Below are 144,179 nucleotides of genomic sequence, written 5' to 3'. Positions count from 1 at the left end.
ATCCACACAACATTGAAATCAATAGAAAATGTGATGGAAATTCAAGCCAAAAAAAAAAAAATAACCGATCTCGAAGATCGAAGCAGACGTTCGAACCTAATTATACACGGAATCGCCGAAGACCCTGAAGAGACTGAAACTACTCTGAAAGATAGAGTAATCAAGGAAGTATTTGAAGATAAACTGCAAGTTAGTTGCCAGTCTATAGGGCGTATACATAGGCTGGGACGTAACAGCAAGAAAAGGCCTATAATTATTTACCTGCAGAATTTTGTAGAAAAAAAGACAATAATGGAGAACGTTAGACAACTAAAAGGCTCAGATATGTCGATTCAGAATGACTACTCGCAGTCTACACTGCAGAAGCGCAAACTACTCTGGGATAGCTCGAAAGAAGACAGGGATCAAAAAAAAGGTCGCCCTTTTTCACGATAAGCTGAAGGTGGATAAAGATATGTTCGTCTGGGATGAATCCCAAAATAAGCGCGTAAAGATAGCCTCCTCAAAACCTAGAACACCTCAAGAAGACGAGGCATGACGTCACTCGGAACAATGCAAGCAGCTGCGCGTAGTGAACCTTAATGCACCTAGTTTAGTTAATAAAACTGCCATCATGAAATAACCTTATCACGGCATGATCCACACATTACAGTGATTACGGAGACGTGGCTTCACAGCGAAGTGAATGATGATGACGTATTTCCTCCCGCCTACACGGTATTTCGAAAAGATAGAGAATCTAGAGGTGGTGGCATAGCTATCCTCATTAAAACAAATTGCAGCCGTCTTGCAGGACGAGGTACCAGAAATTGAACGCCTATGCGTAAAATTGTCTCGTTGGGGTCACAACTTCGTTTTATATGCTCTGTATAGACCTCCCGATTCTGTACCTGACTGCTTAAATGAACTACAAAATCATATGTCACAGCACGAAAAAAGCAAAATTTTGTTGATGGGAGATTTCAACTTGCCTGGTGTGGATTGGGAAGGCCTTGAGTGTTTTGGTGCTAACAGTAAGCATGCAAATAAAATTTTTAATATAATGCTAACTCACAACTTGATGCAAGAAGTTCAGGAACCAGCCCGTCAAGTTGGTTACACGAAATCATTATTAGATCTGTTGTTCCTACCTCGCAATCTTGTAAGGTTTACTGTCACTGTGGAGCAGGGGCTTTCTGATCACTGCCTAGTTAGTGCTTCCTTACCTTTGGTACAACACACTAAAAACAAACAATCATCACTACGTTGTTTTAAAGATTATTCACGTGCTAACGACGCATCTGTAACTGAGCATCTAGAAACCTGCTTTCTAGATTTCGATGATACTGATGTCTGCGTACTGTGGGACCGGTCCAAAAAAATTTGTTTTTATTGCATGGAAACTTTTGTGCCAAGCAAATATAGAAAATAACGTAAGGAAACCCCATGGATGACACGTAGCATAATTCAACTCCGGCGAAAGGTAAAACGGCACAAGAAGAAGCACACAGACCCTAAACAGATAAAACATTTGCTAGACAATCTAGCATGCGCCATACGTGATTCTAAAGGTTATTTTTTTAACACATCACTTCAAAATTTCATAAAAAATGAGCCAAGTAAATTTTGGAATTACATCAGTGAGAAAAAGAAAACCGTGTCACAAGTCACTATGGTATGTGATCAGATGGCTATTGCCCAGCATTTTAATGAGTACTTTCAAAGCGTATTTTCCGCTCCGAGCGCGTGTACCGCGAATAGCCGGCTGTATCATCTTTCTGAAGTGAATTTCATATCTTACTGGAGGACAGCCCGAATTGTCCCCGTTTACAAAAAAGGAAATCGACTTTTGTTGCAAAACTATCGTCCCATATCATTGACTTCATCGTGCTGTAAGCTACTAGAGCATATAGTTGCACACTGTGTGAATGAATTTCTAGAAAAAAATTTGGTCATAAACGAATTCCAACACGGGTTCAGAAGGGGTTTCTCGACAGTAACACAACTGATTACGGTAATTAACTCATTCGCATCGTGTATTGACAGTATGGGCCAAATGGATGCAATTTTTTTAGATTTCAGCAAGGCTTTCGACAAAGTTCCTCATGATAAATTAATTCTAAAAATGAAACATTTTGGCATTCCTGAGATTTTCATAACTTGGATAACCGCATACTTAAAGGACCGCAGGCAGTTTGCTGAAGTTGGTGGACAATGTTCGGGCTCTCTTCCAGTTTCATCCGGTGTACCACAGGGAAGTGTCTTGGGCCCTCTGCTTTTTCTTTTATATATAAATGACATTGTTCAAGTAATTAGCCCATCAGTGTATATTAGATTGTTCGCAGACGATTGTATATTATTCAAAGAAATTACTAATAGGGATGACCAGAACGTTTTGAACAATGCTGTGAACAATGTTTTGAAATGGTGCGACCAATGGGGCATGGTTCTCAATGCTGACAAAAGTGTGTATCTTCCGATAACAAGAAAAAACATACCACATAGTTACACATACAAATTAATTTCGTCCCCTCTTGAACAAGTATCTAACTACAAATACTTACGCATAACTATAACTAGCAAATTAACATGGAACTTGCATATCAATAACATTTGCTCTTCCGCATTTCGCAAATTGTGCTGCTTAAACATAAACTGAAGAACGCGCCTCCTAACATCAAGCTACTTTGTTATTCTTCTATAATCAGACCAAAACTCGAATACGCATGCGTAGTGTGGGACCCGTATACTAAATCTAACATAGCCAATTTGGAACGAATACAGAGAAAGGCTGTTAGATTCATCTTTAATAAATATGCAAAGACTGACTCGCCCAACACTTTGATTGAAATTAACCAAATTGAACGACTTGATCTCCGAAGGAAAAAGTTCAGGTTAGAGTTTCTTGAGCTTTTATTAGAGAACAAATTTTGTCTGGACCACTCATTATACTTAAAGCCGTTATCTGCCAGACAAACTCGACATTACAACCCTAGTTTTCTAACCCCTATATTCGCCAAAAAAGACACCTACAAGTTTTCATTTTTCCCACGAACTATAATAGATTGGAATCAAATAAACCAACCATTGCCCCATGAGGTCTAACCAATTATTGCTATTTCTGTCTATTTTCCAGTGTTATTTCTTTCTTATTTCGCTCACTTGTACGCCCACCCTGCTTGGACTTAGTGTCCGCAGCATTTCATGAATAAATAAATAAATAAAAACCGTGAGGACACTATTTTATCATGGCCTGAGTTTCGACGTCAACTGCTCGCCGCGTATGTAAGTGATGATCTTCTGGAGAAAGCTGAAGGCGCGCTACAGTCACGCGTGCAAATACCCAACGAAACGGTTACCATGTACGTCGAAGACACGACAGGGCTCTTCCGACGGGCTGACCCAGCCTTGTCGGAAGCCAAAATGCTGTGCCAGCTAATGCGCGGTGTTAAAGAACAGCGTTTCGCAGGCCTCGTGTGCAGCCCTCCAAGCACTGTTGCCGAGTTTCTAGCGGAAGGCTGTCGCGATGGAGCAGGTCCTTCGGCAGCCTTCAAGCACGTGCGACCTGCCAGTCCTTGCTGCTTCTTTTACGGAGTTCCTCCCGGCTTTCAACACCAATACAGACTCTCTTCGGTGCATGATCCGCGCTGTCATCCGTGACGCGCTAGAGAAGATTTGCGGTAAGTCGCAGCCATAGACCAGCACCCTTATGAGCGTTATCCGTGAAGAGTTGCAGCAAGCTATCAGGTCTCCTTTACTACGCGGCGAATCACAGCAATCCAGACAGACTACTACCGCTCGACATACGCTGAAGCTTTCCTACGCCCTGCCCCAAATCCATCGGTATTTCCACCACCTAACCAGAAAAACTACTGCCGCCCGACATACGCTGAAGCTCTGAGTTTTTCCAACCCACCACGACGTCCTGCCACCCTCCGTGCAGCCAGTGAAGCACCGCACCCGGAGTGATCGACAATCCCTGCGCATAACGGACGTCTGGCGTGGCCCTTGCCGTCGGCGTTTGTGCTTCCACTGTGGAGAGCCCAGTCATCTGTTCAGCTTGTGCCCATATCGAGAGCTTGGCCTGTAGGGTTTTTCCTCCCATGCGCCAAGCCCTTGGTTTGGCCAACGGCCCCCTGAGATTAGAGAGTACGTGACCCAGCAGCCTCTGTGGTCCATGGCGCACCGTCAGTTCCTATCGCCAATTATCGTTTTCACCGAATGCGCAGAACTCCTCGCAAGCGATGGCAGATTGCTCGCCCAAACCTTGCCGGGAAAACTGAGGACAGCGACCGCCGGGGGCGTGGTCGCTCGATATTGACGCCCTAAAACTCCCTGACGACGCAGACTTCCGATTATAAAGCTTTGACGCCGGCGACAACAGCAGCTGAACTAAAGGACCGCTTCTCACTCGACATACCCGTGCTTCTCGACGGTCACAGCACTAGCGCGTTGGTGGACACAGGAGCGTATTTTCACTTGACAGTGGCATATTGGCAGCGCTTCTAAAGAAAGTTACAACTCCTTGCTCTGGCGCGCGGATCCGGACGGCGGTGGGCCATATCGTTACTCCCCTTGGACAGTGCACGGCTATAGTCCAGATCAGCGACTCGACGTTCATAGTTAACTGCCAGATGCTCCGCGACTGTTTTCGCGGCCTGATTTTGGGCGCAGGTTTTCTCCGTGAGAATGGTGCTATTATCGACCTGCGGCACAGAACCGTTACGTTTTATACAGCGAAAGCCCACGACACCTCCCACGTTCATCAACGCAGCTCCGCCCTTCGTATTTCCACTGAAGGTGTCTTGATCCCGCCGCGCGCCAGTGTTTTTGCAAGCTTCGATGATGGGCTACGTGATGGACCTGCAGTCGCCGAGGGCAACCTTTCCTTGCTGCTGACACATGGCATTTGCTCTGTCCGAAGCCTTGTCCACCCCCGTAACGGTCGGTCGGAACTCCTGATTACTGATTTTACGAACGAAACCTCGTCACATTTTGCGGGCTACTGGTGTCGCATGGGATGACCATCTGGCCGATGTTGCAGAGTGTTTTGCGCCCTAGGTCATGGGACGTACAGACACGTCCCCGGATCGCATCGATATTAGCTCCGGGCTCTCAGTGACTCAACAGCGCGACCTTCGCGCCCTGCTGCTCCAATAGAAAATCTGCCTCGCATCCTCCTCGAAAGTGTGACAAAGGGCGATCACAAAAGCATCGGACCATCACTTTGGATGACGCTTGCCCTATACGACAGCGGCCGTACCGCATTTCCCCGTAGGAACGCAACGCCATCCAAAGGCAGGTGAAGGAGATGCTTACAGCCGACATTATTCAACCCTCTAAGAGCCCTTGGTTTTCGCTCGTCGTGCTTGTTAAGAAGAAGGATGGAACATGACCGTTAGCGTTGATTGCCGTAAGCTGAACGCCATAACGAAACATAAAGGCTACCTGCTTCCCCGCATCGACGACTCACTCGACAGACTTCGCCGCGCCAAGTATATTTAATCCATCGACCTAAATAGCGGATATTGGCAGATTAAAGTTGATGAATGTGACCGCGAAAGAACTGCCTTTTTCACACCTTACGGACTTTATGAATTTAAGGTGTTGCCCTTTGGCCTTTGCTCTGCGGCAGCGACGTTTCAGCGCATGATGGATACTGTCCTGGCTGGCCTCAAATGGCAAACCTGGTTAGTTTACCTACATGACATGGTGGTGTTTTCAGAAACCTTTTACCAACACCTTGAACGCCTGCTGACCGTGCTGGATGTCCTGCGGTTTGCTGACTTGACATTTAAACCCGAGACGCGACCGAGTTTCCACGTCCTGCTACAAAGAAAACGCTCGAGCGCTTCTTTGGTTTGTGCGCCTACTACCGCCGTTTTATCGCCACACTTCTCCAAGATAGCTGACACTTTGACCCGTTTAACACGTGACGATACACCGTTCGTCGGGACTGCCGAGCAACAGGCTGCTTCTACCGCACGAGGCGGATTTAACGTTGTTGACGGCGGAACTTATCGCTGATCCGTAAGAGCAACTGTGGTCAAGACCCTTTTCCCAAGCATCTCACCCAGAAGAGCCGAGCACCAGGCCAGGGGAAATCTTGAACCCATTAAAAACCGGTGGGTACCCGGCGGCACTGGGGATCGAACCCAGCACCTCCGATTTAACGTTGTTGACGGCGGAACTTATCGCTGATCCATCAGAGCAACTGTAGTCAAGACCCTTTTCCAAGCATCTCACCCAGAAGAGCCGAGCACCAGGCCGGGGGAAATCTTGTACCCATTAAAAACCGGTGGGTACCCGGCGGCACTGAGGATCGAACCCAGCACCTCCCGAATGCGAGGCGGATGCTCTACCACAAGGCCACCGCTTCGGTAAACAGGCTGCGGCACAGAGCTGCGCCAACGGCTGCACACTACAGCTGTGCTGGCTCACTTCGATTAGGAGGCTGTTACCGAGATACTCACCGACGCTAGCAACATCGGGCTTGGTGCCGTCCTCGTTCCATCGAGAAGACATAGAACGTGTGATCGCGTATGCGAGTCGCACACTCTCGCGCACCGAAATCTACTACTCCACCTCGGAAAAGTAGTGCCTCGCTGTCGTCTGGGCAACGATGAAATTTCGGCTTTATATCTATGATTGTAATTTCGAAGTGGTCACAGACCACATTCTTTGTGCTTGAAGGCCATTTTCCGGGACCGATCGGGCCGCCTAGCACGCTGCAGCCTTCGCCTTCAAGAATTTGATGACACAATTGCCTATAAGTCCGGACGCAAACACGAAGACGCCGACACGCTCTCACGTGCACCCGTCGAGCAAGCTGATGATAGCGCACATGATGACAATCGTTTCTTAGGTGTGATCAGCAGTTCAGAGTTGGTGGCAAGGCAACGGGCTGAGGCTGGCCTGCGGTCTGTCATAGATCACCTGGAGCGCGATGCCTCCAACAAACCTGCACACTATTCTCGCCACTTGTCCCCGTTTTGCATCCGCAATGTAGAAGAAAAACTCCAGCGACGGTGACCGGACCTACCTCCTAGTCGTGCCATCAGATTTCCGCGACGACATATTTTTGGCATTTCATGATGAACACATGTCTGGCCGCTTGGAATTTGCACGCACGCTAGCTCGAGTGCGTCAAGCCTATTATTGACCTAAACTTACAAAGACCATCCACCGCTATGTCAGAGATTGCCATGAGTGTCAAGGTCTTAAGTCACCGCTGCTATGTCACAGATCGCCCCGGAGAACACTCGGACCGAAAGAATGGACTAGGCGACAGGTATACCCACACAGACACGCAATTAATACACCCTATGTAACACACACACTAGCACACAAAAGTAACAAACACAAAACACAAAGACTATAATTACAAACGACCCGGGAACACTGCTACCAGCGTGTACTACTAGCGTTCTACTGTTAGCGGTCGGCGTTCGTGCTCACAGGTCATTCGGTGCGGCTGCGGCATTGTATGGGTCCAGTAGCCGGCGTCGAGATGGCGTTCGACGTGCTGCGGCTGGCGTCGCTGGAGGCGTCGCTGGCTGCGTCGTACAAGCTCCCGGTCCAAGCGCCCGTGCAGGTGATGCCGGTGTTGTTGGCGTTGGGGGAATCACCCGGATGGGTGCAACCGCGCAGGAGACACCTCTGGCCGTATGAGGTGGTAACGTCTTCCGTTGATTCCACGGAACGGGCTCAGGAACGCCAGGAAGTCCACGATGTGAAGCCGTAGAACGCGAGCTCTCCTGAGCAGTAGCCGGCGTCGCTCTTTTCCAACCGAATAGTCCCTGACCTGCAGTGGCCTGCACCCCTGCGCCTCGCTCTCAATAGCCCTTTTATAGCCTTGGTGTTAGTCCGCGTAAGCCTTGTCGTCGTCTTCTCTTTCTCTTCGCCACCAATCATCTCTCTCACATCACCGAATGCCTCTCCACCAAGAATCTCTCCCCACCTCAGAGAACTCTTCTTCTTCATCTTCTTTAGCCTTCGGTTAATCCTCGTCGTCTTCTTCATACCTCTTTACTTCGTAATTTTATTTAAGACTCCCAATTATATGCGACATGCTAAAGCCCGCAGGTTTTCTCCAACCAATTGCGCCACTTCGCACACCTTTTGACCAAGTCGCCATTGATCTTCTGGGCCCATTCCCTGTGTCGTCTTCTGGTAGTAAGTGTATCATAGTAGCGATTGATTATTTGACGCGCTATGCGGAAACCCAGGCGGTGCCGCGCAGTACATCCTCTGAAATCGCGTACTTCATACACCACACTGTTTTACGACATTGCGCCCCGTCCTCCGTCATCACCGATAGGGGCACCGCGTTTACAGCGCAGCTCATGCACGAGGTGTTCCAGTTGAGCCACACGATCAACCGCAAGACTACTGCATACCATCCGCAGTCAAACGGGCTCACGGAGCACCTCAAGGAAACCTTGGCGGTCATGCTCGCAATGTGCGTCGACGTGTAGCACATTACTCAGGACGAAATCCTCCCATATGTGACGTTTGCCTATAACACGGCGATTCAGGAAACGACTCGCTTTACGCCATTTCGCCTCGTCTACGGGCAAGATGTACAGACGATGCTAGACGCCTTGCTTCCGTGCATCCTTGATGGCCAGGCGCTCACGCCAGACGCCGAGGAATTTACCGGTACGCAGAGGAAGCCCGCCAACTGGCCCGTATGCACATTCGCGGCAGCAGGCAACGGATGTACAACGCTACAACCAACGACATCGACACGTCGAGTACAACCCCGACGACAAAGTGTGGGCACGGACTCCGGTACATCGCCTCGGCCTGTCGGAGAAGCTCCTGAGCCGTTGCTTTGGACCGTGCACAGTGCTGCGTGCATCACGGATGTGACGCATGAAGTTTTCCGCAATAGCACTCTGCCGAGTTCGCGCCGTCAACCTCAGTCTGAGGCCATGCACGTGAAGCGTATGAAGCCGTACTTTAGGCGGTAGCGGGGAAGAAGTGTGTCCCTGCTAAGGTGGCTGCACATCCTCTTAAAAAAACCTCACCATTCACATAAATACGCGCACTATTTGAAGAGAAGTGTATCCTAGCCATTGAAGATGCTCCAGACGCCCTCTCACCGTTTGAGGCCTCCAGGAAGCCATGCATTATAGCAGCTGAGCTGGCCACTTACGCTAGGTTTAGTGCCTCCGTTGCCACACTGGAGGAGGTAGCTCGGCCGGCGTCTCTCGTGGCAGCGCCTGCGACGCAATCGACACCTGATCCGTGGCGCCGGGTCCAGCTTTGTACTCCCGGTTCATCAGCACATGCACCCTCCTGTCTTCCCAAAATGCCGAACTGCTCATAAGTGATCTGCCTCCAGGGCCAATGGCCATCAACTCTACACTTCCGGATGAACCTCAAACCGCACGGCATGATGAACAGGCTATTCCAATGGACTTATCGGCATCTCTACTCGTGCAGAAGTGCCCCCGTGCAACTCACAAGCGTCCCTCAACAGACAGCCAACTGATTCCATCTTCGGAAAGTGATGGCTACCAAGGCAAGCCCACTTGTCTTACGATCGAGAACTCGGTGGAGCCTACATCGGGATCGTCTTCATAAAAAGTGACCATTAAATCACTGGCCAACAAAATCCTCACGGGTATACCAAAACAAGGTTTTACAAGCAAACTTGGACGCGTGCCTTGAACCAAAAGCCTTCGGGGCTTCACAGCCAGGACCAAGTCCAACATCATTGCAGTGTGGCTTCCGACACTGACTGCCGTAGAACGGCTGCAAACTCTCACCAGTATTTCACTAACAAGCGAAATCTCAGTGCCAGCACAAGTGTATTTAGTTGAAGGCTCCGACTTGCAGCCCTGCGTCGTCTGCAACGTCGATATCACTGAGGATTAAACTGCACTCTAGCGTGAGCTACACTGTCCCACGCACCGTGGCATCCAGGCCCGACACGTGGGAAAGGGGCGTTCTTGCATAGTCACCTTGCAAGGCCCTCTGACACTAACATCCCGTCTGTACTATTATGGCTGTATTTACGGCCTCGGCCTTATAAACCGAGTGCGGTATATTGCTAAAACGTCTTCCGTACTGGTCTTATGCGCCAATCCTGCCCCTTCACTGCCGCCGGTGAAGGTACATCGGAGGGGAAAGTGGCTTATCGATACGGCCTTTGCAAATTCGACGAACACGAGATAACATCTCCAAGCTGTCCAACAAAACAAAAGCCAACACAAAAGGCTCGTCGTCGAGTGACTAAGCATTGGGCAATACAGGACAGTATAACTTCAATGCAGACATCCAATCGGTTCGCATCTCTCCAGTGGGATGACGACGAGTGGCGGGAGCTTCCTCAGCGCAACCTCGTATGATCCTTCAGCAGAACAGCCCTCTAAAGATACTGTGCAATAAGAGCGCCTCCGAAAACAGCTAAAAAGCATCACAGTGTGCCTGAACTACCACAGGACGATATGGCCGCAGTCGACGAACTAACCGCAAGTCTTTTAGCGGAGGTCACCAAGCTCCGGCAACACCGTGAACTGCTCGCTCGACGTAGACGGACACCGGAATCATCCGCCACATCTATCAATGGCGCAGCAACATCGCCTTCCTGCCGCCAACCAATGCCATTTCCTACCGCCTCTTCCCAGATTACCGCGAAGCCACGGGACAACTCTGCGATTTCTTTGCTCCGGTTTAAGATCAGCCAGTTGTCCAACCTGACGTCCGTGATACTACAGCGCTTGGGCTAGCAACTAGAAATGAAAAGATCCAGTCGTGCTGGTGGGCTGCAGTGGAACTGCAGAGGCATTTCCCCAAAGGTGAGAGAGCTCAAGACTCGACTACGAATTATCCAGCTCCAGATATTTTCCATGTTGCTGCAGGAAACAAACGCCTTGCCATTGATTCCAGGCTCCAGTGCCTACATGTATCCTTCATATATAGACCGTCGTGTACAATCTGCCGCTCCCCCTGGAAAGGCAGCGATGTATGTGGACTCACGTTTCCCGCATGTACGCCTTGCTCTTCAAAACTGGAGCACGTCGTATCAAGAGGTACTGGCAGTGGCTGCGCAATTTAAAAAGGAAATCGTAGTGGTCGTTTCATTTTATGTTAGACCAGCCGGTGGCGCTTCCTCCCATATTAATCTTGGCCGGCTAATAAGTGTCCGTCGGCAGTATCCCGGGTGTCCGATTTTAGTCGGTGGGGACTTTAACGCCCCTCACCAGGATTGGGGGTACCCAACTTCGAGCCCTCATGGCAGGCTTGTGTGGCATGCATTCACGGATGTTCAGTTTATGCTGCTCAACCATCCCGGGAGAGCAACGCGGCCAGTGCGTCAAACTCGCAGTGGTTCGTATATTCCCGACTTCACGTAGTGGTTGGGTCTGGGTAATGCCTAGTGGAACATGGAGCCAGACTACTGGGGCAGTGATCATCACCCTATCATCATCGGTCTTCACACCTCACATTTTCGACCTTCACGCTAGAAATGTTCTGTGATCAACTGAGACAGTTTTTACTCCTGTCTGGACAATCTCTTCAGTTTGTTCGCCAATCCTTGTTGAGCGCCTGCAAACTGCGCTTAACAGTGCTACTACTACCACCTGGACTGATTTTGGTGGACTGGGACCAGCCCTCGGCCTTCTTAACTTGTGGCCGGCATGCCGTCAAGCCTAGCTGGCTGCTACGCGAGGCCCTACTTCGTCGCAAGCACGTAATGCGATTGCACTACATTACAGCTAAAGCACGCAAATATGAACGCGACCTCTCTCGACGGCAGTGACATGCGTGATGCGAACAACTTTCTGCAAAATCCTCGAATGCCTTTCTTTGGCGAACATTCCGTTCAATGGAAGGCGGTCGTCGTTCGACTGACGAAGCAGAAACCGCATGCATTGCGGCTAACTTGTCGCCCGATGATTTCGCCAAGAAGCAGCGCGAACGTTTTTTCCAAAATACGATGCTGTGCCTTCTTCAGCGGCTAGATTAAATATGGCAGGCATCCCAGCGCATGTATATCAAATACCGTCTGATGTCGACGCACATGGAATTGCGTGTCAGTTCTCTGTGCCTGAGTTGCTGGCTGCAATAGATGATGCGAAACGGAAAACAGTGCTCGGCCCGGACAATATTCTGTACGAGGTGTACAAGAACATGAGTAGCACTGCACTCCCTCAACTTCTAGACACCATAAACAAAGTATGGCTGAATGGCGTAGAGCCCGAGAGCTGGAAATCCGCTGTCGCGATTCCTATCCCGATAAGAGGTAAGCCTCCGACGGACCTTGGAAACTTACGAATTATCTCCTTAACTCTAACGCTGTGCAGCTAGCGGAGGAAATGCTGGCCACACGATTGTCATGATGACTAGAGCAGCACGGTTTTTATCACCCAGCACAAATCGGCTTTCGTCCATATATTGGTACAGAGGTTGGGTTGGCTGTGTTGGCACCGGCAGTTTTTTCATCTCTCCGCTGCCGCAATGTGTGTACCGTTTTAGCAATGGACGTTGAAAAAAGATATGACAACATCATTCATGCAGCCATTCTGAACTCCATTGACATGCTTCATCTCCCTCTGGGAGTGCGTATTTTTGTCGAATTATTTTTGGAAGGCAGAAAATTTGCAATACGCCTCAGCAGCGCAGTGGTCGAATCATTTCTTGCTCTCTGCGGCGTGCCCCAGGGGTCAGTATTATCGCCGACGTTATGTAATATTCCTTTCATCCCGCTGGCTTGCCGCTTTCATGACATCCGTGACAAGAAATTTCATCAGTACGCTGATGACATCATGGTGTAGAGTACTCACCAAGATCTCCGTACTCAGGAGGCTGCCCATCAATCTGCCTTGGATGTTACCTCTAGTTCCGCATCATCCATTAGACTTCAGCTATCTGCATAAATTAACATACATGTCGGTCGCCAACCGCTGGGGACGCCGTAAACTCGCTACAAGTCCAATCCGTCTTTGTCTATCAGGAACCCCACTATAGGAAAGTCCAAGTGTAAAAATTCTTTTCTTAATGATTCACCAATCAGGATAAGCGACTGCATGGCTTTCTCAAGCAAAAAGGCAAGCTATTCAGACTTTCAGTTTGATTAGAAGAATTGCCCCTAAAACTGGTAACGCAGGCTCGTTCGTTGCACGGCAATTGGTGAGGGCAGTTCTGCAGCCACGTATTGTTTCTCAAATCCTAGTTTCAACATCTTACAAGAGCCCAATGGGATAGCCTATCAGCCGCGAACCGAGAGGCTATGAGGACTATTACGGGCCTTTCACGCATCACACGGGTCATAGCTTTAGAAGGGAATCCGCAGCTCAATACCATTGATGAGCTGGTGCAGCAGCGCCCTGATGCGCGCAGCCTTAAGGCCATTAGTCTATCGCACAACATGCATGTACTGAGGACTCATGCAAGATCACACTCCATTCTTCAGCCGCCAACGCCGTTCTTCCCCCACGGAAGTTTGTACACGTCAGTGACAACAAGCAACAGATAATCGCTGACCAACATCTGCTAATGCGGCATCAATGCTTCGCCAGAAATTTGAGGAACAAGATGCTTGCCTGCATGAAGGATCCATTGTTGTCTGCGTAGACGCGAGCATACAAGCCTGCCAACCAACAACAGCAATATACTGCCCGTGCAGGCCTGCCCTCAATCAAACCTCTATGTTTAAGTTTACAGAACCCCCTTCGTACTTTTGTGCTGAGCTCGTTGCAGTTCAAGAAGCACTCTGCTCCGTGGCCGCCATAACTACGCTCCCTGCGGCCGGCGTTGTCATCCGCACTGACGCCCTTCAAGTTGTCCGGTTCCTACGACGTGTTATCCGCTGTCCAACGATATGCAGGACATCAACAGACTCGCGGCACACATCACGCCTCCAGTACGTATTGAGTGGGTTTTACGGGATCTGCTGACCTCTCAAAGCGAAGCAGATTTAGCGACCCGCCTTGCGAATCCCAACTCATCAATGCCTCGGTTTCTTCATTTTGGACAACTTTACCCTCCTTTCATGAAGAAACGAACTCCTCCGGCGCCGCACGCGTGCTCTCATCCTTCCGTGTGCGGTATCCCTCCCCCGCTGTCTTACCCGCGCAGCGGAGGTTGCGCTTAGGAGGATCCGGGTCGAGGTTGGCCTCACACCTGCCGTCACTCGGTAGTGGCCTCAGTATCGGGATTTGTTCCCTCGGCCAGGGTGCCCGATATGTAAACACGAGGACGTTGAAGCCGACATTCATCACTTACTGCGGCACTGGCCAGCTCTCAAGTCTACAAGGATCTGGCATTGAAGGTACCGGGTCTTTCACCAAGCAACCCTGCCTCATACATTGCCTGGACGCAGGGACCGTACCATCGTTCTCTACTGGACTTCATCAAATCAGCTAGCCTTTTTACAATCATTTATTCACTACTACAACTTTCATCACACCTTCTTGCATCATTGATGCCCTGAGGCAATAAATCTCACTTAAATAAAAAAGCCTTACTTAACGCAGTAGCTGGCGCCTCTTCGGCGCTTTCTTTTGTTTTATTTTTGCCTGCAGCCATTCGGCGGCCCCTGATCGTTTGTTCGCTTGTTTTACTTACTCTCGTTCGCTCAAAGTGCGCCCACGTTTTTGCTTCCTTGTTTGGGTAGAACGGGGAATAATGCCGCCTGGTGTCCCCGGGAGGCGGATTGAGGACAAAGAAATGAGAGACGCGCGTGCTCTTGCAGCTGTGGCATTGCTTCACTGCTTGCGGCCGGTCCGTAGTCTTTTTGGTTCCGCAACCTATTTGCGCGAATGTGTGTGTATATATATATATATATATATATATATATATATATATATATATATATATATATATATATATATATATATATATATATATATATATATATATATATATTGTCAGGACTCGGTAGAACCCCGAGGAGAGCTGAAGGTTAAACGGTTTACTGGTTAACCATAAAAAGCCCCTGCGCACTTCAGCTTCTTCTTCTTCTTGCCTCGCGCTCGTAGACCAAGTCTTCATCTTTGGCGTCTTCTTGCATGCGGCAATATAAACTTATGAGGGGAGCCAAGTCACAGAAACCAAGGTGCATAGGGGAATGTTTATATTTTTTATTGTGTAGTGCTAATCAGTGGGAAATATAATACTTCGATTAATTTATCGCCTAAAGAAAATTACTTATGAAGCAGCAGAAAAAACAACGATACCGCCGGTGGGATCCGAACCCACGACCTCCGAATATCGCGTCCAGTGCTCCACCGACTGAGCTAAGCGACGGCTGTCTGATCTGCTGCTCTCGTGGCCATTTATGTTGATTGGGTGTAAGCGAACCTTGAGAGTGTTCACCAGCGCCACCCACGTCCATAGCGGCGGACATAGCACGTCCTGTATTACCGCGAGTGTGACGTAGAACTTCATATAACGGCGAGGGCGGAAACTGTGCGAATGCCCTCTTATATAATCCTTGTATGTTTTATAAGAAGGCAGAAATGTCGCAACCAAACCTTCTGCAGTATAAAAATTCCTCACCCACGCCCTGGAGAAAATAGAAGAAGCCTTGAGGGGGATTCAGGTCAAGACTGCTCACATGCGTTGCAGTGTTCTCGAGTGCGGAAATGTCGGAGCAGACGTGAGGACAAAACTACACAACCAGACTGCTGAGGACAGCTGAATGTGGAAATGGGGAGAGCAATAACAATTGAGGGGGAGAAATGAGAATAAATATGAGTGCGGGTGAGATCAGAGTCACAGTCAAGATGCAGGCGAACCTTGATGAACATTCGCTAACAAGAGTAATAAAAGTCTTCAGTAACTGTCCATAGAAGAAAAAAGTGCCTCATCTCTCGGAGACGGCAGAGGTACACATCATACCAAAGCGAGCACAAGAAATCAGCATAGCGAACCTAAGAAAAGTCTTTCTCACATGGTGCTCAAGCGAAATGTTCGAGAAAATAATCGACCAAAGGGCAAACAAGCACGTGTAAAAAGAAGGCAGCGCCTCAAACACTACGTTTGGCTTCAGAACAAATAACTCAACCCATAACATCCGCTTCTAGCTAAAAGAGCAAAACGCAGATATGCCGAGAGGCCACCCAAACAAAAGATATACCAGCATTACATCTCAAAGGGCAGTTGGACAATGTTAATGGACAGCAGTTAACGGTTAAAAAATTAGGCGAATACGCGGTAGGGCAGCCACATATGAGGAATCTAGAAGATCAACCGGAAGGTAGCAACAGAACAACAATGGGGAAGAAGAGAGGAGGGGCACGTATGCTGATACATCAAAGAATACATTGCTAACAGTAAATTCCAACTGGAAACGACATGTTTGGGTATGAAGAAGAATTGCCGGTGAAAGGAGATGGCTCGGTGAAATGCAGGCAAGAAAAAAAGGATCTAGTTAAGTGCCTCACTGGCGTATAAAGCAGTTTAAAGACGGTGCCGATATTATCTTGATGGGTCGCAATGAATTGCCACATCGAGGATCTGGATGGATACACAGATTGTAACGGGAACTTAATGCTAAACTTCCCTGACATACGCAACCTATTTAGCGCAAATAGAGAAAAAGTATGAGGGACAAATCTCGTGGGATTCCCGCAACAGGCCGACGATCATTGTCTACTGCCTATTATCGCAGAGGACCTATAGCAAGATCGCAGTAATGGAAATAGATGATGAAGTTAGTAGAGTCTGAGAAGTGTTCATTACAGTATTATTCTGCAGTCGGGAGCCCTGATAAAAAAGAGCAACGCAGAAAAATAAAAAAGATAACGCAAAATTAAACAACGAACAAATAGCGCTAGTAGCAGTCAGAAAACAGGAAGCAATACACAAAGAAACGTCTCCTGGAAAAGTGCGATTATAATCAGAACTACTCATCAGTACAAAAACGGAACGAGTTAGGGGTGAACCACTGGAGACGAAAGAGGAAACCACGTAGCTGTTGGAACAAGTAAATTAAGGTTGGAACCGAAAAACGAGCGGTGGCTTCGTAGGAACACGGCGAAGCAAAGAAAGTGTATTTATCTGAAGAGGAAGTAGACCAAAATTGGGAGTCTAATCGTCAAAAGAAACAGCAAGTGCAAGTCCTCGTCCGAGCTAAAATAACTCCTGTGATCGCTGGCTGAAGCTCTTCATGCAGCTAAAAGAGGGCCACGGAAATTCTGTAACCAAATAAGCGGGCAGATAAAACGAGGCCAGAAAGCGGGAAGATACAGAAGATTGCTGAAGGAATATGTTTAGAGGGAGACAACGCTGTGAACTACATTACAACAGTGATAGCTACGTCAATTAGAGGCGATGATAGGTTAATCTCCCCAAATGAGGGAGCCACGCAGGAGAGCATAATAGAGAGCAGCTTAGAACAGACCAGTCTACCATAAGTAAAAGTGAAACCAAATATTCCTAAATACACATCCACATGAATAAACGAAATTCCAATGAGGCTGGATTATGAACTTGGTCTAAGAAGCAAATTTTATGTACAGAAACACCGGAGCAACAAGGAGAAGGAAGGAGACAGGACGGGTGCTGACTAGCAACTGAAGGCTTATTGAAGAGTACCTATAATATATACTCTTCTTAAAACCAAGAGCGCGCATGAGCTGCACCAACAACACAAATATGCTGACAACTTCAGTCAATGTGAATCAGATACCATAGTTCAGGGTCATATACAAGGACGGATGGGGTGCTTACGCATGTATCGCGGTTTTTGTGAATATGAAATGCTTCGCTGATTACTACAGTTAATTTATCTCTGTGATTGTACGAGACCTTAGTATAGTTAAAAAGTGAAGTACATGGGGGGTGCGGCAGTAGCGAGGACACATTGGCGTCCCTTCGGAGCGCCTGGTTTATTCCCACTCCCCTGTTCGAGTCCCGGAAACGATGCGCCGGATCACGATATAGCAGCAATCAAGATACGTGCCGCGGAAGCAAGTTGTCCACGAGAACAGCGCTGCAAGCATATCACCGCTGCATACGACGTTCATCTTGGCGATGTGAAATGTATTAGTGCTGGAGCGGCCAGACTAGCTATGAAAGCAGTGCTCATTTTGGCAGCAGTGGGGACACGCTGGGATCCCTTCTGAAGTTCTGGTTTAATCGCAGGTTAGTCTTTGGGAAGTGTTCATTGTTCAGTGAACATGAGTGACGGTGTATCGCAGCGATTAGTTTGTACCTCGTAAATAGGGAGCATTTTTTTGGAAGGAGTTGTTGTGAATGTAAATTCAAATATTACGTTGGAAAACGCTCCCGTGTCTTGGAATATGTTTACTTCAATGAGGGGAACAACTGAGTGCGCTTGGCGTTATCAGACGTGTCGTGTTGGTAGGAACCGAAGCGCACAGTAATAAAATACTAAATTTGACGCTCCCGCGAATACTGCAGCTATCAAATCCACTGAGGAAATAGCTCACTTTGGCATGGTACTTGCAGGCATTCCGGCTATGTTCTTTGTGCTTGTGAGCGCAGAAGGACACAGCTGACAACATTGTTCAGGCCGTTCAATCAATATAAGAAAAAAACGAAATCTTGAATTCACGGATAGGAATAAACAGAGCAAGAAAATTTAATGCAGAAAATAAACGATGTGGCGAAGGCCATAGAGATACTGGCACTTGACAAAGATGGCCTACTAGCTTTACACTGCCTCCGGAAAAAACTGGATATCATACCAGGCATCGGACTGAGCTTTGTCAGACAAGAAACAACAGACATCTGGTTTGATAAGCAGAAGGTTCTTCGTGATGCTCAAACACCCATCTACCTTCAAGAAAAAATGGCCAAACAGTGGAGGGAAATGCTCGTGGAAACAAAGAAATTGGCGAAGGACCACAACTTCAAGTTCTTGAGGAAGCGAACTGCTAAAATCTACGTCCGGCAAGCAGAAGGCTACAGCGCTTTGCATATCAGTCGCAGAATGACCTAGATAAGACAGATTCCAACACAGACTAAAACGCATCAGCCAATGCTTTCAGCTTCCTCATTTATTTACTATGCCTTATCAATGTTGCATACATCCCTGTGAGGCAGCTAAGTTTACTGGTGCTGATTTTAAATCTTCTTTTAAGGTGTTTCATTCAAGCGTGCAGTCCGTCATAAATAAGATCACTTCACTAGAGACCATTCTGATCCGATTAACTATTCACTTCAATGTACATATGCTGATGGAAACAGTACGATACTGCAGGTGCTCGTTATTGCTTGCCTGAAAATAATGCTTGTATTCCTAACCGAGAGTATAGCTAATGAGGTGGTGTTGTGAAGCTAATAAAAGAAGATTAATATGAAATACTACTCCTATTTCTACGATAGCTACGTGATTTTGAAGTTTCGTCTGTTCTCTCGAACCGCAAGCTTTTTATTACAGTGTATCGCCCACCTGCGGCAACTTTGACGTGATTTTACAATCTTTGAGTCTCTTTCATCGTACATAAATGATAATAGCCTTAGTCTCAATTGCAGAGGAGATTTTAACATAAAGCTACACGGCTCGTCTACCCATGTTAAACATTTAAGCTACTGCTTGAAATGTGCTCTATTATAAACATTATCAATTTTCCAACAAGCGTTAGATTATAATTGTATATACCAACATATCTTTATCGGACTAAAAACCAGACAAACAAGCTTAATTCCGGCGTCATAGTTTAAGATATTAGTGAAGATCTGCCAGTTCTTCTTTGTGTCAAACTCCAGGAGAAGGAAAAATTAATACAGCGTAAAATTACATTCCAGAAGATGTGGTCTTCCCAGCTTGAAGCATTTCACAAGGCTGTCATGAGCGTTGACTGGTCAGATGTTTTCAGCAGTTCTGATGTCAGTTATGTATAGGATTGTTTCATTGAAACGTTTATGAACCTTTAGAGATCCTATTTCCTTTTTGTGACAATTAGCTTCTAAAGGAAAATAAAAAAGCCATGGGCTAATGGCCATCTACTTTCAAGAATATAAACTAACAACAATATGTTCCTTAGGTTGAATCACACCAAAGATACCACCTTACTGAGAGAATTCAAAAAGTATAGAAATAAGCTAAATAAATATATTAAGAAAGCTAAAGCACATCATCTTCCAAATTATTGCAGCGCACTTAATAATCAATGCAAATCCACATAAACGAAACACAACGAAGTTCTGTGCCGCTCACACGGAACTAGCCTAATGGAAGAAATTTTAATAATTGAACAAATCTCTAATAGAGATTCGATAGACGAGGCATTTAATGATAATTTCGCCAGCCTTCCTACCTCTCCACTGTATAAGTACACAAAGCTTCCCGATCAATTTTCATGCTCAAACAGTTTTTTCTTATGCCTGTTCCACTCCAAGAAGTTTGTTCAGCATTCTTGGGTATAAATACTTCACGCTGCTATTGCACAGGGTGTGCAAATCGAGCCCAAAAACACGTCATTGATAGCACCTGTATTAACACACGTTTTCGACTAGAGTTTACTACGGGTAGCTTCACTAAACAACTGCAATTAGCGAAGGTTACACCTATTTTTTAAAAAAATATCATATTATCCTGAACGATTACCGCCTCACATCAATTCCGCAAGGTTTCTCTAAAAAATAAGAAAATATTCTTTTGGTTCGCCTTGTATCATTCTTAGATAAATCAGACACATTGCCGAGCCCTCAGTACGGGTTTCGCAAATTTCGATCTACCCAATTAGCTCTTCTGGAAGAAAAGGAGTACATTTTACATAATACAGAACCAAAACAATTTGTTTTCGGTGTATTCATTCATTTCACTAAAGCCTTTGATTGCCTAGACAGAAGCTTTCCCCTAAAAGTTTTAGAGCATTCTGGAGTCCGAGAAAATTCATTGGAATTATTCAAATCTCATCTCTCACTATACTCATCAGTGGTCAATGACCACTATTCACATTTGATACAGACAAAATCTGGAGTTTATCAACGTCGTATTCTCTGCCGTCTTTTGTTAAATTTTACCGCTTTTGACATTTAATAGACATATTCAGGAGGACCTCAAGCAAGTATCCCCGGCCCTCTTTCGTTGCGGCCTTGAGTTGTTAAGACGTCATTCTTCGTAGTTTAAGGCTACTTTTGAGGAAGGGGCACCTTCCAAAAGAGTGTTGTCTTCACGCAGGCGGGTATTCAGGCACCTTCATTTTTAAGGAACAATATGCACCACACTCTTGGCACAAGCGACGAACTTCACAGTCATGATTTACTTGGCACGCTTTTTCTCTATCCTGGTTTTTTTTTTTTGTTTTTCTTCTGTGGTGTACATGTCAATCGTAGGGCATGTTTTTCCAGGCTTATAATATGAATAAAAATATATACCAACCCCAAGCCCACGGCCTATTTTAAACATTGCGACAACTTTTGAACATAGGGTAAGACAGCAATTTTTTTTCTCTTGGCTGAAGATTCTGTTGTCTCGAGCATTGGCTTCTTCAAGCTCTGAAACAAAAGCCGCCAAACATGGTCTGACTGTGAGATCAATCTTACATCTAGGAATTGCCGCTCCCCGCCGCGGTGGCTCAGTGGTTAGGGCGCTCGACTACTGATCCGGAGTTCCCGGGTTCGAACCTAACCGCGGCGGCTGCGTTTTTATGGAGGAAAAACGCTAAGGCGCCCGTGTGCTGTGCGATGCCAGTGCACGTTAAAGATCCCCAGGTGGTCGAAATTATTCCGGAGCCCTCCACTACGGCACCTCTCCTTCCTTTCTTTCACTCCCTCCTTTATCCCTTCCCTTACGGCGCGGTTCAGGTGTCCAAAGATATATGAGACAGATACTGCGCCATTTCCTTTCCCCAAAAACCAATTAATAATAACAATAATTGCCGCTCATTCCTCTCCGGTGTTTCAAATTTGAATTTTGAGCATTATTCGCAATCATCAAAACTCCTAAAAGACAAGTATTTGAAGGAAATAATTGTGCTGAGGCTTACAATCACGAGTGTGGTTTTGGGCTTAAGGCCAGAAGTTCAGTCGAGATCAGAAGTAAATCAGAGAGCTGTGGAAGATGAGCACCAGGTTTCCATGGGCAAAGGCAGCAACGAGGCAATGCAGAGGGATAAGGGCTGGTCTTCGTTTGAAGCCCGGGAAGCTGAATGTTAGAACATGTATGAAGAACGCGCGAAGAAATTAGCCAATAGCAGGTGGGCAGGTAAGGTTTCTAAATGTTTATACAGAAGGATTGTTGACCCACAATGGCGGAAAAGAAAAAAGAAACTGACCTGAAAATATGCAGGACACAAGGGCGGAGAAGGTAAGAATATTAAACGCGGGGTGAAATACGTGGAAGGCAAAAATTGTGTTAATTCAATAGAATAATAGCATAGTCTAAAATATATACATAATGAAAGAAGCTGATCAGGAAGGAATCATTCTCTGATAACTCAAATGTACGTGCCGTGCTATTTGAATCTAGAGCTAAAAGTGTTAGAATGCGCGGCTGCAAACGGAATTAATAACAAGGTGACGCATGTGCAAACGAGTGAACACCTCATATTACGTACAATGTGATGGTATCCATCCGGATGTCGATGCAGACACAGCCACTCTGCCTGAGACTCTATAGTATAGAGATAACAATGGTCATGCAAAAAAATCTGCGGTGTAAGTTATCGAAAAGCGATGGGACGACTGATGGCTCATAAACATGGTAGTGACATAAGGTTGTAGCTGTAGGACTCAAAAAGTACTTAAAGAAAATTGCAAATTTTGAGACCAATTTGCAATACATTTGAAGAAAAATAAAAAAACGAGCATGTTGGCAACTGCTATTACGTGTTACAAAAAATACGCTCCTACCACCCACCCACCCATCTGTCTCTCCGCCTTTTGGTCTATCCATGGTTGCAGATTATAAAACTATTTGCAAGGTAGATGCAGGGTTATGCCAGCCTGCAAGAGGAGAAAGTCCACTGACTCCGTTGCCGGACCTGGAGCACCTTCCAACAAGCGGTAAGGAGGACCCCCATTTTCTTCGGACGGTATTTCACGCGTCATCAAAAATCAGTGAACCATCCTGGAGATTTATTGATATGTCACTGAAAACTAAGTTGTTTTTATGGAGATAAAAGTGCACTGGCTCAAACGCGCTTCTTTTATTCAAGAGTTTCACGCTTTAGATTTTGAAGTTGAGCCACTGCGGTATTTTAAAGAACTTGCATCATCATTCTAATAAATATTCGAAGCCTGGAAGAAAAATGGGAAGAGCAGGGATTTCTCCGTGCATAGGCCGTAATGACGGAAGTTTATGTGTTGTGTGTCGCTAATGTGTGAGTACTTCCTAAGCACAACGCTGAGCTAACAACAGTCCGCTGATGGCGAGAGACAGTTTAGCAGCCACTACGTTTGTTTTATTTTTGTTGCAAACACATTTATTTATCGGTGAAAGTATTGCTCGAATCCCCCTTGAATTCATTATACCGCATTAAAAAAATGAGGTATGTTTGAAATGACTTTTCCTGCCCTATTAAACTGGACAGTCATACGTTATCTCGTTGATGCGCTTGAATTCATTATTACAAGAATTGAAAACAAAAGTGGTAAAAGAAAGTCAGTACTTTCTTCAATGGCAACGAAGAGAAATTCGCATGAGTTTTTTTTTAGCTTAAAACAATTTCTCAGAACGAGACGGAGTGGAATAGCATAAACAATAGACTAACTTAGTGCTAAGAATGAATTAGTTACTGTTTACCAGGCATTTAAAGATACCTGCTTGTCATTTTTGAAGGATCGACACTAATACAACAAGCCAATTCAAAAAAACAAGACCCGGTTTGCGCTCTCAGGTCGGGTATGTGTTGGGCAGTACAAAGATTACCAGCTACGGCATATTCTAGGGCATTTCCTGTGGTATTCGTAGCAGAGATAGCGGCTCTTGCCCTGCGTGTGGTATGTGCTGTAGCAAGGGAATAAGGCGTCAACTCCTTCCTGCCAGCAGTACAGGAAGGTACACGCATGAGTTAGAAATGGTGTACACTGGGTGTATTTGATGAGTAGCTGGACTTTAGCATGGCCTCTTACGGAACCTGCGATTTATAAGAAAGGGAATTTTAATGAAAGAAAGGCGGAGAGGTCGGCCGGTGGTAACAGGGCCCTGGCCTGCTACTCCACACAGGGGAAAGGGAAGAGGAGGAAAAGGAAAGTGTGAATGAAGGCTGATGATGGCATAATACAATGAGTTTCACGGGTGATGTCTATGCACACGCACACACACACACACACAACACTGGCTGGCGCTCGCATCGCGGTTACTGGACACACATAAAACTCAAAACTGGTGTCTGCAACACAACACCGACACATGTCATTAACCATGTAGGTTGTGCAAAGTCTGTCACAAACGAGTATCCAGGCCTGTTTATATTTGTCGTGATTTATATTTGTCGTGTTACTAAAGGCATGCTCTTTGTATGGTGTCGAAGGTCAACAATTGCGACCCCATTTCCTGATGGCAATGAATGACGCAGTATTCTGGAGATAGAAAGTAATTTCGTCCTCCGTTCGGATATACCTTGTCGCACGAGGCCCTGCAGGCTTTCTTTACGTCAGTTGGGTTAAACACGTGAAAATTATTTTTATAGAAATGGTTGCGATGTCTTTAATCAACAGACTATGTAATTGTGTCATTGTTCAGGTTTTATTATGCGGCGTAGTTTAAATAAAAATCCAATCATTATTTAAAAAAACAGGCAAAACGAATAATTGATTCATGACTTGCGCATCATGTGGATCAGCCATTTCATATACACGGGTTCTAATTGTTTATTAAGCAATGCCTTCTCAGAGACCAAAAAGGTTTCGCCTTTGGGCATATCTTATCAGGCCCACACTCTTTAAAAAAGAGCGAGCTTAACGTGCACTAAAACTATTCAACCTGCATTCAGGTGACCAACAGCCAATATCCGTATCCGCGAAGAGCTCAATTTCTCGTCCCTAACATGTATGTCGTCAGGTGCCCTTCTATAGCGATACACCTCTTGGCAAAACACACCTGTGGAAAGAAGAGTGAAAGCATGTGTAAGCTTTTCAGTAATGTCCATGCTCATTTTATCGCAATTTTATTATCCCACTGATAAGCACAACACATTAACAAAAAAAAATACACATTCCTCTATGCACCTTGGTTTCGGTGACTGTTGGCTCCCTTCATAATTTTGTCAAAATTAGCCCCTCATTTTCCTTTACCTCGTCTGCTAATAGCTTAACGAGGGTTTTTGTTCTCGCAGCCTCGATGCCATAGGTAGCATAAGAGGATTCTCGCATAATTTCGGCCCTCGCCTTTGGAAGACACCCCCCGTCACACTCACGGTATTAGAGGACTTGCTGCGTCCGCTGATATGGACGAGGGAGGCGCTGGTGAACACTGTCAATGTTCGGTTGCACGCAATAAACAGAAATATCCACGAGAAGAGCAGATCAGAGGACCGTCGCCGTGGCTTAGTTGGTAGAGCACCAGAAGTTAAATTTGTGGGCCGTGGGTTTGGATCAGACCGGCGGCATGGTTGTTGTTATGCTCATTTATAGTTGATTTATTTGAACGACAGATTAGTCGAAGTATCAATCTCGCATTGTTCAGCACTACAATAACAAAATAATTAAAAAATGAAAACGTTCCCCTGTGCACCTTACTTTCGGTGAGTGTTCAAGGAAGAAAACACTCACCAAAACTAAGGCGCACAGGGGAACGTTTTCATTTTTTTCATATTTTTTCGTTTTTTCATTTGTTTTCATATAAATATATATATATATATATATATATATATATATATATATATATATATATATATATATATATATATATATATATATATATATATATATATATATATATACAACCTTTTTCCGTAAAGTTCCGAAACTGATTCCTTTAAAATAATGCGGTTAACGTCTAAAACATTTGAGCAGCTCCCCGTCGTAATATTCTCCATTGCAGTCTATACACGGCTTCCCACGCTTCTTTAGGTCTTGCAAACTGTTGGAAAATGCTTCTTTTGGCAGGGCTGTCAGCTTCTTTGTCTTGGCGTCTTGTATGGCCTCCATGCTCCCCATCCAGCGAAATTTTATTTATCTTTTTACACGAGGAAACGGGAAAACATTGGATGGGAAGAGGTCAGGCGAGAATGACGGACGCGGAAGTACAGTAATGCTGTGCTTGGCCCGAAATTTTGCCACGCTGCGACCAGTGTGCGGCTTTGCGTTATCGTGGAGAAGGCTCCATTGTTGATATGCCCACAAGTCAGGGCGACGGTGTCGCAATGCATTACGCATATGTTGGAGCACGGTGATATAAAACTCCTCATTATCTATCTGCCCTTGTGGGACGAACTCGTGGTGTATGACACCTCTGGCATCGAAAAAAAACTGTCAGCATCGTCTTTGTTTTGGTCTTCTGTCACCGCATCTTTCTCGACGCTGGAGAGCTTGTCGACCGCCATTCGGCGCTCTGCCTCTTTGTGCATCGTATTGAAAACACCATTTTTCGTCTTCAGCAATGACGCTGTCGACGAAGTCAGCATCCTTCTATGCCTCTGAGAGCAAATCATCGCTTACTGATGCCCGTGTTTTCTTCTGGTCCTGTGCGAGGGAGTGCGGCACAAGTCTGGCATCTAGCTTTCGTTTCGCCAAGCTCTCACGCAAAATTTGGTGCCTTGTTGTCTCACTTGTGTCTAGAGCATATGATAACATGCGGACTGTAATGGTGCGGTCTTAGTGCATGGTTCACTTGATCCGAGCCGCGTTTTCATTCCGTGACGTTGATGGGCGCTCCTGCCTTGTGTCGTCTGCCATCGACCTTCTCCCGAAACGAACCTCTTGTGCCACTCGAAAACTCGCGCCCCCCATAATGTCTCGTTACCGCAAGCATGACGAAGGAGCTATACGTCTGTGTGACTGTCTTCCCAAGCTTCACACAGAATTTATGTTTACACGCTGTTCGAGGTGGACCTCCATCTCTCCGCTTTCACTCACAGTAGAATGCGCTGACTCTTCGAGTCCTACAGCTTCGAGCATTCGAGGACGACAGCTTCGCATCCGGTCTTCGCGAAAAAACGGAAGATATTCAAGTAAGAACCCTTCTTTACACGATGGGCAGAAATGCGAGAGAAGTTCTTCGGTCGCTTGCTGCCAAAGACGAAGACCTCAGCCCATTCAAGGTGAAAATATCAAATTTTAAATCCTATTTTGCGACCACAAAGAATACCGTTTATGAGAGCGCCCACTTTAATCGATGTCGTCAACAGCCAGGGGAAACTGTAGACGAGTTTGAAACCGAGCTCCGCAAGTTAGCAGAACGATGCAACTTCAGTAGCATGAAGGAGCGTTTAAATAGGGATCGCTTTGTAGTAGACCTCTCGACGAAGTGCTGTTGGGATAGTATCAATTGTATCCCAAGCTAAGATTGGCCATGGCACTAGGAAAAGCGAGAACAAGCGAAACAGAAAAGCGACAGCAAGCAAGCTTAAAAGGACGTGAAGTTATAGGAGTTCCGAAGCATACGAGGCAGCAGCAAAGGAGAAGAGCAAGAAAACATAACAGAAGAGAGATTGGAACGCTACCGTTGCGCGTCGTAAGATTAACGCTTCTGCAAAACAGTTGCACTTATTGTAGAGTTTCAACGCACCCGCGAACTAGTTGCTGAGCGAAGCAGCAAAAATGCTTTTACTGCCAGATGTTGGAGCTTTTCGAAATGGCTTTCGCATTAAGAACCGAGAACGGAAACTCGACGACGTAACAGGACCTGCTAAAGACAGCCAATTCCTCGGCACAGTCGCACCGCAACAAAACCAAGGCATCTGCGCACATCGTGACGGTAAAGATAAATGCCTTGAAGTCACAATGAAAGTTTATATTGGAGCAGAAGTCATGTTCCTGGGGGAAACTTTTCCATTAAAACCGAATTATCTCGATAAAGCAGAAAACTTAAGAGGTCTGAGTGAAGCAAGTTTTGGCATGCGCGGAAAGTTTCAGATCAAAATCTGACGAAAGGACCGTCGCTGGGAGCAGACAGTGTACACCGCGAAAAACCTGCGCATGCCTCTGCTAGGGCCACCTACAAATCAGGCCATTGAAGTAGTTAGGTTCTTAGACGAGCAATAAACATCCGAAAAAGTCTCGAAAAAGTACCCAGAGCTGCTTCAAGGAATCGGATCTGTAGCAGGGGAGTGCATGATACGGTTGGTGGAAAATGCAATCCTTTACGCAGTGTCAACCCCGCGCACGATTTCAATCCCGATGAAGCAAAGGGTTAAGGTGGAACTTGACAGCCTTGTGCGGGAAGAAATGACCAGAAAAGCTGAGGATCCGACCGAATGGTATGCACCAATTGTGCACGTTCTCCAGCCATATGGCGCAGTCAAGATTTGCGTCGACCCCGTTCAACTAAAGAAGTTCGTAGGAAGAGAGTGCCTTAAACTACCAACCATAGAGCAGGTCATGGGAATCTTTCCGGAAGCCACCTTGTTCTTGAAATTGGGCACGAGCTTCGGATTTTAAGAAATTCAGCATGTAGAGTCGTGCCACACCATCGCAACCTTCATAACATCGTACGGCAGGCACTGCTACAGGAGACTACCTTTTTGTACAACCTCTGCACCAGAAGTTATTCACAGAAAGTTGTCGAAATTTTTGGAAGGATCAGATGGCATCTTGAAGTACATAGACGATATTCTGGTGTTCGACGAAAATACCACAGAAGACAACTCTCATCTGCACAAGGTACTCTAGAGACTACAGTGGGAAAGGTAACACTAAACAAGGAAAAATGCTGTTTTTCAGTCAAGGAAGTGCTCTTCCTTGGCACGACTTTTGGCTTTGCGGGAGTGCGGGCACACCGTGAAAAAAGTGCGATGCCAAGAAAAACGTATTGAGGCCGAAGAACATAGGAGATGTGCGTTCTTTTCTGGGAATGATAAATCATCTTACTAGGTTCCCTCCAGATGCAGCGTCGACGAGTGCGCAACTACGCAGCTTTTTGTGCAAGGATTGTGACTGGTCCCGGGGACCGCAACGAGAGCAAGCATTCATCAACATCAAGGTAACCATCAGCTGGTCCAGGTGCCTCGGCACCTTTACGGGACAACAGTCTCAGCAGATCCGTCGTCATATGGCCTTGATGCTGGTTCAAACATCCGGGGATGGTGGGGGTCTAACCATCCCAAACCCTGCGGTTTTAGATAATGGGCCGCATTTTTTCTCGTTTGCTGTCATGAAGTTTCCAGATGTTTACGGGTTCAAGAACCTCTTCTACGCTATTTTCTGCCACAAAAAGTGAAACTAATTCTTTATAATTCCATGCTTGCTTCCGTTTTAAACTACTGTTTCACGGTATGGGGAACTACCACACTCTCAAACTTAAACAGGTTACATGTAATCCAAAAACGAGCCATAAGAAGCATTGCAAGCATCCCCCGCGACGCTACGACAAAACCCCTTTTTAATTCCTTCCACATAACTCCAATTCACGAGCTATATAATGTCAACTTAATAAAACGATATAGGAGGAGTAATACCTATCGTAATTTTCTTGAAACTTTGTCTCAACTAACACCTAACTAACTAATGGTTCATTCCCCAAATACGAACTAACTATGGACGTCAAATCCTCAGCTACCTCTTACCATTATTGCTAAATGCTTTGTGTTAGTCTTACAAACCAGTATTTTTGCATCTTATTTCTTTTCCTGTTTTTGTCTGTTTTTATCTCTTTTTTATTTTTTCCGAGTTCGTGGTGTCTTGTTTATTTTTCCTCAAACGCAATTGTTTTGTTAGTTGCTGCCAACATATGTAATCAAACAAACCTTGAAACCCCTTACGGGGCGCAGGCGCGCAATCAAGCTCCAGTGAGAGCTTTTTGTCTGCGCCCCTAATCTCTGGATCATGTAAATAAAGATTTGATTGATTGATTGAAAACTAGCCCTCGCTTCCCTCAAGCTGATGGCGAAGCTGAACGCATGACAAAAACAATAAACCTGCTTTTAAGGAAAGGAGAGGACTCCTACATTTTTCTGCTGAACTACCGGACCTCGCCAGGTCCCACAGGTTACATTCCAGCATAACTTTTGATGAGCCGCCGATTGCCCTCAAGAATCCCTTGCGTTAAATCTGGGTTAAACCCTACTGCCGTTAGGCCTTCGTGGAAGAAAATTGACGAGAAGTATAGGAATAGGCAGAAAAGATTGATACTTTCACAAGCGGCATCCTGCTCGATCTTTGGCCGGAGTGTGTGCAGAGAATCAAGTATGGCTGAAAGACAAGGGTGCTCCCGGAACTGTCGTATGACCATCCGAGACACCATGGTCCTACTGCGTTGGTACAGAAAACGGCGCAGTTCGCCAGAACAGATGCCACCTCTTCAGACTGCCAGCGACATGAGACGACGATAGTGCATCATAGGCGATTAAACCAGATCAGCACCAATAAGGGGCTGATGCAACACCAAAGAAGCCGCACGTGTCTGCGTCGCGAGCCAAGTTGCAAGGCAGGTATCCCGGTGTCCAGCAGCCATTAGATGGCGGCCAAGAAACCAGCGAAGGTACCGAACATTGCAGAGCCACACCCTACGGTCACATCATCAGGACGCCGAAATGACTTGGAATCAATCGCTACCTACGAGCTGTGTTGCCGAGTTGCTATGAATGTACTTGGCTTGAAAAAAAGGAAAGATGTGAGGTCAGCCTGCCGGTAAGTACGAGCACGCTTCTTGCGCTCAGACATTCAGCACTATCACAAAAGTCATGTGATGAGCGCTTCAGTATATATTGAGAATCATCGAAATAAATGAGCCAGTCGCTTAAAATCGCCCAACACTGCATGTTTGACATCCAGAACAGCCATGCTGCTCCTACAGTCATAATGGCGCCTCTGAGCACCCGATTTTTACCACACATAGACGAGCAGCATGCAGCGCCTCCCGTCTGTCGACCACCGCCCGCACCCGCTGGCATCTACCATCTTCGTGAGTCGCCGATTTGTTACTACAGTGGCTGTCGCAGACACATCGCGCAGTTTTGTCAGCGCTCGAAACAGCAGGCCGCACGCTCTTGGGAATGGTCTTCGCCGGTTTCTGGGACAACACTGCTTGAGATCAACCCCGTTAACAACTGTCTCGCTCTGGCGCCTCTCAGAGGGACTATCCCGCTTCTGACCGCTGCTTAAGATCACAACCCTCCCTCCACAGAGGTCGGCGCCGTCACTACGCCGCCCGTCGCCTTCGCCACTGAACGGAAACTAGCAGTTGCGGCCGATGGAGGCGAGGTCACAGAACAGCCATCTTATTCAATTCATTTTCTTGCTGGTATGTTGAAGGACAAAGTGTATGTTAGTGTAAATGGCGTAAATACTTTCGCTTTAGTGGACACCGGTGCCGCAGTCTCCGCAATGAGTCTTTGTTTCAAAAATCGCCTTGGACCAACGGTAATGTTTGCTTGGCACCAAAGTGCATTCTTCCGCGGTGTGGGGGCTGAATATTTGCGTCTATGTGTCTGTGCTGCATGTCAGTCGTCATCGCTGAGAAAGCGTTTGGGGCTGAGATCACACTTTTAGCACGAGCCACGAATGATGTCATTCTCGCCATTGACTTTCTGCGTCACCGTGGAGCAACGGTTGGTTGCGCAGTAGGTGAAGTTTCTGTATATAACAATATTCTGTCTGTATTTGTGGAAGAATCGCCAAACCCTAATGACGGAGCATTTTATGTCACCGACGGTGTGTTATTGCCAGCTCTGGCAGCAATGTTTGTGCCTGTCCAGTGCTCTGGCGCCCGCGCTGCCATCCACCCTGTATTCATTGAAGCCAACTTGAAGAGCGCCGCTAAGCAAAATTTGCTCTTTCCTCGTGCGGTCGTTAAGGGATTATATGGTTCCCGCCACGTGTGGACTGTGAATATTTGGTCGAAACCTGTTCGTTTCCCTCCGGCCTGAAGTTGCCTACATTTGAGGTTTACGAAGTGCTTACCATTCACTGTGTGTCACCTCATTCGCGCCCGAGCGTGGATCCTGACATCAGCACAAATGCTGACTGGGTGGTAAAGAAATCCCTCTCCTTGTCCGACCAGCGCGCCTTACGTGAAATTCGCGCACATTACAGAGCTAGCTGTGTTGAATTTTGCCAAAAAAGCCCTTTTTTGTGCTGCCAGCTTCACGTAACCACATCGCTGCGCTCGGGTCGATGTCAATGAGTAATTGCTCCATTACTAAAAATCTTCTAGACCTCGGGAGATTCTCCAGAAAATTTGACCAGCTTCACGTATGCCTCACCGTATGCCTCACGTATGCCACATTATATCAACACTGGCGACTAGACTCCGATCAGGTGGAAGCCCTGTCGGGTGTCCTTGGCTGAGCGGCGAGTAATCTACGAACAGGTCCTGGACATGTTGAAAGAAGGGGTTATACGGCAGTCCTCCTGTCCTTGGGCTGCACCCGTCATCGTCGTGATTAAGAACAACTCATAGGAGGTTCCTGTAGTTTATCATCGATTAAACGCCTGCGAAGGACGCTTATCCGCTTCCGCATATCGATGATGCCATGGACTGTCTTCACTCCGCTTCTTATTTCTCACCTGTCGACTTGTGGTCTGGTGATTGGCTGTTCCTGATGAATCCACCAGACCGGAGAAAGACAGTGTTTTTGACCACTGATGAACTTCACGAATTTAATGTGATGCTCTCGAGATTATCGCAGCGGCGTTGGAACAAATTATGGAGGCCATCCTTTGTGTTTTGAATGGGAGGTACGCATGTGCAGCCTGGATGGTGGAATTATTTATGGGAAGGCCTGTCGTGAGAATGATGAGCGGCCTAGCCTTGTGTTGGACTGCACTGAAAAGGGCGGTCTAATTTTAAGCTTTGAGAAGTGTCATTTCGATGAGCGATAGAACGTGGTGTTGCCATTCCTGGTGGATAAGGGCGGCATTCAGCCCGATGCACAAAAGATTTGTGCATTGCGCGCTTTTCCAGAACCTCAAAATGTAAAATATTTAAAAAACGTCTCGAACCTGATTGGAAAAAGTTTCATTTACACATATACACATGCCAAGGTTAGCGGATACATTGACATTCACTAATGACATGAAGCTAAGCAAGTAAAGCAAGCCAAGTAAAGAGGTACCGTAAGCAGCGTTGAGCAACTAACAGGAATTGATTGTGAGCGATTTAAGACGGGATAGCATACGTATTCACAGAAGAGTGAGCAGCAATAATCTGACACGGAAAAAAAGAAAGACTTAACGCCAGTTTGGTCTAAAGACCAGAACAAGACAATCGTTGTTAACAGAAATGAATGGGCACGACTACTGCCTTAGGAACTCTTCCTCTCCGAAGAAAAAGAGCTCCTCTGAGAAGAAAGTGATCCGCTTGCTTCGAGGACGGCCAAGTATTGGCCACACAGCGCGTCGTCGAAAGCCACAAGCGACGATGGTGCATCGATTGCGCCATAAACTTGAAAGACCCGAAACAATTAACAGGTGACCAAAATGGCCACTGGGGAAGCTGCCGCGGGAGACAAAGCTCGAAATGCACTGGCCACGGAATCCTGCTTGAAACACACGCCCAAAGACACGCGCTACCACGCAGGTGACTCTACCGTGGCGATTACACTCCGGAATTGGGCAATGCGGACAGCTACTGGAGCGTAAAACACCCCACCACTCTAGCCGTACACAAGTAGGCAGCACTGCCCAGCCAAGTTTCCAAACACATCGCATAGATGATCTGGGAAAGGCGTCGACGCTTAGAGGGCCCATTGAACGCGGCGCATCGGTGAGTGGCGAGCTGCCGGCACAACAGGCAACAACAGCGAGCCCATAATGTCCAACACACGGTCTGCAACGATGTTGAAATCGGGTGCTACGGCGCTTACATGTCTGAAAAAGGCCACTGACGTAGCATAGAAAGCGGTAGGCTGCTCTGATTGAGGTCCATAATTAACAGGATTACCGCGCTATGGTTCGCGCTGGAGACACGTCTCCCAGCGGGATACGCAAAATGCACTTCAAAGCTAACAATGAGGATGTGATGGAGAAAATTGGAAAGGCAAAACCGCCTCTCTCCCGTGGTTGTTCAAGAATAACACGAGCCACAAGCTGAGTTCCACATGACCAAAAAAAAAAGAAAAAGTCTCTATTCTGCACCCGCCTTATGACGCGCAGGGGTAGTTCAACAATGTGGCAAAGGTACCAGAAGGCACCCAGCACGACCGACTGAACCAGGTAGCGCCTCTCAAGCAGAGGCAGGTCAAATGTCTGGGCCCTCCGCACACGAGCTGTAATGCCCGCTACGACCGAAGACCACATACCATCCCACATGCTAGCACAATCGTAGGTCACGCCTAAAATGCGCATCTGCACATGCCACTGCAAAGGTATCGCACATGTAATACGTCTCTGTGGAGACGCCACAAAAAAGTAGTGACTCTTCGAATAATTAAGAGCATCTCAGACAAGAAGGCGTACTGACGAAAATCGTTTAAAGCTTCGAGCAGGCTCCGTTCATCAGCTAAGTAGATTGTGATGTCACCTGCATAAACAGGGACACGTGCTGCCTCACTGCCTGGCAACGCCAGACCTCTAATAAGAGAGTGGTGATTGACTGCCAGGAGGAAAGGCTCTAATGCTAAGAAAAATAACAGGGGGAGAGCGGACAACCTTGACGGACGCAGCGGCTAACATCAAATGCGGTACTTTCCCAGCCGTCGAGGAACAGTGAGCTTGAAATCTCTCTCTACATTTCTTTAATGAGAAGCGCGAAAGAAGGTGGGAAACCGAAAGCATCCAGTGTACCGTAAATATACTCATGCTCTAAAAAGTCGAACGCCTTCTCTTGATCGAGGGAAACAAGAAGACCCTGTGCGCGCCGCCGTAAAGTATACTCTAGGATATCTCGCGCTACGGAAGATAAACAATGTATTTCATGACCCGGGATGTAGCAAATCTGGTGGCAGGAGATGAGGGACGGGAGAAGAGACCGTACACAGTGAAGGAGTAATTTTGCTAATACTTTATAAACAGACTTTAGTAAGGTGATAGGGCGCCAAATGCCGGACATGTCGAGAAATGACACTTTTTAGGAATCAGGACAATGCGGCCTCTTTTAAATGAATCGGGAAAGACATGCCGAGTGAAACAAAGTTTTAACACTTGCGTGAAAATGGGGCTTACAATATGCCAGAATTGTAAATAGAACTCCACAGCAAGACCATCTGGTCCCGGCGATGAGCCTCGTTTCATAGAATCTAACGCCTCCTTGATTTCACCTCGTGTTGGCGGAGCCATACGGCCATCATGAAGTTCAGCGGCAACGTGCGGCAAGCCTGCAAAAAAAATGAGTGTGCGGAAACTTCATCGCGATCAACCATAAGGAGCGACTGAGCTCTATCACGGAAATGGGCGAAAAACGCACTGAAATTTCTGCCAACTGGCTGGGCCTTGGCAGAAGATGTAAAAGCAGGGGAATCTTCAGGGCACAGAAGCTCCTGGCGTGCAAACTGAAGCACCTCAGGATGAGCAGTTAGACTGCGTCGACAACGCCATGCCGCCGCTGTCAAAGAGGATGATCGTCAAAGACGGCGGAGACGCTCCGAAAGCTCCTCTTTTCATGTGCACATACGCGGCGATGGCAACGGGGTGCGCTGAGCTATACGCAGCTTCGCCGTCAGTACACGCACCTCAGCTGAGACGCGAGCACTAAGGGCTCGACAAGAAGCGGCTCAATGGTGACGCCACTGCTCCTTCAGACGGTCAGAATGACCAGGCACGGCCCCAACAACTGAGAAACGCAAGGAAGGCCCGCGTTAGTCCTTCTCTCATGCATGCGTCCTAAAGGATAAGCACATCCAAACGCCATGGTCTGTGAGGATACACTGCAGCCGCCGGAACCTTGAGTGACAGAAGAAAGCAGAAGAAAGGGGTGATGGTCTGATATGTATATCGGCGAGGATGGCAGCGTCATTACGTTAGAAGCACACACTGTCCTCGAAAGGCCCGTCGGTACAAACACCCTTTCTAAACTTCTCGATGAGAATCCGGGACGCCAAGACCACACAAAGACACCGTCATACAGGCGCTCATAAGCGTCTGTGAGCAGAAACTGTTTGACTAGGCGGCGCAACTTACGCGTATTCCAGCCTGACTTGTCCCTACCAGGGCCCTGCACATCAGCGACCGTATCGAGCACACAGTTGATATTACCCAACATCACAACGTTGCATCCTCCAAGAAAATACTTATGTAGACGTTTACCAAATAGAATGCGCAGGTGCATACATACAAAGAATTCTCAGGCGAAGTGCGTTAAACGTGCAGTCGAACGGCAGCACTTGTCCAAGCGCATCGTAGGGAACATGATGATCTCGCAGGAGGATGTGGTTGAAAACAAGAACGCCAACGCCGCTAGAACGCGCGCTGGCGTACGAAAAGAAAGCATCGATGCGAAACCTACGCTTAAATTCCAACACGTCAATGAGGCGAAAAAAACGGATTCTCGCTGGCAGAGGATATCGCAGCACGATGAGTGAGCGAAAGCGACAACCTCGGCCTGCTTCATAACATTGCGGAACCCCTGCACACTGAGTACTGATGTTAAGAGTAGTGATTTTGGAAATGAAAATTAAATCTAAGAGCTGTGATATCCAGCCAATACAATGCGTGCCGCGAACAGCGCCAAACAACCTCACTTATTCCGTAGGGTCGGACCAGAGACGGCACGAGGCCTTCTTGGCCAACCAGCAGAAATATCCAAGTCCGTAGTCGACGCATGCGGACGGTTTAGGCACCAACTCAAAGCGACCATCTCACCATCCGAAGACAGTGTACTAAATGTGCTGGCGCTAATCCACGATGTAGAAGAGGACGGCGACTGCACAGGTTCCGCGTCAGGAGACGGCTTGGCTCCTGCCCAGGCGAAATATTCTTGCCGACACTAAACCTGGATGACGAAGGAGAGGATGACGGCAGCCTAGACTTCTGCTCAGGCACGATGACCGTCTCGTCTATGACGAGGTTGACTGAAGAAGACAAAGACGACAAGCTGCTTTCGTCACCATCGGTCTCAGATATGTTGGCGTTGTTGCTCAAAGCCCCAACGCTGGCGGCGGGCTTCCGCGCGGGCTCTGAGAGCGGCTTTTCCCCAGTATCAGAGACTTGCAGGGGCGAAACGGGCTCAGTAGCAGCAGGTACACTTGAATAGACTGAGGCTGAGAGAGCAGGCACATTTACTGTCGGCTTGCTAGGTGCACCACTGGACGCCTCAGCCTCAAGCACCGGTTCTACCACACAGACACTCTTAGGCGCAGAGGAACCACCCGTAACAGCGTCGGTGTCAGAAACGCCGGGCTCCTTGATGGCTTCATCGGCTGCCTGTGCGGCCGGCGGAGTTTCAGGTCGGGCCGCAGCCTCAGAGTAGGAGGGCTTGATCTCGCATGCCACGGTGGCGTGTGGATCACCACAACGTCGAGACAGCAGCACACAACCTTGGCCTTGGTGCCCAAATAGCTCGCAGCGCGCGCCGAACGAAGCCATGCACAGTGCTCTGAAGTGTTCAGTCGACCCACAACGTCGACAAACACGCTGCATGCCTTTGTAATCGCATGTCACGAGGTGGCCAGCGACCTTGATGTAGTTAGGCATGGGCGTCTCGGGCTTCATTTCAATTCGGACGTACCGCGTCCCGGTGCTGACAGTGAGACGCGAACCCATGGTGCCGCGACTTATGTGCAGCACCTTGCTATAAGGGAACGATCCTCGGCACGGGCATCACTTGGTACTCGAGCGGGTAGGAAAAGAACAGTCACTTGGGTCGCCGGCGGGCTCTGGGGAACGATGGCGACGCGTTCCTTGCCAATGATGAGGCAGGAAGCATCAACGATTGGAGCCATGGCGGCTTAATTCATCACGGTTACTTGGTAATTGCGTCCACCGAAGTTCTGGAAATCGTAAACTTCTTCCAATCCAACTAAACAGGCTGTCGCATCGACGACATCCTCTGGACTAGCCCCCTCAACGACAACAACATCAAAGGCAAGAGCCTTAAGAGGTGGCTGGCTCACCATATTGAGGCGCCCGCCAGCCGAAGGACACCCGAACAAGAGATCACGACCAGAGGTCGAGCACCGTCCTTCCACGCAAGCCGGCGGCCGGAACAAACAGCTCCGACAAATTAACTCTTAACCACACCTATTTATAGTTCTTATAGTGCATATTTTTGACATCTCTTGCAAGGACTCGACCAAATTGCTAATCCGCTCACTTGCTGCAAAAACACGCTCCGTTTGAGTGGTCGCCGACGTCTGCTCCATGCTTTCGGTAACTGAAATTTCTGCGAAATTCTGGTCCCATTTTACGCTTTCTCGATCCCGTTCCTGCCACCGAGGTTCATACCGATGCAAGCGGCGTGGGCATCGGCGTGGTTCTCCGCCTGCTTCAGAACAACGCCTAGCAAGTTATCGCTTACGCAAGCCCCATGTTAATGAGAGCCGAACGCAATTACACGGTGACAGAAGTGGAATACCTTGCCATCAACTTCACTATTAAAAGTTTCGACCCTATCTATCCGGCCGCCACTTCAAATTAACCGCCGACCATCACTCTCTGTGTTGGCTTGTTGGCCTGCGCTACCCATCCGGTCGACTAGCTCGTTGGGCATTACGTCTCCAGGCATACGATTTTTCAATGTCCTGTAAGAGCTGTAACCGCCACGCTGGTGCTGACTGTTTGCCTCTATATCTTCTTTCTTGCACGGCAGGGGATTAAGACCCTCTAGACTTCCTCGCACCTGTGACCGAGACATTGCCATACCACGTAATGTTTCAGCACAAATAATGCCAAAATCCCGCTCGGAATCCATTCTTTGATAAGGCTCGAAAGTCTGCATCTAAATAACCCTTCGTTATTCGAGATAGTATGCTCTTCAAGAAGAGCTACAACACTGATGGTGCAGGTCTGCTGCTTGTCGTACTGGCTTCTCTCCGCGTCGCCGTCCAACAATCCGTGCATGATGACATTATCTCAGGGCATCTCAGCTTTGCCTGCACTCTTTGGTCCGACAACGCTTTTATTTGCCTAGGTTGTACACGGCAACAAAACGCTACGTCGCAAGTTGTGCCCCCTGCCAACACCTGAAGGAGTGCAGCATGGCACCGCCTTGTCTTTAACCCTTCAAGCCCCCCGCATCGCCCTAACAGAAAATTGGAATTTGCTTGATGGGTCCTTTTGCGAATTCCTCTGACGGCTGCCGCTAGATCATCGTGGCTTTTATAAACTTGACTCGATATGTGGAAGCGGCTGCGAAGGTTTCTGCCAAAGCAGGCGACAGATCATACTCCTCTCTTGTCTGAATCGTTCTTCGCCACGGCGTGGCATGAGTGATCATCAGTGACCGCTGTCGACAGTTTAGTGCTTACTTTGTGGAATAGCTGATCCGTCTCTGGGGCTCAGGATATTGCCATTACACTCATCACCATGTGCACAGAAATGGTCTCACAGAGCGCCTTAACCGCGCATTCAACGTGATGTCGATGTATGTAGCGTCCTACCATAGTAACTGGGATGCCGTCTTGCCATTTGTGACGTAGGCCTACAACACCACTAAGCATTACGTAACCAGATATTCTCTTTTCTTTCTTGTCTACTCAAGCTTACCACCAACCTTGCTGGACACCGTTCTTCATTCTTCGTTCACGATGACCCTTCCGTATCGCAACATCTCTGCCTCGCTGAGGAAGCCCGTCAACTTACTCGTCTGAGCACCATCGCATCTCCATTCCGAGGTCTGATACGACGCCGCTCATGTTAATCACCTATGAACCGGGAGATCTCGTTTCGCTTTGAACGTCATTACGACGCGGAGGCTTGTCACAGAAGTTTTTTTTGCCGATACGCCGGACCCATTGTCATCTCCCGTTGGCTGAGTGACGTCAGCTATGTGATCGCAAAGTTTTATTCGATGAATCGCCGCTCATGGAATATGCAGCTTGCTCAGTGTCTTGATTGAAGCGCTGCAGTCTAGGTCTTCTTGACTCGCTCGGAGTGTAGCTTCGTCTGCTTGGAGAAAATTGTTATGCCAATTACGCTGTGTGGCATGGCACTGCACCCAGCGTGGAATTAAATGATGATGAAGCGCGAGAACTAGGGCTGTGGCTAGCCTGACACTGGCCGTTCCCTGCTATTACCCATTTTCTCTCTCATCTTTTCAAATAAGCTCATTCCCGTAACAATATATATATATATATATATATATACTTAGCCAGGACGCCCACCTTGTCAGGCGGCACCTCAATAAATCGTGAAAGACTGCTCGGGAAGAGCACCCTGGATCGCAACCTAACCCAAGCAACCCAAGTCCTACCGATGGCAGCACTCGCCATAGAAGGGCTTTTGCACATCGCTAGACCGCTTGACAGAAGGGATAGGAAGAGAATGCCAATTCCGCGTGTATACACATTAACCCATTCTAGCTTTCCGAACAACTCAAATTCATGAACACTGAATCCGAACACTGCAACCGAAGTGCACCTAATTCGCAGTTGGCCTTAATGCGCAAAACGGCTGTCATTTTTCTAAAGTCCATGCGACAATCTGTGTACAAAGTGAACCGTTGCAAGCCTGCGTTCGCAGTTTGCTAGCCAAGTTGTTTAGCTACACCCAAACTTTTTATCCACATAGACAACCTTCCACAACACTGCACGATCACATGCTTTGAGTATGCACTGCCTCTAAGTCTGTCCTGAAGATTTCCCTGATGTCTGGTGTGAAGATACGCTGCCCTTAAGATTTGTGCGCATATAGGCGACTACCTCATGTTTTGTTTTCGACGTAAGCTTAACCACATTGTCGTAGACGTCTCGGTGGCGTTCAACCAACCCAGTACAAATCTTAATTCTATCGTGGAAGTATTTAAAGACGGAGCACTTCAGTTTCTAGACCTGTTGTTATCGGTCCGCCCCTATCACGTCTAGTAGTCGTGCCATCTCAGGTGTAAAAAAGCTATTACTTGACTACTGTTCTGATCACTCCAAGGTCATTAAGAATAGTATGAATTCTTTGTGTATAAAAGCTGCGATCACGAAATGCTCTCTTCAGAGATTACAAGGCAGTGCCCGTGCGCTGGTTGGCAGACTTAGGAACAGTGGATATCCCAAAATAAGTGATCGTGCAGGCTTGTGGAAACTGGTTGGGTGGATAAATGGCTGGGTCCAGCAAAACAATGTGCCTTGCGAACGGCCAAGCTTTGCACACGCTTTGTATGTACATTGTATATCGCATCGACTTAAAAATGTTTCCGAGCGATATAACGTCCCAGTACTGGTTTGTGATCGCTCAAAAGTGGCCAGTATATGTTTTAAGGTGTGCAGCGAGCAGGATAATGGTGGAAAAATAAACAGAAAAGGCAAAGAAATACTAGAAGGGAAGAAAAGAAAAGGAGCAAGAAGGTAAAAGACCCTTTGTCGCTTGTGGCTTTGAGGTTGTCTGCAAGCTACCGCTGTCATGTGGTGCCACGTAAATCAGACAAGCCGACCGCTGCATAAACCAGAAGGGGAGCACAGCAGATCGCTACAGGGGCGCTCATTTATTAATCTGCCGAAGCACTGCCACTCGTGAAGGATCAATGAAATTAAGAACAGAAAAAACGCACATCTTTGTTTGCAAGTGATGACTTTTTTGCAGGCGTCGAAAGCAATTAGTCCGTGAAGCGAGGGAAGGCATCGATATGAGCATGTGCCGTGGAATCTGTATTGGTCAACCATCGGTCGCGTGTTTTTTAGACAATTCAAGTTCTTTTCATCTCTATAGGCTTACAGCTGAGCTAACTATGTTGCTTATGTTCTATATTTTACTTGAGCTGGTTGGTGACATTTTTTTTTGATGATTCATGCATTGCTCCTTCTTTTCCTTTACTAAGTCTGTTCATGGTTTTCTTCCATAAAAGAATTTAAGTTGAGAGTTAGCGCTATCGCTTGTAGTTCTTGCCGTCATTGTCCACACGTGCTTTTTTCCACAAATGTTATGACACGAACAAAGCAAAAAATAAGAGAATAGAAGTTTGTTAAGAGTTTTATATTCACTTACTTTTGTTTCCCCATCCACAGAAGCTTCGCATTGAACAAAATCAGGGGCTGCGTGGACATAATATCCGACGCGCTTACCGTCACGCACCAAGCACACCAGAGAGCAGCTCTTGATGCTGTATTTACCTAGACCCTAAAAAAGGAAGAAGAAAAAAGAAATAATTGAACCCTGACCACGTGTTGAAAATGAGTGTTAGGCATTCTTTTTCCTGCCCTAGATAACTGTGCTTGTACTTTCATGAAAAGATAAAAAGCTTTCTTTCATAACTGCAGCTCGTACTAGCTAATGCATAAACGATTTTTATACGTTCTCAGGGTCTTATAATCAGGCCTTCAACTACCTCACAAGCTTCAAAGGCCATTTTAATCATGCAAAAGACTTCCAAGAACACGCAATATTATCCTTTTCATGCAATTCGATCGCAGTTCTTGCGTTTTAACCAATTGCAAGAAATCAAGCCTTGTCAGCGTAGAATTTGCATGACTAAAATGTAGATAGAAGGCTTCGTAACCATCCTACTATCGTGTAACAATACACCGTATCGCTCTGTTGACGCATTCTGATTGTGTCTTGTCTTGTTTTAGATGTCGCCATCTGCGAGAGCATTCTGGCCGGAATCCGAGTGTTGGGATACGTGCAAACTGCAGGTTCTTCTGGCAGACCCTGTGCTGGCGTCATATTCTCTTTTCGAATTATCATTTTTTTCCAAATAGCTTCGCAGCATAAACTAATCTGTTATAAATACCGGTAGGTTCAAAAGCGCTCCTATCTGCGGTAACTGACAGAGTCATTAAGCTGAATGAAGCTCAGGAATTCCACTCGCGAAGACTTAATTGCCGATCCCACCAAAGTCGATTTCCTTTACTGCATATCTTGGTGCGAGATGTTTGCTGTCGACCTCACATTCCTATCTGACTTGGTTTGAGTTGCATTCTGTCTGAATACGCACAGATTGCTTCAGAAGAGAGCGACTGGACATACTCGTGCTGGGTCCAGGACGGCCAAACATCGCGGCTCTAAACTCTATGGCGTACACATAACGGTAGAATGAAAATCATTTCTGGTTCAGAGGGGCCGAAATATTTCAGAAAAATTTATTTTAACTGTGATAATAATATGCATGTTCTCTAGGTCTGTCAATGCGGGCATTTTTATCCGAAATATGCAAAAGAGGAATGCTCAAAATCTAAGCGATTGCGAAACCGCACTGTTGAAAAGCAAAGAAAAAGCTGGGTCATCGACCGCATTGACTGTAACAGAAATAAACGTATAGAAATTATTGTAGCTCATGAAATTTCGAATTATTTCTCGGAAACAGATGTTCACAAAAGTACATCTACGAAGTTAAACATATTTCATCGTCCTTTTAAAGCGACAGGCTTCCTGACTAGCCGCCTGAATGCAGTCTTGAAGAATGCCTATTTCTAAAAAAAACAAAAACACGCTCTATTGCTCGCCTTACTTTTTGATTCATTTGTTTTATTGCGCAGCATTCATGCTTCTAATATTAACACCATGTTCTAGATCACTTTAATGTAACTTCATTGTGTCTACTATTCTTCATATGAAATACAGATCCAGTGTCAGAAAACAGCATTCCTTTGCTAATGCTGGTGCAAAATATGTTCTTGCAAGCAAGCTTCAGTTCCTTGCTGCAACCGTAATTAAACGTTAACAGCCCACAGTCAGCTACCAGCAAGTTATTCACAGAATTTTACTTTCACAAATCAGCCGATTCGATAAGAATATTTCTATTGTCTCGCCAGATTAATGATTCGTGCAATAATTTTGTTAACACTTACCTCCACGAAGGTAATAGTTTTCTCTTTAGGATAAAACATTTCACAAAACACCTGTCTGTCTGGCCAGGATGACCTCGTCTTGTTTCTGCTTATAATTAGCCTATGTCTCGGGGTATTGCTGCTCAAGCATCGCGCTCTTGGATTCCTGTAAAACAAAATGGCGTGATTAGGGAATGAAAACAGAGGAATACAGTTTTTAGGAACCAACAAACAATAAATAGGCCGTCAAGGAAGTGAACCGTAACTTAATCCTTTAAGAAGTTTTTCGAAGCCGAAAAAATCGAAATGATGGCTTTTTATCTTCTAGTCTTCTCTGCCTCTCTCATAGTGCTCAGTTGAAACGCTAAAAGCAACAATAAAATCGGATGTGAGGCAAAAGCGTTGTGTCGGCTTTCAAGCCAGTGATCTATAAAAAATGTACGTGAAGTACTCTGCAGACAAAAATATCTCTGTCTGCATATGCTCAGGCTTTCGAGAAAACGCCCGCTTAGTATTCTTTCACTAATGATATTTGGTAAAACATTACAAAAAGAGCGAATGACAGAACCAATAATCTTTTTTCTCCCTCCTTTTAATCATCATACCGCAGAAAAGCAGCTGTTTCTTCTGCTGGAGCACAGAGAAGGAGAGGGCCATACGCCTTAGCCCCATCTGGATTATCATCACGCTATGTTTTTCCTGATATACCGCTAACTGTGTAAAGCGATATATATGGTTGATTTCTCGTGGAAAACAGCCTAGGGGAGCTAGAAAAATGGCAGTACCAGCTACGACAGCCAGCGCAACGGTCTCGCGCCGTGCGCTGGCGATGCGGCTGCCGCCATGGCGACTTTCCTCTTTATGACGACATCTTTCTCAATGTCGTCAGCCATAGACAAGAGGACGAAGGATCACGCGAGGCAGCACTGCACGGTAGAAATTCAAGCTGCCCAAAATTATGTCTTGGGAGCACGATGAGAGAAAGACGAGTTCTATATTGCAAAGGAGGTTTAGCACTCGGCCGCTCTTGGGGAATTAGGATGAGGTTGCAGGCCTAGGAGCAGAGACAACTATTAGTTGGTTGCCCTCATAGCCTTCACAGCTGGGCGTCGGAAGTCCGTTGAAATCTTTTTACTCGACGCGTGCCGCTCTCACTACCGCATGCCGAGATGGCATGTTTTACTGCGGTGCTTGAACACGTCTGGTCTGCTAGGGTGGCCATGTCGTCATGTGGTATGTTCTTAATTTTATGTTCCTAGCAAGAAAGAATAAGCAAATCCATTTTAGAGGTTTAAATATGCTCTGCGGTGTTGTTGGCAGTGGGTGTGTCTGTTGTGCTGTGGTGCGTCTAGCAACAGACCACTTGTGAAGTATGTACGCGGTGTACGATGCGTTTCGAATAGATTTGTTTAAGAAAATATCTTGTGCCCGAGTGAGGTGCCCGTTAGTGTCAAACCAACGCTGGTGTTCCTTCCAATAATCGACGCCTGCTCGCGGCTTTAATTTGGTGCGAACGTAGCCCATCAGTGCTCGGCCGGGGGAGCTTTCATTGAACATTTTGCGGTAGGAAGTTCGATGTACCGTGTTCGATAGGAGGTTGGGGTGCGGGCGTTGTGCGTTTGATCAAGCGCACTCACTTGCACGGCTGTGTTTCCCCCGTACGTGCCAGTGTGACGCGATATCCGTATAATTTGGATATTTGTTTCCACGTTTCGACCCTGTTTCAATATCTTCATGATATCGTTGGCCACAGCATCCTCTGTCGCTGGTGCTGTCAGCTGTGCTATCACTGCATATGAGACAGTTTGTATTCAATAATTAATTGCAGTCCTCTGTCCGCAATATCCCCTGTGGCGGTCGTAATGGTATTAGCGGCTCTCTATACGACAAGCATATTGAAGAAAACTTTGCACAAAACAAGACGGCACCAAAACAAGAAATAGGCGCACACACACGAGAGCGAACTGCAACCATTGGGCTACGCTCCAAGAGCTTTGTAATCTCAGGGGGTACAGAGCAACCTCCGATAATCGTTTGAGGAGCCATACCTTTCTTTTTTTGCAGCCTTGGGAAGTCTCTGAAGTAGGCGGCAAGCAATTACGCGTGTTGGTTTGAGCCTCCGGGATTGTGGTATCTGGGCTGGTCGTGTAGTTGGGGTACTGGCGCACATACCAAGGCCATGCCAACAGTTCTGTTTATAATTGCAGTGTCCGTGCAGATGTCTGTTGTGTTCGTCAGTGTGGTCGGTTCTGTTCTGTTTTTAAAGACTTGCCTATAGACCGGGTATCGTCTACGAAGACCACCGCGACAGTATATAAGAACCCTGAATGAGGAAACTGTCCATGCTGGCGGCCAAGGCCGAGATTCGTCGCGCACCATCTGCAGAAAGCGAGAAATCATAGCGGTGTCATCACTTTTCGAAGTTTGCAGCACAGGGTCTCACTCATCACAGCCACAGCAACGCCAGTATCGACAAGTGCAAAGGGGGTGAGGCGTTCCACAGAAACGTCGAGCACATTTGTAGGTGGCATTCGAGGCCTAAAACTTGCCGCCGAATATGCAGTTCTTGCCTCAGGAACTGAAATAATTACTTTCTGTGCAGCGTAGTAGGGGCGATGAACAATCGGCCAAACCGAGCAGCGCCGCGAGAATGGCGAACGGCGGCGAGCATATGAGCGGCGGTCGGATGCATCAAACTTATCGGGAGGCGACAGGCGTGGCGAGGGCTTTGTCTCCGAGTAGACTAGGCTCGCGGGCCCGCCATAGGTGACAGCACACGGCGACGGCAGTGCCGCGGAATGCGACCTCGGATTCCGCATAAATAACGAACAGGAAAGTTGTGCAGGGGTGGACAGGTATCACACTAGCAGGGGGCGGCCCGGTCAGAAGCCAGAACGGTTAAAATGCATCTGCCCAAGGTATTCTGACGTCGTTGGGTAGGTGCGCGGCGGCGCAACATGAACCTTCGACGAACAGCTGGTAGCGCATGAGACACTTGCTCGAGAGTCGCAGTTTCAAGGGTCGGAGCCAGATTAGAGGGAGGTTGCTGAATGTAGTGAAGAAACGACAGCTTGAAAGCCGCCTCCTCACGCACTAAGTTTTTAATCTGGTCAAGCAGCGAGCTGTCACAGGGTGGCACATTGAGAATGGAAAGCGAGAAAGGCTGCACGGAGCGTGATTGACCCAAAATGCGCTGCTTGCGAAACTCATTGTAGCTCTGGCACAGGTTGAATATGGCGATAGGGTTGGTGTGGTTCGGGCGATAAGCATCTCAAATGTGTGAGCTTTTACGTCCTTCAGAACGTGCTTAATATGGACCCATTTTATATGCACCATTTTAGCTGGGGCATTCCGGACATGTAGATGCATTAGCTTTATTTTGTAAGGGATTCCATGACTCATGGAGTAAACTAGGCGCTCATTTTCAAGGCTCTCTGCGATAGCGAAGTACTATCGAGAATAAAAGTCTCAAGGACACATGACTAGGAACCGAAGTCCAAAGCTTCGTTATTAGGCGGTTCATTCGATCCGAAATTCTGAAAGTGGCGTTCGGACTGACCTCCTCGAAAGTGGGAGAGAGAAACTAGACACTGTTAGCAGCCGTGACATCTATACGCCAAGGGGGCATTCGCGGGCTAGAGACTTTTCCTTTCGACAGTACCTCCGCCTAAGCTTTGACTGCCCGCCATCAACATGAAACGTTAGCTATCTAGCACCAGCCTGTGCACACAGCTGGCGCTTTCCGCCTCGCGCTAAATTTGCCTTGATCAGGTGGGGCGCAAGAGCGCAAGAAGTGGCCGCCAAATACCTTGATTTAACAAAGTATAAAAATAAAAGTACGAAAAATCAGTTTATGCGACGAAATGCCGTGCCCCAATGACAAATATAATAATTGGTTTTGGGGGGAAAGAAAATGGCGCAGTATCTGTCTCATATATCGTTGGACACCTGAACCGCGCCGTAAGGGAAGGGATAAAGGAGGGAGTGAAAGAAGAAAGGAAGAAGGAGGTGCCGTAGTGGAGGGCTCCGGAATAATTTCGACCACATGGGGATCTTTAACGTGCACTGGCATCGCACAGCTCACGGGCGCCTTAGCGTTTTTCCTCCATAAAAACGCAGCCGTCGCGGTCGGGTTCGAACCCGGGAACTCCGGATCAGTAGTCGAGCGCCCTAACCACTGAGCCACCGCGGCGGGTCAAATGACAAAGCAACAGCTGATTTTCTGTCATACCTCCAGAACAGACAGGGTAAATCATCTGCTTTGTGGGAGGGCCACCGATGCGCCCGAAGCCAAGCGTCCGGCTGTAAACGCTGCGCATCGGCAGAAGGCCATGACATCAAATAGTTCTCATCATCGCACTATCATCCATTCACACTCCTAGTATGCATTCACTCATGATTGACAGGGGTTCTGAAAGCGACTTTCACAAATGCAGAAGCCTAAGCCAGCACTTATCGCCGTCACAACCGCCAGGTTCACGAGGACCATGGTGGGCAAATGCCCTCATTTTTACTTTTCCGCTATCACCCTCGCTTTTGAATCCGTGGCCCTCCCTCAACCTCGCCCTCATTTTGAGCAGTTATCCGGCCCTCCCTCGCCCTCACCCTCAAATTGCCGGCCCTTGCTCCCACTCCCCCTCGCTAACAGTTATTTTCAAATTCCACTTATAATTTCTAGTATACAACTTCTGGCGATATTGTTGAGTAATGAACATACAATACAAGCGCTCAAGGCTCTATTGGATGAGAGGCTAGATGCTTACACTGTTGTGTGTGTGCGGGTAAGTATGTGCGAACTGTTCGAACAAATATGTGAGCCAAAACCGAGAGCGTTACGAGTTGGGCCTTAAATATCACCCTGCCTTCACTTCTGGCACGCACTGCAGGCATACATGTGTCCTGCACTTTATTGTTATCAATATCTTTTTGGTGATACTGCAATCCTCACTGGGGATTTTAGCAGGGTGGGATACATACAAGTAAACACAACGTAATAACGCAGGCAATGAACACAAGAACAAATTAGAATGACGTAGCTCTACAGTTTTGGAACATAAGCATACACAAAAGATTTTCTGAACAATGCTGGAAAGAAATGTTGACATACATGACTTTTAAATGGGTATTGGCTAGGAGATTAAGTTAAATTACTGGCCGAGGAATGAAATAATTATTAAGACGGTTATTACGCGTGGTAAACGGTTTTACAGTGCCGGTATGTATTTGCCTAGTGGCGTAACGAGATGCAAAACAAATTATTCTCGTGAGGTCTCTTTTACAGTGGCCGTTCATAAATTGAAACAGGAAGTTTAGTTGTGACACACAGTTTCTTAGTGGAGGCAATTAAGTCCGCTTTAATTAACAGCTCTCTCACTAAGGTACGTACAAATATATTATAAATTAAGCGAGGTGCTTTTCGGAGCACCATTTTTATCTTATTAGTGTATGTTCTAGTGAAAGTTTCTCAAATAATGCATGCATGATCTAGTATCCGCAGAATTACTTTTTTTGCATGCGAGCAGTCGGGCATAAAGAGTAGAACGTCTCAAAGCTCTCCTCAGAAAGAACAACTTGCGATTAACATTTGTCATTATGCAGTCAATGCGCTTAGTCCAAGCGAAGTCATTAGGGATTAAGAGTCCAAGATACGTACAATGTATCTCTAGAAAAGCTCGAGAAAAGTTTCGATGAGTTGAATATTTAGGTTTCTTATCTAAAGTGGCGATAGTCTATCTATACTATCTGGCCATTTGTTTTGGCAGAAATTGATCCGTTAAAAAAAAAAGAGGTCGAGCATTGATTGAGAATTGCCCTTAAATATGATAATTTTTCTACAATTTGTGATAAGTCGAAGGCAAAAGCAATGCCCAACTTAACTTTGCCTTGGGGGTCATGCTTTTTACGTGAAGAATTTGACCATTCTACTTCAGGCAAATTAATATATCCTGACAGTATAATGCGAACATCGGGTTTAATATCGTGCACAAACATAGTTTCGGTTTCTGTAATGAGGCACCAGTAGAGTTGGGGGGTGGGGGCTGTATGTTGCTCCAATGATATATCTAACGTTTCCATAAGACGTTGTGCAAAACATGCACTTTACATTGGGTACATCAGGCATTGTTAACAATCGCAGGGATGATTTAAACCGAACGCTGACATCTCCACCTCTGCATTCACTGTACTTTCGGTGCGAACTCTAGCCAGTGTTAACGAACTCGCTGTCAAGCACTGTATTGTTAAGCCAAGTTTCTGTCAAAACCGCTATTTGAGGACCGTGCAAAAGCAAAAGAGCCTTCAACTCTGTTCTCTTGTTTATGACACTCCAAAAATTAACAGTTAGTATTTTCAGGATCGAAAAGATCTCTTAGTTTGGAGCCAATTTGATTGCTTTTTTAGCCAAAAGCGAGGAGCTCTCGTTTCACCCCACCCATACAGTATGCTAGATTATGTTGAAGTTGAAAGTTTATTAATGCTTTCAAAAAAAAAAGGTTACTAACGTATACAGCGAGAGGTCCCATGGTACAAGACCGCGGGCGGGACCTCCCATGAGAATAAATTTCAATAAGCAACAAGATAAGAAATACACAATACATTAATTTGCAACGCAGAGAATGAATACATAGTGAAATATGAGTTATTCAAATATGAGTTATTGAAACATACCATAAGTATGCTGGTATGTTAGATTTGCTTGAAAGCTTGGCGCCCTCTTCCCCCTGTACTTCAGAGCTTTTCCACAGTGTTTCCCGTATTTCCCTCACTAGTATGGAAAAGTCCTCCCCTAATGATTTTGAGATGTTTTGGTGCTTGGATTTTGAGCTGATTTTGGCGTTTTTAGTAAATAGCATGATAGTAATACAGAAATTGTTTTACAGAAGTCGTGGAGTTCCGAACGACTGGTCGCGCCTTTTTACCAACCCTGTGGCATCTTTTGACACCACTAACAATTAAACCTTGTTTTTCAAAGAAAAAAAAAACATCGATTACTTTTTTTACAGTTCCTCGCCTGTCTCTTCGCTCAACTGTTTTATTCCTTAAGTGACCAGTTTATTTCTCCTGTCTTTGCTTTGTAAATCGTCTATCTGGTTGCTAAGTTTATTGAGCTGCTCCTGAATTCTGATATTGCCGATTTCATGTCTTTTACCTTAGTGGCAAACATTTTTAGGCCCAACAACTGTTTCTCAGTGCCATCATGAAATTCGCTCATTTAAACCGGACCGTTTATTCTCAGTTATGTTTTGAGACGCCTGCAGGCCCCGAAAGCGGGTGCTCTACCGTAACGTTGCAATATTAGGAGGACTACTCTTTCATTGGAATGTGTTGGATGGCAGACAGTGTCGGCAGCTCGTGCTTCGGCAGAGTCGTCGGAAAGAAGTGCTGACTCTTGCGCATGATATGCCGTGCCGAGGACACTTTTCCGAAAAGAAAATCAGACAGCCGCAGTGCGTTGTCCTGGCCTAGCCTAGCAGCTGCCGTCAGACGGCAGTTTCAAACCTGCCATACTTGTGAAACGTTTTCTAGGAGAAAGATGACAGATAGGGTGCGGCTTACTCGGCCTAAGGAACCTTTCGATGTGCTTTACTTGGACTGCATTGGGCCTATCGCGCCTGTATCAGCGCGGGTGCATCAATACGCGTTATATGTGGTTGACCTTTGTCCAGGTTGCCAGAGGTGGTACCTCTGAGCTCAGTAACAGCCAAGGCCACGTTTCAGGCCCTTCTCGACATTTTCGCGCCTTTCAGAATCCCTCAGTTGATTTGCTGTTACCAAGGGACAAACTTCATCTCAGCAATGAATCGGGAACTCATGCAGTGCTTGGGGATAAACATGAGGTTTTCAACGCCAGAGCATCCGCAGTGCAATGGCATCATTGACTGCTGGAGCGGCACGTTCAATGGGATGCTCAGGAATATAATAGGTGACCACGCGCGCGGATGGAACCAGTTCTGTTTCTGCATGCAGTGGGCATATCGAGAAGTAATGCACGAGATCACGGGAGCGTCTCTGTTTGAGGTTATGTATGGGCGCGTCCCGCAAGGCCCATTAAGTATCCTCCGAACGACATGGACAGGGAAATGGTCGCTACCTACGCGCCTAAAAAGGCTACGTCAGAGTATCTGATCAAGATCCGACGGCAAATATCTGAAGTAGCAGATAGGGTACATCACCAAATCAAGCAGCTGCAGAAAGCGCATACGGATAAATATAATCTAAGGGCACGGGCCAAAGGGTTCTCTGAGGCTGAGGAAGTTCTGGCTGTCGATACGAACCAGCAGAAGAAGATGCGGCCTAAATGGATGGACCCAGGAACAAATGAAGAGCACAGACGACCCGATAGCTATGTTGTCAAGTTCAGAGATGGTTCTAATGATGGGTTCAAGCCAATACACTGAGAAAGTATTACACCAGGGTGAACAATGTAGGAATTTTTGAGTCTGATGGAGAGTTTGGGGATTTGAAAGGTGTCCCTGAATTGCATAAGGCAAGTGACGCCTTTGAAATGACACCACACGAGTCCACACATCTGACCCAGGAACAAGTCGGCGAGATCGGTCTAGTGACAGGCCAATACAAAGCGGTTTTATCTGAACCGCCGGGAAAGTGCATGGTTGGAGAACACAAGATCTACATAGTACCAGACGCTAAACCAACAAAGGCTTAGCCGTACAGTGTACCGGTAACATCTCGGCATGAGATAAGCCGTCATACTGGGGAACTTCTTCAAGGGGTTCTATATACCCTGTGGAGAGTGGCTATGCACACTCCATAATCTGTGCTGCAAAGAAAGATGCAAGTGGAATACTGAGTATTCAATAAGTATATTTTCCAGGTTAAACTGGAAAGTTTCCTGGCTTAAAGCTGCCTGGACAGCCAGACTGGGTCCAGGAATCCTCTACAAGCAGTAGCACACGAGACGTAAGGAAAATTTTCAAAACCAGTACACATATAGTAGATTGAATAAAGAAAACACTCGACACATATATACACTGAATCAAATAATGTTTTATAAAATTTGAGCACTGAACTGATCACACATCTGTTGAAAAAAAATGCATTAACACTAAATCAGACGTTCAACAATCAACAAGTGGAGACATAAAATTGCATTTGAACAAAATATTTCCGCTGCTCAGCTTTTGTATATCCCGTTGTACGTTGATATCTGTTAAAAACATGGGGCAGACTAAAAGACAACATTTAAAGTTTATAATCGGTGCGAAAACGGGGTATGTTCCATGAGTTACTACTTCTTGTATGCCTATTACACGACGCGTGTCCAAGGAAGCTAGGGCAGAGTAAAAATTGACAATTGATGCATTGTGAGGCCGTGCATTGATTACTGACAACTGAACGCCGTATCAAAAGTAGATAGTTTACCAATGAGTAACGTCACAGAGGTAGCTAAGGTGAAGTTCACCTTTGTCCTTGACATGACCCGGGGCTACAGGCAAATAGCTGTGGAACGCAAACCGCAAGAATACACCGCATTTGAGGCGCCCAGGGGCCTATTTGCGTAATGGGTGATACCTTATGGACTGTGCATTTCGGCAGTCACCTTCCAAAGGATAATAAATAGCGTCCTACAAAAGCATATAGGCTACACGTGCGCACACATTGACGATGTGGCCGTGTACTCCGGAACTTCGCAGGAGCACTTATACCAGTTGGATAGTGTGCTGGCTGCTTTCATGAGCGTTGAACTCACAGTTAATCCGGCAAAATGCAAGTTTTCAAAGCAAATCGTCGGGTATTTGGGGCACGTGGTAGGGTCATGCCTTCATTCACCGGACCCGGAAATAGATCAGGCAATGGGGCACCTTTGCTACCGATTACAAAGAAGGAACTGCGTAGCGCGCTCGGACTTCTTAACTATTACCGCGACTACGTCCCCTCGTAATCGAAGATAGTCCGCCCTTAACGGGTCTCACCAACCGGCGGGTCCTAAATATCATCCCATTGACAAAGGAAGCGGAACGGGCGTTTAACGCCATCAAAACTGCCTTGAGCGCGTTGCCTATGCTCACAGCCCCTGGCCTTAATAAAGAGTTTGTGTTGAAGACAGACGCGTCGGAAAGAGCGGTCGGGCATGAGTGGCACAAGAGGTGAACGGGCAAGAAAAACCAAAAATGCCTTTTTAACCAAGAAACTGACCCTGCAGCAGGTTAAGTGGTCCGCCATAGAAAAAAAGATTACGAAATTAAGTGGGCATTTGGGGCGTCTGGACATGTGGCTCTTCGGCGCGAGGGCTGAGGTGAACACTGACCATAATCCCTTTACATACTTAGCAGGATCAGGCTGCTCGAACGCCCGGTTGACACGTTGGAGCCTGGCTTTCCAAAAGTACAACCTTGAGTTCGCACATATAAAAGGCTGTGTCAACAAATGCTTCAACGCCCTGTCCAGGTTGGACACCGAATCTGACTCTGCCCCAAACGTTCCACAAAGGTTCTAACTACGAACCGCTGCAAAAGCCGAGTGAGTCCCAGCAATTCGCGCTTAAAGAAAAAGGGGCGTAGACGCAGGTGATGCCTGTGCTGGGACGATGGACCAGACATCGTGGGCCAGGGAATGTACGGAACAGTGGCCCAACCTCTGTGTATGATTGCTTGTGGACTGCCATCTCAAGTGCATTAATGTTGCACTTCTTATGTTACGAGTGTATGAACTGTTATTTGTGGTCGCAAAGAAAAAAAATGTAAGACTGTGAGTGCACCGTATTTGCCAAAAGTAACAGAGCAGCCGCGACTTCAGCGGGAGCGGGCTCTCAGTTGAGAGGTGGCGCTGCACTCCCCGACGCTGACTGCTGCTTCCGGCTGCGAGTGTAAACTGGGTGACGTAAGCGCGCGCCCTCGTCCTCCTTCCTCGGATGATATAAGAAGTAAGCATTTGGAGTGCTGTCATACTGAGCGACGGTGCAGGCTTACGTCAGCCACTTCACACTCGCTGCCGGGGAGCAGCGCCCATGGAGCGCCGAATATGGCAGTGCCGTCGCTCGGCTACTCGGGTGGTTTTGGCTATGAGGGTGCCTTTCGTGGCCGGTAAAGGTACTCTGTCCATATGCCTCCCAAAACACAATGTTCCTAACTGAGAACAGCACACACTACCCAGTTATACACTATATGTAGAGCTATGCTGACAGCACATGTGCGCAGAGTACACAGCCATACAACTGTTATCCGCGACCGTGAGTAGAGTTCGTCTCCGCTGAATTCCCTTTTGAGTGCGTGTGCCTGTTATCGCTACATGTGCGCACGGCGATGAAACAGCAAATTAACTTTTTATTTTTCTGGCTGACTGCAAGCAAAAATTAAACTCAAAATTTCGCATATCTCGACGACGGCCGTCGCTTTAAGGAACCAGAAAATTTATCTTTGTAGCTTATCTCTTATAGTGTCAACTGGCTATTCCTTCCGCCGCTCCGTGTTCATATGCTACCAGGTCCATTAAAATAACGCTTCATCACGAACAGCTTTTATTTGCGAAACGAATGACCGGTGAGCCGATTATGACTCATTATTCTGCGAATTAGAGCGATGCCCTGCAGGTTCGTGTAAAACCAACATTCGTCAGGAGCAGCGACAACTCATTGCCGTTGATGCTGTTGCCACCTAGAGGAAAGTACCAACCCTTATGTGCGCAGGCTTAGTGTCCGCAGTGAAGTATTCGTCGCGCAGCCACGCTCATGCCTCTTTTGCGGGAAGAAGCACTCAGTCAGGCAGACCTGTCCGACGGTCATTCGGGGACCCTCATGCCGGATGCGCCTCAAGAGACGAATGGCCACAGATCGCACCTACATCTGATTCAAACGCAGCCAAGTTGTTCGCTGCGACGAAGGTGCATTCCCGACACCGAAGACAAAATTGCAGCGTTTGTGAGGGAGCAGAGGGGAAAGCTTTGCCAATGTCCATCGGCTTTCTTTCATCCAGAGCACCAGACAACTACCAAAGAATTGTTCTCGGACGTCGAACTTTTATCTTCAAGTACGCCTGACGGCCGCCCATACCTCACAACCTCCAGCATCGGCAATCCCGCAGAGACGGCCGTCGTACAAACAAAGGATGCTCCTCTTCCCCACTCAACTCAGAAGTGTCTGCACCAGAACTGAATTCCAAAAGGACCAACAGGCCGCTCCAAGCTCCCGTTGTGATCCAAGGCGTGGCAGCAATGAGCGCACCCATCTGTCGAAGCTGTCACGACGAAAAGGAAGAGGTCGGCAGCTCTCGATGTGCAAATGCTCGGGCAGCATATGTCTTGTGCATGTGCCCTGTCTTAACGCTGGTTGAACACCCGCGATAGCGACGAGTGCAAGCTCTGCCTGCACCGCTTCCCGAGCACAGCCGTTCACTGCAGCTCAGTTTTCCTCCTCAACCACTAGTTCCTGCAAAGCGGGAGAATGATTCAGTGGCCTGTCTTTGTAGACCTTCTGGCTTTCACTCTTATGAGCCTGTGTGCAGTGCTGTGCTGGTACTGCTCAATACACACACAGTCGATGTAAGAGCTTGGGATCTACACCACCTGGATAATCAGCGCCATGATGACAGTTTTCGTCGTGGTTTACTCGATGGTGTTATTTATGAGATCTCGCTCTTTTTATCCGTTGTTCTGGTTCTGGCAGTCGGAAAATCCGATGCAAAGGCGCCGGGTGGCGCCTTGTACCTGCAGAACTAGAGTGAGCCTTAACCGGACACCCGAGGAGACGACGAGCTCGATGTAGCCAGCAGACGTCGTCGCTGCAGGCAACAGCTGCGAGAAACAACACCCACTCTTTCAGAGTGAAGACACGGGAGGCATCACAGGGGCGTTGTCGGCCACCATTCTTTAGGAAACGCTCTTACTGAGTGAGTCGGACGATCTGCCGCCTCGGCTACGCTTCTTTAGCCCTTTACCTTCTTCACGAAACGACCAGGCTGTATGTTTTTTTTCTTGGAAATAGACACGCTGTGCGTTTGGCACATTTATTAGTCATGCTTGCGAGAACTTCTCCATGCTTTTGAACAGTGTGAGGCTCGTACTCTCGCTTTCACATTGTACTGTTTTACGATTAGAAGCTAAGGCGGAGCGAGAATCGAAAAGGATAAAGGTATAAATTTTTGATCCACTGACAATATTATAGGCTGCTAGCGCATGGAAGCGGTGGTGAGAATTCATACGGGTGTGTAGCCAAAAAGCTAAGCAGCACAACGGCAAAGATACCATTTATTTCTTACCTTAGTTTTCACCTCCCCCTCATTCACAGCAGAACTCCCTTAAATTTTTTATTTCTTAGCTGTTTTGCATAAGATAGGATGTGAGAACGGTAAGGAAAGGCGTCGCGAAGAAAGGCGAAAAGCTGAATGCCAAGTGCTTGTTAAAGTCTGGCGTTTCTTTTGGGTTGAGGAAAACGGGTACATTGAGATGCCAACCGGGCAGCTTCATTCCAGCCAAGCGAATGCCGGCACGAGCCCGAGACGCGCGCGCCAGCCGGAGCTCCGCCGCGCATCCAAGCCAAGCCACGAGACGGCCTACCCACTGCATGTGGCTGCTGCGTACAACATCTCCCCTGAGAGAAAACCAACCTCTTGGGAGGAATGACGCAACGTCCACACTTGGTGTGCTGGTGGGAGGCGTCAGCGCAGGTTGTTTGTGAATCTTGAGAAACTGAAGTCCCAGGGGGAGAATCCTCGTAGGAGGCGTCAGCGCAGGTTGTTTGGGAATCTTCATGAGAAACTGAATTCCCAGGGAGAGATTCGTCGTATACGACGTCTTGGTGGTATCTCTCTTCTTTCGCAGGCTTGAGAAAAGGGATAAGATTGTTACGATTTCGCCGTATAGTGCCGTTCCCAGTGTCAACTATATATGGCCTAAGCTCTCTTGCGGCCGACACCACGTTCCCTTTTCGCATTAAGTCTGTAACCCAGACTTCATCTCCTTCCAGTTGGGTCGGAAGTTGCCGTGCGCCATGTCGTCTATCGTAATGTCTTCGCTGCTGTTCGCGGTATTGAGTTTCAAAACTCTGAAGTTTAGTGGCGTCTAGAAAACGGGGAGCAAACCTTCGGGGAGTCAGAAGAATCTTAGTCCGCAACCGCCTCCCCATCAATAGTTCTGAGGGGTTGTATCCATTTTTCAATGAAGTTGACCTGTAGGACAAGAGGGTCAGGTACCGGTCTTGGGTCTTCTTTATTGAAGTTTTGATGATTTTTACCGCATCCTCAGCGAGTCCGTTGCTCTGAGGGTGTTGTGCGCTTGATGTGACGTGTTTGAACCCGTATTCTTGAGCAAACTTAGCGAAGTCAGAGGGCGAGGACAGCGGACCATTATCGGAGACTACCACCTCTGGAAGGCCGTGCCGGGCGAAAATTAATTTGCAGTGATTGATCAATGCACTAGATGACAGCTTCTCTAGACGAGTCAGTTCCGGATTTATACAGTAAGAATCAGTCATGATTAACCGCCAGTGGCTATTGAAGAAAAACAGGTTCATTGCAACTCTCTCCAAAGGTCTCGAAGGAAACTCGAAGGACGAGATGGTTCCGATAAATTCACCTTCGCTGTGGGGTCCAGATGCTTCAACCATGTCAACCGGGCGTGACATGGAGACAGATGCGTAGTGGCCCTTCTTGTGGCAGACCCTGCATACCCGCGTCCGCGCTGGGCACAGTGAAGGCGGATGTCGTTCTTTCCCACACCAGCGACCCAATATCGGAACGCGGTCAGCTGGACGTGGATGTGGCCTTGATTCAAAGTGCTCTCGGCCGTCGCTGACGTCAGCAGATTTCGTGGGGCGCCTTACTTGCTGTCCACCTAATGCAACATTGTTGACGGTAAGCGTTTCGGGGTGAAGCTGCACTTGCTGCTCACGAACGCTTTCGACCTGGCTGACTAATTCAAGCACCTTCTGAAGAATAAGATCAGCGTCAAGTTGCAGTCTCAATGATAATTTTTGGCCTTGAATGCCGGCGACCAGTCTGTCTCGAACTAGTTCCTCTCGGAGGGTCCCGTACTCACAATAGTTGGAAAGCGTGTGAAGCGCAGTTACGAATTCTTCAATGGTTTAGCCGTCGTTTTGGACCCTCGTGTTGAAGCGTGTCCATTGAAAAATGACGTTGCGCCGCGGTATGAAGTAGCTGTCGAACTGCGTTAGGACGACTTCCAAGTTCTGAGCGTTTTCACCGGAGAGTTTGAAGGTTCCGAAGACGTCGGCGGCCTGGTCACCCATCAGGAAAAAGAGCGTGTCGACTTGGTGTGACCCTGATTTGTCGCAGAGAGTGGTAGCCGTATAGAAACGATCAAACCGCTTCCTCCATTTCGGCCAGTCAGCAGGAGTCGTGAAGCAGAAGGCCTCGGGAGGTTAAATGACGAACGACGCCATGTACTCGCCGCGTAGTCCAGGCCGTACACGCTGCTGTAGCGTGTGCCACGGTCGGTAAGTATACGAGAAAGAGGACGCAGCCCCGGCTGGGCTTACTGTGGGAATTCCGTTACTTCTGACACCATATTGGGTTGAGGAAAACAAGAGCGTTGAGACGCCAACCGGGCAGCTTTATTCCAGCCCAACGAATGCCGGCACGAGCACGAGACTCCCGCCAGCCGCGGCGAGCCTCACGCGGGCGCCCCGCCGCGCAGCCAAGCCAAGACACGCAGATGGCCTAGCCACTGCATGTGGCTACTGCCTACAAAAGTTTGTGCATTCAATTCGGGGAGCGCTACTTTTCATTCCAGGCTGTACATAGATTCTTGTCTGCGCGAACTATTGATTTTTTTCCCATTTTCAATGCGATAGGCGTACCAGAGCAACTTTAAAACAGAGTATTCAGTGTCCGCGTGTACTGAGGTCTTCCTTAACATATATACTTATCGCCAAACTACAACTTCAATATTCGACAGTGTAAAGATTCAAATCCACCCCATTTAATAAGTTCGGGCATGAATAACTTCCTTCACTGCGGTGCGCTTTTTTTGAAGCAAAATTTTGCACCTGCAGCTCAATGACGGAAGGCTCACGAATTGGAAAATATACCGAAAAGTTATGGAGAAGGGGTGTTCGCGCTGATTTTGCTGCATTTCCCACAGGATGAGGCCTTAACGATGCAGTTTCCTGCGGTTCGCAGCCGCGATAGCTTCAAAAAGGCAAAAACGAGGGAAAGGCAGGATGAGGCGACCTGCGACAGATTTAAAGCCAGAACACAACTGAACCCCGCTCCAGCATTCCTTAGAGGAAAAAATTTTACTTGGCGACCGTCAAATACTGCGCAGAGAGCAGTGCTAGGGGCGTAAACCGTGGCAGGGAATTGAAGAGAGCTGCTGAGTGACGGCGTTCACACGAACCGCCCTGCGGTAGACTGACGAGCCACCCCAAAAACGTAGTACAAGTGATACCAGCAGCTGTTATCGCGCGGCACTCTGAGGTCGCAAAGTTCTCCGCCAACGTCGCTAGGCAGCTGTCACTGCGTGCTGCTCAAAAGTGAACCTGCCGTGTACCAGTGGTTATCCTGCGTGCAGCCGTGTGATGTTACACATATGAAAGGACACCGACGACAAGATTTCAGCTCACCTTGCATTATACAGATAACGCTACAAACAGCTAGACTGGCAGCAATATTCCGATGGAACCAATCCGTAATGATGTTCTTGTGACGAAATTTCTGTGCTGGTCAGAGGGGTCCAGGTTCCGACACTAATTCTCCGGCCTTCACTACGGAAAGATAAATACAGGATGCACCCAGTACGCGTATGTGTCTCCCCAGCCCTCCGAGCCGAATGGCCGCAGCTCGCATCTAAAAGGGATTCACTCGCAGGCAGTGAAAAGTGGTTCGTTACGAAGGAAGAGCATCGCAGATACCGAAGACGAAATTGCATTGTTCGCGGAGGAGCAGAGCTGCAACTTTTTTTTATCCTTTCCACCTTTGTCTCGTTACCAAAAGCACCCAGAAGCTCTCCGTCACTCGTTCTCGGATGATCAACTTGGAGCAAAAGACGTCAGTCTATGCTGTGCAATAAGCACTGACATCCGCAATTTTAGCAATAGCACGAAGAAGACGACTTTAACTGTTGCAAGCGCCGGTAATGAATGACATGATAACGTTTACGGCGAAATAATGGTATTCTTACCTTGTGGCGGTGATCAGTGTGGGATAAAGTGTAGGGCGGTGGTGTGGAAAGTTTCTGTCTGAGAAGTAGATTTAGTCGAAAAATATGTTTTGAAACAAATATAGCTGAAATATATTTCTACCTTCCGTTAGAATATGCAAAGTCAGGGGGCTTTCATGGCAGCGCACGAGAGTTGCGATGATAGATAATATAAAGAGAGATGCGCTATGCTGCGCACTTTTAAGTTCAGTGATGAGAGAAAAGACGCCTGGGTTCCTGACAGGTGCTGCATATTCCGGTTTTGGACGAACCAAATTAATGTAAACAAGGGTTAGTGCTCTAGGACAATGTGGCAAGTTTCGTGACGAAGACAACTCCTCTTGTCGAAACGTTGGCAAGCAATCCTGAAGTTTTCCCTCCCTTGTTCACTATGTGATTAACAAGTTTCTTCTAAGGTAGCCAAGCGTGTGGTTATATCAAGCGTATTTGCTCCATAATTGACACTTCGGCCGGAGGCGTAGCCAAGTCCGTGGACTTGAAACTCAAGAGTGGTGCTTAGCGAGCCCATCTGCAGCTGTTCGGGAGCAATTATCGGTTCGCATTGCGTCTGCCACTTTACATAGTTGACGTCTAAAGCTGTGTTCTCCTATCGCCCACTTGGCATATCACACTAAGAAATAGTTTTATCCCAAGCACTTACGTGAACCAGTTATGATCAAATATTTTACTTAGTGCACTTTATTTAAAGCAATGTACCTTTCATTATTGCGGGAAGTTGCGCTCAGGACAACTTAAGAGCTCGCTTACCAAGAACGACTCACAACTGAAGCTCATTTCTAGATTAACATGGAGCTCTAGGCTACTCTAGTTCCCTTCCCTCCTCTTCCGCCTTTCCATTCCGGGCAAAACCTTTCCGCGCACACAATATTTTTGAATCAATCGCAACCCGAGGAAAGAAAACCATAACCGACTGCTTCAATCAAGTCGTAAAAGAACTCTTTGTTACGCGTTTATGAAGCAATAGAAAGCTGTTACTGCTGGCATTTTCAAACACCACTTCAACGTCAACTCAGAGTGTTTACATTTCCCATAATTGGCTTGAAATTATCTGGTATTAAATCCATGTGAAAAACCCTGTGTAATTTTAAACGAGAATAAACAATCCGGCTATTCCTATCCTGATATTCTTCGGCATACGCTAGCCTTCGTTTTTATTGCGAGACCTCGAAACTAAGAAGCACAACGTAGCTAAGTAGTTTCTAAAAGTTGCACTTGACGTCTTGGAGATCACTTATATCAGTTCGATAAAATTATCAAAGCTCTTTTGTTCAGGTCATTTTTTTACAAGAATGATCAAAACCTCGAATCACGAACTATTCCTGCGGTTTTACAGCGCTTTATCAGCACGAGGATGATGAAACCGCGTTCCACAATGCCCTTAAATGTAATCCTTAATCACTCTATAAAGCAACGACCGTACACAGACGCATTTTTTGCGGCATCTAAACGTACGGAGGATATATGCGTCCCAATACATCGTGCTCTTAACGTTGAACAGCACACGTTGCCGAGCTCTACATTATATTGCGTGCTTTGCTGATAGCACCATACATGCGATGAAAAGACAGCCACAATACTGTTACCCGCAAGTGCAGTTCATTCCCGCAAAACTACCCTTAGCGAAATTGTGCATGTCATTGCAGCATGTGCGCATGAAGTTAAAAGAGCGAACCAGCTTTTTTTTTCAGGCTGACGGAAAACAGAAATCAAAAGAAGCCGCAAAATTTACCGTTTTTTTCGATGCCTGGTGGTGTTTGAGGAAGCGGGAAAAATTCAGTCAGGTCATCTCTGATATAGCATATGAGCTGGCTATTCTTTTTGTTGCTAAGCTCACGCCTACTATTGGGCCCAATAAAGTATCGATACATCACGAGGAGCTTTTGCGGCGAATCAAGTGATCTGCGAGCCGATAATGACTCGTAATTCAGCGAATCATAGTGCGCCATGCTGGCGGCTCGTGTCAAAGCAACATTCGTCTGGGGCTGCGACGACTCATTACCGCTGAATACTTGACCCCGTGGACGAAAGTACAAAGCCTCGCGTACGCAGACGTCATCTTCGCTGTGAATTGTTCGTCGCGCTGGTACGTTCATGTCTCTTTTACAGGAAGAAGCACTGTGCCAGGCAGTTGTGCCCGACGGTCATTCAGAGACCCTCATGCAGGATGCGCCCCAAAAGCCGAATGGCCACAGCTCGCATCTACACGGGATTCAAACGCAGCCAAGTTATTCGCTGCAACGAGGCAGCATTGCCGATACCGGAGACGAAATTGCAGCGTTCGCGAGGGAGCAGAGCTACAAGTTTTCGCAGTCGCCATCCGCTGGTTCTTTTCCAGAGCACCAGACAACTACCAATGAATTGTTCTCGGACGTCGAACTTCCATCTTCATGTACCGCTGACGGCGGCCTATGCCCCACTACCTCGAGCATTGGCAAGCTCGCAGAGACAGGCGTGGTGCAAACTAAGGACGCTTCTCTTCCGCTACTCAACCCAGAAGTGCCCGCACCAGAACAGAATCCCACGGGGACCAACAGGCCGCTCCAAGCTCCCGTTGTGATCCAAGGCGTGGCAGCAATGAGCGCACCCATCTGTCGAATCTGTCACGACGAAGAAGGACAAGAGCCGCTGCTGTCGATGTGCAAGTGCTCGGGCAGCATAGGCCTCGTCCATGTGCCCTGCCTTGAACGCTGGTTAAACACCCGCGACAGCGATGAGTGCGAGCTCTGCCTGCACCGCTTCCCGACCACAGCCGTTCACTGCAGCTCAGTTGTCCTCTTCTACTACTGGCTCCTGCAAGGCGGGAGGACGACGCAATGGGCTCTGTTTGTTGACCTGGTGGTCTTCACGTCTGTGGGGCTGTGGGCAGCGCTGAACTGCTACTACTCAGTGCGCAGTGCCTCTATGCAAGCGCCTAGGGACCACGCCTGGATGATCGGCGTAACGATAACGTTTTTCGTCGTGCTTTACACTGCGATGTGGTTTCGGAGAGCTCGCTTTTTTTATTTGTCACTCCGGTTCTGGCAGTCGGAAAATCCGACGCGAAGGCGCCTGTTGGTGCCTTCTGCCAGCAGAACTGGAGCTGGCCCCAACCGGATGCCTGAAGAAGCGACGAGCTCGAAGTAGCCGGCAGACATCGCCGTTGTAGGTACAGCCGCGGTCAAAAATACGCGGCCCACGGCTCCGGTGCAAGGAGCGGCTGCGGGACCGCACCGCGGCGCTGCTACCTCCGTCGGGCTACGTCGGTCGCTGGCTGCGAGGGTGCACAGAGTGACGACAAAGCTTCACCCTCACTCTCTCCTGGGAACGCAACACGGCTGATAATTGTCAAGTGCGGCGTTCTGCTGAAGGGGAGTGCGCGCGGTTCGCCGTTGCCGCCTCGATTCTGCTTCGCTCTCGTATGTCCCGCGCGCCCATGCGTGGTGAGCCTTGGTGCAAGGGCATTACGGTGCTCAATAAATAGCGCAGAACAAGTCATTGTCGCGTCAGGACCCCGGTCTGTGAACTCGGTGAAGCCCTGTTTGGTTTCTGGTAGTGTGTTACTCGTAATTTCGTTGCAGCAGGAACGTGCTTAGATTTTTTCTAGCTTTGAATTAACAATTTTAAAGGAGCGAGCTCCAGCTAATAATTAGAGTTAACCCGACCAAGCACCGGGCGCTGGAGTGCGGCGTACACGAACGCGAGACGCGCCTAACGAACTCGGACGCTTCGCAGGCTGACGCGCTTGGTCGAACTGCCGAACGCGCGCCTGCCGTAGCCGGTCTGTGCATAGGGAAGACGAGATATTCGAGTAGACGCTGAAAGTCACACGCAGCACGCATTGCAGAGCCCTCTTTCGTACTGACCGTCAGCCGCGAGTCAGCTGAACGCTGCACTTGGCATTCACCAGCCGTGTGGCGTGCTCAGGGAAGAGTGAGGGCGAAGCTTTGTCGTCACTCTCTACACCCTCGCACTGAGGGCCCGACGCAGGTAGCAGCGCCGCGGTACGGCCCCGCAGCCGCTCCTTGCGCCGGAGCCGTGGGCCGCGTATTTTTGACCGCGGCTGTACCAGCTGCGAGAAATAACACCCCCCCCCTCCCCCCCGTTTCAGAGTAACGACGCGGGAGGCATCAAAGGGGCGTTATCGGGCACCTCTCTCAAAAGCGCTGTTACTGAGTGTGCCGAACGATCTTCCCTTTCGGCTACGCTTCTTTAGCCCTTTTACCTATCTGACAAAACGCCAAGTTGTATGTTTTTCTGTGGAATTAAACACGCTGTGCCATTGGAACATTTTTTTATTTATCCACGCGAAATCTTCATGTATTTGAGCAGAGTGAGTCACGTACAATAAATTTCGCATCATGCGGTATTAAGTTAAGAAACATAGCTTGGGCAAGCACCGGAAAGTACAACGACGCAACTTTTGGGTTAGCTGACCATGCTGTGGGCTGCTAGTGCATGGCCGTGGTGGCTAGCCTCACGACAAAAAGAAAAAATTTCGTATGTTTTCTTTATAAATGTCTGTGCTGTAGTTTAGAGCAGGCATAAGTAACACTTTTTTCTTTATTTAATCTTGTGAACACTGTAGTTAGTGTTAACGGCGAGGAGCTAAATGTCCCATGCTTCTAAAAGCACAACGTTCCAGCATTCAACGCGAAGAACACAACTTTCCAAGCCGGGCTGGACATAGCTTGTTGTCCGCGCGAACTCTTGCGTTTTTTTTTTCTGTATTTCTCAGGAATTCCATTGCGACAAGAATGACTTTCATTCCGAGTAGTTGCTGTACATCCGTACTTATTTAAGCTCAGTTTTTCAGCGCAACGGCATACGGCCACAAAAAAGAAGGAAGAGATGGACGCGTACACAGCACTGACTGACAACTCTCTATTTACGAACGCACACACAACTTAAATACACTCAGACCAACGCAGACGCACACCGTACAATGAAAAAAGAAGACAAACGCATCACACATTTATCGCGAAAACTTTGAAAGGAACGTCTTTTCCGCGTTATACAAAAGAATTTAAGTACCTCTAACACATTCCGACCCAGGTCTTTGAAATAACATTCCTCTATCGTTTCACGGGTTGCTTTTAATTTGCTTCTGCTCATAATTCTCACTCCTTAAAACATCGGTATACAATCCTTGCAAGCAGCGCAGTGCTAGTTAAGGTTAGCACCTTCCCTATTCCTTAGGTCTCTTGCGTGCGCCCTGACCCGGTCATTGACGCAGCGCCCCATTTGCCCGATGTACGACCTGCCGAACGTGAAGGGGATTTCGTACACAACGCCTGTGGCTCATCCTGCAAAGCGGTTCCCGTGCCTCTTTTTACACCTACGTTGTTTGTTTTCACCTGTGATGCGTCGGGCCAGCAGGCCAAGCTTCTGAGGAACTGATAAGACAAACGCTGCCGGTTTTTTCCCTTTTTAAGGCCATGGGAGATATTTTGCACGTAGGGCATCACTTCAGGCCTTCGTTTAGCCTCCCGAGGGGTTATTGCCTCATTGCTAGTTCCAGGCTTCACCTGCTTCGAGAGCGCATGTGCAACACCGACAACAACCGACGGAGGGAGAACGGCGGCCTCAAGCCTGTGCAATTCATTCCTGGAACTATCTTACATATCATAAGCACATGGTTTTTTTGATTGTGCAGACTCTTAGCAGAGTTTAGCGATCCCTCTCTTCAATATTTTCGAATGGGTTGAACTGTATGGCAATAGCTCTTTTTGCGCTTTAGGTGAATACGACCAGCAAACGTGCTTTTCGTGAAGCTAATTCTTAAATCTAAGAAGTGCAGGATTATTGGTTTACGTTTTTTTTTTATGGCAGCTTCCCCATACTTTTTGTCTTTTACCGGGAGCTCATACGTAAAAGTGTGCCCCCTGCCACGCTTTTCGAAGTCATGCAGTACATCCGTAAGTGTATCCTCGCTGGGAATGGCATAATGTGTCTTTCTTAACAATTACAAAGTCTTCCAAGTACCGAAACACTTTTCGAACACAGTCAAAATTGATTGCTTAAAATGATCGTGTAAATGGCGCTCAATGCATTATAAAAAGATATTGTCACGAAGTGGTGACTGCGGTCCGAAGAGCAGAAAGGCTCTAATAATGGTGTTTAAACAAAACTCTTTAATTGGGCTGACTTGCCCCAAAATAGATTGAATCACTCGGCGGCGGCGAAGCGACAAGCGTGCTCGGCGGTCGTCGAACAGAATGCCCGCCGCTGTCGGCCGTGTTCAATTTAAAGCTGATAGCGAACGTCCGAGACAAAGCGTGCAAAGTTACTAAAACTTTCTTGAACAACTTAGAATCAGGTCTGCCTGGATGCGATAAATCGAGATAAATCTTGTCGCATCTTGCATCGCAAACAAAGCGATAAAGAGGCGTGGCGGCAGCTTCGAAAAATGAACAAACACTACAAAGACTGCAGGCATTTTACCCTCTCAAAGCAGCATCGCCCCGATGCTTTAAAACAAGTGAGGCGACTAAAACGAACCGTGCGAAATTAAGCACGGAGTGTGGAAACAGTGTCTTTTAGCGTCCATAATAGGGCTTTAGACGGACGACATGAACATCTGGTCGTATGCGGCGTCGCTGTGATGCAGGCATTGCGTCAGGAATTACTTCATAATCCAGTTCACCTAGCCTGCGAAGAACCTTTTACGGGCCGAAATAGCAGCGCAAAAGCTTTCACTCAGTCCACGGCAGCGAATGGGCGTCCAAACCCAAACCCAGGCTTGGTCTCCTGGCTTGTATTCCGCATTGCGTCTACGTAGGTTGTAGCGTCTGGCGTCGGTCCGCTGCTGGTCTTTGATCCGTAATCGGGCAAGTCTTCGAGCTGCTTCCGCGCGTTGAAGGTACGCGGCAACGTTGACGTTTTCTCCTTCTGTAACGTTGGGCAGCATGGCGTCTAGCATGGTCATAGCGTGGTCGTTCCCTCCCCGCCGTGGACGAGCCTGAAAGGCGTCATCTTGGTGGTCTCCTGCAATGCGGTGTAGTAGGCGAAGACGACGTAGGATATCGTCCTAGATCTTGTGTTCAGCATCGGCATGCATGGCAAGCATATCGGTGATGGTTTTTTTCAACGCTCGGTCCGGCCGTTGGTCTGCGGGTGGTATGCAGTTATACTCTGGTAACACTTGTGGCTGGGCTGGTTGGTGCGTAGTTCTATGTACAAACGTTAGCGCAAAATAAGACACATTCACAAGAAAAGTGGACAAGACAACGTGCCAATTAACTGATTTTTATTGAAAGAAACACATAATATATAGGTTCACCGTCCCATCACCTATCAGCTGCAGTAAACGTGAGAAAGATGAATTGGGTCATAAAAGCGATAAACGACAAACACTAAAACATTACTGAGCTAAAAACAGTAAGATCGGAGAAAGAATAGTAGAGACCTGACACGTGGAAGGAAGGAAGGAAGGCCTCAGACGTTGCTGGCACATACCCACTACGGGGGAGTGGCAAAGACACAGACACGTGAACATGACTGAATGGGATATGAAAGGATGAAGAAAAACCAAAATGCATTAAAACGGCAAAAAACCCAGAAAAAGCACGTGAAAGAAGAAAACCATGTAAAAGGCTTTGTGCACTCGACCCTTCCGATTAGACTGGGAAAAAAACCACAGGACCTGTACACGTGTTCGTATCAGGCGAATTAAATCAAGCCTTTTTAATTAGGAGAATGGGCCTGAGTGCCGTTAGCGATGCTTCTATCTTTTTGTACAAAAGCGAAGAAGCCTTTTAGAAAACTTTTCGTGGCACTATACATAGGTGACGTGTAAAGCTGTGTTTTCCTTACGCATATTTGGCGTATTTCGCTGAGCAATCGGTTTACCCCTAGCACTTAGGTAAACCAGATATGCTCGAGCGTTTTACTTTTCTGAGCGGGTACTGTAATAATTAGTACATTTCATTTAGAGCCATGTATGTTTCCTTATCTTTTCATTTCGCTTCAAATCCAAGGCTCTCTGACGCTTTTTATGCGATACGGGCCTTGACTCGCGTTTGTAATGTTAAAAAAATGTACGATGTCTTTTTTCATCTGCCGTCTTCCATCATCATCATCCAAATCGCGACCTTCTTTTTTCTCCACTTCCCGTTCCCTAGTGCAATGTAGCAGGCCAGATATTCATTTTTCCGGACAACCTCTCTGCCTTTCCCGTCAATGAACCCGGTCTATTTTTCTCTCTTTACTTTCCTGCGAATGCGCTCGTGATATTCTCATTCACAACTGAGAGCTTCCTTGAGAGGGGCAGGTACGGAAAGTTCGCTCAGGACCACTTGAGATTCATGGTTTGTGAACAGCGCAACAAAAGCGGTACAAAGGCAAGACTAGCAACTGAGTTTATTTAAGAAAGGAAAGTGGCAATATATAGTGAACGTAAACAATAAGAAAAAGGTGACCCGAGAAATTATGGAAGCATATCACAATCATAATCTGGCAGTAAAATGCATCAGCAATTCTTCTGTGACATTAAGTGACAAGGAAATTCAATATCTGGATTAGTACATAACATAGGTTGTTTACCCACGTTATCTCGTTTTTTTCTGTTTGATATATTTTATACTTTATTGTTTACGTTCTCTAAATATTACCACTTTTCGTTCTTCAATAAACTCAGTTGCTAGTCAGCGCTTGTCTTGCCTTTGTTGCGCTGTTCACCCACCATGAATGCTTACCAACCCGCCCAAATTTCAGCTTTACCACTTGAGATCTCGCGCTGAGAGGACTACTCAAAACAAGAACTCATTTTAGGGAAAATAGATATCTCCCGTCTACTCTAGGTCCCATCCCTACTTTTCCTATCTTTCGTTCCTGGCAGCAACTTCCAGCGCACAAAATATTCCTGAATCAAGCGCAATCTGACGAAAGAAAGCCATAACCCACTGCTTCCAGCAACTCGTAAAGGAACTCTTAGTTACGCGTTGTTGAAGCCTTAGAAAAGTGTTACTGCTCCTATTTATAAGCAACACTTCAACGCTCACTTCGAGTGTTTGAATTTCCCGCAATCATAATAAAGACTAAGTTAAATTAAACCTGTTTCAAAAACCTTGTGTGATCTTAAATAAGATGATACGATCCGGCCATTCTTGGCCTTTTATTCTTTCACATCGCTAGCCTGCTTTGTTTATCGTGAGACCTCGCAAATAAGCAGCACAAAGTGGCTAACTCGTTTTTGAAAGTTACGCTTGACGGCTTTAAGATAAGCAACATGACTGCTTTAAAATTATCAGAGCTGTTTTGTTCACCACGCTCTTTTACAGGAATGATGGAAACCTGAATTCACGAACTCTTCCTGCGGTGCAGAATGATACGCTTTATCAGCACTAAAGTGGTAAACCAGCGTTCCGCAATGCCGTCAAATGACATCTTTATTCACCCTCTACTGAGATTGCCATAACGCAAAAGACTAGTGATTGCATCATTGCAGTAACAGTCAGATTATTAAACACTTTCCCAACCGACGTACCGTCTTTGCAAAAAGTAACCGAGCAGCCGCTGCTTCAGCGGGAGCGGCCTCTCAGCTGAGAGGTGGCGCTGCAGTCCCCGACGCTGACTGCTGCTTCCGGCTGCGATTGTAAACTGTATGACGTAAGCCCGCACTCTCGGCCTCCTTCCTTGCATGATAAGAAGTAAAGAGGTAATATACGCGACGAACAATTTCGCACCTTTGGAGTGTTGTCATACTCGCCGAGGGTGCGGGGTTACGTCAGTCAATTTATTCTCGGAGCCAGAAAGCCGCGAGCAGAGCTGAAGATAGCAGCGCCGTGGCTCGGCTGCCAGCGCGCTCCGGCCGCCGGCGCAGCTGATCGGTTACTTTTGGCAAAGACTACATGCATGCAAGAAAATATCCTTTTGAACATGCTCTTTTTGCTGTTGTAAGTAGGATGTGAAGCACCCCTCCCTTTTTTTTGGTACAGTGCCCAGTGAGGGGTGGGTGCCTTGTGCTTTTGCGTGTTTTGTATTTTGTTCAAGGCCATGTCCTTTGTGCTTTTGTGGGCTTCTGTATGTTGCGTGCACGCTCCCCCCCGCCCCTCCCCCCACATTCTTTGCGGGGAGGTGTTAAAGGTGCACTAAATAGGAATCTGAACTCGTCTTTTTATTGCGGGAACTCTATCTACACTTTCCGGCGTTGTTAGAAACTTCGAATTTTTATTCTGTGCGGTCGATCGCCCTAATTAAATCCGATTAAACGTCCCAACTCCCGCCTTTTTTTGAACTGAATGCGGCAGGTAGGCGGAGTCAACCAACCCGCGGAGTGCCTTTGAGCCAGTGTAGTGGTGACTTCGCTCCCTTTTATTTTGTTTTTTAGGTTTCTATGAATAAACAGTTTCAGTCACAGACAACATAGCCGCAAATTAGGCTGACAGAGATAAATATACACGTGGACTCTTTGATGTACGTATCACTCCGCCGATGGCAGAGCGGCAAGCCGCCGCGGGACTGGCTGACACGTTGGTTGACTCCTCCTGCCTACCGCGTTCAGTTCAAAAAAGGCGGGGGTCGGGACGTTTAATCCGATTTAATTAGGGCAATAAGTCCAAGTTTTAAGAATGCCCGGGACATGTAGACAGAGTCCCCGCGGTAAAAAGGTTAGTTCAGGTTCCTCTTTAGTGCACATTTAAGTTAGAAGCCCACGGCGCCGGTGGGCCGCTCCCCCTCCGCCTTCCCTCCTTTTTCCGGGAGCGGAAGCCTCCGTGTGAGGTAGAGGGCAATTTACTGAGAGGCGCTGGGCCCGCGCAAATTCTTTAGGCTGTGGCGCCTACTCTGATGGCTCCTCACGGTCTTGTCCCCAGCTGACCGGCAGTGCACGAGTGGCTAGGGCAATGGGAGCGCGTCGGCGCTTCGGATGCTGCTCAAGAGCCGTGGGAAATGGGAAGTGGGACCACTAACTGCCTTGTCAGAGTCCCAAGGAGCGCCTCGACGGCGCCTCAATAGAATGCACATGCACGAGCAGCGTACTCGAAACCACGCGCCCTGCACGTTAGAGGAGGATTGGGGTCCGCTGGGTTGGGCTCTACAGAACCCTGGGCTCCGCTCACTTGTATCTTCGGTGCCATTACACTCCTATTGGTCCAAATTGGGCGAGAGCTGGTTTAGTAAAGCTGCGCTCAATTATCAAAGGGTTTACAACCCGCTGCAAACAAAAAGTTGGGAGGAGTGCGCCTAGTCTGTCGCAGCCGTTTTTAAAAATCTTTTTTTTTTAAACTGCTTTTACTCACATGTCTTCTATTTCGGTCCCGTCCTTAATAAATCAGTTTTTTTTTTGTCAAGAAGTTGGAATTGCTGCTCAAACCGGTCACGTGTCGCCAGAGGAGCAGACGAAGACCCGAAGGCTCTTCGTATTGCTGACTGCCGTGTATACAATCAGCGGCCAACGTGCCGTCATCTTTCGTCGCTCGCGACGAGAAATCGACCAGCACCAACTGGCCATCTGAGAGGGGCAGGAAAGTTTTACTGGTACCGTGACCCGGATCGCGATAGTGTAAGTTTCACCCTAAGAAGTAGCGCTTTAAAACGTGAATTCATAACGGGCGGCACAAACAAAGCGTTAGCCCGGAGTACGGCTCGGGCCACCACCCTCGGCCTGGAATAGTGAATTCTGCTCCCCCCACACCCTCACCTCATAATGCCTTCGCTCTCTCGCCTTCACTTCATCATGTCTTTCCTCCCTCACCCTCGTCCTCACCGAGTGAGATCATCATGAGGTGAGAGGGAGGACGCCCTCATGAGGGTTCGCCCTCGTGAGGATGCCCGCCTTTTGTAATCATGCCAGATTTTAGGTTCAAATTTGTCTACACATCGGTATATAAAATGAACTGATTTACCATTCTGAATTTGTAATGGTTTCCATCTCCACGAAAAATATTTTGTTACTTTTGCTCACACTTACATGCGACCAAACCACAAGTATGCTTATAATGTCATAAACGCTTGCGAAACGTAAGTTCGGAAATGAAACTGCATACTTTTCTCAGACTGCCATTACTTTTTGTCATCCGATTGCATCTTCATGTACAGTACGGTCCAATGTTATAGCGAGCCTCGCGCAGCAGCGTGGCCGCCGCACTCAGCGAAGCCCCCCTTTAGAAATTGGCGAGAAACGGCGACATACGGCGCATGCGCAGTAACCGCGGGAGGTGGAACCAGTCGCGCGTCATCTGCTGCGACGCTATTTTGGCGCTTGGCTTCTCAAGGTACAAACTCTGGAACGCGACGAGTGAACTAAACACATAAAACCAGATTTTCCTCGCAGCTACATAGTGGATGTGCATTTCCGCAATATATATATATATATATATATATATATATATATATATATATATTTTCTTATTCCTTCTTGTGCAATTTTTCGTGATGCAGTAGTGGTTGAGGAGAGACATCTCTAGTTCTCGTCCGCTTTCTGTTCTGAACCCATGAAAACAACCTGCTCTAGCTGCGGCGGGGCTATTTGTGCATTAGATCTGTCTCCCGACAAGATTGGCGACGTGGATGCCGTATTCATACTCCAGAACGACAAAAGTTCCAGCTATACGCACGAGAAAGGCTAATTATACAGAATGCACGAAAACTTTAGTTATTTGACTCCAGTTAAGATAATCCTGACTGTCGTCGAGTTCCCGCCAAACGCCTACGCCTGTATGGCATAGTTCCCCCAAACGCCTATATGGCATCCGATCACGGCAGCCGCGTATCAATGGAGGCCGCGTGCGATGTCAGTGCAAGTTAAAGATCCCAAAGTGGTCGAAATTATTCCGTAGCTCTCCACTACGGCATATCTTTCTTCTTTCATCTAAACCTTCCACTCTTCCCTTACGGCGCGGTTCGTGTGCCCCCGAGATATGTGAGACAGTTTTTTTTTTATTCGAGAAGTGTGCCATGAGGCATAAGTTGAAAAAGGAAAGGGGGGAAGGAATGCACGGGATTGAAAGTTAAAAGAAGGAGTTAAGAACCGTTGCGCTGAGGTAGTCGCAGAGGTTGTTAATGAAACGGTTGTCCACTGTCCACATCACGAAGTCACTTTCGCGGTTCCACCGCAGGCCCACCTCCCTGAGGAGCCGTTTTCCGATAGCAGCCGTCGCTGGGCACGTCCACAACAAGTGCCGCACATCACATATGTCCGGTGCAGCACTACAGTGAGGGCACCTGTCAGGTGCTGGCAGATCTTTGGCACGCCACCGATGACGGACAGATGGTGTCAGAGCCGCCCCTGCCCGAATCCGGCGCACGGATACCTCCTCCTGCCGAGTAAGACTACGGGGGAGAGGGTGCGAACACGGAGGAATTAGAGCGCGTGTTCGCTGGCGCAGAACTTCGGAATCGGAAACGTGGGACAGGAACGGATCTGGGGGAAGAGGGGAAGGTGGCGGATCGTCTAATGTATGAAGATGAGTCATAGCATCCGCTTGAATGTTATGTGGATCCTGGGCATGGCCGCGAATCCAGTGTATGCGCACAGGACATGGATACTTTGCGCAGAGCACATGAATAGATTGTGAAATCTGGAACGTTCGTCGAACAGCCTTAAGCTGTTTAAGGGCGGCGCGGGAGTCGGTGTAAATGTGAACTGTATTGAATGCTGGAACGAGCGGAAGGGAAGCAATGGCATTGTAAATGGCTTGAAGTTCCAATGCCAGGGGAGTGCACGCATCCACAGTATACGTCGCGCGAGAGTTGAGATGCGGATGAGATGGACTATACACAGCAGTAACTCCCCTCTCTGCAGAATGTGATGCATCCGTGTATAATATGCACCCTTCAGGCAGATACGCTGCTGATACCGACGGGGAAACAGTGGAGCGATTGTCAGTGAGCTGGCAATAGGACCACGGTGGAAGTGTCTTTAAACGATGAAGTTTGAGAGACTGTTTTCGAGCTCTATTTGCCACCCGTTGGTCGATGATTTCACTGAGTGTATTAAGTTGGGCGAACTCCTGTAGCACAGGTATGGGTGTTAAACGAGGCAGATATGTTATGACGCGCATAGCCTCACAATTGATAGCTTCAAGGGAGTCCCACTGTCTGCGGGTGAGACGTTGAAATTGAGCCTCATATACTATCCGTGGCTGAAGGATAGAGCGCACAAGCTAGCAGGCCGTATGAGCACGTGCGCCACCAGAGCGCATAGCTATGCGACGAATCAGACCTAGAGTAGCGTGAGCCGATTTACGGGTGGCTGTCAGCCACGGGGTGCCAGTCCGAGATGTATGGAGGAGAAGACCAAGAATACGAACAGTTTCTACCTGAGGAATCAGAGAATTATGTACCGTGAAATTTAAAGGGGGAGCTTTCCGTAAGGCGGCTTTATTTCCAATTCGAATGAAACATGATTTAGTAGGAGAGAGTGTTAGACCCAGAGGTGGGAGGCGAGATGTCAATACATCCAGCGCGTGTTGAAGGACCGACTGATGAATAGACGCATCTGGATGACAGCACCACAAGGTGATATCATCGGCATATGCAAGCACGCGGATAGAAGGGATGGTCTCTAGGGCTCGAACAAGAGGAATTAAAGCCACATTAAATAACGTGGAGGCGAGAACGGAGCCCTGCGGCACTCCTCGATTGGAAGTGAAATTACCAAAGGGCTTTCCGTGGACACGCACGCTGAAGGTTCGATTTGCTAAAAAGGCCTGAATGGAGAGGAGGAACCGGTGAGGGAGACCAAGAGTTTGAAGGGAGGCAATAATGGCAGAGTGAAGGATGTTATCATATGCCTTTGTTATGACTGTAGCGATTACGGTTCGTACAAGGTGACTCTGTGGAGAGTGGTCAAGCACGTCAGCAGCCAAAGTAGCAAGGCCGTCCTCCGTTCTAATTTGTGGGCGGAAACCAATTTGGGAATCTGGGTAACAATCATGGGATTCCAGCCACCATGATAAGCGTGCGGCTAGAATGTTTTCATAAAGCTTGCAGATGGTAGGGGTAAGAGAAATTGGACGAAGAGCCGAGAGAGATATTGGAGGCTGACCTGACTTGGGTATTGGAACCACAATAGAATGCTTCCAGTCTCCCGGCATGACGCCAGAAAGCCACACTTTGTTAAAAGTATCAAGTAGGGTTTCCAAAGCCCTCCCTTCCAAGTTACGGAATAAGGGGTTAGGTATGCCGTCGTGGCCGGGAGTAGTAGTAGTTTTTAAATGGTCAATGGAGGCCAGCAGCTCTGCCATGGTGAGGTCAGAAGTAATCCCATCGGGGGGCTCTGTTACCGATAAGTCAGGTGGAGACGTAGCGGTGCAGTCATGGTTTGGAAAAAATTGACGGGCCGCTTGTTGTGCAAATGTGTCCTCATCCACATTGAGCGCGAGGCGAATGCTCTCTGTGTAATCTGCAACCTAAGAAGGGCGCTCCATGGCGTGAAACACTCTCCAAAGATGTCGATTGCCCTGCGTAGAGGACAGGCGGGCACACCATGCAGCCCAGCGTTGCCTGCCTAGCCGCTTTGCATAGCGCCGCGCCCGTGCGGTAGCTCGGTGAAGAGTAGGAAGAGCCGAAGGGTCATCGGGGTGACGAGTAGCGTAAAGATCCGCCTGGCGACGAAGAGCCCACAGATTCAAGAGATATATGTCCGGGTTTGGGTCGTCTTCATTTACAGTAGTGGTAATAGTGTGAGTAGCGAAAACAGCAGATAGAGTAGACAATGCTGAAGAGGGGTTGAATGTAGATAAATGATTGTCTGCGCGTACAGAGTCCCATGATGTTATTCGTACAGTGCGGCGTATTTTACGTAGACGCGTAGGCGTGAGGGAGATAAAAAAAGGCTGTGATCGCTACCCCAAGTATCAGAATCAACAGCCCAACGAGGGTTACCGGGGCCTAACCACCAAGTCAAATCAGGTGAATACGGGCCACCTCGTGGGCGGCCCCACGCAGTGTGTGCGCCGTTGAAGTCACCACCAACTAGAATAGGGATACCCGAGTTGGTAGAACGTAGAAAACGAACCCATCCCAGATTGGGAGATGCGGAGCCAGGACGACTATAAAAAGAAACTAGAATAAGGGGTGTGCGTGCAGGTTTTACGGGAAGGGCGACAAACTCTTGACGTGTGTTGCACCACCGTGAAAGGTCGAGCGGTGTGTGCGGAACTGAACTGTGAATATAAATTGCAGATTTACCTGGGCTGAGGGAGGAGGCGGTGCAACGGCGATCAGGGATAGATGGTGAATGGTATGCGCAGAAACCTGAGAGGCGTGGGAGTGCATTATGCTCTTGCAGTAGGAACGCCCATGCCTTCAGCTTTCCGTCGCGAAGGCGGATGTTCACTTCAGAGGCCTTATTAGCGAATCCTCGACAGTTCCACTGCACCACCACCGATGATGATGCGCTATCCATGACGAGGCCGAAGAGCTTCCACGATGAGGGATGTCACCTGCTTCATCAGCGCTAATATCTTATCCACTGTCGGGGTAGTCAAGGCTAACAGGTGGTCGGCACCTGATTGTGGGCCAGTGCTTACCCTAGGTGATTCCTCTGATGATTGCTCCCGAGTTATGAGAATTCTTCGAGAGGATTGAGAAAGGCGCTGTTCCCGGCGCTGGGTGCGTTCGTCTAGTCGGCGGCGAGCCTCCGCGACTGCATTGTCTAAAGCTGTGTCTTCATCTGTGGTATCCACATGTGATGGATGCACTGGACGTTTTGGCGTACCATTTGATCCGGGAAGGTGAGCCGCTTGTGCATATGTACGCTGGCGAGGAGACGTATGGTGAGCAGCAGGCTCAGATAAAAGAAGTTCAGGGAAGTCGTTGTCGTCACATGCGAAAGCTGCAAAGCGATTACTTGTAGGAACATCCATTTTTGCAGGCGACTTGTGAAACTTCTTCGCTTGCTTCTTCTTTGGACAAGCGGGGGAGCGAATGTCATGGTCCGGCGATTTGCACAGGCCACAATGAGCTGTTGGTTCATTCATGTCGGCCACAGCTGCTGGATTAGGGCAGGTATTTTGCATATGTCCTTCTTTGTGGCAGTGATAGCAAAAATACGACGAGGTCGGAAGGGCTGTGGTTTCACGATCGCACCGTAGTAGGTAAGGTACTTCGGGAGAGTCAACGGGCCTTGCAGGATGAGCAGGTATGAGCCCCGGCGACCCATAGGCCTTGCTTGCAGTACAACATGAGTTGAGCAGCGAATATTTGCGCGCACCTCCTCGGGAGGGCTCGTGCTGTCGACATGATAAACCATGCAGCGGAGTGTGTCAGGACCAGATGCAAAATATATTTGCACCGGGACATGCTTGCTGTCATCCAGGGGGATCCGCGTAACTGCGCAAAGGTTCTGGGCGTCCATCAAGGATGACAAGTTTGCCGTGATGGTGTTCGATGGGCGATGGACGACAAACCCGCAGTAGTTCGAAGAGCCAAGGGCATGGTCAATTGGGGCTTGAACATTCCGGGCAGGGATGGCAGTCATATCAAAGCGCAATGTAGGCTTGATGGTAACGCGGAACGAGTTCGCAGCAGGCGGAAGAGAGCCTTGACTCACGGGAGGCATCTGTGGAGGAGGCTCAGACGCTGGTGACGGCCCTTGGTGGGAATACTGAACTGGCGCGACGGGCACAGTTTCTTGAGGGAGTGCCACGGGCACGGAGGCTGTAGAGCAGTCCATGTCACAGGCCAAAGTCGTAGCATCGGAAGACGGCGCAGGCTGGAGGCCCAGAGGCGCTGACGATTGCGTGGACGTGGAGGCTGCGTCCGGTGGCAACACAGCGGGCATCCGCGTAGCCGTCGTCGACAACGCAGAATCCATGCAGACGCGTAGCGCGGCCTCGCTCGGCAGCGCCGAGCTAAGCCTAGCTTGCCCCTGAGGGTTCCGGTTGGGTTTTCTCACTTGAGAATGCGCCCGCCGTGCCGGGAATTTCTCTGCAGGGGCGTCGTCAGCATTCGGTCTCACGGAGGGCACTGTCCGACCCACGCCACACGCGAGAAGACAGCGAAGAGCGAAAACACAGACCTAGAAGCAGACACGTAGCCACCCACTAGGTCTTCGTCTTCTTCTCATGTGAGACAGTTACTGCACCATTTATTTTCCGCAAAAACAAATTTTCAATTTTCTCTGGCATCTAATGCTAATTCATTCGGACGCGCCGCGCCTTGGATGTGTTAATTCGACGGACTCCTGGTGTGGTGTTGTGCCGAGGTGTGACCTGCTGGACAGGCTATGGCTCCGATATTAGCCCTCTGGCCTGAACTGCATATTTCATTGTTTTCTGCGTCCCTCTGAGTACGCGAAATGGCAGGCGTGTTGGCCAATTTTACGGCCCCTGTTGATATGCCGAGAAAGAGTCCGGCCACGTAGTTTCGTTTTCGGAGCTTGGCTGTCATGGAGTGCGCGGCCACGGCGGCTATTGCCCGTGCATAACAGGCATGCAGCCCAGCGTCTAGCTGTACGCCGTTTAGAACAATGACTGCTTCGTCCCTGGTCCTTCTTTGTCAAGCTTTTCGTAGGCGTCTTGCGCTTCAGAGCCAATGCGCGCTTCCCTTTCTTATGTCAGCGCCACATTTCCGTTCTTCAAGCAAGTCGGAACTCCGTGCTTTCTACGTGCTGTTCGCCGTCGGAGCGGTAAAGCCGCCTTCAGTGCGAAAACAATTGCAAAAAGGCTCCATCGGGAGCAGCTAGCATATATTGAAAGTAGCCGCAGAAGGCTTTACCATCATGGGTCATTGTAGCACAGTTTTTCGCCTCAATGTAGATGGCAATTCCGCAATTTTTCAAGAAATAAATTTAGCTTGCACTCGAACTGTTGTCGGCGGTTTTTCAGGACCTTTCAGTAATTCGACATTCGAAAAGCTCGGCCATTTTTCCCTCTTAATCTTCGAATTAACGAGATATTACTGAAATCACTATTTTATGCGAGAAATATTTTTCGTTTTTTTTTCTGCTGTAACCAGGGTTAGTAATTTCGAAAACGATAAGCCTACAAAAGTAAAGTGCATATATCGTGAAGATTGCAGTGTGTTTTGATGTATAGGAAAACACTACTTCTCAAATAGTGGTTCTGAGGGACTTTCCTCTATTTTTTTCGCAAGAAACAATGGTACCTAGAGAGTGGTTCATAGAGTTATTAGCCTGCAACTTCGCCTACAGATTTGACGACTGCACGCATACGCGTAGGCAATGATCGGTACAACGGCTCGGTTAATGTTGCGTCGCGCTTCAGCCGCTCTCGTTCGGACTTTACTGCAGTCCACAAGCTGTCTGCAGACAGTCTGTGTAGACACTGGCGTGCCAGTGCAACGTTCATCATCCCTCAAATGTTTTCAATCCCGTCAAGGTGAGGTGACCGAGGTGGCCAGGGGAGGGCAACCACGCCATGTTGCTGCAGTAGTGCTTCCACTTTCTTCGCAGTGTGCACAGGAGAGCGTTCATGCTGAAACACGCACATTTTGCCGGGAAACGGGCCACGTGCGAGGTGTAGGCAACACTAGGTTCTTCAAAATGTCGTAGTAGCTCTCAGCCCTCTCAGCCGAGGCCTTCATTCGTAACTACACCCGCGCCCTAACGACGGTCCGGCCACTGGCCGCAACTCTTTGCATGAACTGGGGTCCAAACCTAGAAAAGAAAAAAAAATGCAATATCAGCATCTCTCTGATAGATAATGCGCAAAAAGAGTAGACGTTGACCTTAGCGACAGGGGGGGAGAGCATTTTCTGTTGGATAATAAAAGTTTATCCGCTCACTAACTAAAGCATCGCATCCAGAAGATGTTGGTCATAAACATTACGCAGGTAGCTTACTATGAATAGGAAATCTAAGTTACGGCGGTTAAAATGTTTGGTCACGTTCTTCGTATGCGAGAGAGAACATGTCATCATATTAATTGGTGGTAGGGTCCGCAAACACATCAAAGCTAGTTCTTCTAGCAATGACAAAGGATCTCCGAGGCAAAAAACAAAGATATTACGTATTTGGCAAATGGCAGAGTATAAAATAGATTCCTGACAACGCGGATTAGATGGTGAGAACTCACCGGGTGTATAGGGCCGCCAAACACGATCCTTGTGGTCCCATTTGGTTGTGAAACTGCGCACATCTGTAAAAACCACTTTCTGCCAATCGTGAGCAGTGGAAGACTCGTGCTGTTGGGTAAACACCAAGCGCTTCATTTTGTCTCACACACGCAGCAAAGGCTTTTGAACTGCAAATCTGCTTTTCTGACCTGCGACATGAAGGCGCCGCTTGATCATTGTTTTCAAATCGTGAAGACCAATCGCTTCCCGCCTCTCTTGGACGGAAGAACATGGATTTTCGGCTGCGCCAGCAACGAGATGGGGTCTTCTTCGTGACTTGTTGCTCGAGACCGCGGCTTGGGAGGTGCGTCGTTGATTCGGTTTTCCTTCTTGAAGGCTTGTATGATCCGGTTCACAGTTTTGGGTGGCCTTTGTGACAACTGTGACATCGCACGTTGCGAGTATCCTCGCAGGCATAGCCGCACGATATTCCATCTTTCGCTCTCTCGTACTCTAGCCATCTCGAACTGACTGCTGCCAGACAAGTGAAACCGTTGGGAACCGAACAGCGTTTTATCACCGTCGTCGATATGCTCCATGGGAAATACGAAATGTCGCATCATTCCTTTTGCGACCAGGCTGCCTTCGAAGTCAGTAGATTTCTGGTTATCTTCAGCTCAGTTTGCATTTCCTGCCTTTATTTTAGTCTTTCAAGCGAAGAACGACATCTTTGGCGTCTGGCGGTGGGGCTGCGCCGCGCTGTTGCAGACCACACGCGACCGGCAGCTCCTTCAACGCCTTGTGCCCGTATGCCACCGATAGAGAACTCAGATTTTGCATTAGGCGCGATTCACAATATCGAAAATTTGTATTCCTCATTGCTGAAACAGGATTAACCGGAAACATTGTTCCATGATATTGAGGCTATTTCTGTATTATTAACACGTCCCCTCGCCTACAGCTGCAACGTACGTCGTTCTGGAGTATGAATATCGCAACCATGTTTGCGATCCTTGTTCGGCGACAAACCAAATGCACTAATAGGCCCGCCGCAGCTGCAGGAGGTTGTTTTCATGGGTTCAGTACAGAAAATGAACGAGAAGTAGAGATGGCTCTCCTGCACCACTATTGCACAGCGGAAAAATAGCCTAAGAAGAATAGGAAATGAAAAAAAGTATATATTGCAGGAACGCGCGTTCATGATGTAGCTGCCAGGAAAATATGGTTTTTATGTTCTGTTCACCCGCCGCATTCCAGAGTTTCTACCTTCAGAAGCCAAGCGCCAAACGTGAGCCGTAGGAGACGATACGGGGCTGGCTCCACCTTCCGCGGTTGCCGCGCATCTGCCTGCTGTCGCCGATTCTCGCCGCTTCTCAAAAAGGGCGCTTCGCGAAGCACGGCGGCTATGCTGCGCGTGGTTCCCTTTAAGAGTGGACCGTACTGTGCAGGACTTCCTTTTCACCTCTGCACCTGTTGGCCTTTCTACGTTAAGAGAACATTCATTGGACTTACACTGCAATTTTCCACTCACTGCAGCATTGGAGCTGGACGAGATTCAGATATTCAAAGAATTAGCCATTAGCTAACATTATGTGTTCTGCCACTCTCTTCTAAAGCACCCTTTTAAAACATTTTTTTAGATGAAGCTGCACCTGAGATAACAAATGATAAAAGTGGTTTAGAATTAATAGTAAGGCCTTTATTCCTCAAATCATGAAGGAATGCAAGGACACTATTTTACTTACGTTGTACATTTTATTATACTCGTATTCCAGTACAAAAATTTTATGCAGGCAGTGAAAATTCTTGAAATTGATCCATGGGCACAGACACCACAAGCACCTGGTCCCTTTCATTGAGCAAGTCAATTTTTGTCAAACAGCAAATCGAAAGCGTCCAACAAAATGAAAGACAGCAATAGCGACATTTAAGCTTGTTCGTACGTCATCTGAGAAAAAGCGCTAAAATAGGGCGGGCGCAGAAAGAACAGACATTGCGAGGTCTTGAGTTTTTACTTCAATCTGTGTTCCTCCTCGTTTTGAATTGCTTTTTGCAAGGCACTGAACACCTCCCGGGGAAAGTAAAACAATATTGATACAAAATATTTGTTCATATTTATGCTGCATCAGCATCAGAAAATGGGAGCCATAGAGTTCTAAACGCTGGCTGGAAGTCGAACATTCACGCCTTCTTTTCGCGCAGCTTACTCACATCGACAGCAAAGAACTTGGCCGGAAACACCGGCTACTTAGAATCTATTGCCATGAAGTTTTGTGTGCAAGCTCCCCGTTGTTTTGAGTACACGACGTGCAAATTATTTTAAGGAATCTTTGAATCTGACACTAAAATATTTATCAAAAACTCCGCCGCAATACACGGATACATTCGCTAAATTTACTGTGGCTCTTCAAGCTTCGTGCGCTGACAAACAACGCTTTCTGGTAGGAATCCAGTTTTCCCGATTACTAATGAATCTCCATGCCAGGGAGCGTTCACTTGAAATGAAGAGCCTTCAATATATGCCACTTGCAGTATGAATTTGCTGGTACATTTCAGAAGGTATATACAGTATGATTTGTTTCAGTATGAACTATATATATATATATATATATATATATATATATATATATATATATATATATATATATATATATATATATATATATATATATATATATATATATATATATATATATATTGCCATATATATATATATATATATATATATATATATATATATATATATATATATATATATATATATATATATATATATATATATATATATATATATATATATATATATACTTCTTCATCATCATCATCATCAGCCTTACTACACCCACTGCAGGGCAAAGGCCTCTCCCATGTTTCTCCAATTAACCCTATCCTTTGCCAGCTGCATCCACCTTTTGCCTGCAAACTTCTTAATCTCATCCGCCCATCTAACCTTCTGCCGCCCCCTGCTACGCTTACTTTCTCTTGGAACCCACTCCGTTACCCTTAAAGACCAGCGGTTATCTTGCCTTCGCATTACATGCCCTGCCCAAGCCCATTTCTTTCTCTTGATTTCGACTAGGATGTCATTAACCCGTGTTTGTTCCCTCACCCACTCTGCCCGCTTCCGATCTCTTAACGTTACACCTATCATTTTTCTTTCCATGGCTCGCTGCGTTGTCCTTAATTTAAGCTGAACTCTTTTCGTTAGCCTCCACGTTTCTGCCCCGTAGGTGCGTACCGGCAAGATTATGCTGTTGTACACTTTCCTCTTGAGGGAAATTGGTAAACTGCCACTCATGATCTGCGAGAATTTGCCATATGCGCTCCACCCCATTCTTATCCTTCTAGTTATCTCCCTCTCATGATCCGGATCAGCTGTCCCTACCTGCCCTAAGTAGACGTATTCCGGCACAATTTCTAGGCTCTCGCCGCCAATTGTGAACTGTTGTTCCCTTGCTAGGCTGTTGAACATTACCTTGGTTTTCTGCATGTTAATTTTTAGACCCATCGATCTGCTCTGCCTGTCTAACTCGTTGATCATGATTTGCAGTTCACCCCCTGAGTGACTCAGCAAGGCAATATCATCAGCAAATCTCAGATTATTCAGGTATTCTCCATTTATTCTTATTCCCAACTGTTTCCAATTCAGGCCTCGAAATACCTCCTCCAAACATGCGGTGAACAGCATTGGCGAGATCGTGTCTCCTTGCCTGACGCCCTTCCTTATTGGAATTTTATTGCTGAATTTATGGAGGACTATAGTAGCTGTGCAGTTGCTATATATATATCTTCCAGTATTTTGACATAAGGCTCTTCTACCCCCTGATTACGCAATGCCTGTATGACTGCTGAGATTTCCACTGAGTCGAATGCTTTCTCGTAATCAATGAAAGCTATATATAGAGGTTGGTTATATTCTGCGCATTTCTCTATCACCTGATTGATAGTGTGAATATGATCTATTGTGGAATATCCTTTACGAAAGCCTGTCTGATCATTTGGTTGATTAAAGTCTAACGTTGCCCTGACTCTATTAGCGATTACCTTAGTAAATACTTTGTAGGCAACGGATAGTAAGCTGATCGGCCTGTAATTTTTCAAGTCCTTGGCGTCTCCCTTCTTATGAATTAAGATAATGTTTGCATTTTTCCAAGCTTCTGGTACAGTCGAGGTTATTGCGTATACAGGGTGGCTAGTTTTTCTAGCACGATGTCCCCTCCATCCTTCAACAGATCTGCTGTTACCTGATCCTCCCCAGCTGCTTTTCCCCTTTTCATTGCTTCTAAGGCTTTCTTTACTTCAGCTTTCATTACTGGCGGGATGACGCATTGCTGTGCACTGCTGTCTTTCTCATTAGCGCTCTGATTACATTGGCTACTGTACAGGTCTGTGTAGAACTCTTCGGCTACGTTAACTATCTTATCCATATTGCTAATGACATTGCCCTGCTTGTCTCTTAATGCATACATCTGGTTTTTACCTATGCCTAGTTTCCTCTTCACTGTTTTTAGGCTACCTCCGTTCTGTATAGCATGCTCGATTCTCTCCATATTAAACTTCCTTATGTCGGCTACCTTGCGCTTATTTATTAACTTTGATAGCTCCGTTAGTTCTATTTGTGTCCAGTACTTTGGATGGCGTAAAGTGAGTATTGCAGTAGTGACGTCAATAACGTGTTGTTATGGAATGAATAATGAGTCCTAAGTATGATTTATATCAGAAATAAAAATGCCCCATCCGAAAAGCGTGAACGCCGTTGCCTTCCAAAGTTCACTTGCAGCATTCTTTCACTGCAAATTGCATGAACCATGAAAACTGTGACTTCGCAGCTAGAGTTTTTTTTTCTCTTTTGCTATTAAAGCATCCAAGCTGAGGGCTGTAATATCGTCAGGATTCGGATGCGCAGGATCACAAAAACAGAATATAGCAGTTCAAGGGAGAACGCGTCATGCTCTTCAGAACGTGCAAGGCTTTAAGAAAATTTAATTCTGCACGAAGCCAAAGAGGAATGGGAGTTGTATGATTCTTCATTATCCCTGCGTTGCAGTTGTCGTTTCTTTGCTATCATTTCCTTTTTTTGTTCTTGCAGCATTAATGGTGCTCTCCCTAAAATACCTGCTCAAAAATTAGGAAAATTACGGAAATGCTAAATCTGTGCATGGTCTGCCATCTGCGCAACCTGCTGGGCAAACGCCGTACATTGTGAGCCGGTTTGGGTGGGTGCTGCATGATAGTGCTACGAATGCGCGCCAAACACGAATGAAATTTACCGGAAACAGAGGAAATATGGTACTCGCTCTAATTGAGATCTGTAATTAACATGCTCGCATTTACCTATGTAAGCCTCAGTACATGTATCGAAGACACATTTTCAAGAGCTGTGCATCCACTATAGTCGGATACAACTTAAACCTGCAGCGAAGCTCCGCCCACATTCAGGATCATCGCACACAATTCTACCAAGACAAAGAAGTTGTCCGTAGTTAAAATTTTTTTCGCAATCTAAACAAGCAAATGATCACCTGAAAAAGAACTATAAGCTCTATAATGTTGATACCTGGCTCGTTTATTAAAGTCAAACAATAAGAAATCAAATTCGTTTGCTGTTGTGTTTGGCTAGCGGAGTAATACAGGGCGCCGCGGACCGTTGCCCAGTGATAGGAACTGATGCTTATTTATGTTGTATCCTACTTCAGACGCGTCTTTATTCGTTATCGAACGTCGAAGAGTCGTGGCGGAGTGGCCGCGTTACCGTCTTGCACGCCCGCAGTCCGGCTTCGACTTCCACCTTATAGCAAAATTTTCTCTTCTTATTTTTATTCTGTAATACGTGCAATTCGCGGTGCACTCATTTTGTGGACAAGTTTTGCAGACAGCGGAATTTGAAGTGAACCATCTAATGCTTTCGAAGTGAAAAACATTTTGTGCAATATGATTCCGCTGTAGAAGTTGTGTGGCTAAAGCCACAGTGTCGATCGCTCAGGCCATGAAGAAAACTGCCATCCACACGGAAGCGTTCATTTTACTTCTCCCGAATCGGTACGTCAACCTTTCTTAACCTAGATCCCTCTGGCATGCACATTGAAGGCAAACTGCAGGAGCTAATATTTTCCTTAAACCATTTGCATATATCAGGCTGCTATTACAAGAATATGAGTGAGAGTGTTTCACTCTACCTCCGCTGAATACACCCTCGAGGAAAGTTATAATTAAAAACTCCACTATTTTGAATTCTTGAGATTTATTCCAGAAATTCTTCGGGTATTCCGTAATAATCAAAGAGCCTAAAATATTTAAAAATGCAATAAGCAATCCTCTCGGAAAGCGTACATAGTGTCCCTTGAGTTGATCGCGGAAGTATGTAAGGAAAATATTTTATGTCTTTAGATTCTTGTGATTGGATATGCCTGTTGTAAATAGCAACTCGGTTACTAAAGAATAGCGCATATGCTAAGCTACAATTTTTGTCTACTAACCTATTCAAGAAAAGGCTAAGAAAACTCTCCTGTGGGGTGCCTTCAGCCACAGCTTGAACATTTCTATAGCCAAATTGGCTATTGTTTGGAATTTATTTTTCATAGGCAACACGCTTCAGCGCTTTTTTACCTAGGTATATAATTAGAATTTCACTGAGATAACTCCAAACTACCGGTTAACTCGCAGCTAACAAATTTTCGGTTTAATTTGTGTAACAGAAACGTTGCCAAAGCGATAGCTCAACTGCAACAAAATACCAATTTGCCAGTTTTATTCTCGCTGTAGGTATTTTGCCGCACTTGAACGGTTGACCAGAAGAAAAACCTGTCTCCCTATTTTCTTAAAATTGCCCTCAAAATAAATGGATTAATCAAAATTGGATTCAACAGTAATGAGCATTAGCTCAACTGCAACAAAATATCAATTTGTCAGTTTTATTCTCGCTGTAGGTATTTTGCCGCAATTGCACGGTTGACCAGAAGAAAAATCCGTCTCCCTATTTTCATTAAATTGCACTCAAAATAAATAGATCGATCAAAATTGGATTCAACAGTAATGAGGCAACGCATTTGCGGGTACCTGACCGTATACAATATAACGTCTCACTGCATAAGCAACTAATGATAGATCTGTATTCACATTGGTTGGTTGCTTAATTCCGTCCCGGTGATAACGGTATTGCATAACACGCGTAAAGCTCCTTTTGCTATATCACGTCTCATTGCAGATGCACTGACGTTTCATATTATATGCTATGAGCAGAGAACAAGATGTACTACGAAAGCATGATTAAAGTTTAATCACAGAACAGCCCAGCACTCCAATCAGGGAATAGAAGCCTCGATGCCATGCTTACCTGAGGTCGACTGACATGTTGCTGCTATTCCAAGTTTGAAAAAAAATCTTTAATCTGCTGTCCTGATGAAATAACGTTTTGAGCAATAGTATAGTATGGTACACTGTTAAAGGGAACATGCTGCCGCGTGAAGTTGACTTTCCGCGAGGCGCTGCTGCGGAAAGCCAGAAAAAATGCCGAGTTGATTAAGGTCGGAGTTTTTTTTTTCGGCATTCTGTCCCCGTGCATGGATCTCATTTTTCACACCCAACACGCATCGATTACTTTCTCTCGCTGCTGAATTGGCTTTTTCTATTCTGTCGTCGCGTTTCGTGTGAAATGAGCAATATTTTCTCTGGACTAGATTGTCCATGTGGCAGTGCCTCGGTTCTTAAGCCACTCAACGTGTACTGTACGCGTTGAGTGGCATATGAACCAAGTCACTCACACATGGATAATCTAGTCCGGAGGAAATGGTGCCTATTTTGCACAAAACGCGACCACGGAATGAAAATAGGCAATTAAGCAGCGAGCAGAGGTAATCGTTGCGTTGCGGGTGTGAAAAATGAGATCCAAGCACGGGGACAGAATGCCGAAAAAAAAAACTCCGTACCATAATCAACTCGGCATTCTTTCCAGCTTTCCGCAGCAGCGCCCCGCGGAAAGTCAACTTCACGCGACCGCATGTTCCCTTTAACAGTGTACCATACTGTACATACCCGTGACATAAGTAAAACTGCTCCTGGCGGCGCATCTGAAGTATCGCTTTCTTTCCTTTCCCGTCTCTCTTGGGTGTAATGGTTTAACGATTATAGTGAACCAACTATCCCAGCAGCATTCTTTACAACTCAGGCTCTCCAAGTAATAACTTTTAGTGCCGAATGCCACTTTCAGAATCCAATAAAATCTTGGTCCGCCCATTAGAAAAGCCTTGTGCATGTTCAAGGTAATATTTGATATTTCCTGCGCAGAAGCATTAATGCTGAAAGCGTTGCCATACCAGCAAATTTTGATCGCTTTCCTGTTTAAATCAAGCGAAAGTCAACGTACATTTCTACACTTAATAACTATGGGAAAATATTATAATGCACCATCACGGCACGCTCTTCGATCAATGCAAATTACTCAATTTTTTTTTGCGAAACTACTTTTCTAACCAATGACATGACAGTGTAGCTCAAAAAAAGCAACACCTTCATATGAAAATTGAGCTAAAACGCCAGTGTAGAGCAGGCTATTTATAAGGCAGTTTAAAATCTTAACTTTCTGGAAAAAGCCATGACGCTGGCAAGGAGAGAAGTCCACTACGGCAGTGAAGAACATCTTATTTAAGTCGAAGTTTCTCACCCCATATACTTCGCCACCGCACTTCTGTATTTCAGGAATGGGCCTAAAATTTGTGGGCGTTTTATAGTTCGTCGTATGCAGTCAGACAACGCTCTATGGCATGCTCTGAGAATGGATGTCGCGCGTATGTTTTGTGGCGTTAGAAAATAACACCAAATAAAGAAGTTGTGGTCATTTTTTTTCACATAATTTAGAAAGCTGTTTACTTGAGCTTCTCTCTTTCTTTATTGCTACTGGTTGGAATTTGCTTAATGGTGTTCCTTACCATTTCGAGAAGACAGCCTCAACGGTAATGAAGACGGCCACTGGATTAATCTGCTTTGTGACCACTCTGAAGTGACATTGCCGAAATGCAATATTTAAAACAGGTACAGCGCAATGAGGTATCTGTATAGATAGGGCATTTACTCGCAACGGTTCTGACACTATTCTAAACGATGAATTGGCCCTACACTGCGCGCAGACTAGAATAATGGGACCGAAAAATAATGTCAGCGGTCATGTCATATGTGCAACGCAAGTCGTTGAGAAAAGCGTTTCCTGAAACGACTTGAAGCCACTCTGGCATATATTATGTCGCTCTTCTCTATACCGGTTACATAATTAGGGACTCGTGATGCGATCAAAATTTACATTTTTATATAGTCTGCAGTCAGTGCTCCAATAATCCTTCCAGGCGCAAACTAACCCTGCCCGTAGATTAACCATTATCTCCTGCTCGCTTAAAATACCTGTCCTAAATGACTCTTATCAAAATCGCGGGAAGTACTTCTTTTTTTGTATAAACTAGGTAACTTCTGTCACGTGTCAAATGAAGCTGACGTTTTTTTCAGTGCGCTGCAGCCGTCTGACTGAAGTATTCTCTGGTAAATCTTTCTATATTAACGCATTGGAGATGGACCGAACCTCCCCCGGTCGCATTTTTCCCAGGCGAAGCAATGGCCCAGGTGCATCAAGCGAACGCAATTTCCTCTAACGACGGCACTAGGAACTCCGCAACGATATTGTACATACGGTAGCGCTGTCTTATTAGTCCACGCTGTTGAAGTAGATGCTCTCGTTGTTCTACAATCACTTGCCTCAACAGAAAAGACGCCGTCTGATCCATCAGCTGTCCTGAGTCCAGGATCACGCAGATCAAATAACGATGTGAGTGGGATTCTTCATAGGTATGTCCAGAAATGGCGCGAGCACATTCACTTTCACTAGACGACGCCAGCAAGGCAGCTACTAACTAGCTATAGCGCGAAATCAACCTAATATGAAAGGAATTTTTCCGCCGAACATGCAAAAGATAGCAGGCCTTAGCTCTCCAAACGTGCCTGAACTGGGGTGGTTTCTAGCTGAAGATGGGTAATTAAATCGCGTCCCAGCCACGAGACACATTGCCCGGACACGCAGCAGGGTTCATACGAATGACGTTCGTAAAATGGTCACTTCGTACCGGTGCTTTGAAGCATAGCATTATTTTTTATCGGAATTTTTTACTGCGAAGATTCGGGCTTCTCAGCACACAAGGAAATATGTAGCTGTAGTATAAAACAACCATCTTACATTGGAATAGCCTATACTCCACTTAGAGACCAGGTTTCACTTTCTGTTAGCTTAATCCCTGTGTAGAAATCACGCTAGCTGCTCCGCGCTTTGTAGGATGCTTTGGTGTGCTCTAAACCTATATGCCAAAGGCAAGAGTTCTTATACGGTTGTTCAAGGCTGACATGTCAACTGAGACTCATCCTAATCATTGAGTATTTTCTGATATGCACGTTTCTAACACAAGGTTTATATTGAGCAGCGACCAGATCTTGCTGAGAAAGGAGTGCACTTACAGTGCACGAAAAAGTATCACGGTTATCAACACGGTAACGTAGCAAAAACACTCGACCAGAAACCACATTACCCCAACGCTGAACGAACTGCGTTTTCATGGGGTACAATTTATAGATTACTGATAGCGTAATCTCGAAAGATGGACGGATAACTACGCTGTGTCAGTACATAAAATGAGCACTCAACTTACCTGAGGAACGCTAACACTTGGTCACGCGTACAATTTGAAAACATCGCTTCGCCGTCTGTAACTCGGAAAGTATTCATTATCATCCCATGACTGGTGGCGCAGCTCTTAGCACCGGGGCTGTTCTTGAGATAATGGGGTGGACCGCTTCCGTCGTGCACGCAACCGAGCCTGTCGACAATGCAAATTGCCGTTAGGGCTTGGAATTTAATATAATCAAAACTGCACCACCCACATTGTGTCATCACTGTAAATTCTAAAGACAGAGGGCCGCTTTAAACCCCTCGAACTGAAGAAATGATGATTCTTTGCAAAAAAACAAAAAAATTGCTGTGGTTCAACTAGTGCTGAACCTGGCTAGAGAGCAAAAGCTGTAGTGTACATCGGGCAAGTAGACGCGGCTTGGCACCTGTAACGTTGAGTGTGTTCCGCACACTGGATAGGCATCGCGCCCACCCTGCCTGGTCTCGATTAAATGAATGGTTGATCGCGAAAGGTTGCTCACCCAGTGAACGCCGGGGCCTATTGCTGTGGTAACGCGTGTCTGTCACTACGTTGTCAGCGCTAATGCAAGTAGCCCACATCTTTTTCTCCCCACCGCCACGTACCTCAAAGCGCAATTGAGGCGTCCACTGCACCCAGGGAGCCAGTTATGTGCCTTCCTTTCGCAAAATTCATTGGAGTGTAGAACGATGCCAACGCTAACTTAAATGAACACAAAGAACGCCGACAATCTGAAGCTTCAGTGCCGCGTTTCTGCTACAACGTTGTGAATGTCAACGCATGCAGCGCACATCTGTCACTACTGCCACGTAGCTCGAAGCGCGACTGACGTGTCCATGTTATAATCTAATCATATATTTTATTTTTGCATTTGACATTTGACCTTGACCTTTGACACACATTTACCTCTGAAGTTCACTTGATCTGGAGGTGCCTGCGGAAGCACGTGGCAGGACACCATAGTTATACCATGGCTTAATCTTTGTTCGACCTCTGGCTCAATTGAAGGTAAAACTGCAAGCACCGCTCAACCGTTACGAGGTAGCATAGTGAAGTTTTCGCTTCAAAACTTCGTAAACTAAAAATCGGAACCTTAGAAAGGTCGGCTTTGTACAGGGATCTATCATGGAAGAGAAGTGACGCATAGATGAGGATTGTAAAAAGTATTTCTCAGCTGTCACTTGTATTTTCTCAAATTTTGCGATCATTAACGCCTGGGAAGTAAAAATTCATTACATCTCATTGCCATGGAAACCAGAAACTGTCTGCTCTTCCTCCCGTTGCCATGAACTGGCGAGACTCCTCCCAGCTTAGCCGAGTTACTCCGAGGATTCATGCTCAGACAAGAGTGGTTTCTTTCGATCGAGGAATCTAGTGCTGTCACAATAAACGAAGTTTGTTGTGTTAAGTAGTTTTTTGTCAATGATTAGGATATGCAGTCTGTTTTCTTAAACCAGAAATGGCCTCTGCGGCATTTATCAGTGCTTGTGGACATTAGAAACAAGGAGCTGCATTCTATTAGCTGTCGAATTTTTGTCATCTATCTGGTCTCCATTCTGTCCACTGTCAGTGGTTACTCAGATATACCCGCGGCTTTAATGCCTCTGTGGCAAGCGGCCCGGCCATTGGGTAGATGGCGATCGGACCTGAACATTGGCTTCATACAGCGGCCATTGGCAGCTAGTAGTCATGAACAGTAGCGTGCGGTTTACAGAGCGCTGCGATGGTCCTCAACATTGATACTCAACATTGCGACCAATTTCACCAAGGGAATGGTCGGTCGCAAACCACCCGATTGGCACGGCAGCGAGCGATAAACACTTCAAAGCCATGGGCATATATATCTGAGTGAAAACTTGCAGAAGACCGAATGAACGGGAAAGGGACAATGGAAAATATAGAGCTTAAGGAATACGTCTCCAGGTGTATTATTACCTAGCGAGCCAATTAAATATTTTCAAATATAAACTTTTTACTCACTACATTTAGGCGCCTAGAAGCGATTTGATATTTGTAGCTGGACATCAGTTGTCACCATATCACTTCTTCAGAATTCCAAAAGAGCTATAACACTCGGCCGTATGGCCTAACAAATTTTCATGAACTTGCACGTGAGAACTTATCAACTTATGAACACGGATGAACTTACATATGAACTTACACGTGAAGGAATTCATGTACTGTAGTCATCACAGCCTGAAATGAGCCAGGGACTTCAGTCACGACGGCGAATCTCGATGCAGTGCAGGCGCCACCCACCATACCAAATCCTGCAAAACAATCGCAGGGCATTTTATTGGAATAAAAAAAGGCATTTGTCATTCCGGTTTTTCCAACACAAAGAAGCGTAAAGAGTACCAAGTCAGCCATGATGGACGCATTTGGCTGAAGCCATGTATCGTGAATGTATCGAACATTAGCTGTATATCGAAAAGGTCTGCTCGAACAAAGCAGGTTACTAAAACGGCAGAGAGGGAACAGGACAGGCGTTGGTAGGCTCCGAAGGGGAGCATAAAAACAAAGAGGGCATGTTTTTGCGCAAATTGCCCCCCACGTTTTTTGCTTTGAACAAATTGCAAAGCCATCCACTTTTTATTATCCATCGACAACAAAAAAAAATATTGCCGAGTTACCCCCTACCTTCGTGGCACCACGCATACCAATTGTAAAAAACCTGCTTAAGGGGGGAACAAACTAGAATTTAATGTAAAACTAGACACCTCAATGTATAGCTTTTCATCCCTCCTCGCGGCTTGAATTGAGAGAGCACACGGAGCGAAATGAGACAACCTTCCGAATTCAAGATTATATTGATCATTTGAAACCAATGAACCGGACATTTCCTCAATGGACATAAAGAAAATCTTTGTGAGCCTACTAGAAAACATTGCACATCGACCGAACCCGATAATATTTAGTTGCATTGCTCACTATACTGTCCAAGCGCACTATGCAAGCAGCCTGGCACCGCAATATTTTTCTATTTTCAAACGTCGTCGAAACTTCTTTCTGTTTTATAGTCAGCTGTTTCTGTCTCGTTCAGCCTTGTGAATCGACAAGTGATTTTTTTTCGATTCCTAGCTAGTGAAAGCGAGGTTTTGGGTATGAATGCAGCCGGAGGAAAATCGGCAAAAGGGCCGGCGTTGTTGTCCTTTTCTCTTTGCTTGAAAACTGTCCAAAATCTGCCGGAGGTTTAGATCTCATGTGACGACCATCGCTTGGTCTAAGCGATTCCAGCAGCGCTTTGTAGCCTGCAACAGAGAAGTAGTTTATTTCCTTCCGCTGACCTGCGGTAAAAGGTACATAGGCCAGACAAGAAGGTGCCTTTATTAGTGTCCAAGGGACCATGCCAGCTACATTATGGAATGCCGTAGTTATTGCCCATGGCTTGAAGACACAACAGTTCCGCGCAGCTGTCCAACAGAATTTGGAAGGGAAATAGCCGCAGCCATCGAAATTGAAAGTTCTGGGAACGCTTGTGTCACCAACAGACCATCAATACCACTCACAGAAAAACAGATGAGGTATCTTACTCACAATAAAATCCTAATTCACCCAGCTTCACGCCTTGGGCGGACTAGATAACGAAGTCGATATGATAAGTCGCCATGGCGATTTCGTTTTGTTGTTAAGAACTATAACTGCATAAAAACAGTGTTCCTTAAAAAATGGCCGCTGTTAGCAGCGCTGTGCCTTGTACACATCGTTTCCTTTGTCCTTGTCTTTCTGAACTAGAAATTGGGTTAAAAATTAAGCTATATTGCCGCTAAAGCGAATAACGTAAGCCTTGTTAATGCACGTGAGACCTTGCGGTTCTGAATTTTTTTTTTATAACAGCGTCACGAGGGTGATAGCCTTGCTTTCTGAGGAGTCAAAATGCGAAGTACCTCTTCTTCCTATTGTTTGCCAGCAACACTGATAAACCATCTTGCTGGCATTCACACGGCGCCGTATATATAACGAGAATGCATATGTAAAATACCGTGCAAGAGCGGTTAATGCATCTATCTTAATTTAACGTAATTTCCTCGCTTATGTGAGCTCTGCGATTTTTGAAATTTTGCATACGTGCTTTTTTTGCACTCTAATCTGTCAATTTTGGTTAGTTATGTTGTTTTAGCGCCCTTCTGAAAGCACATAGTGAAAACATGATTGACACAGTTAGCCACCTCATTACTCCTCCCAAGAGGCCTACCTTTGTTCAAAACTATTATGAGCAACACGAGCAGGTGTGGCATACATTCATCACGTTTTACACGACCACGAAAAGGTGACGCTAGGGTTTGCGCTACCTGTTGTGCATAGATATTTGAGAAGCTTAGCTCAGGTGTGAAAAATCACTATTAGGCATTGTAATTTGTGCACAAGCGCTCTCTAGTGAGAATAGCTGCTTCATTGGGCGGTCGGAGCTACCCTTCATATCATTAGTGTCCTTTAGCTGTACCATAGCCACGATTAGATGGTTTATGGTTTACGGGGGTTTAACGTCGCAAAGCGACTCAGGCTATAAGGGGCGCCGTAATGAAAGACTCCGTAAATTTCGATCACCCGGGGCTCTTTAACGTGCACTGACATCGCACACACACGGGCCTCGAGAATTTCGCCTCCCTCGAAACTCGACCGCCGAAGACGGGATCGAACCCTCGTCTTTCGGGTCAGCAACCGAGCGCCAAAACCACTCAGCCATCACGGCAGCCTGCTACGATTACAGCTCAGGCGAGATCCTAACGCTTAAGAATGTACTGAGTGTATAAAACGGGCATGTGGGATAGCGTACGCTACATAAATGGCATGCTTCCTTGTTTACTTACATGCGCGAAACGCTATTCCAAATCAAACATTACCGTACGCTCGCTGTCCGTACAATATTTCCCGAGTTTAGCGTTCATGACCCTTGCACACGTTGAATTATCATTTCTAAAATCACGGCGCCCTTCAAAACAGAGCCCCCAGCTTCTGTACTAGATTCGTAGTTGACACTGAAATCTTACCCTCTGTACCACGATGTATTTTACCTCCTTTCAAAGTTTTCCCGATATAAAGGCTGGAATGAGAAAGAGGCAGGTCAGTTAACGAGTGAACTCATGAAATGTGTATTTTCATTGAACCTTGCAGGTTGAAATGACTTGTGATGGCGACTTTTCTATTTGTTTGTTAGAGATATGCTCACCTATTGCAAAATAAATTGGACCACTGAAGACAACATGAGCACCAGCTTAATATTAAGAATAGCAAAGCCTTATTTCCGTCCCCATTAAGCCTCGGAAAGAATTCCCAAGCTGATCACGAAATGGCTTCGCGGCCTTCCGTCGCATCACGCCTTGTACAGCAACGCATTCTTTTTGTGCTGAGGTAATACGTAGCTCGCGCTCTCTGTAATCACTTCTTGTGTTGTACTCGACTTTAAGCTACTTGTAGATGTCAGCCTATTGTCGTGTTAACGTCCCGGTGAAAATGAGTCGCAAACTAAAGGCCACATGGTATGGTAGCTTGGAGAGACGCGATGATACCCCCCCCCCCCCCCCCAAAGTTTATTATGCCGCAAAAAATAATCTAAGGAAAAGAATGGTAGACAAATATCAAGCATGCTGCTCAATGCTGGGTTTGCTGGTCGCTTATGATATCGTTTACAACTGAGGAGGCTCACTGGTTATAAATGCAATTAATTTCGCGGCATCTTTGGGAGCGGGCGAAAAGCTTCGTTCTGAAAGAACGCTCACATGACGGCAGAGGGCAGAATCGTGGTTGGCCTACCTAGCATCGTGCTGTACTGAATACAACTGAACTGAACGTAGTTGGCCGAAGAGCGAATCAATGCCCTCTTATTAACATACTTTGTCCCGAGAAAACAACAGAGAACACAAAGACTCTATATATTTCTAGGGCATCCGAATAGCGGTACTTTTTTGCTTCACATCAATGTCCAGGAATATATGTCGATGCCTTGCACCTTTCACCTCATTACGCTTTGAAACTGTTCAGTTTCAGGACAGCTTTTAGTGACAAAGCACTGTTAGATTTCTACAACCCCTTCAAGATCTTGCGACGTTTGTGGGTTTCTGCCAAGTAAAAGAAAAAAATTAGCAAGTTAAAGAAATATCTTTACAGGGATTCAAACCCGCAGTGGCTTGAACAGTTCAGCTTAGGCCGCTGCGTGGGAGCTCTACGCCAGTTTTTTTTCAACATGCCACTTTGCTATGCGACGTTACGCATCAGGTCGAGCATTGTGTTAAGAAACAACACATCCCGCCACTGTGCACTGCGCATTGTGTTCAACTTATAGTGCTAGCAAACTAATATTATCGCTTTAAGCTGTGTGGTGTCAGGGACAGAAAGATTTGCGCTGCATGCCTTGGCGTGTACAACGCTGCAGCAGAAACACGATACTAGGGCAATACGCCCTTGCGTTTATAATTCTGTAGTTGAAAAGCGGCCCTGGAGCTTAGGCCGTCCGCATAGAATGGGTAAATTGGCATTGACGAAAAGAATATGAAGACACGCATAACTAGCTACATGGGGCAGTGGACAACTAAACTGCGCTTTCAAATATGTAATGGCAGTGTGCACCATAAAACACTGTGCTTCTGCACCGTATTTCGTGCTTAGCATTTCTAAACCACCAGCTATTTATTTTGTCGACGCTACCACTCTGCCTAGTGGCCGCATTCCGGGGGGTTTTCTATTCCCAACACATGTACAGATGACAAGGAAGACATTCACATATTCCACCCACTTGTTCACCGAAGAGTATACGTGCAAGTTTAGCGCGCTTGAGATTGGTAGTAACGAGATCATGGACGCAAAGTTCTCACGACTTCAACGTGGTCGGCATTAACTTGTACAACTTTTCACTTAGAGCTAGCGCTGCAAACCCATTCAAATCGTCTCGAGCTCGATTGCTCGAACTGATTTTCTGCTTGACTGGCAGTCTGTGCGACTACTCCTGTTTGAGCTACGAGTCAAACAATCGGGGCCTTTATGCAAGGATGACAACAGTGTTTCTCGCACGGATTTTCTAATGCTAAACGCAGCCGTTAGAAAATGAGCTGCCAAATTAATTGGCAGTCCGAAGATCACGTTACCCGAACGAATGCAATTCATACCATTCTAAAACATATGGTGGCCTTGGAAATGTCCTGCAAATGTTCCTTTGAAAACACACGTAGCGACACGCACCGAGGAAACACAAATGAAAATAACATAGAGCATTACCACCGTGAACGGCAGCTCTGCATGCGTGGTGCGACCATGAGCACGCCTACGTGTCACGCTGTGCCGGTTGATTATCCTCATCATCATCAGCCGGACTACGCCCGCTGCAGGGCAAATGCCTCGCTCATGTCTCAATTAACCGCTTAAGTTGCAAGCTGCGACCACCGTATGCCCGCAAACTTCTTAATCTCATCAGCCTACCTAACTTTATGCCGCTCCCTGCTACGATTGCCTTCGCTAGGAGTATACTGTGTTACCTTTAAAGGAGCACTGGAGAGTATTCTGAGCTTGTATTTTTTTAACTCGGGAACTTATTCTGCACGCCTCGGGTATTGTTAGAAGCTTAAAATTATTGTCTTGTGCTGTTGAATTTCCTATTCAGTCGAATTAAACGTCCCGGCTCCCGCATTTTTCTTTTGAACTCACCTCAGAAAAGAGCCAGCCAATGCACGGAGTGGCTTTCAGCCAGCCACGTCGTAGCTTGCCGCTCTGCCATCGGAGGAGTGATACGAAGCGAACGGCGAAACAAAAGTGTCCACGCATACTTTATTTAAGTGGACCTAATTTGTGGCTGTGTAGTCCGCGGAAACTTAAAAAAAAGCACAAAGTGAAGCCATCACGCGACTGGCTGAACATAACTCCATGTGTTGGCTTACTCCTCCTCTTTTCAAAAGTGAGCAAAAAAAAAGTGGAGTCGGGATGTTTTATTTGATTTAATAGGGAAAACGGCTGCACATATAATTCGAAGTTTCTAAGAATGCTCGAAGAGTGTAGATTGAGCTCCTGCGGTAAAAAGAGGATTTCAGACTCCTATTTAATGCACCTTAAGGACTAGCTGTTATCTTTTTTTCGCCCCACACGCCTTGCCCATGCCTATTTCTTTCTCTTGACTTTGACTATAATGTCATTAACTAGCGACGGCCTGTCCGGAAAAAAAGATTCTTAGCACAATCTGCAGAGTCACAGATTTTTATTGGTTATTTTCATTATTCTCAAGCCTGCACACACCACCCCAACCTTTAATTCTATGCCGGACGCCTGCCTGAACTGAAAGCGCTTGAATGGTCTTCAACAGCTGACTTGTGCGGCTAAGAAGAAATGCAGTCCAACGCCGAGTAAAGCACTACGTGAACCTTCCTGTAGCCGACTTCTATATTTTCTTCGAGTAGTGCCTGTTTGAGTATGACCATTAGAGTGTGATGGGAAATTCTGGTTCTCTGCGCATGAAGGTCGTACTGAAACTACATGTTAAATTATCTAAAAAAGATACGGCCGCATATAGGCTTTTCGAAGCCTTACGACCATGAAACTTTGCGGTCAGTGGGTTTAAGCGTGTCTAGTAAATGTCTAAGTGGTTGTGACTCCGTTGCACACGTGTTTGAATAGAACTCTGTGCTCACTTAGTCATCGAGACTACTTTTCAGAGAATAACATTATAAACACCGTGTCATTACTTTGTGTATTAGACATGAGAAGTACATACCCCGTGAAAAACAAAACAACATCACTGTCGCTCAATGCAGGCGAAGCTTTTATGAAACTCTTGAAGGGATCATATGCATACTGGTCGACAGTTCGATTGTCTCCTTTTACTTTCGGTAAGAAGGCCGTTTCTTCTTCCTAAAAAGAAAATGCTAAGGATTAATGCTTTCACTTCACAAACTAGATAAAACAAAAACCGTGTTTGTACATTACCAGTTCACTTGCTCTTGCAGCGCAAGCATCTAAGTGAAGTATTGCGGGGCCGCCAAGTGTGTAAAATTTTTCAGCTTCAATTTTGCTTTCAAAGCAGCAGGAGCAGCAGTCGCTTTGAGAAATTCGAGTATTCTAATCCTCCATGTGTCTGATTCGCTAGGACTGTCGCGAATAAACGAAGTCTTTCAAATCGCTTCTTTTTAGGCCAATAGGACGGCGCCTTTACGAACTTCATTTGCATCTAAGAGACACTTTTTAGTCGCGTGGTGCATAATCAACATGACTGGCTCTGACTGGCGTCGGCAACACGAGCACCAAAATTCATCGCGTCCCTGAGGGGGCACCGTCTTCTCCATAGTTAATGCCCTCCCAAGGGCGAGTCTACTGCTGCTTACTTTGACCCACTTCTTGCCTCTACCCTTCTGAAGATTAGACTCCTCCATAGAGCCATTTATTAACTGCAATCGCCTGCGGCTTCCTCTGGCGATGCGGCAACACAAAATACAGCAGCCTTCGTGTCTTAACATTTTGTATTCGTTGCCCATTCCAGAAATAAATTTCTTATCCGTGCAGAGATAGTAAGAAACCATGCGTATAAAGTCTATCTAATAAGTTGTGTTTTTTTAAGCGAAAGTTATTGCCTCAGGGCACCAATGGGCGAAAAAGTGATCAAAGATGTAGTAATGATTAAGTTGGCGAAAAAGGCTAGCTGATTTTATGAACTATAATAGAGAGCGATGGTATGGTCCCCGCGTCCAGATAATATATGAAGCAGAGTTTCTCGGTGAAAGACCCGCTAGCTTCAGGTGCACGATCTTTGTAGACTTGAGGGCAGCGCAGCCCCACAGTGAGTGATGAATGTCGGCTTCAATGTCCTTGTGTTTACATATCGGACACCCTGGCTGAGGAAACAAATCTCGGAACTGTGGCCACTTCCGAGTTTCGGCAGGTGTGAGGGCAACCACGACCCGGATCCTCCTAAGCGCAACCCCCTCTGCACGGGTAAGACCACGGCGGAGGGTTACCGCACACGGAGGGATGAGAGCCCGTGTGCGGCGCCGGAGTATTTCCTTTCTTGATGAAAGGAGGGTAAAATTGTCCAAATGAAGGAGCCGAGGCAGTGATGAGTCTAGATTCGCAAGGCGGCTCGCTAAATCTGCCTGGCTTTGAGCGGTCAGCAGATCCCGTGGGAGCCACTCAATACGTACTGGCTGCGGGACGCTTGCCGTGAGCCGGTGGATGTCCTGACATATCGTTGGACAGCGGCTAACACGCCATAGCAATCGGACAACTTGAAGGGCGTCAGCGCGGATGAAAACGCGGGCCGCAGGGAGCATATTTATGGCGTCCACGGAGCAGAGTGATTCTTGAACTGCAAAGAGCTCAGCACAAAAGGAAGAAGGGAGTTCCGTAAGCTCTAAACTGGAGGTTTGATTTAAGGCAAGTCTGCACTGGCAGTAGATATCTGTTGTTGCTTTCCAGTCTTGCATGCTCGCGCCTACGTAGACAACAATGAATCCTTCGGACAGGCAAGCATCTTGTTCCTCAAATTTCTGGCGAAGCAACAGTGCCGAATTAGCAGATGTTGGTCGGCGATTATCTAGGGGTTTGTTTTCGCTGACCTGTACAAACTTGCATGGGGGTAGATCTGGTGTTGGCAGCTGAAGAATTGAATGTGACATTGCCTAACTCCTCAGTGCGTGCGTGGAGTGCGATAGACTGGCCTTACGGCTGCGCGCTTCACGGCGCTGCTGCACCAGCTCATCCATGGTATTGAGCTGCGCATTCTCTTGTAAAACTATGACCGGTGTGATGCGTGGAAGGCACGTAATGGTCCTCATAGCCTCTCGGATTACGTCTCCAAGGCGATTTAATTGTGCTCTTGTAAGATATTGAAAGTGGGCTTGATAAACAACACGTGGTTGCAGAACTGCCATCACCAATCGCCGTGCAACGAACGAGCCAGCGCCACCAGTTTTAGGGGCAATTCTTCTAATCAAAGCCAAAGTCTGAATAGCTTGCCTTTTTGCCTGAGAAATCCATGCAACCGCTGATCGTGATTGGTGAATTGTTAAGCCAAGGATTTATTGCACTCGGACTTTCTTGTACTGGGGGCCTGGCAGAAAAAAATGGATTGGACTTGCAGCAAGTTTACGGCGTCCCCAGCGGCTGGCAACCAACGTGTATGTTGTTTTATGCACAGAAAGTTGAACTCCGATGGATGATGCGTAAGTAGAAGTAACGTCCAAGGTATATTGGAGGAAAGCCTCCTGAGTATGCAGGTCTTGGTGAGTACTCCACACCGTGTTATCATCAGCATACTGCAGAAATTTTATGTCACGGTGTCATGTAAGCGCCAAGCCAGCGGGGTGAATGCAATATTAAATCCTTGGGGCACGCCGCAGAGAGGAACAAATGATCCGGCCACTTCACTGCTTAGGAGTATTGCAAATTTTCTGCCTTCCAAAAATGATTCGACAAAACTACGCACTCTCAGTGGGAGATGAAGCATGTCAATTGATTTCAGAATAGCTGCATGACTGATGTTGTGATATTCGTTAACAACATCCATTGCTAAAACGGTACGCATATTGCTGCTGCGGGTGGATTACAAAACTGAAGATGCCAAGACAGCCAACCCGTCCTCTGTACCAATGTATGGGCGAAAGCCAATTTGTGCGGGGTGATAAAAACCGTGCTGCTCTAGCCACCACGAGAATCGTGTGGCTAGCATTTTCTCCGCCTGCTCGCACAGCGTAAGAGTTAAGGAGATATGTCTTAAGTTTGCAAGGTCCGTCGGAGGATTTCCAGCTCTCGGGCACGACGCCATCCAACGATACTTTGTTTATGGTGTCTGGTATTTGAGGGAGTGCAGCCCTACACAGGTTCTTGTACACCTCGTACTGAATATTGTCCGGACCGGGCGCTGTTTTAAGTTTCGCATCATCTATTGCAGCCACAAACTCAGGCATAGAGAACGGACACGCAATTCCATCTGCGTCAACATATGACGGCATTTGATGGATATACATGCGTTCCGATACCTGCCATATTTTAACTGGCGGCTGATGAAGGCACGGCATCGTATTTTGGAAAAACTTTCGCGCTGCTTCTTTGATCGCTGGTATATTTGGTTCGCACAAACGTGCCATCGAGAATCCCGTTTCTTGCTTGCGGTTGACCATAATGCTGACTTATATTCATATGCCTAGAAGTACTGAGAGCCGACAATGAACAATTTATAAGATTTTAACTTCTTCAACATGACGATTTCCTGCATAGTTGTCGATAGAAATAGATGCACTGCGAAGGCCACTGGGTAGTTGGCAATCCACAAACTTTCAGGAGATAATGTCATAGCACATCGAACACTTTACATCAGTTATTCCTGGCATCGGATAGCAAGGTTTACTACTTAGTGGCTTAGTTTAGAGAGAATTCACGCTCTTTTAATAAAATCAAAAGGTTATATCCTATGTATTAAAGTTAAGCCCTATCTTCCTTCCGTCACTATCCTTCCTCTTCCTGCATTTCTTTCGGCTCACCTACAGATCTCTCACATGGCAGTCTATCTCTGCCTTTTTGTCTTCATCAATAATTTTTATTGCTAGTTCACTCATGGTTGTCCACTTTCTTCTTCACTTTCGATAGAAGGCAAAACCAAACTGTTCGCCTTCCTGCACTTCTAGGAATATTTATTTAAACATGTTTTCTTTTGAAACATACGAAAGAATAGAACAGTTGATAGAATTATTTATTTACTTCAATACTCCTCAGGAATCGAAGAGAGTTATGAAGAGTAGGTACAAAACAAAAATAAAAACACATACAAAAGTACAAAGTTGAGACTTGCAAAAATAATATTATAAATAGACGTCAATAGTTCTGACTTGTATGATGGTGCACCCACAATTAAGGCAATGGAGGGGGCAAGGAAGTTACACTGTGGGTGAGTTTTTGGCAGAAATGAGATGAAAAAGAAGACATTCGTACGGTAAAGATAAATGACGACTTTAAGCCGCTGGTCAGCGCGATATGATGCGTATGAAGGCTGGAAATGATGTTGGCTTCATTTACAGGCGAGCAATTTTCCTACCGAGAAGAAAATCTTGCATTCTCAGATTTGATTTCATTAAACAGCGCTAGCTGTATAACTATAGTTGAACGAAATGAAACGAGAGGGTAGGTTTTACAGATGCACTGAGCCCAGCTAAGTTATATTTAGCTGCATCTCAAATTGCCGAAGCGCGTTACAGATTAGACCTTTACTGTAATTTAATACAGTAATTTAATCAGTTTCAGATGTAAAGACGTCTGAGTGAAGTTGCGGCAGAGCACAATTTGCGCTACCAATAATCAAGCGGGTATGCATGTTCCAGGAGAAGTTAATAGTTATTTGAACCCCAAGATATCTGTATGAAAGAACTTGCTCCCGTTTCTCACGGTAATAATGTAGCTAGAGCAATCACGAGGACTACAATGATGCGAGTTTATCATGCTCTTATTTTGGCCACATTTTGTAGTTATTAACAATTTATTCAACCAATTGGAGATACTGTTCAGATGAGATCAAGGATTCGGGATTTTATTTTTCTTTACCAATAAAATACGACCAGAGGCTGGCACTAAATGTATTTCAGTTCCTGACGGACATCCCTGCCTCCTTGTGTACAAAATTTTCAGCAAACACAGAAGAATACAGAATGTTGATATTCATACTTAACCATTATAGAAAAATTGTACTGCTGTAGCACTCATATAATGAGTGATTATCTATGAAAACACGAAATCTTAAAGAGAATAAGCGGATACTGTTAAAACTGAAAATGTATATACAAATTAGTGAGCACACTTGTGTTAAAATAAAGCAAAAATAATTGTCAGTCTGAAAAGGAGAATTAAATAAAGGAGAGCAAGCACCACGAAAAAAGTATTGAAAAAAACAAGATTGAAGGAGACATCAATCGCATGGGTTTGTTATTGCTTTGTACAAAACACAATCGTCCGCATTGAATTTAACGGGTGTGTTATTATTAGAATCAAAGGAACACTGATATACAAAAAAGCAACCAAGAACCTAAACCATAACCCTCGAGTACTCCGGACGTCCTATTAAAAAAAGGTATGTGCAAGCGCTACCTGAGACAAACTACGAGCAGTTAGTCACCAAATATTCCGTCCACATAAATATTTTATGATCTACATTTAATGTGTATATTTGGTCAAGAAGCTGTTTCTGAGAAATTTCACTAAAAGCTTTAGCTAAATAAAAGAAGATATAGTCAATATACCTCCCCCCCCCCCCCCCCCCCACACCCCTGTGTAAGGCAGAAGCAATGCGGTGAGGAAAAGACAAAAGGTGGGTTTCGGGGGATAATTATTTATAGAAACTGTGCTGGAATGGACTAAAAACCGATTTAGTTTCCAAAAAAAAACGAAGCAGGTTTGAATTTATAACGCGTTCACATAGTTTTCAAGGAATGTACGTTAGTGACTGATTGAAAACAGTCCCATCTACGTAAACTCTGGTCATCAACAATGACCTTGCTTTGTGTTCAAGGAATGTACCATCTGTCCTGAACCTCAAAACCTTCCCGCCATACCGTGACTGCCTTGAACGTTTTTTTTTTTTAAGAGGAGGAAGCCTTTGTGGCTCCCTGGTAATAAGCAGCGTGCACCTGTGAGCGCGTTAGGGAGGGTTACGTGTATAAACATGGCTCTTATCAACATCTTCTATGTGGTGTGTTCTTGTTAGATACTCTGAAGCAGCTTTATATAACACGCTAGACGCACGAAGATAAACGAACATATTTTCGCGCAGTGAACCTACCATACACTTATCTCATTAAGGTTGAAATAATTCTAAGTACTCCATGTTTTCCAATGCCGTTAAACTGTGAAGTTCATTACAATTTTTAAATACGTTCAAAATACTGGCGAAGAACGTGTACAGGTATAAGGCAGGCTTTCGTAAAGGCTGCTTGGTCGTATACCATACTGACACTTCAAGATCAGGTCACAGATACATGAGCAGATCATAAACAACCCCTATATTATCCTTCATGCATCACGGTAAAGCCTTTGACTCAGTAGAAACCTCAGCAATCATGCAGACATTACGGAATTAGGGTCTAAATGAGAATTATGTAAACTGGAGAAGTATGGAAGAGGCCCTTGTCCTGCAGTGGACGCAGTCATGCTTATGATGGTATTAACATACTTCAGCGGCAATCGGGAAAGACATAACAGTTTTTTAGCGTCATAAAATTTCGCCTGTAAAAAGCACATCCTCCGAGGTAAATTATCAATATCCTCATAATGACCACTGCCGTCTATAACGCCAGTATTGGCTGAGTGCACAACCTCCGGCAAATATTTCGAACTGGAAATGCGTTTGACACGTTCGAGGTACCCCTATAAGAACAATAAGAATAACGATAAATCATTCGTTAGGTTTCTTTCCGCGAAGTTCTTTTTGGGTTGAAGTACAACATATTCTTCACGTAGCATGCTAGGAGGATAAAACTATGTTGTGTAAGCTAGCACAATCTGAATTCAGTGAACTAAGTAAGACACACAGGTAAACGAAACTTGTCAACGAGCGGAGCGCACTAGTTAAAGAAAATCAATCAAGACTTACATGACAACATCAAACTACATCTGATCAAAAAAGTAGCGCCGAAATTACCTCCTCCAGAATTGCACTTTTTTGTGTTCACCATGGCACAATACCCTGGAATACCACTCTCAATTTCATCATAATACCGAATTGAATCTTACGTAAAAGTAAAAACAACTTTCAGCGAAAAAAGGACGAAGGATAGAGAAAGAGCACACACTATAAGCGGACGTTTCAGAAGAATGGCAGGTTGGGCTAGTCTGATGTAGTACTTTCACTTTGCTCTGAAGGTGAACTACATCTGACTGCTCAGCTCAATATTCTTCTGGAACACCTGAAATTACTATGCTGATTGCACCACTTAACATCGCAATCTGGTCATTGATTCAAGGATTCTAACAGTTTGATGCTTTAGTTTAGGCCGCTGAACACATACAGCTTGGTCAGACGTCATTTCTTCCCATAAACAGAAAACAAATTATCAAACTACCCTTGAGAACTTGCCCCGATTTGACCACTTGCATGCCTGAATCTGCTTTATTTGAAGAGCCATGACAGTGCTTATTAGGAAGAGGTTTCAGAGAAACGACCATGTACACATGTTTTTCGTTTCGCTAAAACTATTTTTAGTTGGACATAAACAGGCACATTTGGCGTTAGATTGTGCTACCGCTTCGGTGACAATTTATTTAGAGCAGGCATGGTTTTGAAAATCTAGCAAGTTGGACCTGCACTATGAGTTAATCAAGTTATCTTCTATTCAAATGTACGTTTTTCGTGCAGCTCTTAAAGGATAATCATAGCAGTGATCGAAGCTTGCTCTACAAGAAATTTCTATTGTGAGGAAGTTTGATATACGCGAGGTTTGAAGATACTCACTTGCTGACACGTTACCTGGACAAAAAAGCCTGGGATTAGTCTAGCATAAAGAATGAGAGGCTTCTGCAGGCTTAATATCGTTGAACTCATCAGTTAAGCTTGGTGCAGGTCATAGATCGACTAAATATAGTACTAAAAATCTATCTTCATCACTTGTCGGGCCATGCCTGTTATAAAGAAGTCTTTGCCTCTGTAGTGTAAATAGGACTTTGCTCTTTAGAAGAAGAGCTATAGGCGAGGCAAGTATTTCTTACCTAAAACAGGAGTGTAAAAGACCCATTTCGAAACCAGATGACCTCCTCTACAACCGACCATCGCGATGCACTCTGGCAACTGTGGCTCTGCGGCCAAGCGCCGCGTCAGCGCGGTGCGTATTGTACGTGCGGCAAGAGGTGCTGGTGGCGCTGCCACATGGCTCTTGGCTGCACATTTCATGCTTTATAGAAAAGATTGTTCAGCTCACAGCGGTCATATGCTGTGACAGGCGCAGCGAGCAAACAAAAATGAAAATTGGCTTTTGAGGAAAACAAAATGACGCAGCGACTGTCTCACATATCTCGCTGGACACCCGAACCGCACCGTAAGGGAGCGAATAAGGAAGGGAGCGAAAGAAGAGCTGAAGAAACAGGTGCCGTAGTGGAGGTCTCCGGAATGATTTCGCCCGCCTGGGGATCCTTAACATGCACGGACATCGCACAGCACACGGGTGCCTTTTCCCTTTTTCCTCCATTGAAACGCGGCCGCTTTACTGGCCTACTCCAGCCAAAGTCATCGGCGCCGCACTCGGACATTCAAGTAGAGGAGCTGTTAAGGTGTGGTAGCCATCTGGCATACCACATCACTTCTTGCCTGGCTGACAGCTGCGGCTCTGGGCGACCAGGCGTCGTATCGAACACAACCAGCGTACCGCTGAACACACCAAAGTGCACCGGCGTTATGAAAATAGGAAATCTGTTGTTGGGGGACGGAAATGGCTCAATATTTGTCTCACATCTCGGCGGACACCTCAAACGCGCCGTAAGGGAAGGGGTAAAGGAGGAACAGAGAGAAGAAAGCAAGAAAGAGGTGCCGTAATGGAGGGCTCCGGAATGATTTCGACCACCTGGGGATCAATAACGTGCACTGGCATCGCATGGCACACACCTGCCTGCCTCGTGCAGTGCACTGTGTGGTACCCGATAACGCGTAATAGCGATAGCATACGAAATAGTGCTTACCGTGAGAAGAACCACACCAGTTATTGCTAGCTGCAAGTCCAGGACCCTTTTATCGAAACGCTTAAGAATGAAGTTCACCTTTAAAAAAGGAACAACCCATGTATGAGACAGTTTTTAAATGAGGTGAAACACGGCATGGCAAGCGACGCAGCAAATTATTTGTACCATTTATAGAGCATACATTTATCGGCTTTGTCTAAATTATTTGTTTGAAATTCACATACTAACGCGCCCTTCACTTCCTAACTTGAACACAGTTGCCTTTTTTGAGCTAGGATAGTATAACTGCCGTAAGACGGGGGTTTATTGATAGGAACTAGGAGCATGGGAGCCGCAGCGAAAACAGCCCGAGGTCAACCAGGTCTAGAAAAGACATTCGTGGCGATCGCAATACGGCTGAAACGCAGGGCCATCTTCGTCTTTGTCATGTACGCGCGTCTACTTGTTTACACTGCGGTTATTTGTGTTCAAACACAGAAGTCGGACCGGCCATTTAAAACAAAGATTCAAATATTGTGAATTCATATATATTGCTTTCACTATTCCGTGCTCAATATTTACCACCTCTGTTGACTAGTTTCAAGCTGACTTGAAATTTACGAGTTTTACAATTCAGTTGAGGAATTCTTTCTGTTGCCGTTTATTTGGAAAAACTGCACTCTGTGGTCCTCTCCGTACTCTTCGGTGGTCTTAGCTATTTGTACGTTCATAATTGATGTAGTAGCATCTGTCCTTTAATACACTTCCTCGTAACTGGAAACCGTGGCCTAAACACAGGGACGAATTTAGGCCTTCACAGCCGACTTTGTACAGAAACGTGACAGAATCTATGGCAAATATTGTCGAAAATATGTCACTGCTCATACATATTTCCAAACTGCGTTTCAATTTTTGAATAAATGCGACTGTACTGAACTGTTATAGCGGATGTCGTCATTTCATTAAGCTTGCTGTGGGACTCGCGGTGGCTGGTTACTGCCCGGCACTCAGTACCTGTGGCCCTGAGGGATAGAGCCACACTATCTAAGCAGTGACCTGAATTATATTCGGGAAATTCTTAGAAAGGCAAATAGGAAAGCAATATGTAGTGGCAAGTACGGCTATTTAGTGAGCAACTCAATAGCCGCGGTTGTGAAGTCTTGTAGAGCTTCCCTACTATTATGAAGGCTTGTTGCAATCCACCACTTTGGTCCACCACTCCTCAGCTAAAGATAAGTAAAGCTCAGTCAGGCAGAGATTTGTTTAGGGGCGAACTTGGAATATGTTCAGCATCGAAATGACTTGTACGAGGCACATGTAATTCATGGCCAGCTAGGACAAAGGCGATGCTCTTGAATTCTTGCTCAGGAGGCGTCCATGAGTGTGCTCAGGTCGTATTTCTGAGGAAAGAATCCAGACCACCCGGGGTCGCTGAAGCTTTTGTTTCATGGCAAGCGGCGCATACTAGGAAATTAATGTTTTTAGTAGACTCTCCAACGAGAGCACGCGAGCTATGGGGCTAAGGAGTCCAGTACTTTGGTCATTGTATTGGCTTTGAAAAAAAGGCGCATGGCAGGCCCAAATCTGTTTTAGAATTTAAAGACAACAGAAACTGTTCCTTGAATGCGATTGGTGTGGCACTAAAGACTGCTCCGTGTGTCTAGCTCTGGTAGAAAGCCCATTCGTGGGCTGCTATACGCCGAAATTCCTAGCTTGTGCACTTTTTGGGGCGTAGCATGACTGCCCCCTCTGAACTCTACGCGCTGTAGTCGCAATCCACAGAGTGTGATGTGGTCTACATGGGGACAGGTTTTGAACAAAGGAGAGGCCAGCAGTCTGAAAAGACTGAACTGTGATCAGAGTGCCTGCAAGAAATTTAGCCCGCTTGGTTTTTTGGCGCTGTCTGCAACACTCTACAAAAGGAAAATGAAAGTGTCATTGCTACAAGTGCTCCAAAGAAAATAATGATTCAGCAAGAATATTAAGACTCGACTGGCTTGAGCGAGAATTTATTGGGCTTCACCAAAACTCAGGTCCTGAACAGCAGTGCTTTCTGACAAGAACAAATGGTATGCGTGATACTGAAATTGTCTTAGTGCACATGGGTACCATGAAAGCTATGAGAAACAAGCAAATTGACATTAATGAAAGGCAGCCGCTACCATCTCTACTTGCTGTACGGTTCTCTATTGTTACGTAGTGCGACGCAAACCAGCGTAGTTTGGATCCTTCTAGTTCTTCAGCTAGAAATTCCAGCGAGACAGTACCTTGGTTCTGATAAATTTATCTGAAAATATCTTACATTGAAATAATATTAGAGTAAAGCGCTCTGTTTTATCGTACGCTATACTTAAATAAAGAGGTCGTTACATGAAATGTTGCGCAGTTAAAGGAAGCAGCTAATAGGCAAAAATTTCTCGGGGCTATATGACATTTTTAATCAATAGGAGATACCAAGATATACATACGTTTAAGCACAAAGAAAAACACGTTGCGAAGAATCTCGCTAAAAAGATGGTGATGGAATATGCCTTAAATTTTGCGACGTAAAACATAGTCCTCAAAATAAATCTTTTTCTCTTTGTAATCGAAGGAGAGTGGTCTGTAATCATTCTACATGTCCCGCATGCACTGTCCATCGGTCCAGAAAATCTTCAATCAGTCTAGGTTACTTATGGAAAATTTACAATACAGCATATGCTTGAAATTTTAACGCTGTAGCTAGTACCAAAATTTCAGTGTAAATGTGGTTGAGGCTGCCTTTAAAAGGCACAAAAATATTGTGGTAAAACTGCAGTCACAAGGTTTTCAGAGACGTTTCCTGCAATGAATGATTCCTGAGCCGTTTAATCTACCGACAGAAGTCGGTACCAAAAAATAACAAAAATATTGAGAAATATTTCTCTTCTGCTTTGAGTTCAACGTTAAAGGGACTCAATTATACTCTTCATATTTAACGAATCACGTTATTTTTGCAACTGATCGTATGGTTTTTAGGAGGCTAATGTAAAAAACACTGAAGAAACTCACGAGAGCAAAAAACACACGCAGGTACTCCACAAGATGCTGGATTTGACGTAGCTTGCCTTTATTAAATCTCACTTGGTAGTCTTTGAATACCACCACTTTGGTGTTGACTGTGACCATGGTAGCGCCTGCAGTGAAGAAAGTGTTTAGAAGAAAATTTAGTGCACTGTTTAAAGAGTTTTAGTTGTTTCTGGCGATGAAAGTTATAATTCACGTTTGAAACCACCCCGTTTTTTTGCCCTCAAATGTATGCTAAAAGGCCTTCTGTAGGCGGCTATTATTAAAGTTTCAAATATGCAGCAGGCTGCGAGAACAAAGGATGAATACTTTTCATACCACAGCATAGTGCCTTGGAAACTGCGGTGATATAATCGTCAGTGCTACGGTTGATAAATATTCCTGAGAATGGAGTGCACGTGGAAGTGCACGTGCATGGAGTGCACGGAGTGCACGTGGAAGTGGATTTTGAACCAGTTGCTTTTGTGCTTGGGACAGAAGAAAAAGACACAAGAGAAAAGAAATGTAGTAGTCCTGGGGGATGTGTCTATTCCCGAGAATATACTGCATCTTCTGCAGAAGGGTCTCAAATTCGGATTGCAACACGATGTTCCAGCGCATGAACTGATTGCACTCAACCGAAAAGTGGCACTGAAGGCGAAAGATGAGGACCGCGACCGCTGCCTTCTTGAAGGTGTGGACTGCTTGCGGAAGTTTCCTCCAAAAGATCCGGACTTGCGCAGTGACAATGTCTTTAGTGGCGTGGTGTCTTTCTTTAAGAGCAAGAACCTGATGCTTGTACAAGCGGATAAGGAGGGCGGGTTTGTTGTTTTAGCGCAGGGACTTTACAATGAGAAAGCGCAGGTAGCAGTACATAAGAACTTTGTCCCTGTCAAAAAAAGGGAAGTGAGAATTAAGACGAAGTTCACCGAACTTTGTAAGAGGTTAAATCTGAATGCACTCACCAGGGATATTACTAATAGCAGGGGAAACAGCCTAAAACCTTTTTTCACAGCTAAGACCCACAAACCGGAGATTCCGTTCAGGACAATTGTTAGTGAACAGGGATCGTGGCAGGTAAACGTCAGCCAGTTCTTGCTAAAGAAGCTAAGATGCCTTGTCTTGGACGATCCCTTTCTTACCAAAAAGTCAGTCGATGTAGCACAGTTTGTTAAGTCTAATGAAGACATTGGCTTTGGTTTTTCCATAGACATACAAGACCTTTTTTATTCCGTGCCTAAAGATCAAATTCTACTGTCTGTTAAGGAATGCATTGAAGAAAACGGCGACGTGTCGTTCCAGAACTCAGCAGGCTTGTCTGTAGATAACTTTTTAGCACTTTTGCAGTTTTACTTGAATGCTACTTTTATTGTTTTTAACGACCAGCCTTTTTTGCAGCGAAATGGCATCTGTATAGGGTCTTGCGTAGATCCTATTCTGTGCGATATTTTTTTAGCTAAGGTAGATAAGCGGCTGGAGCAGACTTTTAAGGAGAGTGGGACAGTTTTAAAGGTATTTAGGTATGTAGACGATTTTTTAGTACTTTTAAAAAGCAGAAGACCTTCACCTACCCCTCTACAGTAGGTGAAGTTTTAGATACTTTTAACGGACATGGTCTTGGTTTGAATTTTACCCATGAACTGCCCGACGTTTCGGTTTTACAGTTTTTAGACCTCAGATTAACGTACTCTGAAGGGCATGTCTGCTGGGGCTATTATTCACGCGCGAAAAAGGAGTTGTTGCCGTATGACTCGGCGCTCTCCAAGACTATAAAACGAGGAATAGCTTCGCTTTGTATGGAATCTTCTCTCCAAAAATCGTGTCCACATCAAATGTTTGACAGTTTTAATCATCAGATATGCCGGCTTTTGGCTTCAGGGTTCCCCTGGTCTGTTCTGACTGCCGTTTCCGAGGCCATTCTTCAGAAATTCAAGCGTGGAGCAGGGCCAAAAATTGCTGAAACTCAACAAAAGGCCCCTAGGCCTGAGGTCGTGCCGTATATCCACAAAATTTCGCACAACCTCAAAAAAGTTGCAAGCAGACACAGTGTACCTGTCGTGTTCTCGGCTCCCAACAAATTGGGAAAGCTCTGCCCACGCGTTTGTGACGAAAAAAAAACGTGGGTGTCTGAAGAAGCACCAGAAATTGTTCGTTCGGTGTTCCACTGGAGTGGTTTACTCCATTCCTATGTCTTGTAGAAAGTTTTATGTCGGCCAAACTGGACGTTGTCTGAATGACCGTCTGGGGGAACACGCCCTAAATTTAGAAAACCGAGAGGACAAATACGTGCATTTGGTTGCGCACGTTAGTAACTGTGAAGAATGTGTGGCCCGGTTTGAAGAGACGAAGGTTCTTGGCAAGAGTAGAGATAAGACGGCACGGATTAGCCTAGAAGCCTATCATATAAAGAAACTTGGTGGCGAGTGCATAAGCGAACCTTCTTTATCTCTGTTCGCGGCTGAGATCGCCATTTTTAAAGCGGCTAACTGTTAATTTTCACAAATGTTTCTTTTCATGTCTTACGCATGTCTGCCCGCGCATGCGTTCTGCTTTAGTGGCTTTTTCGCAGATTGTTTTATCTCATTCTTTCTTTCTTTTCTCATGGTATTTCACCCCACCCTTCGGCCTTTATAAGGTGTGGCCTTCCGCCAATAAAGCCAGTTGACAGTTTGCGCTTGTGTGTGTGTGTCGCCTTTCTCGTGTGTCGTTTTATTTGCGCAAAAGAACATTTCTAGATCGAGATGAACAACCAACTCGCCCAACAGGAAGTTTTAATGAAGGCTATAAGAAGAAATCGCAATTCGGATGCAAGCAGAATGTTTCACAGGTTCTTATAAAATGGTTTTCAGTGCGAGGTAGGCATGCTCTTCAGATGAAAGTTTTAAATTCTGCGGATAAGACGTGAATCACTAAAAGATGTTCTAAGTGTACAAAAAAGTCGTTAGAGGGATTCGTCCTCTTGAAGATTAGGCAATAACTCAGTCTGTTGTTCTTTTACACAGTTTCATTGGTAAAAACGATACTGATCGCAGATTACTCAGTTGTACAATTTCTTTTCAGGTTTTCAAGAAAAAGAAACAATAGCAGATTTTCAAGACATGAACGGAAGCGTTGCCTACAACACATAGAAAAATTTTTAAACTAAAAATTGTTTTTGAGGAAAGGAAAAGCGCAGTAACTGTCTCACATATCTCGGTGGACAACCGAACTACCGCCGTGAGGGAGAGACAGAAGAGGGAGTAAAAGAGATTCATATTGGTCACACTAAGTAGTGTACTTGGGTTCTAGATATCAGTATGCTTTCTAAGGCAGCCGCAAGCAGTAGCAATCAGATGCGCCTGCAATGCGTCAAACTGACAGAAGTTGTTTAGCTGACGTTGGAAAAATTCGTCAAATCTGAACAAATAATAATAATAATAATAATAATAATAATAATAATAATAATAATAATAATAATAATAATAATAATAATAATAATAATAATAATAATAATAATAATAATAATAATAATAATAATAATAATAATAATAATAATAATAATAATAATGATGATGATGATGATGATGATGATAATAATAATAATAATGATAATAATAATAATAATAATATAATAATAATAATAATAATAAGCGTGACTACAACCTCTGTACGACATGATATTGTTACGTGGTCCAGGCGGGAACGACGCGAGAACGCCCGGGCACAGCACAAAGGTCAAGAGCACAGGGCGGCCCGCACAGAGCACCAGGCACAGAGCACAGAATCCCAGAGCACACGCGCCTCCGAGAGTGTTCATTCATCTCTTCTTCTATCCGTTGCATGGCCCCCGGTCGCAAAAAAAACACCGTCTCGGTGGAAATTAAGGCGGTGCAAGGGATTGCGACACGTAGGGCTTGAGGCGAGAGACGAGGACAACGTCACTCTGAGATGCACCGGAGGTGGTCTCCGGAAAGGCCGGGGCAATCTCGTAGGTGACGGCGGTGACCTGGCGGAGCACACGGTATGGGCCAACATAGCGGGACATTAGTTTTTCGCAAAGCCCGACACGGCGTGTGGGCGACCAAAGCAAGACGAGGGCTCCAGGGGAAAAAGTTACCATGCGGTGGCGGCGGTCGTAGTAGTCCTGCTGTGACGCCTGCGAGGCGTGTAGGCGGGAGCGAGCCAGCTGGCGGGCGTGGTCGGCGCGGGCAATAGCGTCGAGGGCATATTCAGAAGGCGGAGAAGATGTCGGAAGCAGCGTGTGCAAAGGTAATTGGGGTTCACGACCGTACAACAAATAGAACGGGGAGTAACCGGCAGTGTCATGACGAGAAGAATTGTAGGCGAAGGTGACGTATGGAAGGGCAATGTCCCAGTCCCGATGGTCCGGGGAAACGTACATTGCGAGCATATCCGTGAGAGTGCGGTTGAGGCGCTCTGTAAGACCGTTGGTTTGGGGATGATAGGCGGTGGTCAGCTTATGTTTTGTTGAGCAGGAACGGAGAATGTCGTCGACAACTTTTAGAGAGAAAGCAACGGCCGCGGTCGGTGAGAAGTTGGCGGGGTGCACCATGACGGAGGATGAGGTCGTAGAGGAGAAAATCGGCCACGTCGGTAGCAGTACTGGTGGGGAGGGCCCGCGTGATGGCATAGCGAGTAGCATAATCTGTCGCAACGGCAATCCATTTGTTTCCGGAGGTGGACTCCGGAAACGGGCCCAAAAGATCCAAGCCAACACGATAGAATGGTTCACGGGGCACATCAACGGGCTGGAGCAAACCAGCGGAGAGCGTGGGGGGACGTTTCCGGCGCTGGCACTGGTCGCAGGCACGAACATAGCGGCGGACGGACTGGTAGAGACGGGGCCAAAAGAAGCGACGACGCACGCGGGCGTAAGTACGCGAGACACCCAGATGTCTAGCAGTGGGGAGGTCATGGAGCTCGTGCAGGACGTCGTTGCGCAGATGCTTCGGGACAACGAGCAGTAGGTCTGGGCCGGCGGGGTTCAGGCTTATGCGGTAGAGTGTGTCATGATGAAGTACAAACCGGCGCAGGGCAGGGTCAGATGGAGAGGATCTGAGGCGGGAAATAATAGGTGCGACGAAAAGCACAGGGAGGGGGCTGGGGGGTGCCCGGGCTTCTGATGGCGCACACTGCCGGAGCGAGGTTCAGATGAGCGAGTTCCTGCTGCACGACGGCCTGAATCAGCGACACAGCGGGCAGGGTTTTATCAGGGACGGAGGGCGGGAATATCACAGGTGCGAGGGCCTCCAGTTCACGTCGGACGATCCGGGTGACTGAATTGGTGACGGCAGGGGCGTTCCAATAACCTGCCCCCGACGTTCCTAGGCACGCAGATGTTCTACTGGTCAGCAATTAACAGCAGCACCACCTTGTTTGTCTACAATACATAGGGTGCACTCAAAATAGGGCTTCCGTGAGTAATCTGGTTGGTGATTTTGCATTCATGATTGCTGTAAGCGTGACATTCTAAAGTCTGCCACACTGCTGTTGCTGTGATTTTTGTGCTACTTTGCTCTCATAGAAAATGTCCAAACTGAACAAAGAACTGGCCTCTGCTTTTGAAGAGCTTAAAAAGGAAATTAAGACGGAACTTAAGACTTTCAAGGACTCGTTTGAGCGTGACATTCGCAATGAACTCCGAGATATAAAAGCTAGCCTTACCTTCATAAATGATAACTATGAGGAAATCAAGGTGAACATCTAGAAAACCATAGACGAACACGCAACACTGAAAGAAGAAAATGCTAAAGTGAAGCAATGCTGTGAGTCGCTTACTGCTCAAGTAAAAGTGCATGAGCAGCGGATGGTACAATGTGAGCAGTATTCGCGGAACGCGAACTTGGAAATCAAAGGCATACCGGTGCAAGGAAACGAAAAACTCGAACAATTCATGGTAACACTGGGTGATAAGCTCGACGAAAGCATCTCTGCTTCTCATATTGACGTGCTGCACAGAACATCCGTTGCAAAGAGTGAAACTGATAAAAACATTGTCCTGCAATTCACAAGCAGGCGGAAACGAGATGCCGTTCTCGAAAAGGCGCGAAAGGCCAGGTTGACCTGCGAAGATATTGAGTTTCAGACTAAAGACTTGGTCTACGTCAATGAACATTTGTGCCCAGAGCGGAAGCGACTACTTGGCAAAGCGATTGGCAGGAAAAAGGAGAAGAGTTGGAAGTTTGGGTACGCAATGGCCACATCTACGCGCGTCAGTACGAGAACAGCACGTTGCTCAAGATCAACACTATGGATGATATAGCCAAAATCAATTGAGCTAAGAATCCATCAGTACATTTTCGTTTGTTTGCTTCCAGATGGCTTCTCACCATCTCATTTTCTCCTTAGCCTTAAATGAGCTAGCCTGCAATACTGACCCGGGTTGCACCAAAGTTTTTCATTTGAATTGTCGTTCTGCAAATAACAAAAGTGAAGAAATAGCGTCATTAATTGAGTCTCTTGACTTTTCTTTTGATGTGATCATGCTCACGGAAACGTGGTACCACGATGAATCCAATTATCTAAACCTAAATGATTATAGTCAATTTTTTCTCAACAGATGTGGTCGCAGGGGCGGTGGTGTTTTGATACAGGCTCTGAATTCCCGCAATGTCGATGTAAATAGCAGTTTTACAGAATCGACGCCAGACTACGAGATTTTAACAGTAGAAAGCGGGAAATACATGTATAGTGTGCTGTATCGTCCACCCAATGGAAATTTTGATACATTGCTACGTGCCCTAGAAATTCTTTTTGACCATGTGTGATTGAATGAGATTACGTTATTTATCAGTGGTGATATTAATGTTGATATGATAACTGTTTCCGCGTCACAAGAAGAGCTCCTCACAATGCTCGACAGTTGCGGTTTTTGCAATGTTATTGATGTGCCAACGCGTATCACCTGTACGACTGCAACGTCAATTGACCTCATGATCACTAACATCGATAAAACAAACACGCATGCTGGAACAATTCTGTCCGACGTCAGCGACCACCTTCCTGTGTTTGTCTTCATTCCAGACCACTGTTCTTCTCCGATACCAGAAAGGACTGCGTCCTACTATAGAAGAATAGACAACAGCCCGCTTGAGCGTTTTTATATGGGCGTTAGTGAGATAACATGGAAGGATGTTGAATGTCTCCAGGAAGTTAACAAAGCATATGATACTCTGTTAACTAAACTAAAGGCAGTTTATGACAGGTGTTTCCCACTAGTATGTAGCCGTAAACGTAGAGCAAAAAAGCCATGGGTCACCGAAGAGCTACTGCGCAAAATAAAGCAAAAACAGAGGCTGTACGGGCAATTTCTGAAGTCTAGGGATCTCGCAAAACTGAAACAGTATAAAAAATTCCGCAACCTCCTCAACAAGGAGCTACGCAATGCAAAGCTTGCATACTTTACTAAAAAGATTTCTAGATCGCCCAGCGAAACTTTTAAACCGTGGGATCATCTGAATAAAATTTTGAATTTTAATACAAGGACTGCAATTGATGGTATCATAAGGTATGGTAAACTTATTAAGGGCGAAGAGCTTTCAAATGAACAAAAGTTTTTTTGTTAATTTCACAAAGGACCTTTGCGGTCCTTTTACTGGTGCCACAGGGTATGATTATCAAACGCCAAGTGTTCCTGAGTCCATGTTTTTTGAGCCTGTAACAGAGCACAAAATAATAACGGTATTCACAAACCTAAAAACTAGTAAAGCAGAGGACAAAGACGGCTTTCATATCAGGCCTTTTAAGTATGTGATTAACTTACTCGCACCGGTACTGGTAGGCATTTACAATCTTGCTCTTTCCACCGGAACTTTTCCAGACCAAATGAAAATCGCGAAGGTTGTGGCTATATATAAGGGTGGTGCGAAAACAGAACTGTCCAATTATAGACCTATTTCAGTTCTTCCTGTACTATCCAAGGGCCTAGAAAATATTATTTATACCAGAATAACCAAATTTTTAGGAAAACGCTCCTTGCTTTCTGACTTTCAATACGGATTCAGGCAAGAGAGGTCAACATAGATCGCGCTTAATAGACAAAAGGAACTGATCATAGATTCTTTTGAGGACCGAAAAATCGTTCTTGGAATTTATTTTGATTTTACAAAGGCGTTTGACTTAGTCCACCATCGTCTACTACTGCATAAGCTACTCCATTATGGAATCAGAGGAATAGGTTTATCCTTAATGGAATCCTACCTAGAAAACCGCATGCAAATGGTTGTAAATGACCGCACATCGTCAACATTAAAACCTATTTTTTCTGTAGACCCACAGGGCAGCATTTTAGGCCCCTTACTCTTCAATATCTATATTAATGATATATTTTACATGCCCTTACCTGTGACTTTAATAGCTTACGCCGATGATCTCACAATGCTTTTGCCCGGTGATAATGAAAGAAATCTATTACTGTATGGAAACCAATTTTTAGAATATTTGTGCGAATGGTCGAGAAAGAATTGCTTTAGAGTAAATGCTAAGAAAACTAATGCCATTATCTTCCGTCCAAAGAACAAGCCTATCTCAATGAGTTTTGACCTCATGCTGGGTGACGCTAGAATTGAAATTGTAGACACTATAAAATGCCTTGGTGTGGTGCTCACGGAAACCATGAGTTGGGACAAACATATAAATACTATCCGCAAAAAAATGAACCGAGTCAATGGTGCCCTGTGTCGACATAGATACACACTTCCAAAAAAGATAAAGATTCTTATATATAATGCATACTTACTTCCAATCATTACCTACTTTATAAGTGTCTGGGGTACCACAACGAAACATAACAAACACAAGATCTTAGTTGCACAGAAGCGTGCTGTCAGATTGATTGCAAATGTACCATGGCATTCCCATGCGTTTCCTTACTTTAAACAATATGGTATTTTGTCTGTTGATATATTGCACCCGTAATATTGTTATGTGCATTAAAAATGCAGTTAAAACAAACAATCAACTGTTCCTTGCAGCCTTTAATCTACATAAATACACACCAGTGTACAATACCCGATGTCTTTTACCTTGGCTTCTAACCTTTTGCCGTACTTTATACCGTAAACAGTCCTTATCCTATAACCTAGGAAATTACCTCAACAGATTGGCAGAGATATAATGTTTGTATAGAAGACATCTCAAAGAAACAGTTATTATCTTTCATGTGCATTTTCGAATCTATTGTGCATCAATGTAAATAGGTTTGGTGTATTATATTGTCTATTGTTCCTATTGTTTATGTGCATCTCTGTTGTGTACGCGGTCAGGGTTACACTATTGTTGTCCTTTTTCTTTGTTTGTTTTGATGGGGATATTCAGCTCAACATCAGCCTGATGTTCGCGAAACACACTGCTGTCGTTGTATTCATGGGGCACTTGGTGCTACTTCAAGCTGCATCATGCAGCTTTTTGCCCAGTGTCCCCTTTTTCCACTGTAATGTGTGTGGAGAAATAAATTTTCAATTCAATTCAATTCAATCTGCTCCAAACGTTGAGCGTGTTTTTCTTTTATTTTGTTAAGTCACAAGCGTTGCAAACTTTCAGTAACTACAGCGCTCTGGCTTTGAAGACACGGATAAAATTTTAGGCGACAACGGACACCCTTGCGTGACATGATTATAAGAGCACAACATGCTGAAAGTAGGTTTCAGTGCACTAATATTGCCTAAACATACAATTCGGTATAGATGACAAATTTGGGCTGGCGTAAACACCCAATCAGACAGATTATATAAAGCGCACTCCCTAGCTATCAAAGCATTGGTCGGATTTGCAATGTCCCATATATACGGCAGGCGCTATTGACTAACTCATGTTGAGTATTGATGACTTGTGTGCTTGCTTTTGCCGCCAAGCTGTTTTCTGCATATATGCCTGAGAAATGAAAACCTTTTTTGACAGGATACAAAAAGTTATGTCTGTTCTTTCTTAGCTGCGGCGGCAGCAATAATTTTTCTATATTGTTTAATTTCGCTCTATTTCTTTGCGCCCTTAACCAAAACTGAGTGTCCTCACAGTCTATATAACAAGCTTGTGGGTCAAGTATATGGTATGAAATAACATTTTTGAAAAGCAGAAATGCATTTTGCAAAGATAAAAGCGTAGCGCAAAGAAGATGATGGCTCAGAAGGGAAGACAGCGCTCGTCTTATTTGCTCCACCTTTTTTACCATTGAAATTTGAACCAGCAAGGCCAACGTCTATCCTTGTGAAAATGCATCTCGTTCGTATTACATTCTTTGCATACTTTTCATGCAGTGGCTGTTACTGTCGCCTTGAAACCATGAAAACTGATTAGATCCGAGGCCTTTGCAATGATCAAGTGAGGCCCGAGAAAAACACCTGTTTGTCATCCATTTTCCTATGCAGGTGCGGCTGATGATCTCTCATCAGAAGTTATCAAGTACATGGTTGATCAACTTAATCCACACTAGTGTAAGCTCGAAGCACCTTCTTCATTTCAAATTCAAGACACACTGCGTGTTTATCCTTTCAAGATTGAATTTTTAGTTACTTAGCACAAATCGACGTAAAGGCAATTGTTACCTGCATGGCATTACAATATTGCGTTTCACATCTTGCCATTCTCCTGGTGCACAGCAGTTAAAGCTGACTTTGAGGACGCCGCAAAAAAAAAAAAAAACAGGTACCAAGGAAAGCACAAGAAAACCACGAAACAGGCGCCGCCTTCGGACAGGGGCTTTAAGTTCGCGCCGGTCTCGTAGTTTTCATGTGCTTTCCTTGTAGCGCATATTTTTTGTGCTGTCCTCAGGATAAACTGTAGCTATGAAACAAGTAACCCAAACCAAACTGCTACTTGCGCACAACAAAACTCACCATAGACATATAATAGTTTCCCCAGTGTGCATCCACCACCCAAGCCACTGGCTAAACGCCGGACATTTCTTCGACTATTTATTTTATTGGGTGCGCTGAAAACAACTGTGCTGCTCATTGAGGGTAACTCTATGAGCAAACGGGTGCTTAGGCAGTACAAATCTAAAAACAATCTTGGTTCTGCCTCGACCTACAAGAGAAGCAACACGCTTTATTTGTGCAATATTGCCTCGTGTAGGTTGTAAACTACGCACCATCATGCTGTGACATCTAAAGTAGCCCTAAATGTCGACCGCATGCTCAGATCTACTGCCCCAACACTACGAGAGCTTTATACTCATTTTTATGGTTGCTTCCAGAGGTAAACATAAATATTTGACCGTGGAGTCAGCCTTACAGGGGCTTACAATCCTTACTTACCTGTCAAGCCTCGTTCTTCCAGTTTGTTTTTATCAAATCTCCGCTGTTCACTTTCCTCGTGGCCACTTTTGCCTGTATAATGAGGAAGTATATTTCTGAAAACTTGTTAACAGTTCTTGTGAAATATTGGAACATGTATGCCAGGTAGTGCCAACAATACAGTAAAATTTCCCACGTGAATGCGATCGAGGTCACAGCCCTTTAAGATCTTTATTTAGCAGTTAGCAGATTGTGTATTGTTTAAAACGCTATTTTTTAAATGTTTAGTTCATTGTAATGGCGTTGTTTTTTGAAAGAAAACCTTCCAGAAGGACCCCTTCTCAAACACATTTTTCCATTTGACATGCAAATACCCGGCCCGCCGTAAATGCTACCTTGGTTGCACCAAAAGGCGGCACCGTTAGCTGAATTACATCTAAGTTGAACTAGGTGAGTCGTTTGTTCCGCACGCGGATGTCGTTTATCAAATCTGCAGTGAAAAAAAAAGTTGGAGACTACGCCAGAATGTTGTGGAGAGTAGTAAATTATTGTATTCACTTAAGCTCCTCACTAACAAATTATGTCCATCGACTACAAAATATAACGGCCGCGTGGATTTGGCGACATCTGTGGTGAAAGTAAGTAAAGGCTTTGTGTATTTTTTAAGCGTTCCAGCAAGTGCATGCAATACAAGCAAGGACAAATAAGCAAAACTCAAACATACGAAAGCACACGGAGTAACATATCTGCTTCACGAACTGTTCAGCAATTCGACATGTTTTTGTAATAAACTTTAATTACTTAGCTCCACACAAAGGTTGTTTCTTTTGCTCTCTTAGTGTGTCGGCGCTTTATCTTGGGTCTGTGGTGCTATTCAGGCTTACTTAAAAAAGAATACAAGAAACCTTCTTCTCCAGCGCCAGAAAATTTTTACATACATTCTTGCTATGTACTTAACTCCGTTTCGAATAACTGCTTCCTAGATGTGTCGACTGCAATGATTCAGAAGTCCCCGGGAGTCATCCCGCCACAGACGCCGCCATTTTTATGACGTCTTAGTCCAAAACCAGTTGAGCTCTGAGGGGATTAAACGGGTTCAATACAACCACAAGGTTCCCAATTACGGCGGAGCCTTCCACTAAGACATTATTCCGGAAGCGTGAAACCCTCGGTGCGTTTAACTGCCTGTACCACAGGTCTCACCTTTTAGTTCACGTTGAAGCCTCAGATTGTGAACGTTTAAGAGAATTTCGTCGTTCACGGCATAAAAATGCGTGACAATTTAACGGTATACCGTGCAGTTTAATTGCGGCATTATAGTGTTTTCTTCGCTGATATCTGATTATTTGATTTATCTCTAAATGAAGGCGCTAAAACTCTGATGATGAGAATGAGATTTTATGGCTCAAGGGAAGCGTTTGTCACAATGAAGTCATGACGCAATGTGTTTTTTTTTCTGTGAGAAGCATTTTTCCCTCGGGTTACTCAGTGGCACTGCGTGTCCAAAAACTCGGTATCCTTCGCAAGCGAAGGAGATGCTGATGCCACTAAGCGACCGCAGCGGTGAGAGAGCGCTAAAAGCAGACAATACAATAATACAAATATTTTCTCCATAGCCGAAGGAAAAGCTCCTGTGTTCCGAAGAAATTACATTCACACTCAAAATCTCTGAAGTGGTACTTGTTTACGCTTTCAAGAGCCATCTTTTAAGCAAGGTTTATTAGATAACATTGCAGCTGCTACTATCTAGTGCGTAATAGCTTTTGATGTTTGGTCAAAAAATGCGAAGCGCTTTTGAAATTAGCAATAAAATCCCGCCTGATAGTTATAACCAAAAGCGCAATGTAAACAGAAAGAGATGACACTAAATAAGAATGCTTTTTGAGAGGATTGCATGTGCATCGCTTTACCACCATCGAGTTGTCATTCCTGAATGTATGCGCAATTAAGAAGCGGAAGGTACAGCTGATTGTGTATATGCGTGCACTGGGTTGCTGTACACTGGTTGAATAATGCCCGTGATGCGCACTCGCATGGATCATTTCTGCGAAGTTTGCGAGCTTTGCACTCTGTGCCTGTCAGTGCATGCTCGACAAAATAGTTGCAACGATATGAAAAACAACGTAGTCCCACTGCGCTTACATTGTCCTGCCAATAAAAACTAAAAAGGTTTAGGGTCTTCAGAATATCTATAATGATTACCGGTTACTGAGTAAGTATGACGTTTAGTCGAAGGTGTTTGGTAGGCGTATAGATTTTGCTGTACTTTTATTTTTTTAAATTTAGGGCAAATATAAAGGGCGATTTTCTTCTGCTATTTTGGACTAATCAAATGTTTTACCATTGTCGTCATTTTCAATTCCGGCTTCAATCCCGTCGTTCTCGAAGGAATTATCAACAGCAAGCTGGTCGTCTTCAAACTTGTGATTATGTTCGCTTTCAGTGTTAGCAACGAAGACAACTTCCCCTTCCTGAATAAGATATGAAAAGAGATTAGCAGAAATAGATTATGAAAAAGCCATATTCCCGATTTATTGTTACTTAAAACATGTGTTTTATATCTACAATTGTTTTCTGGTTGAAAGGTGGACATCCTAAAAAATTTTTTCTGAAAACAAGGCTTACATAAAAGATTTGGAACTGGGCCTAACGCTCCTTCTCGTTTATGTTGCTAAACCTATGAAGCAGCATGGGTCAAAACAATATTTTCTCCTTAGCACACACAGCCGTAATTCCCCGCAGTTAGCCGTTGTGTTTGCTTGTCTGATGCCTGCTCCATAGCAGGCTGCCCACCTCCCCACCATTTCTGGGTAATCTGCCGATGTCAGTATGCATAAATCTACACCTAGCAAGGTGTGGGTGACATGGAAGCTAAGTGTCGACCGTGGCAAGTGGCAGCTCAGTAATGATTGGTCGGGAGAGGTTATTTGGGCATAGGAATCAGGATCTTACAATCGCCACCCATGGCAGCACCTGCCAACGCAGGGCAGTGGCGCCTCACTGAAGTAATGCACCACTGCGCCAGAAATGGTATGAGTACTTCCGGTATCTATTAATGTAAGGTAGATAATGACCGCATCCGCATGTATGGGCATTAAACAATTATTGCTATTCGAACCACTCTACCGAAGTGAAACCCGAAATACTAGCGGCCCTAATTCGTCTTTGCCACAACTAAGGAAATCGGCAATAATTTTATTTGCCACCCATAGCCAGAAAAGGGTGGTTAGTTTGGGTATTCAGAGTGGCCATTTCTATTTATAGTTGTGTGCATACAAAGCTGCGCCTTACTAAAATGACCGACTTTTGGAATGGTGGTTGCTGGTGCCACTTTAAATGGCACACGAAGTCACACAAAATCCTACTTTCGCTGACTTGAAAGAAAATTCCTGACTTTTGGAATCAATTTGCTTGATTGCTAAAAGAGGAGAGCGAGCACACAGCATACTAGTCTGTTTTTTTTTCAACGGAGAATAAAGGCGCATGTGGACATTTTCTGAATGCATGCCTTATACAGCGCCAAACATGCAGGTATGCACTTGCACCAACCTTCAGGTTTCTAATGTGAGAAGTGCCTTGAATTACATATTGCCTAATGAGATTTGCCCATTGCCGCCATTTTTTATCTCATATTCTTCTGAAATTTATTATAATAGCCAGCTGGAAAGTTCCAAATAAAAAGCGAGGCAGGAGAAAGACCACGGCAACTCTCCATAAAATGCCTGAAAGGTTAGATCCTTTCTGAACGGCGATATAGATGAACTTGCTTAAGTGATCTAAAGAGGATCGTTATCCTCAACGTGAAGACCCACCAATTTCTGAACTAAAAAACACACTGATGGGTGAAGATTGTGAACCCCGAACGTTAGAATGTCCGCCCTGGCGTGATAGCACAGAATGTCACAGTAACAAGCTGTAAACATATCTGACCATCCAAAGACTGCAGGAACGAGATGTACTGAATATAGCCCACGCACCCATTTTCTGCTAGGCTAGCTTATCATCTGCCCTAACAAAATCTCCCCGAGGATAAATACAACTCCGCGGAAACACTTCTTCGAGCAGCGCTCACAACAGCAATTTGACGTCCTTCGTAAGCCTCTGCACATGTTCGCTGCCACGGCATTCATAACACAAATGCCAAACTCATACACAGTCATCATAACAATCCGACTCTCCGTCCACGCCAAGTCATACCGGATCGAAACGTTGACTCGGGAAAGTTTTCGCACCCGCAAAAGCCCTGCAAAGTGTTGTTTAGCGCTGTTGGGAGACGATCGCGAAAAAAAGATCCAGGTCGCACCAATTCCTCGTCACATGCACTCAGAGCATCACCAGTGGCGCTGAAAGGCCAGAGTTCAGGCACTACCAATCATTTTTAGGGGCGCCACACTAGAAGGTTACAGTCTTTGTAAAGACGCAGCTGAGTCGCCCTACCACCCATCTAAGACCATCTCAGTTCTTTACAAAAAACAATCATCTCTGTGCAGCGGGTCTCACCACACCACCAACAGGATGAAAGCAGAAGGGGCTATATCAGTAGTCATCATACACACCAAAAAATGCCGAAACACTGCGCACCTACCACTATCATTACTGACTCATCGGCAGCCTGCAGAGCATTCAAAATTGGCATAACAAAGCCCCACTACCCTTCTTTTTATATATTCTCCCCTCCAGAGCAGTTTCAAACAAATAACGAAAGGTGGCCACAGTTTTTTCCCTTGACGCGCCTATTTACATATCAGTGAATGCGTTCTAAGCATGATCAGTGTCTAAAACAGGAGAAGCAGAACTGTAGGACTACAAACTAATATGCATAAAACTAAAGTTACGTCGAACAATCTCAGAAAGCAACAGCAGTTTACGCTGGCTGCAACGCGCTGGAATTGGTAATGAAAAACACAACTTAGGAAAGGTAGTGACGACAGAACCAGACCACGAGCATGAAAAAAACTAGAAAATTAAGACTGCGGTGGTGTACATTTCGATGCTAATTTCAGATAGGTAATGGCAGTTAAGGATATAGCTCAATAGGTAAGTATACAAAAGCTCCTCGTTACTAGTATTCAGCTATGGGCAGAAACGAGGGGGCTAGGTAGGAGGGTTCAACCTAAATTGAGGACAACGCAGAGAGCTATGAAAAGGATTATGATAAGTGTTGCGCTGAGACAGCAAGACACCAGGGTGAATGGAGAATCAAGTGCCGGTTTGTCACATCCTAGTCGAAATCAAAAAGAAATGCGTTTGGACAGGGCACACAAACAAATCAGAGTCGAAAGAGCATTTTTTAAATCATAATATAAATAAATAACCGATGGCGGTTGAGGATAACAGACCGGATATTTAAAGACAATGCAAGCGTAGCCGAGGGTGGCAAAATGATAGGTGGCCGCAATGCATAAAGAAGCTTGCAGGGATAAGGTGCCGTGGCTGGCACAGGGCCGCTGTAATTGGAGAGATACGGGAGAGTGTTCTAACGGAGGTAGTCAGGCTGATGGTGATGAACACTGCGTTCATCTGATAGTCAGGGAACTCTCGAGCGGCGCACCGCTGAAAGAGCTGTGCAACCACGGCACAAGACCTCTAAAGTGCACCCAAAGATGTCGTTACAATCGTGAGAGGAGACGTTATGGTGCCCTTCCTCACCTGTGCTTTTCTTGAACCAATACTGTAGCATGGATCAACTGCAAACCAGCTGCTGCCCCTGTCTCTTCATCAAGCAATGCTTCCATAACACGCCCTACTTTTCTCTATACCCCTTGTCCCCCATTAAACGCACCACATATCAGGCAATATAGGAAGGTGCACACCTCCCAGGATACACCCTAATGCTCGAACACAGTCCTCTTCTCTGGGAGCCAGGCTATAAAGCTGCGACCTGTGGGACCATCGACAGTTGGTCTAAGAGGTATGCGGTATCTCGAACGCGCATAGAATCGTTGCCAAGAGGCTGAAAACCAAGCAGATAGGGGCATATGTTTGAACTACTATGTTTATTATCTTGCTGCGGCATGCTGCAGCGTTTACGGGGAGAGCCATTGTAGTTGTTCTGTAACGCCTTGGCTCACGACAAAGTTGTATCTGGGAGTCATTGCAGTTGATGATGTCACCGAAACATATGCACGCAATGCCCTTGTAGTGGCATAAAGTTTGGCGATTAGACGGCGATCTGTGCCGCGCACGACGCCGACAGCGACCCAAATCTGAGGCTGTAGCTAAGGGTAGCTAATGCTCCATGACGTTAGATATCGTTTAAAAATATTGCCTGAACAGCATCAGAAAAAATAAGGGGCTCTCTGGCAGCTATGAAAACTGCATCTCTTGACTCAGATGTGCCAGCCTGCTACAGCCATTTCCAAGGCTACGTATATAGAAAGAGCATTTTCTCTTCGAGGAGGAATTGGGAATGAATTATTAGTGTATGTCATTTTAAAGCAACTGTAAGAAGTCGCATCAGGCATCGTTTCATATCTTGAGCATTGCTTCTGGGGTTCACCGAAAAACAGCGCGCTTACACGGGACACGAGAAAGGAGACACGCACACACACAGCGCTGACTTACAACTGCAGGTTTTTATGGCATTGCTCACAATAAATACTCGAAAGGAATAAAACAAAAACAGTGTAATGAGAGGAAGAATTCCTTCTGTCACATCATGTCGTCATAGTTACTCAAGATATTGAATCTCTTTTCTTGTCAATGCCATCGATGGTGTGCTAACGCATGATGCGGCTTTCCTATGATGAAAGCTTCATACAGCTCGCGCTTGTGCTGGTGATTATATCGCCTCAAAATCTGGCTTCGTCCAAAGTTAGCTGTGCAGTGACAGCCAGACACGTGTTTTGCCAGCGTGCTGCCGTATCCCTTGCAGATGTTAGTGGCGTGCTCGGTAGCTTATGCAACGTCCACTTTGACCCACATAAGATGCACCGCATGACAGCGGGATTTCGTAAATTACCTCCGTGTCACAGGTGGTGAACATTTTTTCATGCTTCTTACTGCACCGCGCTGGTTCTGGGGCATCTTCGTTCACCAATCTGCAAGCAAATTTAGCTTTGTGGATGCAGTTAGAATCAGATCCATTCCAGCACGCCCTACTATCTTCTTCAACGAGTGGCTGGTCCCGTGTAGATACGGCATAACAGCCCTCTTCTCTTATTCATTCCGTGGCTTCTTCGGGTGGCCAGATTGGCGGAGATCTTTCAGGAGCTTGAATCCGATCCCTGAAATGAGGTCATCCGGGAAGCCCGCTTCGCGTAGACGTTTCAGCTGGGACTCTGTGCTAGCTTGCTGACGGTGATGGCACGATCTTTTGAGGGCATTCTTCAAGGCACCCAAGGCATATAATGCTCGTTTGACGAGCTTCGTATGCGAGGAAGAGTATGGCAAAAGGCTTTTCTTTGACCTCGGAGCATAGCACCAGCCCAGATGGTCCTCACTTGGAAAAAACCGCAGGTCAAGGTACTGAAGTTGGCCTTCATCAGGCAGTTCTTTTGTCAATTCAAATTCTCCTAAGTTTTCAAAACATACCTTGAAAAGTGCCTCCACGTCCTTGCCTGGGCCCTGATCAGACGTTTTGTAGATGATGAGGAAGTCGTCGACAAAACGAAAAACCCTTATTACGTTGGTGTTGAGCAACGCTTCTTTTAGCCGACGATCCGCCTTTGCAAGCAGAAGATCGCTGAGTAGAGGTGCGACACAGGAGCCGATGAACACGCCCTGCCTCTATACGAACAGTTCATTATTGAAGCTGATAAACGTCGACCTTCGGTAAAAGGCCAAACCTTCGAGGAACTTCTCTGTGCTGATTCCGCAGGCGTTCTGAAACTGTACGGTACCCATTGCTTCAATGTCTTCTCTAACCGCATCAAACAGAGAGGGGTGCGTAGTGAGTAGTAAAGATCATTTGCATCGATGGAAAAATCACTGACACCTTTCGGGCATGAGCCATGAAGGAAAGCAGAGGCTTCTTCAGGCTTCTTAACCTGGAACGGATCTTCCACGGCTAACAAAGACAGTGAGTCTTGTAGAAACTTGCCCATGGAGTGCTGCCAGGTGCCTTTTTCTGGCATGATCACCCTGAAAGGCCAGTTGTCCTTATGTGTCTTCACCGTGAAGAACGCACTTAGGCACAGTCCTTTGCTTTTTCTCACTGCTGTACCCAGCTTTGTCAGGTTGAAGGCATCACAAAGATGCTGGGCTTCTTTCTTCACAGCTTGCGGCTTGACCTTATTGAGCTTACGGAAGTTCTTCATAACGGCTTCACTTGCCTTCTCGCCAAAGGTTGACAGAGGCAATACTGCAAATGCTCCTTCTTTGTCCGCTACCAGAAGTCGAAGGTTCGCCTCTCGCAAGGACAATGCCGCCTCATCAAATCGTACCGATGTTCTCTTCTTTGGTGCCTTGTTTAACACATCGACGCCCTCATTGATGCATCTGCCCGCCTCTTCAGCGTGCGCTTTGACCGCACTCCTTCTAACAAAGGAGAGAAGCTCAACCTTGTCAAGCCGAGGTTCGATGCAGAACTTTGGTCCTAACTCAAGGACACGAGAAGCTTGAACCGGTACTTGCGTGTTGCCAAAGGCGTGAACTGTCTGCCGAGGACGGCCTTGGCTATCTTTCTTGGGAATCGAGCCTAGAACCTTCTTCCAAAAGAAGTCCGCCAACTGCGATGCATTTCGAAAGGCTTGTTGCAGGCGTTTCTCAGCTCCTCCCGGTGGGGCTTCGCGAAATCAGGCTAGTGGGTACCTTACCTCCTCCAGGGAAGCATGGCGACAGATTATGCCGTCGTCTTCGTTCCGAGGCCTGGCACCAATTGGAGTACTTCAAGGAGTGCCTAAGGCTAGCCTGCTTTCGCGAAGCCCCGCCGGGAGGAGCTGAGAAACGCCTGCAACAAGCCTTTCGAAATGCATCGCAGTTGGCGGACTTCTTTTGGAAGAAGGTTCTAGGCTCGATTCCCAAAAAAGATAGCCAAGGCCGTCCTCGGCAGTCAGTTCACGCCTTTGGCAACACGCAAGTATCGGTTCAAGCTTCTCGTGTCCTTGAGTTAGGACCAAAGTTCTGCATCGAACCTCGGCATGACAAGGTCGAGCTTCTCTCCTCTGTTAGAAGGAGTGCGGTCAAAGCGCATGCTGAAGAGGCGGGCAGATGCATCAGTGAGAGTGTCGATGTGTTAAAAAAGGCACCAAAGAAGAGAATATTGGTACGGTTTGATGAGGTGGCATTGTCCATGCGAGAGGCGAACCTTCGACTTCTGGTAGCGGACAAAGAAGGAGGATTTGCAGTTTTGCCTTCGTCGACTTTTGGCGAGAAGGCAAGTGAAGCCGTTATGAAGAAATTCCGTAAGCTCAATAAGGTCAAGCCGCAAGCTGTGAAGAAAGAAGCCCAGCATCTTTGTGATGCCTTCAACCTGACAAAGCTGGATACAGCAGTGAGAAAAAGCAAAGGACTGTGCCTAAGTGCGTTCTTCACGGTGAAGACACATAAGGACAACTGGCCTTTCAGGGTGATCATGTCGGAAAAAGGCACCTGGCAGCACTCCATGGGCAAGTTTCTACAAGACTCACTGTCTTGGTTAGCCGTGGAAGATCCGTTCCAGGTTAAGAAGCCTGAAGAAGCCTCTACTTTCCTTCATGGCTCATGCCCGAAAGGTGTGAGTGATTTTTCCATCGATGCAAATGATCTTTACTACTCACTACGCACCCCTCTCTGTTTGATGCGGTTAGAGAAGACATTGAAGCAATGGGTACCGTACAGTTTCAGAACGCCTGCGGAATCAGCACAGAGAAGTTCCTCGAAGCTTTGGCCTTTTACCTAAGGTCGACGTTTATCAGCTTCAATAATGAACTGTTCGTATAGAGGCAGGGCGTGTTCATCGGCTCCTGTGTCGCACCTCTACTCAGCGATCTTCTGCTTGCAAAGGCGGATCGTCGGCTAAAAGAAGCGTTGCTCAACACCAACGTAATAAGGGTTTTTCGTTTTGTCGACGACTTCCTCATCATCTACAAAACGTCTGATCAGGGCCCAGGCAAGGACGTGGAGGCACTTTTCAAGGTATGTTTTGAAAACTTAGGAGAATTTGAATTGACAAAAGAACTGCCTGATGAAGGCCAACTTCAGTACCTTGACCTGCGGTTTTTTCCAAGTGAGGACCATCTGGGCTGGTGCTATGCTCCGAGGTCAAAGAAAAGCCTTTTGCCATACTCTTCCTCGCATACGAAGCTCGTCAAACGAGCATTATATGCCTTGGGTGCCTTGAAGAATGCCCTCAAAAGATCGTGCCATCACCGTCAGCAAGCTAGCACAGAGTCCCAGCTGAAACGTCTACGCGAAGCGGGCTTCCCGGATGACCTCATTTCAGGGATCGGATTCAAGCTCCTGAAAGATCTCCGCCAATCTGGCCACCCGAAGAAGCCACGGAATGAATAAGAGAAGAGGGCTGTTATGCCGTATCTACACGGGACCAGCCACTCGTTGAAGAAGATAGTAGGGCGTGCTGGAATGGATCTGATTCTAACTGCATCCACAAAGCTAAATTTGCTTGCAGATTGGTGAACGAAGATGCCCCAGAACCAGCGCGGTGCAGTAAGAAGCATGAAAAAATGTTCACCACCTGTGACACGGAGGTAATTTACGAAATCCCGCTGTCATGCGGTGCATCTTATGTGGGTCAAAGTGAACGTTGCATAAACGACCGTTTACGAGAGCACGCCACTAACATCTGCACGGGATACGGCAGCACGCTGGCAAAACACCTGTCTGGCTGTCACTGCACACCTAACTTTGGACGAAGCCAGATTTTGAGGCGATATAATCACCAGCACAAGCGCGAGCTGTATGAAGCTTTCATCACAGGAAAGCCGCGTCATGCTTTAGCACACCATCGATGGAATTGGTTTTTTCCAAGTGAGGACCATCTGGGCTGGTGCTATGCTCCGAGGTCAAAGAAAAGCCTTTTGCCATACTCTTCCTCGCATACGAAGCTCGTCAAACGAGCATTATATGCCTTGGGTGCCTTGAAGAATGCCCTCAAAAGATCGTGCCATCACCGTCAGCAAGCTAGCACAGAGTCCCAGCTGAAACGTCTACGCGAAGCGGGCTTCCCGGATGACCTCATTTCAGGGATCGGATTCAAGCTCCTGAAAGATCTCCGCCAATCTGGCCACCCGAAGAAGCCACGGAATGAATAAGAGAAGAGGGCTGTTATGCCGTATCTACACGGGACCAGCCACTCGTTGAAGAAGATAGTAGGGCGTGCTGGAATGGATCTGATTCTCACTGCATCCACAAAGCTAAATTTGCTTGCAGATTGGTGAACGAAGATGCCCCAGAACCAGCGCGGTGCAGTAAGAAGCATGAAAAAATGTTCACCACCTGTGACACGGAGGTAATTTACGAAATCCCGCTGTCATGCGGTGCATCTTATGTGGGTCAAAGTGAACGTTGCATAAACGACCGTTTACGAGAGCACGCCACTAACATCTGCACGGGATACGGCAGCACGCTGGCAAAACACCTGTCTGGCTGTCACTGCACACCTAACTTTGGACGAAGCCAGATTTTGAGGCGATATAATCACCAGCACAAGCGCGAGCTGTATGAAGCTTTCATCACAGGAAAGCCGCGTCATGCTTTAGCACACCATCGATGGAATTGACAAGAAAAGAGATTCATTATCTTGAATAACTATGACGACATGATGCGACAGAAGGAATTCTTCCTCGCCTTCCATTGTTTTTGTTTTTTCCTTTCTAGTATTTATTGTGAGCAATGCAATAAAAACCTGCAGTTGTAAGTCAGCGCTGAGTGTGTGCGTGTCTCCTTTCTCGTGTCCCGTGTAAGCGCGCTGTTTTTCGTTGAGATCATGTACCAACTGGCCCGGCAAGTGCCCTTAATGATTCTGGGACACTAGCGTTAGCTTTGAAAAACATCAATTTACAAAAGCACAGAAGCTCTCTGTCGCGTTTTGGTTTCTTCGTGCATTCGTCTTGCACTAGGCGTAAAAGTTCAAATCTTGGATGCCCTAACCCTCCAGCACGTGTATTCTCGATCCCATAAAGTTATTCATTCTTAAATTATAAGTGCTTGGAATGCGAAGCTACAGCCAACTCTGAAAGGGCGTTTCCATAAATATATTATTTCAACACTATGAAAGTCAGGGCGATGACGCTATCTTCACATTTATCCTGCGCTGTAAAAACTTCGCGACATATGTCCTCACTTCGCCGGGATCACTATTACTATGGGCTCGTTTTGAGGTGGTTGCAAAAAAAAACGGCCAAAGGGATTTTCCATTGCTATTTGCTAATGCAGAAGTCATTCTAACATAGATAACTCTAAACAGCAAAGCAAATATATTCTTGTACGCGAAGCCAAAAAAGATGCGCCAGCCAGAATTTGCAGGGCATAAAAGTTCTTTCTGCTGTCGCGACGTAAGATTGCCGTATCTTAGAGCCCTGTGTCCAAAAAAAGAGACAGGCACGCGGATAGGCCGCACTGAGATGTTTTTAGCGAGACAAATTCACGGGCAGTAAAGCCGTGCAGCATGCGTCAAAGAAAATACTCGGGCCAGCTACTAAATGAGATCTGAAGTTAGCAGCGCACAAGAGGATATAAGTAGAAGAAAGCATATATATATAAAGACACAAGCGTTCAGAACTGCTGAGAAAAACATTATTCGAGCAATCGCAATAGAAATGAAAGGAAATCCACGCACTTCAAACCAAGCCTTAATAACGTAGAGATAGTTTATAGGATTCTCAGCCACCTGTTATCTGTCCCGGCTTAGGAAACGAGTCCAGAGACAGGCTGTTTTTCTCCACCGTATTCTAGGGGCTCCGCGTAATTAGCTCTTGCGCTGATGTTTCAAGCTTCAGCGCGATTTTCTTGCCTATTTTGATATCGTTGTCACGCTGTCCGTGACGATTATCAGGCAATGCTCTTTCTGCTCTATATGCCATGACCCACAAGGAATAAGAAAATAGTTCTACCGAATGCAAGAAAGAAGCACTGTTCTGACTTTTACTATGCTGCAGGCCATTCCACATAGGGTATGCAGGCCGATTCCTCAATGACCGCCTAGGAGAGCCTAACAATAATATGAAAGGGTCTCTGAGGCTCCCAATCCGGATCTGGAGGAAAATGCACTGCAGCCTTTAATTGCCTAGTGATGCTAACAGCTTCAGCACGCGTGTTAAATATATGAAACCTATCAAATGCATGGCAGATCAGTGAGCTGCGCCCTTACTACTTCTATTGCCATGGAAACGAAATCAACCAACACAAAACAAGGAAAAAATACCGCAAAAAAAGTGAAAGTATATGTCTAAAATCCAGGCACCCAACTATCAGTTGGGCACCTCCCGGAAAATTTTGTGACTACGTGCTTGTTAAAATGACCGAGGAAACGAAGAATGCTTTGATTTTTAAATTTATCAATGCAATGGTCATTGTTTGTGTATTTATTAGCAATAAGAGAGAGAGAAGCCTTTTAATAAAAAAACAAAATTTAGCCATGTTTAAAAAATGGAAAAAAAAGCAAAATAAAAAGAGACAAGACAAAATGCGCCCATTAAATGCGTACTAAAGTGCATCGGCGAGCAGTATTGTTATATAGAAATGATGAAGTGCATAGTCCGACAAATGGGCTGACAAAGTTGGCTGCATGACGAATTGTCAGGTTAACGTGCAAGGGGAAATGAAATGTGGTTGTCAGCGTCTCAAGTGTCCTTTAAATATGCAAATAAAAAGTTCATTGCAAGTCTCTGTTACCTAGGGCAGGCTAAGGGACCTAAAACACTGTCCATTGTTAAAGGCTCTGGGGCGAGCTTCTCTATGAAATGTTCAGAGTACGCACGCTCGTCAGCATACCGAGGGTACTCAAGTAGGATATGTTCCATAGTTTCGATCCAGCCGCAGTTGTCCTAAAGCGGACTGTTCATTTGACCGAGACGATATCGCGAGCTGTTTGCAACTGAAGCGTTCAAGCGAAGTCTATTATAAATTGTTTGCAGATGCCGAGGAAGTCTGGGCGGGAGTCTGGATCTTTGATGTCGGTCGACTAAGTATAGATATTTGTAGTAATGTGTCGGTAAGCTCCAGAGCCGATACGTGTCGTCTGAAGCAAAGTCTTAGTCATTTTTGACGCATCAGATTTCGTGAAGAAGGTCCGAATGCATATCCGATGTTGGTGTCTTTACGAGCAGCTTCATCTGCTTTTTTAGTGGCCAGAATGGCACAGTTTGCTGTTATCCCCTGGAATTTTATCCAGTATCCTGCGACAATAGCCAAATGGTGTAGATACCCGATTTCATGTAAAATAGGCTGATGATTATTGCTCTTGAGCAGGCTTGAAAGCTTCTGAAGGGATGGTTTGGAGTCGGAAAATATAAGCCATCTGGCGGGGGTTCGGCGTAGAATATAGGAAAGAGCTTCTTTAATGCCGTGAATCTCTGCTGTCTTATTGGAAGTCTTCCGTTGCAGACGGCAAGGACATGGCTTGATGAAGGCTCATAAAGGCCACTGGGAAAGGTTTCTTTAGTTGTTTAACTGTCAGTGAATATATCGGTGTGGTGCGTGCATTTTTCGGCTAAGTAGGCTAGAGTAGCTTGCAGAAGCGCTGCCGGTGGCATGCGGCCCTTTGCATCCGCACCTGGAATAAACTTCTTCACCTTTACAGTGGACAGTGTCCAGGGGGGGGGGGTAAGCACAGAGGCAGTAGTTTCTGTGGCTGATTAATTAGTGAGGAAGGGCAGGAGGTGCACAGCTTGGCCAAAGCCATATAGTTGCAATGAGTTAGGTCGACACGGTGTAGGAAGTGCTTCTTCCTTTGCACGACAAGGTGGAGGCGGATGCTCATAGTTTTCTGGGAGGCATTCACATCTAGCGGGAAAGAGCCTGCTTCTGCTACTGTTCCTGGTGCAGAAGAACTCATTGGGAGGTCAAGGTATATCCGCAGGGAGTTGTTCCTGCAGCGTGAAGAATCTTCTTGCTTGTTGGAGATAATCTTTGAATCATCAGTAGACAATAAAATAAGGTTTCTTCAACATTTTTTAAAGTAGAGGCTTTGAACGGCAGTTGCTGCCCAAGCGTGTTCCCGTTATGAACATGAAAACTTGCGGCGCTGCACTGATACTCTTGCGAAGGCTTTTCATCTGACGTGACCACGACAGATTGCTGGGATCGTATGTAAGGTACTGGACATCGAATTAGGAGAAGCGGATATTGAGTCATCGTTTTTCTTTTAAAATTCATGGCAACAATTTTTTCTGGCTAGAGACGAAGACCTCGCCTGGCCAGGTACATAGAGGTGTGCAGTAACGCTCTCTGAAGGCGTTGCTGGATAATAGAGCGCCGAAGTGACGTTTTACAGATGCAGATGCCATCTGCATAAATCGTTATGCGCACTCCTAGCAGAAGGTTTATTGTTATGTGTATAAGGCTAATATTGAACAGAAGAGGGCTGAGCACCGCTCAGTGAGGTACGCCCCTCTCCACTGCGTGAGAGTGTAGGGCCATCTGGAGTGCCCATGAAAATTTGTCGTTCTTTCAGATAGCGTCCAATGCACTTGTCCCGCTTTCCTCCGAGGCCAAGACTTGCCAAGGCAGCGAGAATCGCATGGTGAAAAGCAGAGTCAGAAACGGCCTTGGTGTCAAGAAAAACGGATATTGGGATGTACCGAGCGTAAAGGTATTCCAAGCGATGAGACAAGGGCGACGACGTTATAAGTCGCAAAATTATTTTGACGAAACCCGTTCATTTCTTTGGGGTACTCGTTTTGGCTTTTTCAAGAAACCAAGTGATCCATTGGTTGATCAATCGCTTCACAGGCGTACCTACGCCGCACAGTTGGACGATAGGCCGGAAGGATTCGTAGCTTGTTGGCCGCTCAAAATGTTTCAAAACAGGCACAATTTTCGCCAGCTTTCGTTCTGTGGGAACCTCACCAGTCATTCAAGAAGAACTGCAATATTCCAGGAGTTGAATACGGTGTGAGGTAGCTTTGGGACTGTGTCGTAGGTCACTTCATCATGACCAGGAGACGTATGTCTGCTTGATTGCGCGATAACTGTGGATAGCCCTTGAGTTGTGAAAGGCAGGTGCAACGTATGTACTGCCACCTCTGGGATGTCTGCTTGACCATCTGCGGAGAGTGTTGAAGGCCCTGACTCCAATGAGAGTACTCTGCAGTATTCTTCTGAGCATTCGTTTAGAGATTTTTTTTTTTTGCAGAGAGAGTGCAGCGAAGAGGTGAAGCTGTCGGAGTGGAGCACGCACACCTCTACCGATCCGCCAAATTTTGGTTACTGGTTAGCGCACATGCAGCACAGAAAAAAAGTGACGCGATCTTAGCCGACGGTGTTTATCCAGATAGGGTCGAATGTAACGCTGTGCCCGTTGACAAGAACGAAGGCCTTCAATGTTTTTTTATGCGCAAAGCTTTCCTTTCAACTCGCCTGCGAATAGCGCACAGCCTTTGATATACGTCATCATTTGAAGGCTGTCTATCATTTCGAACCGTAATTATTGCACTCTATTGGAGGCAATGAGCCTCTGTCAACACCAATTTTTCATTCCAGGTTGCGGGCGTAATTCTTCTTGCAGCGTCCTTGTAGGCTTCCCAGTCTGTAGATTTTATAAGTATTTTCTTTAGCGCCGTCTGCGTGCGGACAGCAGATATGAGGACTGGGTAATGGTCACTTCCACGCATTTCCAAATCGGTAGACGAAGCAAAGTTGTGAGCAAACGAACTTGTTAAAAAGGTCACGCATATGCTGCCTGCAGTCGTCGCGCCTCAGAGGTAGTTTATGCTGCCATCATTTAGTGCCCTATTGAGTTTGTTAAAACAAGTTTAATGGCAATGCAATAAGAAGCTTTCAAGTACTAGTCAGCGCTTGCATTTTTGTTTTTTTTTCTCGCCTTACGCAATTGAATTTGAATGATATTCTAGTATATGTACTTGCAACCATCCCAAATATAAATGCACGGCTTCGAAATATAGTTTCGGCAAATTTTGGTATTCACATCTACACTATGAAGTCGAATGCCACTTTTAAGTTCGTCGTTTTATATATGCAAATTGTCAGGGTAATGGGTGATGTGACGAGACAATTAAACACCAAGAGGAGGTCCTGCACAGAAAACTATATCGCGGCTCCAGTAAGACACATTTGTACACTCAGTTCCGCGTGGTAGTTGTAGTTGCTTTACAAATAATAATGGTTAGAAAAATAGTGCAGGCCTCGTAACTGCCTCGGAGAACGATGTCACCTCGTTACAATTACGAACAGCGGCAAAATCAACTCAACTTTAAATTTTCTAGCCGTTTAACTTCTATTCTCTGTACTATGCGAAATACTTCACTTAATACTACTCACCTCTTCATCCCCACTTCTCACCATATGATCATCACTTCCGCAACCTTAAAATGAAAGATAGACATAAACCACGTTTTTAATGGGTCCTCATTCTTTGTACGTTTAATATTAAAATAGTCGTTCTTCGTCGATGCTCATTTCTTGTCCTATGACTGCACAGAAGAAGCGTTAAAAATGAAATCTCATATAAGTAACGGTCAGTTAGGACTCATCTTTTAAAAAACTTAAGCATCGTTATCGATAAGAGCAAGGCCAGTGGGCGCAACCTGGTACGCGTAGTAAACCGATTTATGGCCGCAGTATATACTTAATAGTCTCTAGATCCCTAAGCTAGCGTTCAGCTAACAACCACTGCTTTGGACTAGAGGACGGTTCCTCCTCTGTATTCGATGTGCCGTGTTTATTTTTGCCGACCTTTTTTTTATAGCGTTTAGCCGATATCTAAGCAAACAAGTCACAATACCTTTTACATCCACAATCGCGCCTTTGAAAGTGAACAGTACTAAGATAGCAGAATTAAAGTGTAAGCCAGCCTTTCTCGTTACTTAAGTCCACAAGTTGAGACGTGCTCTAAATTGCCCGATGAATTAAAAGATTTAAACGCATTGTGGGTAAAAGAATCATGCTGACTACTTCAAATATAGACTTGGGCCATCTCTTTATGCAGCGTTCGCTAAAATTCTTGGCTGAATGTGCATCTGTAGAAAGCTATTCTGGTAATCACATTGGCAAAAAAGAAAGTTTCACAACCATGGGGAACATTTAAAGCTTGGTATCATTACTGTTGCATAAGCAAAACTCTCACTCACTTGCTGGAGCCGAGGCTCAATAATTCGTTTAGAATACCATTTGAGAAGCACGGAAGACAAAACACAGCCCATTAGGAAAATATTTTTTGAAGACATCAATGCGGGTAGGGTTTCTAAGTACATAGAAAGGCATTCGCGAGTTCAAACAATGATGTTTATTTTTTCTTAATATTGCATGCGCTTCTATGGAAGAGTTCGTTCCCGGGAAAACCATCGGGCGTATATTTTATTATAGACAGATTTCGCGTATTTTAAGAGAATTCAGAAATATATTTTTTGAGATTCACGTCAGCCGGGGCTGAGTCAGTGCATGGCTAATGCTTTCATTATTCCTTATGTTAAATTTGAGGCAGCATTGACCTTGGGCGCGTTGTGTTTAATGTTTCTCAGAGATTTTGAGTAGTCGACGTTCACCTATATATTCATCTTTACAACCACGCCATATTACTCTGCAGACAGTATTTCCTACCCTGGCTGGGACAATCTCTATAATGATAAAGCAAGAAATTCTAAAATACAGTATAAAGTACAAGTTCACATTAGGTCACTGACAATACGCCGTCAGCAATACTCTGGAGCAAAATTTAAGTAATAGCTGTGCTCTAGGCTGGTAGGCCGATTCTTTGGCTCCATAGCGGAATTGTTATGCTCATCATTTGGCACCATTTCATATACGGCATACAAGAATCGGGATATGACGCCGTCAGGTAGAGATATCCTTGCAATAAAAAAGAAGCAACTCCGCCATATTTACTCCCTGCTTTTATGCTCTGTCCCGTTATTATTAAGTACTGGTTGGGGAGATTTACCGCAGTTTTTCGATAGTGCTAATTATTAGGAGAATGGTAAGACAAGTTTATGCCGGCCTTGTTGGCATTGTCTGCACACCACGATCACGTAACCACAAACGATCTGGACGCAGTGCGCTCACGCACACAACGAATGTTTGGTTTGGTTTATGGGGGTTTAACGTCTCAAAGCGACTCAGGCTATGAGAGACGCCGTAGTGCAGGGCTCCGGGAATTTCGACACACCTGGGGTTCTTTAACGTGCACTGACATCGCACAGTACACGGGCCTCTAGAATTTCGCCTCCATCGAACTTCCACCGCCGCGGCCGGGATCGAACCCGCGTCTTTCGGGCCGGCAGCCGAGCGCCGTAACCACTCAGCCACCGCGGCGGCTGCACACAACGAATGTGTCTTGGGAAGTGAATGACACTGAAGAACAGAGGGCGCTATCCAAGCCGCCTCAAAAACTGCTGTGGCAATGAGAGCAGAAGGTTGACCTTTGCTGTACCGCCTGTATTTTACCCGAATCAGTCACTTCAAGAGCGCCGTCGTGAACGCGTTCCTGACCGTATGCAGGCTGGTCCTAGGGCACATTCTTGTGGAGCAGATTCAAAGCGTCACTGACAGATCGAAGGGTTTTTAAATGCAATTCCTTATAACCCGCAGGAAGCAACACCAGGGTAAACGCATTGAGGTACCGTCTAGTAAGACGCTGCCAGGCGTATAAGGCAAACAACCCATCAGGGCGCCCCTGTGGTGTTACTGCGCGGATTCAGTGATAACTCGTTTTTTAGGCCGTGCTTCGTTCCTGACACGTTGTAGCTTTACAATGACCTTCTACCACAACTCGAGAAACGCCGTTCATATGCAGTTCCCTTAACTCTACATGAACCCAAAAGCAAAGGAGACCATGCTCATGGCAGTAGCAGGTTGGAGCGTCGATTCAACTTAAGCTCGCGTAGATTTGGTGTGCCCTCTATTACAGGATTTCAGAGATGGTGGAAGTGTAACTGCTAGCTCTAAGCTGAAGCGAAAAGCTCGCGCTGAAAATAGCACAATCTTTAATGGTCGTCGGATACTCGGTTCTTCTCTTCTTATGACTGGTTCTTTGTTACGAAGACTCTAATTTTTCTTCCAGCCCCGTTTCGTGTCGAGCTGAATGCTACATTCTGGTAAAGTACAGAAATATGAGCAAAATTAGTGCAAGATAAGGAGGACTTCAATAGGACTGCCTGGAGAGTTACATGAATACACATTCCAAATCTCTCCAAAAGCTGATTTCAATGTGTTGCGAACACTGCTCAAGCTTTCCTATTTTTGGCGAAAATAAAAGCTGCAATTGTAAAACTTTCACTATGCCAGAAGGATAAGGCACTGTTGTAGGTGGGCTACCTAGCGAAAAAGGCATTTTGAAGCCTCGTGCTGCACCCGCTCGCCAAAAGAAAAAACAAAGAGGCCAACACTTTTGCCTGCTCTTGTGGACACAACTCTGTTCCTATCAAGCAAGAGAAAACTCAATTTCTCTAAGACTGCATGGTCACATTGCGTAGGATTGTGTTGGGGACATGCGTAGTTGCTCGAGCTTCCACTGTTTTACTTAAGAATATAGAAGGACCCTGTGAAAGGTAATTACAGTTTTAGATCGAGGTTTTCTGACGACGGTGCTGCAGGTAAGAATAATTAACGTAGAATAATACAGAAAAGTCCACAACAGACGACTGCCGTATGGTCTATGCTCCTAAAATAAAACCGCTATTACAGAACAAGACCTACTTTACGGCGGGCTGGGTTTATGTTGTTTT

The 144,179-nt window shown here is 46.0% G+C and overlaps 1 protein-coding gene across 1 annotated transcript; it reads right to left on the bottom strand.

Annotated features, from left to right (window-relative positions):
• Positions 1–24,693: 24,693 nt before the first annotated feature.
• LOC144104548 (uncharacterized) lies at positions 24,694–140,816 on the bottom strand. The gene is made up of 12 exons (XM_077637635.1): positions 140,779–140,816; positions 125,741–125,870; positions 123,421–123,492; positions 112,175–112,299; positions 109,166–109,243; positions 100,239–100,375; positions 96,535–96,587; positions 93,705–93,813; positions 91,544–91,711; positions 43,818–43,962; positions 42,016–42,147; positions 24,694–24,952 (listed from the first exon to the last, which is right to left on the bottom strand). Exons 1-12 carry the CDS (start codon positions 140,800–140,802, stop codon positions 24,881–24,883), a joined length of 1,245 nt encoding a protein of 414 aa, XP_077493761.1. The 5' UTR covers positions 140,803–140,816; the 3' UTR covers positions 24,694–24,880.
• Positions 140,817–144,179: the final 3,363 nt, after the last annotated feature.

This window comes from Amblyomma americanum, chromosome 9, assembly GCF_052857255.1.
Source record: "Amblyomma americanum isolate KBUSLIRL-KWMA chromosome 9, ASM5285725v1, whole genome shotgun sequence".
Classification (NCBI taxonomy): domain Eukaryota; kingdom Metazoa; phylum Arthropoda; class Arachnida; order Ixodida; family Ixodidae; genus Amblyomma; species Amblyomma americanum.
This window is presented reverse-complemented; position numbering and strand designations above follow the sequence as displayed.

Bases quoted from the DNA above. Each gene is read 5' to 3' on its own strand.
- LOC144104548 (XM_077637635.1), bottom strand. From the start codon at position 140,802: ATGGTGAGAAGTGGGGATGAAGAG. The intron at 93,814-96,534 runs GTAAGATTTCAG...ATTGTTTTGCAG, and splicing joins AATACATCGTGGTACAGAGG to GATTTGGTATGGTGGGTGGC. The intron at 91,712-93,704 runs GTAAGTTCATAT...CATTGTCGACAG, and splicing joins GTACATGAATTCCTTCACGT to GCTCGGTTGCGTGCACGACG.